This window comes from Pholcus phalangioides, unplaced genomic scaffold (genome assembly GCF_987345545.1).
Source record: "Pholcus phalangioides strain wild (caught in Gottingen) unplaced genomic scaffold, Ppha-v1.0 ptg000021l_1, whole genome shotgun sequence".
Taxonomy (NCBI): Eukaryota; Metazoa; Arthropoda; class Arachnida; order Araneae; family Pholcidae; genus Pholcus; species Pholcus phalangioides.
In genome coordinates, this window is record NW_028301614.1 from 3,662,938 (window position 1) to 3,778,466 (window position 115,529).

General features: G+C 36.3%; 3 protein-coding genes across 4 annotated transcripts; 2 read left to right on the forward strand and 1 right to left on the reverse strand.

Moving 5' to 3' along the window:
* Positions 1-671: 671 nt before the first annotated feature.
* LOC149070505 (DDB1- and CUL4-associated factor 11) lies at positions 672-33,594 on the reverse strand. The gene is made up of 17 exons (XM_089248916.1): positions 33,167-33,594; positions 28,098-28,198; positions 25,967-25,998; positions 25,092-25,199; positions 24,892-24,956; positions 19,064-19,164; positions 15,942-16,044; positions 14,771-14,814; positions 12,184-12,307; positions 11,400-11,457; positions 10,631-10,723; positions 9,743-9,835; positions 9,338-9,427; positions 7,343-7,406; positions 3,019-3,174; positions 2,504-2,610; positions 672-1,269 (listed from the first exon to the last, which is right to left on the reverse strand). Exons 1-17 carry the CDS (start codon positions 33,271-33,273, stop codon positions 1,051-1,053), a joined length of 1,665 nt encoding a protein of 554 aa, XP_089105042.1. The 5' UTR covers positions 33,274-33,594; the 3' UTR covers positions 672-1,050.
* Positions 33,595-33,922: 328 nt separating this feature from the next.
* Pcif1 (Phosphorylated CTD-interacting factor 1) lies at positions 33,923-65,432 on the forward strand. 2 transcript variants are annotated; one of them, XM_089248949.1, is made up of 15 exons: positions 33,923-34,404; positions 39,227-39,381; positions 40,563-40,834; positions 42,757-42,926; positions 43,636-43,790; positions 43,897-44,128; positions 45,627-45,726; positions 48,409-48,571; positions 52,871-53,049; positions 54,880-54,966; positions 56,498-56,682; positions 58,014-58,107; positions 60,005-60,105; positions 60,336-60,410; positions 64,131-65,432. In XM_089248949.1, exons 2-15 carry the CDS (start codon positions 39,243-39,245, stop codon positions 64,510-64,512), a joined length of 2,334 nt encoding a protein of 777 aa, XP_089105075.1. In that variant the 5' UTR covers positions 33,923-34,404; positions 39,227-39,242; the 3' UTR covers positions 64,513-65,432. The 2 variants fall into 2 exon arrangements, with proteins under 2 accessions (XP_089105075.1, XP_089105076.1); XM_089248950.1 differs by having other exon boundaries at positions 34,315-34,386; positions 64,131-64,610.
* An 18,151-nt stretch (positions 65,433-83,583) lies between these two features.
* LOC149070507 (ileal sodium/bile acid cotransporter-like) lies at positions 83,584-102,427 on the forward strand. Its single transcript, XM_089249052.1, has 3 exons — positions 83,584-85,335; positions 100,875-101,046; positions 101,314-102,427. The coding sequence occupies exons 1-3, from the start codon at positions 84,694-84,696 to the stop codon at positions 102,003-102,005; spliced, it is 1,506 nt and encodes a 501-aa protein (XP_089105178.1). The 5' UTR covers positions 83,584-84,693; the 3' UTR covers positions 102,006-102,427.
* The last annotated feature ends 13,102 nt before the right edge of the window (positions 102,428-115,529 follow it).

The following is a 115,529-nucleotide window of genomic DNA, read 5'->3' on the forward strand; positions in this document are numbered from 1 at the left end:
CCTTCCCATAGTGAAGGCAAGTACATGGCAAAAAACAAAGCCCTTTCCTTTAGTCCTTAATCACCTTCACCAGATTCAATTTTTTTTTCAGAGAGCCTTTCACAACGAATCAATTAAACGGATTGTACACTATAAAAAATAATTCATGATGCACGTTAGACAGTTTCATTACAATGCCTTACAATGGCTAAATTTTGAAAAAAATGCAGGATTTCAGCTTAAGTGTGGGGGGGGGGGGACCTGTTATATAATTTTTTTAAATGAAACCATTAAATATTTTGCAAATAATTACACTGGAAAGAAAAACAGAGTTGTTGTGATTTACCAAAACCCATTTACCATACATCCCAGTTAACCAAATGGGATGTATGGTCATATACTTCAAATTATATTTTTTTGGATATGGTTATCATTCAGTTATTGTTATCAGAAACCATAAGGCCCGCTGTGATCACATTAAGCAGTGTGGACCTGTATAAAACAGGTGACCTGTACCAACATGGTATTAACCGTCAGTTCAACTGGACTGGATTTGAATCCTGATATATGGTTGGCTCCCATTCAGCCTTTAGGAATCTTTAAAGTATAGGTCCACAGAGACAAGTCTTACTGTGGCAGCAACAAAACAAGCATCAAGAAAGTCTGGAAAACTCACAAAAGTAATAGACAAATTTAAACAATAAATATCCAATTTATTGGCATTTAAAACAGTTTCAATTCATCCATTGAAAATACATCATATGGTGGATATGAAAAGAAACGTTACTGAAGACATTTTCCCTGAAGTAATGGGTTTAAATCTCAACTAAGACCTTTTGGATGGAAATTACATTGCTCGCTCCCGTCCAAACAATTACCCATTACTTTTTAAAAAAAAGATGAAGGGGGAAAATGGCATATAAAAGAGGAAGAAAACAACAAAAATAGTATGTATATATATCTATGACAGCTTTTATGACGCAGGAACAAAATATATGCAAATTTCAATTCCATTGCTTTCAATAATATAATTTACAAAAAATTTACAGCTACTACGATTCTTTTTCTTACTCAAGTCCCTTCAGAGTTGTTATTTCGCCTTTGGCTATTGGTCTGGTCTCTTCTCGTAGTTCTGGTAAATCTATTCGCACTTCTATGCCGCTCTCTTCTAGTACTGCTGCGTAATGTCATCGGATGTAGATGATATTCGTCAGAGGAACACTCTGACTCCTCGTCCGAGTCTAATTCACATTTTCCACAAAAAGTCCACTTAGCCACAGTACCATCCCACTATGATAATAAATTCAGTATTACATCTAAGAATACTCATAATCTTCAAAACATGCCAGAGAGACATACATACATGCACAAAACAAATTCAATGCAGATATTATGAATGTTGTTTTTAACTTTATCACAATTAAAATAAAATTTAATATTATAGTGATTTTCCGCATATACAGGCAAATCTTGTGAGAGGTCACCTGAATAATGTGCCACTTCACTTAGGGGTCACTGTTTTAAAGTCCTGATTGTCTCCTATGGGGTTCTAATGTTATTAAACTCTTGATCCTCACTCTGCTTAAGGGGTCACTTTTATGGAAGAATCGAACAGAAATCGAAATTCTTCAATGCACACAATACATTCAATGCTCAGAGTTCATGGTGGTTTGTCACCATTCAACAGAGCATGCTCCCCATTTCCCTATATAAGGCAGGCTTAAGAGATCTTCAGCCCAGGGGTCCAGCCAGGGGTAGACAGAAGCTCTGCAACAGAGACTCCTCCCCAAATTTTTATGTTGATGAATCCCCCAATAAAGTGTAACTGCTTGTTGCCAATGATTTAGAATCTTGTATGCTGTTATAGAACTAGACATTTTTTTTTAATCTCATTAAGGCGAGAGCTCTAAATGTGCCTCATTTCCAGGCCACACCTAGGTGGATGAATGCATTAAGGGGGCCCCAGCAAGTATGGACAATTTGACCCCAAAAAGTCTACCCCCTTAATACTTTTATTTTTATATCAAAAGAAATTTCTTGGTTTTTTTTTTCAATTTTGTGTTTTACCTAAATTTTGAAGACTCATTCAGTTCTAAAGAAATTACATTCTTTTTCCCAAAAATGACAAATTAGGCATTTATGTTCGTCATGAAAATGATATTTTTACATCTTTTTCATTGTTTATCAACAATGTTTCGGTAGGTATGACAAGACAGCCTTGCTTTTCATCATTAAGGTGTTATTACAAAAATGATAATTTAGATAAGCAAATGATAGAAATTTGTGAATAGTAAAATGTTAGATTTACTAGAATTGGCTATAATACACCATTACTATTGCTTCACATGAAGTGTCACTTAGAAAAATTTTCCAATTAAATTAATTTTCAACATGAGCAAACTTACATTATTTAACATATTTCATTAAAAGAGGTTCATGATAATTTTATCGATTGTATTTTTCTAGCAAATTAATTAATTTTTTTAAAAAACAAAGAGCTAAGAAATAAATAAAAGTGACCTACCGAGCTACTCATAATTTCATTCCGATAAGGATGCCAGGCAACATCTCGTACACAAGTTTTATGGCCACTCAGTATAGTTTTTATTTTTCCCGTTAAAACATCATATACTAAAAAGAGGGGAAAAAACCCATGAATATAGAGAATCTGCAGCATGAAAAAAAAAACTACCTGGGTATAAATGGAATTCAAGTATTAGAATGATTCATGAATAAATAGGATGCCCAGTAAAACCTCTACAAGTTAAGAGTATGATTCTGTAAAATTTCATCTTGCATTGCAAACAATAAAAGATAAAAGAAGCATTTGGACTAGATTAATAACCATTTTCCATTTTGATTTTAAACTATCAAATTCTACGATTATTAGAAACAAATGAAAAACTTTGTTTCTTCCACTGCAAAAATAATGTTGACATTCTTCAGGATGAAAAAAGTTTTTCCAACACTACTTCTTCATCTAACAAGCCCCCCATTGAACATATAGGATGAATGATCAGAATAATGGTATATACTTACTAACAATGCGGCCTTGGGCACAACCAGTATAAATATATCGCTGACCTGTGGTTGCTTCTGGAGAGAAATGGCACCTTATGAGAGTCTGTACAACGCTGTGGCCCCTATATGTCATCAATGATGTGTCACCATCTAATTTTTTCTTTGGTCTGCTAACTAAAATAATTAATATTTAAAATGAGTATGTTTTTGATGTAAACATAACAAAAACAATAATTTGTTTCTATGCATCTCAGATTTTAAATGCAAAAAAACATCATACCCTTGAGGCATACACGAAGAAATGTTTGAAAGATGAATTTGAAAAAAAATTCCATAAGAACTGGTATTGTAATAACATATCCTTTTTCCATTTGTGAGAACTTTAAAAAAAAAAAAATTTATGCCACTGCAAGCTTCTTCAAATGGGGTTCTGTGTTCTGTAAAAATGTCATGTGTTTCTGACAAATAGACAGCTGTAAAAATTACTGTTAATTAAATTTGTGATTATGACATTATCATGACAAGGAAACACATGTGGAGAAGATTTTGGCAGCATAAAAAAATTAAGAATTTTTACGTATGGCATTTTGAACGAATGGCAATGATATGAAATTCAAAGTAATTAGGACAAAAAAAAGCATCATCACCATGGGGCGTATCTCCGCCCATGTTATACCCCAGCATCAAAAGTGGAGTACAAATACAAATACAAATACAAATACAACGCCACAACAGGCAAAATGCCCAACGAGGTGGCTGATAAAAAGATGCCCATAAAAATATGGTTGTCATATGTTTCAAAAATACAGCAACCCAATTAAAAATGCAATTAACACAAATTACAAACAATATATACACATGATAAAATATTATACAATGCCCATAAAGAATACTTATGGTTGTCTTATTCTAAGAATGGATAGCTTCTCGATTTACCCCAACATGTTTATCGTATTTCTTTTTAAACGTGTCAATTGTGTTACAATTTACTACCTCCGGGGGTAAGCTATTCCATTTATTAACAACCCTATTGGAGAAAAATTCCCTGCGACACCATAACCTTGCATTGTCCCTCACCAATCGATACTGGTGTCCCCTTGTAAAAGCAGTCGATTGGCGGTGTACTAAAAGTTCATGGTCCATCCTATCCATCCCATTGAAAATTTTGAACACTTCGATCATATCTCCTCGACACCTGCGTTCATCCAATGTAAACATATTCAAAAAATGAAGTCTTTCTTCATAACTCGAGCCCTGTGTGCCAATAAGGACACGCGTAGCTCTTCTCTGCACCCCTTCAACCAAGTCTATGTCCCTCTGTAGGTATGGTCTCCAAAACCTTACAGCATACTCCAGTCCAGGACGAACTAAGCCTCGAAAAAGCGGAAGAATGACTTTAGGAGAACGCGAAGAGACCTTTTTGAAAATGAGACCAAGCATTCTATTCGATTTTTTGACAACCGCTGAACAATGTTCAGAAAACTTAAGTCGCTCGTCAATGAGAATTCCCAAATCGGTGACTCTAGTTGCATCCGGGATAGTGACACCATTCAACTCGTAAGAGAACCGTGGGTTGTTCGAACCAAAATGAGCGACCATGCACTTATCTACGCTAAACGTCATGCTCCATTCATTTGCCCATGCTGCAATCTTGTTTAAGTTGGTCTGGAGCAACTCCCTATCGCTTTCATTCCCGATTACCCCCATTAGCTTCACATCATCTGCGAATTTGCTAGTAATTCCATCGATACCCTGATCGAGTTTATCGATAAAAAGTGAAAAAAGTATGGGGCCAAGGACACTTCCCTGAGGAACTCCACTTGTGACGTCTGTCCAACCAGAGAATTCCCCGTTCACCATAACTCGTTGCGACCTATCTCTTAACCACGATTCTATCCAATTCAGCAAGTTGCCCCCTATTCCAATCTCGTGTAAACGCTTCAAGAGTTTGCCATGTTGGACCCGATCGAATGCCTTCTGGAAATCAAGGTAAACAACGTCGACATTTTTGCTCTTACCCAAAGCCTTAGTCACGTAATCATAGAAGCAAAGGAGGTTAGTTACACATGACTTCCCCTTCCTGAACCCATGCTGATTATCCGACAATACATTATTCTCGTCTATCCACTTCACAAACTGCCTTTTGATGATAATTTCCAAAATTTTCGAGAGGGAGCTCGTCAAACTCACTGGACGATAATTAGACACCACTTCTCTACTACCCTTCTTAAATATCGGAACAACGTTAGCCAGTTTCCAATCTCTCGGGACGATACCCTCAGCAACACTACTCCTGTATATCTGTGCGACTGGCCCCAACAATTCATTAGCACCTTCCCTGAGAACCCTGGGATAGATATCATCTGGTCCTGGTGCTTTGCTTGCACATACATTTCTTAGAAGATTTAGGACCTCCACGTCTTCTACTTGAATATCGTTGAGGGTTTTATTACCCCATGCAACACCCGTATATCGAATATCATTATCTCCATTAAAAACCGACGCGAAAAAGTCATTGAAAGCACTACACATGCCTACATTGCTCTCTACTTTTGAGCCTCCTATCGAGAGGGGGCCAACTGTCCCCTTACATCCATTATTGACGTATCGAAAAAATGATTTTGGGTCAGAGCCAATGTTATCTGCCAACCTAGATTCAACTTGCTTTTTACTATCCCTTATCGCTTTCTTCAACAGTCTTCTTTTATCAGTAAACAATGATAGGTCACCTCGTCCACTTTTATACTCTCTGAATGCTCTTTTCTTTTCAAGATAAAGGTTCCGCACGCTATCCGTGAACCATAGAGGGTGTGATGTACAAACACGCTTTTTTCGAACAAAGGGTATGACGTCGTGCAAAACAGAGGACAGCTTCGTACTAAATTCTTCCCATTGACTTACCACCCCTACTGATTCCAACCGGTCTTTGAAAACTTCCGCTAACCTTCTTCGCAAAACATCAAAGTTAGTTCTCCGAAAACAAGGAACCAGTCTTTTGTTATCAACCTTACCCGAGGAAAAGTTACAGAGAAATCTGACGATACGATGATCACTGGAAGAAAACTCTTCCCCCACCGAAACATGTTCAACTAGATCCTCAGAACTAGTAAGAACTAAATCCAAAATAGCAGTACCCCTAGTGGCTTCTGATACATGCTGATACAAAAAATTTTCTAGCACCAACTTAAGAAAGTCTCTTTCATACTGATTTCCAGATGAAAGGTTCTCCCAATCAATACCCGGGTAATTGAAATCCCCTAGTATGAGAACCCTCTTTCGCTTACACATGTAGGAAATTTCATCATGCATTTTGGCGATATAGTTTTGATCCCTATTCGGTGGATTGTAACAAACCCCAACAATAAGCTTATGACGTCTTTTGTTCTCAAGTTCAACCCATATGGTTTCAATATCACTTCTCTGCACGTTACACTCTCTAGCCTTCAAACATGATTTCACGTATATCAACACTCCACCCCCTTTCCTATCAGATCTATTTCTCAAAAAAGTATCGTATCCGGAGATGTGTAAGAAAGATTCATCCCCATCGTTTGCCCAAGATTCTGTAATGGCTATAAGATCCAAGTCCTCCACAACTATCATAGCTTCTAAAAAATCTTTCTTGTTACCCAAGCTCCTGGCATTTATTAACACACATTTTAATTTGCCCGGTGGTTTGTTGTCAATCGAGAAGCCATCCAAGTCAGAGGTGGGTAATTCCCCGTCAGTACTGTTGTGATTATCATTAACTAACCCGCATTCCCGACTACGTGGTCTGGGAGTAAAAAACCTGACCTAAGACTATCGTAAACCTCCCAGACCCCTCTCTTATTTAGATGGATCCCATCCGAACGAAGCCACCTATCGGTAAATGCGGGAAGCTCCAAGAACGTGACCCCAAGTGAGGAGCAAATGTCCTTCAGGCCTATATTGAATTGGTGGATCCTACTCCTATATCCCCTACTACCCCTTGGCAGCACTGGAATCACTGCCACATCTGAACCCCCCTCCCTAGCGGATAATAGTAAATCCCGGTATTCTGACAGAGATTCACTAATATTCGCTCCTACCTGATTTGTTCCCACCCACAGAATCACCCAGTAGTCTCATCTAATGTATAGGTCTATATACATTAATTGATAATTAACAGATGAATTGACATCATCATTGTACCCCCCCCCCCCCACTTCAAAGCCTATCTCCACCTATGATCATCAAATAGTGAAAATTAGAAAAAAACACTTTTTTTTTATGCAAGTAGCAAATTCAAAGTAATGAAGAATGAAATATGAATTACAGAATGAGAAACAAAAAAAAAAGACATTTTCAATAAAGTACTCACATCTAGAAGGAACTCTTTGCCACCTATAGTCCCAGTTATGTGATTGTACTGCCTGCCATGATGCCTAGAAAGGCAAATGTCCAAAAAAATTATGAATTTCATGAACCAACAAAATCAAAAATGTTCATACAGAAACACGGAATCAGTGGCAATATTAACAAAAAATTTATGTATTTTTGTAGCTAAGAAATAAGGTATGTACTAGATTTGAATAAATTTGATATTAATAGACATGGTTTTTCTTACACCAAAATACATTGAAAAAAAGAGGTTTTCTGGATATTAAAGGCAAAATGAACTTGGGAAAACCCAGCTTTCTTCACTGGAAATGGAACTATGGTCCTCTTGTGATCTGGGCAAGCACATATTGGATAGTGCACTTGAATAAATTGCAAGAGGATCATGGTTTGATTTTTGGTGATCACTTTTCTTTCGGAAAGACTTTCCGAGTTCACCTCTGCATTAGTCTTTTTTCCTCAAAGTATGGTATCGTTAAAAGTTGAAGAACAATTAATATTTTTAAACTAATTTTTCCAAGAGTACACCAAAAGTTTACCTCATCAATCTTCTATATACATAGAAGGTGGAATTCATATTAAAATGGAATAATAAAAATTATTTTCAAAACATTGTACTGCCAAAAAAGAAAATTGAAATTTTGGAACCATTTTGTAAACTAAAATATTACTTTCTTTAAAAAAAATTCATGATCATCAAAAGAGCTAAAATATACCTACAGTCAATGCTTGTTATAATGGCAATGCGTTATTGAAAAGGTTCCAATAAAACTAATGGTACAATATAAGCTCCGGTTTTCTTATCCATCCTGTTATTTTTCCTCCATTATGACAACCTATAAAGATAATTCAATCCCAATGCACCAACCTTTCGAAGCCGAAGGCTCTGTTGATTTTTTTTGTGAGTTGGGAGGCCTGGTCATTCACACAACTAATGGGAAATAATTGGGCAAAAATAAAGCGGTGAACCACTTACGGCCTGGTAGTTGAGAAACACTGCAATACACCATCTGTTCACCTAATATTAGACAATTCTGTATTGGTTTGTAATGGCAAAATACATGATGAAAGGTCTATGACCGAGGCATGACTCCATTTCTTGAGATAAAAGAGTTTCTCTGAATCCAGATTTAGAAGAAAGGATATGAAAGGCTCTAACTAGGATATAATTACACATCATCCAATAGGCATTCATATTGAATCACTTCTCTTCTGATAAGGGGGGAATACACACACACACACAAGTGGACTTATGTTTTCACATTGGAAATCATCAATTTCTTGTTTACATTCACTCAATGTAACTGTCTCAAATAAGCACAAAGCAATAATCTCGGACCTAAAATCATACATATGTAATAGCAATTAATTATTATGATCATTATTACTTTCTAACCATTTTCATTTGGCAATGCATAATAAATGAATAAAAAAGTTTTATATTCTACCCAAATATGAAATTCTCTTAAGCTCTTCTTTTTTTGCAAACTTTGGATAAAACAACCTCCCAACGTACAATCTGTTTCCCATGAAATGATTGGGATTGTTATAACGAGGGTTGACTGTATTCAACAACATACTTGTTTTCCTTAGGATGTAATTTATAGCAGAAATAGATTAAGCAACACCACACACACAAGTTAACAAAACTTTGCATAAAAATACGCAAAAAACCCCAATGAATGAATTTTCACAGCAGAGATAAATACACAAACACACAACATGCCACACACACACATTATCCAAAAAAAAAACTATTTTTCATCGAAATTTCTACAACTACACTTATTATTACACAGCTATATGTGTATAATTTATTTTATTTATTTTTTTCACAGCAATCTTTATCAGAGAGAGAGAGAAATTAAGAGAACAAAGTCATTTTAATTGTAGAAATTAATATTTCTACAGGCACCAAATCAAGAATATATTAAAAATTCACATCACATACTAACAAAAATAAAACTAATTAACTTACCTCTAGACTAGAGTTAGGAGAAAACTTCCGCATGTCCCATAACTTTATGGACTGATCTTTGCTATTTGTGATGAGATGCCGACCATCACCCTAGACAATAAGACACTGAAATTTATGAAAATGTATGTTTGCCATAAAAATGGGACACACATTTCATTCTTATATAATATTAGTACAGTGAAACCCCCTCTTAAGTCACCTCACAGATGCTGCCATATTTCTCTCTTTTAAGTAATAATAATAATTATAATAAAGGCTTACTCTAAAAAGGCTTCAATGAGAGAACTCCTTTTAGAGTCCTTCTTTTAGTGAACAGAAACATGTTTCAAAATATAGCCTATGTTTACTTTACTGAGTAAAAATTTCTGAAAACTTATTTGTAGAATGCAGATGCAAGATGCAAACCTTTGAATCCACAAAAGTAATACCATCCTCATGACCAATAAGTACCCCGACTGGTTTTGGATCACTTTCACACAGGGTTCTTCTATCCCAGACCTTGAAATAAAGAGAAGATAAATCAATGATCTAAAAAGAAAAGATACTTAGAATATGATTTCTCTCACAGAAAGTTTTTATAGCTTGGCCCAAATACCTATAAGATTACATAGCATTAAAAGTTGAAATGAAATAATATGACACTAAATTATCTGAGTAATGATTAAAATCCAGCAATAGGTTGATGAGTGAATTGAGAGAACGTGACAATACTCCAAAGCAGGGGTTCTCAAACTTTTTCCACCAGCAGCATCCCTTATCCTAATTAACTTTTATCTATGGCTCACCCCAGAGCAGTTTAAAAAGGAATCTCTTCAAAAAATCTTTGTCTGGCTGCCATTTCATGGTGCTCCTGACAAAGGTTAGTCGTGCACAGTTTGAGAACTCCTGCTATAAAGTATGTATCCATCAGTGTGTGTGTATATATATATATATATATGGAAGGACTGGAACTAATGGGGCCAACTATCCCGGGTGGCAAACTTCAGCGAGCTGCGAATTTTAGAAGGGAACAAAAATATCAGTATAATATCATTAAATTTTACAGTGGTGAGGAGCAGCTAAATTATATTTTCCCCCCTCCCCACAAAACTCATAGTTACGGCCCTGGCCCATGGTCTTCTTCCTCCACTATTACTTTGGCTAATCAAGATGTTTCATTGTATTTTGACACGCTTCCAGATTGCAGTAGTTTCTCCTTTTTGCCCAAGAAATCAGCTGTAAATCACTCATATTTATATTATTAATATGGCTAAGAAAAAGTATGAAAAAAATAATATCACAAAATTTTCACACCTTGCACAAGCCATCATCTCCACCACTGAACAGGATATGAGAGCTGCTGTCAGCGAATGCAACTGTATTAACATCGTCCGCATGAGCATGGATCTAAAATGGGTATGATTATGGGGGTTAACAATTAAATCACTGTAGAACAATATAAACAAAGTTTGATCCTTTTACTTAAAGAAGTGCAATTTACAACAGCTTTTTTTAAATTTATGTGCTAGTCTTTTTCTACATAATTATCTTCAAAACGTTCATCAATAAACATCAAAAATAAATTTTAATTATTAGTTTTCTGCATCAAATCCGTTAGAAGAATGAAAGTTCAGAGTCTTATAATGTATAGGGAAGTTCAATTTTGGTTCTGGGGATAGAAGAGAATTTTTCACACTAGAGATGTCTTGATTTCTAGAATGAAGCAAGGCGAATCGTGATCTTAGCACTATACTGTATATCTGGTCTTGTTAATGCTTACAGCGGCAATCCAGAGATATCTCCTCAAACTTTATCTGCTTTACTCGAGTCACCTCAAAATATCTTAGGTTCTTAACACGCTTTTATTTCCAATGTGGCAGTTATAATATGGATTAGGAAAATTTAAAAAAAACCGCTTAAAGAGTTAAAGAATAAATTAGTGTATCAAAAGAAACATTAGGTGGTTTCTACAGTGCACACAAGCTCAAAAACCATCCATATTTTCCTTCGCATTTTTCCATAAATGAACTTCATTAAAAAACTTGAGAACACATTCACTATATATGTAATAAATAACTGAGACCTTTAACGTCCTTTGCCGAGCATATCTATCATACACATAAAGGCACTCATCATTGGCACTATTTCAGACAGAAAAGAAAAATCAGAATTTACATTTCATTCACATATGCACATCTAGAATGAATAATTCCACACTATTTCAATTTTTTTACCCCTATTGTATTTCATATGAAGTAAAAAATTAAAATCAATCATAAATGAAAGAATTAGTGTCTGGACTTATGTCATGGCAAAAGAAAGTAATATATAATACTGTGTTTCTTAAAATTGAAGTAGTAAAATGGCTTCAGAAAGCAAAAAAACATTTTCATGATGAAAAATCAATTTTTCATCTTTAAAATTTGTGAGGATACTCGGATATTTCCAATAATGACTATTATATCCACTCCATTAATAACAAAGTAGTACACTAAATTCTATTAAATATTAAAGTAGTTAAATTTTATTGACAGATATAATGAAACACTTTTATATAATGATACTCAAGGGAATAGAGGAACATATTGTCATAAATGGAATGCGTCAACACTATGAAAAGTGTATCGGGACTGGAGAGTAATATTGTTACATAGGAGATTACTACTATAGAAGGTATCAGTTATATATATATATATAGTTATTTTACTAAATTATGCTTATTTCCTCTAAAATAATGCGGTACATCTGTAAAAAAATTTGAATACTCAGAAATTCTCTCCTAAAAGTTCACAATAGAAATATCCCTTCCTACTTCAGTAGCTCTCATAACTCAGTATAAAAAGAAATGCACACTATTTGATACTCACCCTCCCAGAATTTCTCGTCCATCTTGAGAAAAACGTAAAGCAAACACACAGAATCGTCTCTCATTGGGACAGAAAGCCAATGCATCATGGATCTCTTGATCACCAAAGACATTGCATATATGAACTGTTTAATAAGCAGGAGAAAATAAATCAGGAAATTTGATGTGTATACTAGATTACAAAGAGAATAATTCACCATGTTATAAATTAAATTGCATACAGGCATCCCCCCCCCCCCACCCGCTTTACACAATTTTGCTACAATACAATTTTTATTTTAGGAATTCCAATCAGCAAAATCTGACTTGAATTTTAACTTTAATCCTGGGAATGGACTTGTCAATTGAAGACATATATAACATAGTTAAATGCTTTGACAACGAAATACATTGGATGATGTGGCTGAGCCAAATAATGAAAGAAATTCTCAGATACAACTCACCAGATCTCACTGGTGAACAACGTTTGGTAACACATTGACAATGCTATGAGAAATTTATCAAAAAACTGTTCCAGTGAAACTAGAATTTTCATATTGGCGAGAAACATGCAGAATTCTCTGGCTTTGCTACTAAAGTTTTTGTAAGGAGACAAAAAATGCTGCTTGTCAGCTAAATCCTGGCTATTTCATTAAAAAGAGTTATCAGCCTATCATATCATGCTCTTCAGGAAAGAAAACATCCACGATCATTAGAATGAAGTAGAAGTAGTGAAGAGAGAGAGAGAGAAATATTAATTTATTAAAGCGCACAAGTGCACACACATTTTTCAAAATTCATTCACATATTTCGTGTGGAGTATGTTTTTAGGCCTTAGATGTTTCAGCAACTCAAGAGCATCATAACTGGAGATCTCGCTCAGATGTTGGCGACACAACCTTTCTTGTTTTTCGATGGGTTCAGCTATCCATTCTTTAATCAAATGGCTTGTACGTCACATAGACTTGATAGCTGTCTTCATAGGGAAAACGACGCGAGTGATTCGATAATTGCGAGCACGGGGCAAGGGGACCACTACTATCAATCTTTGCTAACTTTTTCCGACACAACCTTGCCTCTTTTGAGGTAACGGAAGTAAAGTGCTTTGCATCAGTTATTCATAAGTGAATAACTAATTCATTAAATCATTAAAAAAGTTAAAAAGTTCCTTTGCTGTTCAGTTCAATTTTTTTAATACTTCTGAAGAAAACCAACCCCATCCCTATCTTTCCCATGTTAAATTCAACTCACTTTACATGATTTCGTTTTGCGCAACTATTTTGTGGAACCAATTAAGAGCATAAAAAGAGGGATGCTTGTATTTAGTAAGGGTGAAAAACAATAAATGTGTTTACAAATGAAATTAGCCCCATGTTTGAGGGTACTATATATTTTTGCGAAAAATTCATCATAATTTCCTGCATATAACCCACAGGGGCATATAACCACCACGTGAATATCTGAGAACAAATATTATTCTATAATCTGCATATGCACATTCCATTCATTGATCATGAAATCTAAAGGAACACAAAAGGTTGTTGTTTTTTGATTGTTCATAAAATCTTCATTTTTATACACCATCTTATCTTAAACAAAATATTTTTGTAAAAAAAAATATTTCTAAAACCTGAGAAAAAATTCTTCTGTTTGTTGATGGGGTGCAAGCTTTGTTTCTATTGTTTATGCTGATTTTCAATTCTGAATTTATGAAAAATTAAAAATGAATGCTTCCAAAATGATTAATTTTTTAGCAAAATTTAAAAATGGGTCAGAAAGAAGTGAACAAAGGAGTACTACAGGAAAGAAATCCACTTTGAGAAGATTGGAATTAGATTAGAAAACCAAAAAATTGCAGATGCCATGTAGCTGAAAAAAAAAGAATAATAATATGGTTTTGTCAGGCCAACTGTGGCATCAAGATTTGTTGCAGGAATCAATTTGCAATTATTGTAGAGGTGGAATATTTATTATCTGGATTATAGAAAGATTGATCAACAGAAATCTAATAACTCAGGCAATTATCTGTGGCAAGACTAAAGAAATTTTAAAAAATTGCAGAAGAAAACATGTTTCACTAGATTTAACTAAGATTGTATTAAAGATGCAGAGTAAGTCCAGGCCGGTTTCACTGATTCTAAGGAAGATAGGCATTCACAGTGTTCTTTCACAAACTGCTAGAGCAGAAATAAATACTGTAGAAAAATTTGTGACACGATTTAAATAGTTAATTTGGAAGATTTAATATTTAATCAGTTCCGGTAGAACATGATGAGTCCTTTTAATATCTAAAGCTCAATAAATTGAAGGCCTTGTGTATTCAACAGTGCAGCGTGCAAATTGGTGCTATAGAAAGTAGTAAATAATAAAATGCATCAACAAAAGTCAATGTAATAGTTTATTCCCCTCCCTTTCCCTGCTAATAATAAAGAAAAATTGGTGTCTGACAACCAATTGATCAATTTTTTTCAGGCATATAGAAAATATAAACCTGTAATTTGACAGTTTTGCAATTCAACATTAGTTTTGCAACTGATTAGTGTCTAATTGCAAGGCACCATTTTATTTAAATACATAACCATTGCAAAGAAATGTTCAGAAGATCATACCTGTATCAGACCAGCTACAATATACAAAATAACATCCATCGGGGCTGTAAAGAAATGAGCAAATTTATTTCTCATTGGAAAGAAGAAGGTATTATAAGCTTTTTGTTTTCACATTTTTCATACTCACAATTCATTCAGAAAATATTCAAACATTTGCTGATGACAGGCAAACTATAGATACAGTGGTAATAAGTATTGAGTTATGCCAGTGGATAAAAATATTTCAACCGTTCAGTTTTTTACAGAAACAGGTCTGTCATTGAGCTTTCCATTAGCAAAATTAACATGAATATAATCATTGTGATGTTTATGGTATAAAGGGGGAAAAACCAAAAAGTATTAATAATTTACTGGTTGCATTTAATAATGGTTCCATATCATTTAATATAGGATGTATTTTCTTATAGTAAGTTTGAAAGGGTGGTGAAACACATCACAATTCAAACACATAATGGGTTAAAAAATTTTAATTTCATTCAAAATTAAATTTCAAATAGTATGTATCAAAACAAGATTTATAAGATTGCAGATAGAAGCCATTTGAGCCATCATTTAACAGTTTTTTTCAAGGAATTTTGTAGAAGTCATGAGCTTATTTATGTTCAACATACATTTTCACCAGGGCTGGATGAATCGTGAAAAAAATCTGGGCGCCAAAAAAATTTACCCTAAGAAAAAGGTCCAGAATAATGCTTCTCTTGACTTTTTCCAGGGCATAGTGACCATCTTTCACATTGGCAGATACGCTGCTATAAATTCCAAACATTTTGTGCTGCTCTCAGTTTGCAATTTAGTAACTACACAAAGAACAAAGCCAATTCTTTAGTCACCATGACGACTTGGCACTTGTCCAGCCCTGATTTTCACACACTCCACTTGTTAACCACACATCTTAATTACACTTCCCCAATCAAAAATATCCCACATAATTTTTTAAATACCATTAAAATCTCTGATAGCAGTTTTTACAATTTTTTTATTCAAAATCTGGTATTACATTCTGATGCAAAATAAAGTACTGCAGTAGACTAAGTGTTAAAAAAAGATTGATGTAATAATGTTATCATTGTGTGATGTTACTGTAATATAAGATTATACTTCCACTATAGTAGAATTCCATTCAATCTTACATTTTACAGGAAATAACGATGCAGGAATAATCCCTAATTACCTTACTGCTGTGTCCAGTACACTCCAACCAACATCACGGGCTTCAACCATTTTTATGAGTTTGAACTGACTCGAATGAGAATCATACAATCGTATAAAATAATCTGAAATGGCAAAAATTGTTGCCATCAAAACTAAACAAATAAAATATACTGATATGAATGAGCCACACAGTTTTCACTAAGATTTTATTTACTTCAGCAGGTTGCACTACTTCACTTCTGAATATGAAATGAAAAAAGACAGACACAAAGCAAATTTTTATGCTATCAGTAGCACTAGATTACAGTGCACCACAAAAGTTCAGGCACAACACTAATTTTGAGTTTTAAGTTGTTTAATGTAAATTGTGAGGCTTTACACATTTTTTACAGGATTCACATGACAAATGAATACATAATAAACACAAAACAGAAATCTGAAATATTTACTACATTATAGAGAAACAATTGGAAATGCATGCCACAAAAGTGTAGGCAAAATTTTTTTTTAGAAATCATGAAATTTTTTAAACTTATGTGATCACCATTGCTTTTTATACATCAAATATGTGTATTTTAATCGAAATTTCAAGGTTTAATAGTAATTCTAACAAATAAAACCATGTTTTCTCAATTGCATTATTCAGTACGGAAACCCAATCCCCCCCCCCCCCCCCCAGTGGCACATAATATCATTAGCATATTTGAAAGTATGATGTTGGTAATGTCATACTGGTACCAGTCCGATATACTAACAATATAGTGTGCCAACTGGAGAAAAATATTGTTTTCTTCTGCTATGCAAGAAACATATAAGGGTACCACATAGGTTTTCTATTAGGTTGAGGTTTGGACTGAAGGTTGGGCAATCCAGAGCCGAGACATTTTAGCTCTGAACCACTTTGTTTTGTTGACTTTGAGGTGTGAATGAAAGAATGATCCAGCTGAAAATTCCAACTTGAAAAACAAAATATTTATTCAAAATGGTAATAAATGGCTTTCAAGTGTTTCTTGGTACACTTGTGAATTCTGACTGTCATTTAAAAATGCCAATGAAGTTTGTCCATTATAAACAAATGCTCCCCCTACCATCACAGAACTTCCACCTTGCTGTATGCTGAATAAAGTTCATGGATCTTTCTTAGATCATACCAATAATAAGAATAATTGTCTGGGTCATCTATAAATTAAACTTCTTTTCATCATTGGAAAAGTATATGCAGCCATTCAAATAAATATGACATATGGTCTCGATTCCATCAAGACCATTGGAAATAAGTTCTTTACCTATCGAGTCTTGAGGCAACTACTGATAGATAAAGCCTTCATTTCCCACCCAACTCCACTGGTTGGAAATTATGATATGGTGATACATGACCAGAGTTGATGTGCAGTAAAGTTGTTCAATTGTATTTGCTTATGGTGATGTTTTGTGAAGGGTATAAAAATCATTTTGCTCAATTTGCATGTAGCAGAATTTGTGGATTTGTCTGCAAACAATTTCTCTCAAAATATTCAATTCAGTTCTATGTTTTATTTTATTAGCAGAGTGATTTTGTCAAAGCAAGTCCTTGTATTTTTCTTTCGTCATGTTAACTGGTCTCATTCGGGATCTTCTAGATCTCGATTTTGGTTTATAATGTTCACCATGTGCTAGAACTCTACAGATGCCTTGTTCAAATTGCTTTAATTCAATAGAAATTAGAAAATGATTTACCTTGTGACCTCAGTAGGCCTACCCATATTTACAATACTTCCTCGTTCGAGAACTGGGTGGATTTTGGCATGGTGCTTGACTCACGAAAACATTCAAGGTTCATGTATCAACAATGATAAACACCTCTTTGTGACAAACTTATGTGACATATTGAAATTTGCATAAACTATTTACTGTGCCTATAATTTGATGCACATAAAATTCTATTTTTTTAATTTTTTTATCTGAAGTTTTAGCTTTTATGAAACCATCATCTCATACATTCTAGAACACCTGATTTCTGATCTTGAATAATATTAACAAAATATACCCCAATTAGTTTAAATTTTTTTTAAAGAATATACCACTACTATTTAACCATACGTGGACCTTGTCCACATTCTGCTACAGATTTTCTAACGAATTGGAACATACCAGAGTGTGCGTGTACGTGATGTGAATCTAACATGAATTTCTTTTTCTGTGTAATGCTTAAAAATGCTGATGTGCTGATACCTATCATCAACTTTTCTAACTATGAATGATTGAATAATATGATGAATAATTTGATATGATTGAATAATTTTACCATTGTGTGCCTGTTGCTCTCTGTGGCGAGACTTTTTAATGGGGGAGATCAGCTTGCATTTGCGCCTCGAAGTTGGAAACCACAGGAAACCAACTTTGGTCGACTGACCAACACGGGGCCATTGGTGGGGTTCGAGCCTGGGTCCTCATGATGTGAGTCCGTCACAATGTCCACTCGACCACCACAGCGGCTAAAGAATATAATGCATGCCTAAACCTTCGTGGCACACTGTATCAGTCCATATTTTGTGATTGGTTCACAGACACTATTTGCAATAGCATTTAAAAGTATATTTTTGTCAAATTTTCCTGAACACGATAATTATTACTACAGTTTTAGCCTATTTCAAAGTAATGTTTCAGAATGTTTATGCCTTGCTAGAGCAAATTCAAAAACCATTCTTTTTAATTTTTTGTCATACCAAAGTTATTTCATGCACACAAGACCAAGAGTTTGTAATGCAATGCCAACTTCTTTTTCTTTCATGTCTTTAACTAAGAGGTTAGTGTGCTAACTGGTCGGAATGAGGACTTTCAGTCATGTGCTATGCAGAGGTCTTAACAAAAATTCATTTTTTTTTATTAATTAGGAACATAACTCGCAATAAAATGGCAACTAAATCAATTTGATATTAGCATCAATAAATAGTTGAAATCATCTTAATGAGGAAAATAATACTGATTCCCAGTTTATTGAAAATGTTTATCATTAATTTAAATTGTACTATAGAGACAAGAATAGAATTTTCAAAAGAAATATAATTATTTATCTATAGCTAAGTCATCATTTAAATTTATTAAAATATGATGTTTTTGAATACTGTCACTCAATCAAAATAATCGTGATAAATACTGTACCCTGCGCAGCAGTCATGAAAACATCACCGTCTTTGGAAAATGTTCCGCAAAACACCTTGTTTTGATACCTATCTAGAGGCTTCATTTTGTTTGGCAAAAACCTGTCAAAATGAATGTATAAATGTACTGAATAACACATTACAAACACATTCAATAACATCACATACAAAACACATATATAAGCATGAAAAAGAGTACACAGTGTTACATGCAATAAAAAAGTTGCTTATAGAATTAATTTTCTTTTTTCTTTCAATAGTTTTAATAAGCAATCAGACCCCCCCCCCCTTTATACAAAAAAACCTGAAAAAGCAATGAAATCATTAGCTATACAGGACCTTTGCTATACCATACAAACTAATAAGGAATGAAAAATTCACAGTATATGGAAACACTCCTTTATATGTAAAAATTTGATATATCTGTGTTCATTATAATACAAATACAATGCCACAACAGGCAAAATGCCCAACGAGGTGGCTGAGATTATTAATTTTCCATGTATTATGAATCATTCATTCATTACATGCATCATAATCATATGCATCCATAAATCTCCTTTACATGCCAAACTATGATCAGACTTTGGTATAATGCAGGCCTTGACAAATCTGAAAATAATTTAGGTGTCAGCAAAATATCTTAGGCACCAAGCATGTCTTCTGGCAAAATCGTCCAAAATAGCCTATTTTTTCACCTGTCTGGGGCTTAGGGATCCCTTTCCATGATAGCAGATAGGCTAATGAAGCCGAGGCGTACACATAACACAAATTTATTAAACATTTTAGCACAAATTACCAAGACACAAATATAAGACAACTAAGAATCAGACAAACTGAACATGAACATGCTTCTCTGTGTGAGTCAGCGAGTGATACAGTATATATGAAAGATCTTCGTCAGGAGTTGGGGGGGAGGAGAGTTTAGTTTTAGTTCCAGTCTCAAAGTCAAACCAAAACCAAAGATGTTCTTCGTTTTGCGGTAAACAGTGTCCGCCTCAGTAGCCCCCTTCCAGTGACTAACGACACAGTCTGACAACATTATTGAATCTGACAGGATAGCGAACCTGTCTTCCGGAACGCGTGAAGCGGTCTGGTGGTTTCGGAAGCACATTAATTTTGGGACTCACTGTATTCGAAATTGTAGTTGTAGCATCCTCATTCACTGTGAATGCAGGTTTGATTCGATCGATACATACATTTGTTGGTTTTCCATCTATCAGAACTTTAAAGTTCTTTTCTTTTCTGCTGATCACCGGAAACGGTCCAGAGTAGGGGGCTTGAAGCGATGTTCTCAACCTGTCATGTCGGATAAATACATGAGAACAGATGTTTAATGCTTTATGTACGAACACATTATTTTTGTTATGAGAGCTTGTTGGCTTCGGTTTTAATGCTCTCATGTGTTGCCTGAGGTTTTCGATGAACATGGACGGATCTTGAATTTTGTCACTCGAATCGTAAAAATCGCCAGGAAGACGCAAGGAAGCACCGTAGACAAGCTCAGCTTGTGTTGCACCTATATCTTCTTTCAGTGCTGAACGAAAACCGAGAAGAATGGTTGGAAGGACTTCTGTCCACTTGGTGGTGTGGTGAGCCATAATTGCAGCTTTTAATGGACGGTGAAAATTTTCAATCAGCCCATTTGCTTTTGGGTTGTACGGTGATGTTCGCCACTTTTCCACACCTAGAAGAGCAGCGAGCTGAGACATTAGTCTTGACTCGAACTGTCTGCCTTGATCAGTTGTTATGCGGTCTGGTGTGCCGAATCGGGCAATCCACTCAGAGTAGATTGTCTTTGCGACTGTTTCAGCGGTAATATCTGAAATCGCATATGCTTCCGGCCAACGTGTTACGTGGTCAATTAAAGTTAAACAATAAGTTTTCCCGTTTGATTCCGGCAAGGGTCCCACAAGATCGCAATGAATATGTTGGAATCGTGCAGTTGGCAGTGAAAATTTTCCTAATTCTGATTTCGTGTGTTTGTGAATTTTAGAACGTTGGCAATCAATGCATTGGCGTGCCCACTCACGAACATCTTTATTCATAGACTGCCAAACGAAACGGTTACGTATAAGGTCAACAGTACTTCTAATACCTGGATGAGAAAGGCAATGTAAGTTTAGGAAAACTTGTTTGCGAAATTTAGCAGTGACATAAGGTCTTACTTTTCCAGTTGAAAGATCGCAATATATTTGAGAATTTGAATTGGGCAATTGAATTAATTTCAATTGCAACCCAGTATTAGTGTCTGAAATGAGTTGTTTCAGTTGTTCGTTTGATTTTTGATCATTACTGAGTTCATCATAATTAAGTGGCTGGGGGACAATAACCTTACTTATGCGCGATAGTGCATCGGCAGCTTCATTTCGCTCACCTTTTAGATACTCGATATCAGTAGTGAATTCTGATATGTAAGAAATCCACCGTGTTTGCTTATTCGAGTAAGTGTCCGTTGCCTTACGAAAAACGTATGTTAATGGGCGATGATCTGTAACAATTTTACAGTTTCTAGCCTCTAGCATGTGTTTAAAAAATTTAACAGACTCGTATATAGCTAATAGTTCACGGTCAAAACTTGAATATTTCATTTGTGTAGGTGTAAGACGTCTTGAAAAGAATCCCAGGGGTTTATATTCTAAATTCTGCATTACACTTAAGGTAGCTCCAATTGAAATTTCGCTAGCATCACAATGAAGTATTAACTTATCTTCATTTTCTGGAAACACTAGCGAAGTAGCGTTTAGCAAAGCTTCTTTTGATTTTTCGAATGAATCTAACAAATTTTTAGACCATGTAATGCGAGATTGATCATTTTTCTTTTTAGACCCTTTTAATAGGTCAGTTAATGGTGCTAATACTTCAGCAGCATGTGAAATGAATTTCCTATAGAAATTTAGTAACCCCAAGTATTTTCTGAGTTGCACCAGATTTTCTGGACGTGGATAGTTCATTATAGCTTTTACCTTGTCGTCCAAAGGTCGAACACCACCTGCTGATATTTCGTGATCCAGAAAGGAAATTTGTTGTTGACCAAAAACACATTTGGAAGCATTTATGTTTAGTCCGTACCTACTAAACCTTTCCAAAACAAGTTCCACGTGCTTAATATGATCATTTTCGTTTTCCGAAAAAATTAAGACATCGTCTAAATAACTGACAGTAAAATCGAGACCTTTCAGTACCTCATTCATAAATCTTTGAAATGTCATTGGTGCACATTTCAGACCAAATGGGAGATATAAAAATTCAAAACTACCAATGGGAGTAGTAACGGCAGTTTTTGGTACATCGGATTCATTTATCGGAATATGATAGTATGCCCTTCTTACTATATCAATTTTGGAAAATATTTTCTTTCCGTGCAGAACATTAGTTATGTCATGTATATGAGGTAATGGGTACCTATCTGGGACAGTTATAGCATTCAAGCGACGATAACCACCACAAATTCGGTACGTTCCATTTGATTTCGGAACTACATGAATTGGAGAAGCCCAAGGTGACTTTGATGGGCGACAAATTCCATTATCAATCAAATATTCAAATTCTTGTTTAACTGCTTGTAATATTTTTGGATGCAGCCTTCTAGGTTTACAGAAAATTGGACTTCCGTTTGTTTCAATAAAATGCTGAGTGTTATGTTTTGGAGGACGGGAAAACTGCGGTATTGGATTTGCCAAAATTGGAAATTGTTCAAAAATTTTATGATATGGTGATTCACCAACAATCAATTTCACTGTGGGTACTGCAGCATTGGACAGTACACCTTTTGTTTGCATGTTAGTGATAGAGTCAATTAATGCTCTATTCTTTAAATCCAACACGAGTCCGAAATGTGTTAAAAAATCAGCACCAATAATAGCAGTATTGACTTTTGCAATGAGGAAAGTCCAACGAAAATTTCGACGAAGCCCTAAATTTAGCTCTAAATGTTTTTTTCCATATGTTGGAATTTTCGTGTTGTTGGCTGCATAGAGAAAATGTGAAGAATTGTCCTTCACATTGGGTGACACAGGAATGCAAGAGATGTCACTACCCGAATCGATTAAAAAATTACAATTTGTCGCTTTATCATATACGTAAAGTCTACATTTAGTAGGACCTGCTGCTGCACCGGAAAAAGTGTGCTGTAACGATGCAGCAGCGTGCTTTAGTTTTTTGATTTGTATGTGCACGGCTGGTAACACTTTGTTGCTTTCTCACCAAATTTATTATGATAGAAACATAGTGTTTGTGTAGTATTGAAGTTACGATTTCTAAAATTATGGCTGTTGCTTCGGTAGCGAGAATGAGTACGCCCTCTTGAATAATTTTCATTTTTAATTTTAGTTGACAAATCTGCAATTTGAGTTTTTAATTGCGATATTTCACCACGCAATTGTGCAATATCAGATTTCACAGAATCTGATGAAGGGCTTGACTGTGAAGAAAGCGCAGAAATACTCGGTATTGGTCGTATTTCGGAAATTTTATCGGCTAGTGTGGCCAACTCAGTTAAATCTGCAGTTGACACTGATAAAATGGCCTGAGAGTTCAAAGGTAACCTTTCCATCCAAATAGTTTTTAGAAAATCTTCAGTTACTGAATTTCCTGCCAGCTCTTTCATTTGTCTCAGTAGAGAGGATGGTTTCTTATCCCCAAGAGTCAATTCAGACAACAGTTTGCGGATTTGTATCGATTTAGAATCTGTAAATTCAGCGATAAGCCTTTTTTTAAGTGTTTCGTATTTGTTTTCGGCTGGTGGATTAAGCACCAAGTCTGAAACCGAATGAAGCGAGTCGGCATCTACAGCTGCTAAAACAGTGTTATATTTCGTTATATCGGAAGTTATTTGTGCTACTGCGAAATTAGCTTCCACTTGCGAACCATAAAGCAATATTATTTATCCACATTGGAGGTAATTTACAAGATACCCTTGCGACCACGTGGGATCCGTACCGTCATCCATCTCGTAATAACAATAACGAAATAGATGGGGGAAAACGAGGATAAAATTCCAACTATAAAATTATTTTATGCAAACAATATTAGAATTTTACAGGAAAAAAATATATATAAAGGCCGGAAGATTAGCGAAAACAGTAGCTCACCTTGAGAAGATCCCATCATGCCAATGGAAACAGAGGGAAAATAATCCAGAGCTTGGAAATACGACCAAAAAGTTTATTCAGAAGGTTCTGTTCATTTGAGAGTCACCACTGAAGCCGAGGCGTACACATAACACAAATTTATTAAACATTTTAGCACAAATTACCAAGACACAAATATAAGACAACTAAGAATCAGACAAACTGAACGTGAACATGCTTCTCTGTGTGAGTCAGCGAGTGATACAGTATATATGAAAGATCTTCGTCAGGAGTTGGTGGGAGGAGAGTTTAGTTTTAGTTCCAGTCTCAAAGTCAAACCAAAACCAAAGATGTTCTTCGTTTTGCGGTAAACAGTGTCCGCCTCAGCTAACATAATTTACGAAAATTCTGTACTGTTCTTAAGCTTCATCCATTAATTCAGTCATGATACATTAAAAAAAAAATTAGGCACACCAATACCAATTTTTTAGTTGCCATGACAATCTGGAGCCTGGGGTTTGTCAAGCCCTGCTATAATGTCACCCTTGAAGATCAAATAAAAATTACTCCATAAGTGGGATAACTTAATAGCAAGTCCAATTTACTAATTATGCTGGCAGGGACTTTTAGAAACTGAATTTATAAGTGAGCGTTGTATTAAAAGTGACAAATGCTATACCAAGGTCTGGCAGTAATATTTTAAAAGTTATCAATTTATCAACATACTGTCATGAGATGACTTAAAAGTTACTTTCACCTTTGGTATATTTGGCATCTGTCACCACGTGTGAATTGTGACCTTCCATTCATTCCTGATTCTCTCTAGAAATAAAAATAACATTTGAGATAAAACTGAAATTGAAAAAAAAAAAATTTTCATCCTATAAATTTAAATTAATAATAGAATAGCTACCTTTCCTAAAAACCTATCCGAATCAAATATTGCAATGAACATACCATAAGCAGCGGATGAAGTAATGATTTTGAAGTACTGGAGCCTGACTTCAAATTTTTACTATTCCAAGAACCTGAATTGAGCATAATGTTTTGGTAGATATCGGAACCCTATTTAGAATTTAAAAAATGGAGCTTGTTATCATAAATAGAAACATAAACTGAGTTAAAAACATTTTATAGACATTGAGCAGAAGAGAATATAATATGGAACTTATAACAAGCAAATATATTTTTCAAAGTTATAATTAAATTTTCAAAAATTTTTCCAAGGCAATAATAGAGTGTCTGGGCTAAAGGTATCCAAAAGTAATAATTTACACTGGTAGAGCCATACATGCTTAGTTATGAAAATGCTGCACTGTAGATAGGGGGGAAACAGCCTCAAGTTTTTTATCCTGGTTTTCTACCAATATTACTGCCAACAGCTGCTTTGAGGCACTTTCCAAAGCAGTCACTAGTGAACTGTCCATGTGAATGCTCCAACTTAAGGTTCAGTGCATGCTTTGGCTTCCTCAATTTAAATCAGTGACACGTGTTAGATGTCATACACAAAACAGAGTCAAATTTGAGCCTTCAAAATCTGTATCAACTGTCTATCTCTATGCAACACTTGATTTAATAAAATCTCAAATTCTACTAAGCATTTGGCAAGAAACTGAATACCATTTATATATCAATTGATGCTCAGAATGAGTTTGATAAATCTATCTATATCAGATTATAAAAATCTAGATTTTGAAACAGAGAAAATAAATAAAAATTTGAGCATTTAAGAGATAACTTCATTATTCAAAGAAAAATTTGTTGAACAGAAATTTTTTAGAAAAAACTCTACTGAATATTTTATTAAGAATAAAAATTAATGTGAAACTTGCCTGCATTTGTGAAGCATCTGGATTGTTCTCCACTGAAAAAAATAACAAAAATTAATACAAATGCATTTAAAAAATGTACAGCGGAAATCATATAGAATGACACCCTTCATAATGATAATTGTCTGTATAACGATACTGCTTTCTGGTAACAATGCACTATCCATAGTGTTAATATATTCCATCTATAATGATGACTTCTTTATAATATGTTTCTCTGGTCCCTTCAGTAAATGCTTCACGGTACAACCAAGAATTCATTGGTTCATTCAACTGGTTAAATTTTACAAATATTTTTTTTAACTGTTAACTGGCATGATGGGGTCATCTCTGTGTGGGGATGGGTCATCTTGACCCCACCCCCACACATTTTTCATCTTGCCACCCCTTGAGAAAGAAATGCATCAGGGCCATCTTGTTTGAAGTACTTTTCAAGCTAGTTGTTTACACATGTTTGACAAATTTATGATGTTATTCTTCCTTTTACTCCCTCTATATTGTTGATCAAAGTTCCCATGGGGTGAAAGTCACACCACTTGCATAAGGCTTTTTTTGTCTGATGGCCAGTGTTCAGATCGAAATGGCACATCGGAAGAGTGTCAGTTTTCTCAGAAATGGTTACAAATTAATCATGAAACATTGTATACCCGAGGTGAGCATGAGGATAGTGCTGTTAGTGAATTGTATGTAAGATTTGTGTGATCTCGTGGTGGTGTTTGCTAGGACTGTGTTTTCGACTTTAAATAAGACTAATTTTATTGGTGTTAGTGAAAATATAGTAAATATTATTTCAGTTTGTAAATTTTATTTTCTAAGTATATTTCAATCACATCTGTTCATTTTTTATTCATGGAAATTGCATTGAAAAAATTTAATATATAATTTGAAATTTTTTTAAAGTCATGTATCACTCCATTTTCTTTGAATGTGTGTCTTAGTAAAAGATAATTTTGAGAAAATAATTTAGAATAAATTTGAAAAATTATGTAGTGACTTAATTGATAAATGAAATAAAAAATTCATTGCTTTTGTGAAAACTCTTTTTGCTGATTTTTTAAATGCATTAATACTTGCTGGGGTCAAAATGGCACCATGGCACCAGTTACACACAGAATTTTCACAACGCTAGTTAAGGGTTAAATTAAAAAGTAATTTACTCAAATTAAGTAAAAAAAATTGCTCATATCAATCAAATTTCTCATTTGACTGATTCAAAAAAATTGAATTTGTAATTCAATTAAGTAGACTTAAATGGCTTTAAAATTTTTCATATTACTGTAATCTTGTAACAAATTATAGTACCAATTTAGAAACAGTTTAAGAAGCAGAATTTCAATTGAATGTGATAAATAACAATACAAAGAATATGTCAGGCTTCCACAGACAGAGTTTATAAGAGTATTCAGACTTCTCACGCTGTTGTACTGTATTTGAGGCTTTTTATCAACACACATTTTGTCCACTATTGCAGTAGACATTATCATTCAGGTAACAGCAAGTAAGGAGATGAAATGACCTCCTAAGAAGACTGTAATCTACTGGCACTTGGGTTACTGAACTTTACCACACACTAACTCTGTTCATATTGCCATACAGCTAGTGCCATCTCAACGCATGGGCCCACTCGGGCACAGCTTGGGGGCCTCACAAAAATCTGATCCGGTTGAAATTTTCTATAATTTGCATGACAGGGCCTCAGAAAAACCTCATGTTTCGAGGCCCATGATGCTTTTAAGACGGTTGAAAATGAAGGCACCATCTATTAGTGGTCGCCTCAGACTCATTGGGAAAAAGAACTTGTCATTTGCTTGGCAGCTTCTGATTGGGTTCCGTTATTCAGATTTGAAGCCCTCCCCCTCAGATCCCCCAATACCAACATTGATACTTGTTCCTCATCACAACAACGATACAGATTCTGCTGCATCTCCAGCAGGAGCATCAGTGAATCAGTCTTCTGAGGAGGTTTTGTTTCCTTGCTTGCAGTCACCTGTACAAATAATGTCCACTACAGTAGTGGACGAATGCCTGCTGATAAGGTGAACATGTATAACAGTCCAAAAAGTCTGAATACTCAAGATTCTATGAGCTACTTTGATCAAAAATGAAATAGCACAATATAAACCATTCAACTTACCGTATATACCATTGGGTGGACTAGATGTGTCAAAAATATCATCATCTGAAACATCTTCATAAATGCCTCCAGTGTTTGGCCGAACAAAACGAACTTGGCCACTAAAAAAGATGGAGAAAAAATTATATTAATGTCAACTGCTAGATGATGGTTATTACATATAAGATCCTGGAGGTTGGGTGCAAGTCTCTTTGACGGCCGCTGTGGTGGTCGAGTGGTCATAGTGACGGACTCACATCGCGGGGACACAGGTTCGAGCCCCACCGTCACCACAGTGGTGGTCGGCTGAAGTTGGTTTTGTGTGGTTCCTAACTTTAAGACGCAAATGTGAGCCGATCTCCCCATTAAAAAGTCTTGCCACAGAGAGCAACAGTCCTACAAACAGTATAAATATCAGTCACTACACATCACTCACTTCACTTCTGAGATACAGATGGCAGCACTGAAAAATCATGCACAACACTAGATACGCACTCAGACTGTTAGGTACACATACTTACATTTCCGGCACAACTCACTAGGTAGTAAATTGCCCATGGCGATAGACCTGAGTTGTGCTTGGTATATAAAAAAAAAAAAAACTTTCTTTGACGTATGAACAGTTTTTATCCTTGAGGGTAGCCATTTCATTGTTTATTTCAAAGACCTATCATCTTGTTCACATTAATTACACAGAGGATAAGCAGATGACTAAGGGATAATGCCAAGAATGTGTGGCGTTAATGCACCTTGAAATTTTCGGGTAGTCACACACGTTTTAATCAGGGTTGGCAAGGTTTTGGACAGTATGGTAAAAACCACAGTATTTACCGTGCTGTCCAAAACTTCCTATTCATAACTATAAGTGAAAAACTTTGCAATTTGATGAAGAGGTAACTTCTATAATGAAATAATAAACTTTATATCATATAAATTATATTATATTATTAAAATTACATTAAATATATAATAAAATTTTGAAATTCAAAACAGTATGCGCAAAGGGTTGTATGACTGATATCAGGTGATTAAACAATCGAAAACTGAACTGTCTTGAGCTTAAATATTAGATTTATGGAAACATGAAAGATACAAGAATGAGATAGAAATTTGTCACATGAAAATCAGAAAAAAAGCAATAGATCTGACTACAGAATGAAATTAAATTTACGTAATAATCGAACACTAATAATCAAGAGCAGCTGCGTCTTTTAACATTCGATAACACATAACTACACTGCTGGCCACCGTAAATGCAACACCCTGAAGGAAGCATGCAAATAATATGAAATTTACAACATGCATTAGCGGAGGTGAGGTATGCAAATGATTAGAATTTCAGCGCAGACGCAGATCACGCGCACCTGTGGTGCCACTTCAAAGCGCTATTTAAGGCTTGGAGATTTCGACGATTTGAAGTACGGCAATTGTGTTTTTCTTGTGGTTTTTTCAAGAAAACGATCAATTATGCTTTGTAGAAAACAGCGATCATCTTTTGATCAAGTATCCGAGTTCGACAGAGGAAGGATAGTGGCCTACCGAGATTGTGGATTATCTTTCAGGGAAATCGGTAGTCGTGTTGGACGAAACCAAACAACTGTAATGCGGATATGTGATCGTTGGATGCAAGAGGGTACGACGGACCGACGTGTTCGATCGCATCCACCTCAGTGCACCACTTCACGTGATGACAGGCGTATTGTGCGTATGGCAGTGACGGATCGCTCAGCCACATCACGAACCATAGCACAGCACATTCAGTCTGTACCGCATCATCCAGTGTCTGCGCGTACCATTCGACGCCGTTTACAGCAGAGTGGTCTGTCCGCAAGACATCCATTGCTTCGTCTACCCTTGACGCAGAACCACAGATGTCTCCGCCGCCAATGGTGCGATGAAAGAAGGATGTAGACGGCACAATGGAATGAAATTGTCTTTACTGACGAGTCATGCTTCTGTCTGCAACACCACAATGGTCGGATTCGAGTCTGGAGACACCGTGGAGAGAGGATGCTGAACAGCTGCATTATGTACCACCACACTGGTCCTGCACCGGGTATTATGGTATGGGGCGGTATTGGATATCACTCTTGCACTCCTCTAGTATGCATTGCTGGTACTTTAAAAAGCCAGCGCTACATCTCCGAGGTGTTGGAGCCAGTTGTCCTTCCTTACCTTCAGGGCTTGCCCAGAGCCATATTTCAACAGGATAATGCGCGACCAACGTGGCACGCATTGTCCAAAGGTTCTTCGTCAATCACCAGATTGAATTGCTTCCCTGGCCAGCTCGCTCTCCGGATCTTTCGCCGATAGAAAACATGTGGTCCATAGTTGCTTGCTCAACGATTGACCCAGATTACATCCCCAGCTGCCACACCAGATCAACTTTGGCAATGCGTGGAAGCTGCTTGGTCTGCTGTACCCCAAGAACACATCCAAAGTCTTTTTGAATCAATGCCGGGGCGTGTGGCAGCGGTGATCTCCAACAATGGCGGCTACTCTGGCTACTGATTTTGGCAGGAACCACACTTCACAGAAGTCTATAAATTTAATCATTTGATACTTGGTCAACATGTTATCTACAAAATAAATATTGTTGCGATATCTCTTGTCTTTCTTGGTGTTGCAATTTGGGTGGCCAGCAGTGTAATTTAGCTGCGTTATCTGTGCCAAGATGGTTTCTAAGATAACAAAATTTGAAAATATTCTTTCAATTGATTTCATTTGGGGGACACGAAAATAAAAAAACAATGTGTCCCCCATGTGATAGAATTGTAAATATAGCTTGAATTTATTCGGTGAAACATATTAGCTTCTAGCCTCATAAGAGCAACAATTTAAATTGAACAAAAATTTTGGGTCTTGGAAGTCTTTTATGATCACGTAGTGTTAGTCGTGTGTAGGTGCTACATAGTGGCCTCATTTTCTTTGGATATTTTCCTTTACTTATAATTAGTTTTTGAAAATTGAGAATGTAAAATAGAAAGTTCACTCTTGAAAATTTAAAGAAACAAGTTTGAAAAGTCAAAATAGAACAATTTGCATTAAATAAACACTACACCATTGATATTTATTCACATCATTATATTGGTATCTAATAAAAAATATTTATGTTTAGTTTCACAATAATGCAATGATTATAACTGTGACTATGCGTATTTGGTACCTTCAATATATAACTTTGCTACTTCTTTTCGTTCTTCCGAGGGTGTCTACTACTTAATCGTACAAGCACCTTGTACACACATTCCTTTTTGGAATTTCTAACAAATTGGCACATGTCGGAATGTGTGTTCTGAGTGAATGTGTGACCCTAATGTATCTATGTTGCAGAGTTGCACTTGTTTCATGTTGCCATCTGTCTTCCATTTTGTAAATTAAAGATGGAAATGCTTGAAATTTCATGTTATGTCAATATCGTGTTGTAGGTCTGCCTGCTGCTCTCTGCGAAGAGACTTTTAAAATGGGAGACTGGCTCGCATTCACGAGGGTATCTAATAACAGTCAATGCTTCACACCATATTATCACCGAAAGTGTTGATGAAGTTTTTGGTATTGTTACTTTCTGTTTAAGACACAAAATTACAAAACCGTAAACCTCTTCACAGGGGCAATGCATCTAAATAAGTCATATTAACCAACTAATCAAAACCGGGTTTTTTTGCATCTAATAAATATTTTTAATCTGATTGTATTAACAACACAGATTTAGAGATGTCAATAACAGCATAAATTTGATAGAGCAGACCACTACTTTGAATCTTCGAGCTCATAAGTCAAGTTGTTTTTTTATGGTCTTCCAATAATCATTAAACAATTACTGGCTTTAAACCCACACAAAGACAGATTTATGGTTTTTGGGATTTAGAGGAGGAACACAAAAAATAATGGGTTAGGGATGAGTTAAAATGCACTGAATCTGTTTCGACAAACATTAAGTGAACACGCAGCAGCTGTACTTATATCTTTTACATCTATAGATCTCACTTTCAATGCATAGGCGGAGATAGACTTGAAAGTCTGGGGGGGGGGGAAGAGGAGACATGATGATATCAATTGATATATACACGTATAGGCCTATACATTAGATCAGTGGGCTTTACCTTTGATGCTGGGGGCATTGCCCCCATATCTCCACCCATGTTATTCTGCACTTGCTCTTGGGAGAGGCAATAGGAGCAAATGCATCTCCCTTCCTCTGAATCCCTGCCCAAGTAAAGGCAGGCATCTTCAGCTGAAAAGGGAGTGGAGCCAGACATCTTTAGCGTGAGCGTAACACAGGCAAGCATTTTTAGCGTGAATAGAACACACAGGCAAGCATCTTCAGCATGAATGGAACACAGGCAAGCATCTTCAGCGTGAATGGAATACAGGCAAGCATCTTCAGCGTGAATGGAACACAGGCAAGCATATTCAGCATGAGTGGACCACAGGCAAGTATCTCCAGCTGCTAATAAAGCCCAGACAGATATCTTTGGCTATGAATGAGGTCGAGGCAGACATCTTCAGCTATGAAAGAAGCCGAAGCAGACATCTTCAGCTATGAAAGAAGCCGAAGCAGAAATCTTCTGTTGTGAATGGAGCCGAGGCAAACATCTCTAGCTGGTAATGAAATCAAGTACAGGGCCATCTTAAAAGCATCATGAGCCCCTGGGGCTAAATGATTTTTCTGAGGCCCTACCAGACAAATTCTACCAGAAAACTTCAACCAGACATCATTTTTGTGAAGTCCCCCTGGGACATGCCTTAAGACGGCACTGGCCAAAGAAGATATTTTCAGCTACGAATGAAGCAGAGGCAGACATCTTCAGCTCCAAACAGAGCAAAGACAGACATCTTTCAGCTGCAAATGAAGTGAGACAAGCGGATCCAAAGAAGCGACTTATTGTGTATATAGGTGCATTGGATCACCCCATATTCTATGCGACAGGCAAATTCCTCCAATATTATTAGGCTCTTGGGAGGGAACCCCCCCCCCCCCTGGATTCATGCTCATTCCCAGGTCAATTCACTTACATTAGTTTATTTGCCCGCTAATTCATTTTTGGAAGTTATATTTTCACTCACAGTATAATTAAAAAGTAACTCACCTCCTAATCAAGTATTGTAATACAGTGGCAATATCTCTATCACTATCAGAATCACTGTCCGCATTGAAACTATTCATTCTCCGATAAAAAGATATATGTGATCCCATATGCGTGTGAAAACAATCATTTAAGATTCACCGATAAAACTCATTGATTAATGATATCCTTAACTATAAACACACATTTAAAGGGATCGAAATAAAATTCCTACTCCAAGAATCTAACACTGTAATCGGTTGGTAAACAATGCCGCTGCGCAACTGCTCCACCGCATTCGACGTGAGCTTTTATTTTGAAAATAATAAACAATGTCGAAATTTACGATATTGAATGCATCAATTTATCAGTGAGGAGTGCAAATTTTCGATGTCGGTGAGCCGCTCCACGACATTGTTGTCTTTCATGCATTATGCTCCGATGGCTCCTCCTCCTTTTCTAACAGTACACCACACTATTAGCCAATCACAAGAAAGAACACCTGAATACCCGTTAACGAACATATTAAAGGAATTTTCATTGGCTATCGCCTGGTTTTCGAATCAATATCAAAATGTTAATATTTCAGCTTTAACATTGTTATATTAAAATTTATTAAGTACAAAACTTAAATTCTAAATTCTTTATTTTTAATTTTTTCAAAAATTCCATATCTGCATCGGGAAAAAATTGCTCAAACGGTAACGGTCCTGTTTCAACACGGGGGTGCCAACAGTGAACGGCACAGCGGTTGATCACGTGACGAAGCTATTGTTTAGGGGAGAGAAAAATGGCGCATCTAACGGGAGGTCAAGCATTTTGTGCCCTTCAAAAATCATGAATGAAATCATGTTTGTGGTCAATTTTCAAGATCAAGCTGGCCAGTGTGGATCCTAAAGAATGCAAGGCAACGTTTGATGAGCACCTATAGGGTTTCGCGTCCCCGATTCGTGGTTAATTTGTTGAATTATTAAGTGATATGCACGTGTGTTTGTATACATTCCCGAGGTTTTGATGCTCGAGTGACAAGATTTTGGCGGTAAGAAAACAGTCGGTCCCTTTCAAAATAGACACTCGGTGCTCACTGTGTGACTCGACAAAGATTGCGTCATTGATTTCATGTTTCAATGATTGATCATTGAATTCTTTCAAACAAGATATTTATAAATATTCTCCACTCGATGATGATGGAAGAAGGAGATACTTGCTTCAGAAAATTACGAGGCGTCATGAAAAATAACGATGTATGTGTTTGTTGTCAAGTGAGTAGATTCGATTGCATTCGTGACTGTATCAGTGAGTTTTAAAAAGGAAAAGTTGTATATTCTATAATGCTCGTTATTGTTTTGTGATGAATTCTACACTGAATAAATGATTTGGAAGGTTCTTCAATTATTTCCCTACGTGATATCACTCCGACCATCAGATATTTCACTTTGATATCCTCAGTAGGGTCTTTCCTCCCCGGTAATTTTTTTCAACTTTTAATTTAGTGCCTTGATCAAAAGAATAATGTTTTCATTCATTAATATTCACTGTTTATTCAGCGTGATATATTATTATGCGCTGGTTGTATATCCAGTGGCGTCTGGGCCAGAGGTGCTGTTGGTGCTTGAGCACCTCAAGAATTGATTCAGAAATTTAACTTTTTTACATAAAGTTTCAAGAAGAGCACCCACATGGTTGAAATGTTTCCAACACACCTGTGTATATCGGTGTGTATTCATTATAATTTGTAAGCTGCATGTTATATATGTAGTGTACATAAGCAAATCAAAATAAGTAAGCTATACTCAATTTTAATGTTTGAAGTTGGAAGAGAAAATGTACAATAGTGGCTCATAAAGTTAAAGACATGACGAAGGCCTTTTCCAACAAGTTTGAACACTATTTTTTAGTCTATATGTAAGGAAGCATGTGGGCTGAATCTAAAATACAAAAGGCAGCCAGGGACCTGTTTTGCTCATGCAAGAAACTGGTCCTGTTTTGGGGTATATAATAGAACAGCTATAGTATAAACCCTTTTGGTGATGTGTTGGCGATTTTTTTCGTCTGTGAGGATAAAATGTTGTAAACCATGATGAGACATCGCCAAGAGTGAAACAGCGTCATGCTTTCGGACGTCTTTCTTCTTGCAAAAGAAGAAAATCGCCAAAAAGGGATAACACTTTGGCTGTTGAAACAATAACAAACAAACAACTAAAGCAATAATATTCTCTGCTAAAATAGGGGATCGAAATTTTAATAAACAACACCCACATCCTGGTTCAGATATTGAAAAATGATAAAATATCATGACTCGCACACAAACAACCATCTTCTCCTGGTATGTACGTGTATATTCTCTGGAATATAAATATAACGATTAATTAAATAATTTTTAAATTTTAACACAAAGGCATGAGTGTGAAAAAAAAAACTCTGGGTTTGGTTGAATCTGGAATATACTAATTTGGCAGTCTGGATTATACTGCATCAGATATTATTTCCTTTTTCGCTATTGGTCTAGCTCAGTGATCGGCAAACCGCAGCTCGTGTGGTTCTGTTCTCGTTCCCCTCCCAAGTGAGTCATTTTTTCACTGATTTTTGCCGAAAGAAAGGGTGAAAGCCCTGACACTGCTGTCACGTTACACTTCCGCGACCAATCATGTTGGTTGAAACTGTGAAGTTCTAGTTAAAAATTGTCAAAAATTAGGCTTTTTCTCCTAAGGTACTCGGGATAGATAGACGCAGAAGAGTCTCCACTCAGAACATTGGGGGGGGGGCATGCAATTTTAAAGTAGCCTATCGTTCAAGTCGGGTCTCATTTGGTATATATGCAAAATTTGGCGACGATCGATCTAAAATTGTAGATTTGTATAGAGAACATAGACACACAGACAAAAAAATCAATTTTATATATATAGATTTTCTGCATGTGTGTGTGTTCTCTATATACAAATCTACAATTTTAGATTGATCGTCTCCAAACGTTGCATATATAACAAATGGGACCCAACTTGAATGATTGGCTACTTTAAAATTTCATCAGAGCAGGGCAAAAGACTGTCACTCAGGCAATGGTTTTTGGGCCTCAATAGTCATTTTCGGAACGTTTACTTTGGTTACCATGGTTCAATAGCAATGAGTTTCAGACGTGTATATGCCTTTACAATGGTTTGTCACTTCTCTAATCCTTTACTATATGTATAATACACTGGTGTGAGAAATTAAGAGAATTTGCAGACTTCGTCGATTATCTCTAGAACTACTGCACTGATTTCAATGAAATTTGATATGTACATACATTGATACAATACAAAACAAATAACCATTCAATAATTGTAATACACACGCATGATCGTGCGTAACACTCATTGGAGTCGGAAGGTATGAAACAGCGGTTGCAGAATAAACAAAAAAATGGGTTAATAGGAGGTACGGTCCCCTCTTACAGATATACAAAAGGTCTCGCAGCATGATTTCATATTTGAAATAGGGCAGTTTATCATTTCCTGTGGCAATTGGTCCCACTCGTTCAGCAATGCTGTTTTCATTCCCTGGATGGTTTCCGGAGGGGAGTTGCAGTTGCCCTCCCCAGAGCGTCCCAGACATGCTCTATAGGGTTAAGGTCTGGAGATCTGGCTGGCCAATCCATCCGGCGAATATCCTCACTCTCTAGAAAATCGTCGAGCAGAAGAGCTCTATGTGGCCTTGCATTATCGTCCATTAAAAGGAACTCAGAGCCAACTGCACCCCTGAAAAGGTGAACATAGAGCTCCAAGACCTCATCCCTATACCTCACACCAGTCACAGTGCCTCTTTCAAGGACATGGAGAGGTGTGCGGCCATCCAACATGATGTCTGCCCAGACCATTAAACCTCCTCCACCATAATGGTTGATTTCGTGGGCATTGGAGGGTAGGTAGCGGGTCCCTGGTTCTCTCCGTATGAACGTACTGCGAGAATCGGTGCTCAGGCTGAACTGGGACTCATCAGTGAAGAGAAAGGTTGCCCATTGATCCATACTACAATCTTTATGCTCTCTGCTCCATGATAAACGGATTCTCCTGTCCGTGGAAGTGAGCGGGATGCAAACAACCGTCTCTCGTGAAGTCTTTTGGAAACAGTCACCCTTGATACACGGGTTCCTGTGGCTGCATACAAGTCACGAGAGAGCTGAGAAGCTGTAGCACTCCTGTTACGCCTCGCTATAATCGACAAATGGCGATCTTTTCTGGGCGTCGTGGCTCTTGGACGACCTTGCCCAGGCTTTCTCTCGATGTATCCTGGGACTGTTTCCATAAGTTACACACGACGCTGGGCGTTAAATTGAACTCTCTACAAATCTGGACTTGAGATTGACCTGCTTCTGGCCTCCCCACAATTTGCCACCTCATTCCATCATCTAAACGTTGGTGGTTACTCGTTTTTACTGTTACAATTTGAAATTAACCGATTGCTGCAAAATAACACAGAGAAATTCGTCGAGGCGTGCTAGCGAACAAATGCGTCTTAACTTACACGCGGTTATAAAGCCTGTTTCTCTACTGGCTCCACCTACACACACGTGTACACTTACGTATTTGCCGTACAAGATTTGCATTTTTGTCTAGAAGCAGTGGTTTTACATTCAGTTCAATTCTTTTCATGAAATTCGATAAAATATCTCTTAATTTATTTCACCAGTGTAGATAAGAAACGTATTAATCTACTGAAAGAGGGACAAAAGGGGCAAAGAATATTTAAAGAGGGAAATTAAGTCGTAAATTTTATAATTCATTACTAATTGAGAGTAAATACTGGTTGACATTTTCTTGATTGGATGCAAAACTGTGACAAGTGTTGAAAAAATTGATTTTTTAAGTAATATTAAAATATACAGTATAGTAGAACTTGATTAATTCGAATGAACTCCCCTTGAGTTTTCTATGATAGTTAATCTTAAAATTTCTTGTTTAATTCAAAGGTTTTGCATAATTCAAAGTTGGAGGGAAAAAATTATGATTTTTGTATCAGCAAATTTAGTTTGGAAAAATTTTAAAGGAATTCACACAGACTTAGTTTTATTTCACCAAGTTGTTAAACACAATAAATTTTCAAAACAAAAATTTTAAATATTTTGTTTTTCTCTATTCTTTCTTTGATAATTTAATGCCCATTTTGATATTGATCAGCTGTAGTGCATCGAGAACATGTACCACTTGATATTGGTTATGTTGAACGTATGGATCAAGGCGTACCATTCAAAATCTGAATCTTTTTATAGTTAAAGTACAAATTATAATTCGTTAATGAAAGTATATTACATTGATAGCATAAGAATCGCAATCAAAATTTGGAAAACAGTTTCAGTAACCGATAATCATAAATTGTTGGCTTTAAGCAGGGCCAAGAAATTCTGCAGTGATGTTAAGTCCAGAACAATAGCTGAGATCAATTATTATAATTATAAATAATTGAAATTTGGGAAAGTGTCGTAACTGAGATAAATTTTAATGATTTATAACTGTTATCCTTTTTTTTTCTTTATTTAACCCCCCCCCCCCCCCATGTGAATGTTGATAATTAAGTTGCTATTTGTATCTTTTTTGCAGGATAGATTAATTGAATAATTCAAATTTTGGATAAATCTAACTTTTCTCTAGGGAGTTTAGAATTTGAATTAACCAAGTTCGACCATATATCATCGTTAAATTTTATTGTCAGTATCATGATAATAAAAATCTTTTAATTACCATGGTTTTTAATATTTATTTAAATGAAATAAGGAAAAAAGTTTGTTTTCTCGACTATTATGGAAATTTTTACTGCAGCATATTTTCAGTCACCTAAAAGGTCATTGCCAAAAAATGCAAACCATTCTGGTTTGGGATCTCCAAGACATTGTTTTTGGTCCCTTCAATAAGCAGAGGTGAACTTTAAACTTTGTTGATAAGTCTTGAAAAGAAGGTTTTTTTCTAACAATCCAGCAGATGTAATGATTTTTTATTCAGAGGTCTGTCATATCATAAGCCTATAAATTTCTTTCTTCTTAGTTCAGGAATCGTTACTTATATTTGTCTGTTTCTTTGTAGGCGATTATATGGGGCTCTTCTGTTTCAGGTAAAATGATTGTGTAATGTCGACAATCCCAGTTACTCGAACTCATTCCTTGGAGGAGAGTGATCTCCGAAAGCATACAGCTAAAGTTTTGAGTATCACTGAACATTCAGTGAAGACCGAATGGTCAGAGTCATCTGGGGAAGCATCGAGGAACGGTATGTTTCTAATGCGAAGTTGTTGTTTTTTTTTTCCTTCTTTTGGATATTTCAGTGCATGACAATATCAGCAACACATGGATTTTTGAAGTTGATATAAGTGATTTTTTCCAAGTTATGATGCCTATGTAACTCTTAGGTTAGAGTAAATTTTATAGGAAGAAAAGTAGGCCTATATATAGATATGATATGCTGCTCCCCCCCCCCCCACTTCTGAAAGGAATTCATTCAAATCTAAAAAAAAGGACAGCATTAATTTTTCCTGTTTCTCTAGATGTGGTTTTTTTTTATCATTCTCCTTGCAACTTTGATTCTATTCTTCTATTTCTAAACTTCAAAGTAGTGTGGAATTGGCAATATTCGATGTTTGGAAACAGTTTGAAGTGCATGTCTCAGGTGAACAGAATATCTGGTACTGGTTGACTAGGAAAGACTTCTACCAGAATCGACTGCTGGAAAATACATTATTTGGATAAGCATCCAATGTAGGGTGCAGTGGAAATGCCAAGAATTTCATATTGCCAGTTATAGAGCTTCTGTGTTATCTTCTTTATATATACAGTCAAACCTTGTTAGTGCGTCACCCGGTTAACACGTCGCTCCGTTTAACGGGTCACTTTTTGGAACTCCCAATTGGAATTGGCACAGCTATGGCTTACTCTGCTTAACGAGTCACTCCGCTTACTAAGTCATATTTTTGCTCTCCCAAGAGTGACTCATTAACGAGGTTTGACTATATACAATCAAGCGACGTCTTCATGAAGCATGTCTGTTTTTTATTGAAAATGCACAAAGAAGCCTTTGATTTACATTTACAATAAAGGCCTGACTTGAAGTACCAAAGACTCCCAAACAAGGGCAAAGGTTTTTTTGAGTGATAAGTCCAAGTTCCAAATGTTTAAATTGAAGAAACAACAATATATTAGGAGACCAGTAAACCAGTGACTCTATTCAAGATATAAGCTTCACATACTGTTAAACGTGGTTGGTGGTAACATCATGATATGGGACGGCTTTGGATCAATTGGTGCTTGTCCTTTAGTGGGAGTAAAATGGACAAAAAAAAGGAGAAAGGGTTGAAAAAAAAGGAGGAAAGGTTTGTGTTCATTAAACTTAAGATATAACTTTTTTATTATTTTATCCTAATTCTGTGTACTAACAAACAAAAATTTATTTTTCAGCGAGTTCACTTCACAGACACAACTCGCTCCCACATGAGATTCCGGCAGGATCATCAAATGCAGACCCATCTTCTTTGCAACAGAATGCAGCTAATGTAAATGTGTTGTTATCCCCAAATCAGTATGGAGGCTCAAATGATCCCGTTCATGACCTTCCCCAAGAATTACTGCAGGCAGGTTGGAGGAAGTTCTGGAGCAAACGGGAAAACCGTGAATATTTCTTTAACAAAGTTACAAATGAGTCATTATGGGAGATGCCTAGGTTGGGTCATGTAAGTTATCTTAATTATTCAATTTGTTTCTTGATTGCATGTATGGGTATTAATATCTGTGCTATCACCTATGATTTATAGAGGAAAAATTTGTGTCCTCCAACACAGTGCAGATTTTTTTCTTTTGTTAATCAAATATATTTTAACAGAGCTTGACTGTTACACCCTGGTGCCAGGTGGCCAGAGTGACTAGAAAAGTGGTATTTGTGCCTAAAATTTTCTATAAGATCGGTAAATAGGAATCTAAGGATGAAACTAAATTTTCTGATCATTACGTCTTTTAACATGGGAAAAAGTTATGCAGTTCCAGAAGAGTAAAAATACAATTTTTTAAAATCATGTTTTCTTGAGCAAAAACCATGCTTGGCTCCTAAGTAATTTGGCTGGTGCCTAAATATTTTTTCGATTTGTCAAGCCCTTTATTGTAACTTTCTTTGTATAAGAACTGTAAAATATGTAACTATAGGCCCCCATGGAGTGGGGATATACTAGGCCTACTACTTCACCAAACACCAACTCTGGCCATATCGCTATATTGCAATTTACTGCCATTAGTGAGATGGGTTGGAAGTGAAGGCGCTGTCTATCGGTGGTCACCTCAAGTTCGTTAGGGAAAATATCTTATCTATATCCTCCCTTGGGTTCGAACCCGGGACCCTGACAACAACCTTCACGATGGTAGACGAACATCTTACCTAATACCACTCGGGCACAGTAGGGATATACTGGGGAAGCTCAAGTTTTGTGAATGTGAAAAGTATTTATCTTAGACATTTGTTTGAAATAAATAACAGTGTACCTGTTTTAAAAAAATCTCATATTTTGTCTTTTATTTGCATCACTTGCTGTCAATTGTATTTTGCATCCCTTATAGAAGGGGCGACCAAAGACGTGGCAGTCTGAAAACAGTGAGGGTGTATCATATCCCGTGCAGTTGTGGAGAAGTGTATATAGACACTGCACACACACACAAAAAAAATTTATATCAACCAGATTAGTTGAGAATAAATGAAATTGTAGACTAGGCCAGGTTGCAAAATCAGCTGTAGCTGAGCATGCCCTGACCTATGATTACAATATTCTCTTTGCAAACACCCAAGTGTTATCCAGGGACATGAAGTATTTTCACACACATTTTTAGAGAACCAATCAACATTCAAAAGTACAATAACTGCTTCAATATAAAGGAAGAGAGGATGAAAAGAGAGAGACAACAGTACTTAATTTCCTGTCTTAAAGATGATGAAAATGACACTCGCTCCCTTGGAAACAATTTCAGCCAATGGGGGAAATTGTGCTCAACTGACCAATAGCCTACCAACAAAGTGGTATGACTCAAGGACAGGGGAAGATGAAAATAGTGCCCCCCCCCCTTTTCCTGCCGTTATGTAAGATTTCTTGAAAATGTTTGCCACCCGTGTGAACGAAGCGACAAAAGTTCAAAACTTTCTTTCACGTCAGCCCAGCAACCCAAAATCTATGAATTTTACATCATATGATAGCCATGAAAGCCTTGTTTGCTCCGCACAAAATGTTTGTAGAGTTGCAATATAATGTGCGTGCACACATAAATATCAACTCTGGAAATGCAGTAATGATGTCTACTTTGTGTCTCATTTCATTCTTAATGGACGTCATACTGTGTTAAAGGTTTAAATTCTAGAAGCATATCAAAAACCAAAAAATAGGATGGATAATTTGAGTTTATTCAAGATTGTCAAATTGTGTGCAATTTAAAATAAGCAGTTTTTTTTTTTTTAATATGTACTCTGTCAGACAAAGAATTGGAGATAATAAGTATAAAATAAAATATGTTTCAGAAGTTGTGTTACCTTCGATTGCTCTAGTTCCGATCTTATCCAAACTTTTTTTCTCTGCTGAAGATGAATAACTGAAATTAAATTTATGAAATATTTTTTTAGCAATATGATCCTTCAACTGATCCTTTGGGTATTCAGATGTCTCATTCAGCAGATCCACATACACCTACAACACCTATTGCACACTCCCCATTTGTTAATCCACGGATGGCTGAAAAACGACGAGCGACTGATGATGGGCTGCTTCCAGCTGCAAAAAAGGTTGTTTTGCAGTGAGTATATCAGTTTTGATTTTGTTTTTTTAATTGAAGGAAAACATAGGGAAGGTTGTGACATTCTACCTTAATTATATTTGTTTGTATCAATCATTTAGTTTTAGGTTAACCCTGTGAAGGATGGGCGTTTTTCTAAAACCCATAGAAAACAATGTAAACAGGTGGTCTCACTACAGGGACACTGGGCCAGAAAGGGTTATTAAGTCCTTATTTAAATCAGACCTGCAAAATAACAAACTAAACATAATAAAGTGATCATGGGATGTAGGAAAAATTAAATATGCTGTACATATCGGCATTTTGGTTGTATATGTACATATATATATATATGTGGTGCGTTTTCAATTAGTTTCACATCTTTGTCCAGGGCTGGACAAATCCCAGATATCAGGTTGTCATGGCAACTAAAAAAATTGGTATTGATACCTAAAATTTTCTTCGTGTAGTAGTTATTAAATTGCAGGCTGCGAGCACTGCAAAATGTTTGGAATTTATAGCAGCATATTTGCCAACATGAAAGAGGGTCATTATGCCCTGAAAAGGTCAAAAGAAGCATTATTTTGGATTTTTCGGGAAAAAATGTTTTGCATCTATATTTTTTTTCAATTTGTCCTGCCCTATCTTTGACTAAGTATAAAACCGTTAAGCTGTTTAAGCCGTATGTAATTGTCTGTTGCACAACTTCATGACATTTTTCATTTTACAGTGGACCATGGGATCTAGAAATCCCAACAAATGTTATAATATGGGAGCGTTCTCCATCACTTTTACCTCCACCCCATCCGGATGTAGAGCAGTATCGTGCTGGATTGGTGATCAAGTTGCGCCAGCAGTATCAAGAAATGTGCCATTCAAGAGAAGGTGCTCAATCTTTATATGGTCAACAATGATGAACTTGAATATATATATTGGGATTCAAAGTATTAAATACATAAGAGAATTTAAAATTATTATATCTCAATAACAGGTATCGATGCTCCAAAGGATTCATTCAACAGGTGGCTCATGGAAAGGAAAATTATCGATCGTGGATGTGATCCTTTCTTGCCCTCAAATTGTTTTCCTGAAGTATCACAAACTATGTACCGAGAAATAATGAATGATATCCCAATAAAATTGATGAGGCCGAAGTTTTCTGGAGATGCTCGAAAGCAACTTTCAAGATATGCAGAAGCTGCCAAGAAAATGGCTGAGTCAAGGTGTTTATAAATTTGTTTTATGGTTTTTTCCCTCTGGGCAATATGTGTGTTGAATGTTTGTGTGGTGTCAGTGGTCAGTGAGTATCTTCTTTTCTTTGATCATAAAAGGTGAATATTACTTCTAATTAGTAGCTTAACTTACTTCTAATTGTTTATTACTTGTTCATGGTTCGTAAATTCCTTGAAAATCCTTTAAAAGAACGTTCATTTTCATGCGTTTAAAAGTCCTTGAAAAAAAAATCATTTTGAAGTGCTTGCAAAAAAATGTGGGGATTTCTTCTATAAATTTTTGTTCTCCCCCCCCCCCCCCCAAACCATGTCCACTGTGGCAAAAATAAGTGGAGCAACAACGATGAGTTACAAGATAATGTTTGAAACAGGACATATGGTCATGCATACCTGAAGTATTCCTGTTCTTAAAATTATGTTGCGTAATATCTGGCAGCAAACCACTGTATTCAAGTGGTCTGTTGTATTGCCTCAAGATATTTTTAACTATTGAATGTCAGTTGCATATACAGTATAAGTCCATTATAACAACAGCTCACAATCACAGGAAAATTTTTCTTTATAACAGACTTCTTATAAGCGGATGTTTTTGTAACAATAACTCTTTGGTACTTGTTATATCGAGATTGTCATTATAAGCCATACTCATTATAACAGTTTCATTGTATATATGTTGACCATATTTCCTCTATAAAAATATGGGAAAATTTCCAATCGCCACTAATAATGATGCCATGCCAAAGGTAAGCAAAGTTGCCAATTATTGTTAAAATAGCCAAAAAATCACTAAAGGCAAGCATGATTGCTTTAAAACAGTAGATTTGAGTGAGCTCCATGAGAACAAATGTTTACATGGCAAATATGTGAGATGAATATTGGAAAAATAATTTTAATCCTTGATTTCAGTAAAGAATAAAAATCAAATTAGCTTGTGGTTGAAAATACAGGAAATAATTAAACATTTTTGTGACAAAGTCGAGATAGCCAAAATTCCATGAAAATACAGCAATGTCCCGGGAAATTGGGCCGCCTTACATATATGATTGCATGCTTTCTGATTTATTTTATCAAAGACAAATGTTGAAGCAGTTTCAAACATAGAATGATTTCTGCTTTAATGTCATTTGTGTACTAAACTACAATGGTTATTGTTATTTTTTTCAAAGCAAGGCCTTTTAAAACTTAACATTGTCTACAAGTTTAAATGAGAACTATAATTGTTTTAAAAATTATATATCTTTAATAAATTAGCATTTCAAACTCAAAATGAAAAAATGAGTAAATGTTGGGTATAAATTTAAAAAATTCAATTAATTTCATTTTTTTTTATGAAAGAAAATAATTATTCCTTATCAACCACAATATGAATGTCCTTTAATTTTTAAACTCTGCCTGGAAAAATGCTCGAGTGCTTGAATAACCCTTGAATTTTTTTACTTTCAAAAAGAGTGAATCATTTTATTCATTTTTATTTCCTTATCCATGCCAGAAATATATCTCCAGAAAGTCGCAAAATTGTCAAATGGAATGCAGAAGATGCTTTTCAGTGGATTCGAAAAACATTAACCGCAACGTATGATGATTATTCGGTATGGTTTACTCTTCTTAACTCCCTTTTTTGTGATTTTTCCTCCCTTCATTGGCTGTACTATCTATGAGTGAAATTGTGTGTATATATCCTTATAAAGGATATAACCAGGGTTGGTAAAAACCCGGTTTTTTTGTTTAAACCAGGTTTTTTTGGTTTAAACCGGTTTTTTTTTTGTTTTAAATAGTATTAACATTAAAAACAATGAAATTTCTGAAAAATCATTCAAACTTCTAATAATTAACTAAAATAAAATGGTTATTAATGTAATTAACACTATTCCCATGCTAATTAATCAATAAATATTTCTTACATTTTAACCAAAACCAACTTTTGCAATTTAATTATTTTTTGCTTAACTCAATGGATTACTGTGTGTTTGAAAATTCTTTCAATGTTATTATTAATCATATAGTATATAAAGGTTTATCTCCAGTTACTTTCAGTATGCTTAATTAGGAAGCTATTTTGCAAAAAGTAATAAAAATTAGGTGAATATAATGTATTTAATGAAGCATAAATAATGCAGATTAGTTAGCAATGATTTATGATATACAGGGTGATTATAACTAAGGTTCTTATTTCAAAACACTGTAAAAAAAAAAACGATTGCCAAAATGACTTGAAAATTTACATGAATATTCCTGAAAAAATTCAATTTTATTTGGTAAAGGGAAAAAAATACTTAAATGTCAAATTTATGACATCAATCAATCACAACAATCAAACAAAACAACATCTCATTTTTATGAGGCCCCTCTGCACTTGAGGTTTTACTTAAAAATGTAAAACTAATGACATCATCCAACTTGTGGGAAATTTGCTCGCAGAATGGAAATGATAGCCAGTCATGGCAAAATGATATCTTCATTATAGCATTGCACGATTTCATAATTCATGGAAACATCACAAAAAACGAAGTAATTGAACAAATAACTACAACTTACTTAAGAAATGTTAAATATGTTGTCCAACCTGAGGTTGAAAGCACAAAAATTGTTGTTCAACAACAGAATCGGAGTATGCCATGGTCATGATGTAGATGTGCTTGCAATTCAGCTGTATTAAACCAAACACCCCCCCCCCCCCATTAATAATATTCCTGAAGAACTTCTAACATATAGGGAATGTGCTGGAGATTGCAATTCACCAAAGTTTGCAATCTGACCACTGTTTATAACATTTTGAGCTACACCCACAGCCAGAAGTTGCAAGGGTTAAGGTGCAACCTGTCAAAATGGGTCTTCAGCAGTTGCTTTGCTGGTATTGCAATGTGCATCTTGATATAAGTTCTATCCACACACTGATGCTGTGGAAGTGCTGAAATGATGTGGTTGCACAAAATAGATTATACTGCTGGCCAAGTACAGCATCATCTACTTCCACATTTTGCACTACTTGCACTTTTTTTCCTTTTGCAAAAGAAACTTCCATTGCTTCAGGAGTATACATGCAAATTTTCAAGTCATTCTGATCAGTACTTATTGTATAGTTATGGAATCAAAACTTAAATTATAATCACCCTGTATATAGCTGATTATTTTTCATAAATCTGCTACTACTATACAGTAGAACCTTGATTAACTGGGCTTAACAGTGTGAAAGTATAAAAAAAACAACTATTGAATATTAAGACTGGGAGATATACAGTAGGAGATGTGCTACTTCTTATGGGAAAGAAAATGAAAATGTATGTGAGGTAATGTAACTACTAGTACACTGGTCTTTGTCCTTTAAGGACAGCTGGTGTCTTTATTGGATTATAGGACCACCTGCCTTTAGCATGATGGTGTCACTACTGCAGGGTTTAAGCTGGATAAAAAATTCCTTTCGCAAAAAAGCGAAAATTGGGGGAAAAGCTTTAGCAAAATGCTGCAATGCTAATGTAATGATTGATGGTTGGACATCTCGTTCTGTACCTCCTGTACGCATTTTTGCGAAAGTGGCTGCTACTTTTTTCGCATTCTACGATTTTCTTTCGCATTTTGCAAAAAATGCGACCGTAGCTTAAACCCTGCACTACTGTTGCTGCTTTTTTGTGAAGGGAAAAAGAAACCCTGTGAGATAATACACCACTACATTTAGATGTGTGATGCAATCCTTATTCATGAATTTGTTAAAGATAAAACATCAGAATGTAACCAAAGGTTAGAAAATGTTGTAAGAATGAGAAATTTTGGCTTTTGTATATAACTTTAAATAACTAAGATACTTGATATGAAAAATATATATTTTTTCTGGCCGCTTTTATGAGACTTTTTGAAAAAAAACCACTTGGTTAAAACCAAGGTTTAAACCAAACAACCTTGGATATAACATTGTGGTGATGATATGAAAAATAAAACTCTTTCTCGTTTCTTTCTCAATTGATGGTTTGAAAATAGTGTAAATAGGGCTTGTGTATGATAGGTTATCTTTTCTTCCATGTCAGGTTTGAGATCTTAAACAATAGAAAATACCAAAATTTTTAAACTATTTTGATAGGTACCTGTACACATTTTATTTTTTGTATGTTTGTTTTTTTTCTTCAATTGTGTACGCTTGGCTTTATCGCAATGAAACAAAGTGGTGGTGTAGGATTCTGGAGACTGATAATACTGACATCCTTTTTTGTGATTCAGTTTCGTTTATAGAAAATTTTATTGTATAAACATCATATTTTTTTCCTGTGTTTGAAAAATAGGAGAGATTAGCTCATTTAAAACAGCAATGTCAACCTCACTTGGTTGAAGCAGCCAAAGACTCTGTGGAAGCAATCTGTGCAAAAATCTATCATTTGTCTTGTGATTATGCAAAGAAAATTCGTGACAAGCACTGGGCTTTGCTTAATGCTCAGGGCGTGGAAGGTAGGTTAAGCTCAAGTTTTGTGGGAAATTTTTTTTTAATACATTAATTGCTTTAAATGAAAAACAATATGCCCATCAAGAAAATCATGATTTTGCCTTTTATTCACATCACTTGTTTTCAAATATGCTTTGTGTTATTTATTTACACAGTGCACCAACCTCTCTGTGATTATAGAAAAGGTAAGAATGTCAAAGGCTGCCTTTCAGAATCAGCAATAAATTGTAGGTCCCGGTCTAATTAGCCCTCATGTGCAGAAAACAACTGGTGCGACAAAACTGATCAAATTATATACAAATACAAGGTCGCAACAGGCAAAATGCCCAAAGAGGTAGCTGAGAAAAAGATGCCCATAACAAATATGGATGTCATATATTTCTCAAAAATACAGCAACCAAATTTTAATAACATGATCATCACGTATTCTCAATAGATCTTTACGATCTGCCCAGGGAATTTGTTAGTGATAGTAGACATCCATGCCCGAACCGGGATTTGAACCCAGACCTGCACAGTTAGAAGCTAGCTCCCTAAACACTGGACTGTAGCAAATTAAAAATGCAATTAGGGGCGCTGTAGCCCAGGTCGTTAATATACTCACCTGCAAGTACCAAAGGATGTTTAAAGGTACCATGAGTTCGATACCCGGTTCGTCCTTGTCAGAAAACTTTCCTGACACAGGGGTACAACAAAAAAAATGGTGACGTGACCCCAAAAAAAAAGTGCTACCGCAAGGAGTCCTCTATCGAAGGGTTAATGCACCAACCTCTCGATATGTATAAAAAATAAGCTTGCTGTTCGGAACCGGCAATAAATTATGGGTCCCAGTCTAATTAGCCCTCGTGTGCAGAAAATGACCTTGGTGCGAGAAAAATGATCAAATGAAAATGGAATTATAAAAACTGAAAACTATATATACATGATAAAATATTTTACAATGCCCATAAAAAATATTTATAGTTGTCTCACACACATTCTAAGTATGCTCTGAAAATCTATTCTTCCCATTCCGAAGGATATGCGCCATTATCTGGTGATCAGATGCAGCAAGGGCAATTCATCTCAGCACAAGATGAAAACCCTACAACTTAAACTGGCTATTGGAAACTAAATTAAATGCAACCCTTCTCCCCAAATCACGGTTTATCCCCATTTTGATTTAGAATCTTAGGACACCTTTAATCTGTTTAAACTCTCCAATGAATTCACAAATTACATTTCATTGTAGAGAGTCTGTTAGTAACATGTATACATTTAGTTAGTATACAGTGAACATATTTGCATTTTAAAAAGACACCAACCTTCCCACTTGGGTTGAATACCAAATCTTAATGCTCAGTTGCTCAGCAGAAGAAGTATGTCTGTTCACTTCAAACATCGTGGTCAGAATGAAGCTGTGAGCCTGCGTGAGATACTAATGCAGCGTCCTGATTGGACACTTGCGGAATAGTGCTATTCGATTTTTCTTATAATTCCCGCTCAAAATTAATTTAAGCCATGATGTTGAGATCGGGGGTGTAGATTTATTATTGTTATAGTTCACTAGTTAACGATAATAAATCTACACCCCCGATCTCAACACCATGACTTAAATTCATTTCGAGCAGGAATTATAAGAAAATTTGAATATACCAATCGGATAGCACTATTCCGCAAGTGTCCAATCAGGATGCTGCATTAGTATCTCACGCAGGCTCACAGCTTCATTCTGACCACGACGTTTGAAGTGAACAGACGTATTTCTTCCGCTGAAAAACCGAACGTTAAGATTTGGTATTCAACCCAAGTGGGAAACTCAGTCAGCGTGACTAGTGGTTAAATTTTCCTCTGAAGACGGCACCCATCGGTGTTGAAATGCATTAGAACTTTTTATTTTCGTGTATTTGCCTTATTCGTTGGTATAATATTCTTCTTAATATTCTTGGGCAAAGTTGATCAACTCTTCTATATTTGCATTTTTACAAATTATGTACAAGGTGATTGTCCAGCCCACTATAAATCATAATGTATATTTGCTCTCAACCTTCTTACTTCACATAAGAACACACCACACTTATGAGAGTTGTTCCTGCTGCCCATCTCCAGGTCATAGCTGCCATGTCTCCTGATTTTTCCGGGAATCTCCCGAATTTTAGCTTCATCCCTCGATCTTCCGAAAAGTTATTAATTCTCCCGAATTTTTACGAAAATCACAAAAAATCCTTAGTTGTCGCAAAAAATTCTCTACTTCATTTAAAAAAATCCCCTCTTATGAAAACAATCCCTAAGGAATTTCTTGTGGGGCATGAAGCTTTTTTTCTCCTTTTGAAATGACGTCAAATGTCGTAAATGAGGAAATTCCCTTTTTAAGGAAGTTTTACAAACTTTCTGATGGTAACTAGAAAGTTGTTTGTCTTATCGTGCAGGGAAATAGCTTAGCAGCCAATAGTCCTGGGTAATAATTGAAGATTATAGTGACGCGCATATGGTCAAAATTTCTTTTGTTGAAGTTACGTACGTGCGATATAACAAAACATGAATACTGATAAGCAAAAACATATTTAATCAATTTTAAAGATACTTATTCCGATGAATTTCCTTTCATCAAATGTTCCAGAAAAGGGCAGATTTTTCCTTTTTGTACAAGTTGTGTTACGGACATAAACATCGGTCATGAAAAGACTGCCGTCATCACTCATGTGAAATGAAAAAAAAAAACCTCAAGCAAGTGTCATAAAAAGTCAGTGTTCTCCAAATTTGACACTTTTTCCCCTTCATCTTGCAATGATTTTGGGGTTATTCGCGCAGAATGTTTATTCACAGCGTTTCTGATTGAACACAATATTTATTTTTTTAGATCACCATTTTAAAGTTTTGCATCTGATTTCACTTGTTTTTTGTGTAGGGATTTTATTCCCAAGGGTTTAACTTGCATGTGTGTAAAATCCCTATTTTAATTTGACTTCAGTTTTTTAGTAGGAATTTTATTCCCTATGCTTTAACTTTTATGTGTGGGAAATCCCTATTTTATTTGGAAAAATCCCTTTCGCATTTATTAGGGAGTGGTTTTATCATAAAATACGGGTTCGTGTGAAAATCTCCCAAATTTTCATTTTCAAAAGTATGCCAGGTTCAACTTTCTTAACACATTAAGTGTGTTACAGTTACTGCATTTCATCTTCTCCCTACAGGACACCTCCCTATGATCTTCACCACCACAGTTTCTATAGGTCTCCTTTCCAGGGCATTTATTAGCCAAATGCCCATACCCACCACATCGGAAGCACTGTAATAGTTTCTGATACTCATGAGCAGAGCATCTCTTCCATCCAAGATAGAAAGCTCCCATACGGATCACCTCTCTAAATGTTCTGAGGTGGACCTTGATAACCCAGTTGGTTCCTCTTCGTGATCTGAACTTTGTGAAGATCCTTGTTCTGCTTTCAACTCCTTCTATTGTCAGTGTGGCACGAATCTCATCTTCTTTGATGTCTTCTGGCACATCAAAGACTCTCGGGTCTCCCTTACGGGTTTCAACCAGCTTAAATTAGTTTTTAAGCTCTTCCCTGCCATTGAAATCACTCCTAAACTTATCCTCATCCTCCTTGACTTCCACCAGGATCGCCCTTTCCTTGTTTCCCAGAAATCCAGGACCTTCACACCAACCTTTGCTGGGTTATACGCTTTCTTGGGCGCTTCTGAGATATTATCACCACCTTTTTTAACCTCTATCTTCAGGATGTTCCTGGATCTAGCTTTTGTCTTACCAACTTTTATGTCCCTGCTGTCTGATACCATCGTGGCAAACGTGTATAAGTATGGGTAGCTTCTCAATTTACCCCAAACAAAGCATTAAACAGTGGTTTACATATTATCGTTTTTGTAGACCAGCTCTTTTCTTGAGCGGTCCTCCTATCAGTCACACTCTTTTCTGTGAATATGTATCTCTTTTTTTTTTCCTCTTCTGAATGTCCCCTTCCCCCTTTCTCCTGGTAAAATACATCCAAATCTTTTTTTGGAACCTTGACCTTTCTGAGGCTCATATTAAGGATGTTGCAATAGATGAGCCCTTCAGGATTCATAGAAACCCTACATGCCCTTTGTTTTTTCATTTTTGATAAATGCTATGAAATTCACACATTAGGCTTGACATTTGCGAAGAGGAGATCTTTGAATGATGTAATTAACTTAAATGAACACAAAACTAAGATGCACCAACAGTATATGCATTCATCCAAATGCTAGTAGTGTCTATCATTAATGTGTTATTTTACCTCTTATTGTGCTTGTGGTGAGTGACGCTTTTTTTCCTCCTTTTTCAGAAATCACTAGCCCTTTACCCGTGACTGTTCACAAAAAGGTCTTCTGTTATCCAGTCCAGTTTGCAGTCTCAACACCTCCATTGCCCACCCCAGATGTTTTATCTGCTGAAAAAGACCAAGTGATTATTCGATATCGCACTGATGGTGTACGGATAAACAACTCAATTTTTCAGAAATTGGTATGTTAAAGAATTGAATAAATTGTTAAGCAGTTATATCAGATGGTATGTTTATAATGAAACCTTTTTCCTTTTATATTCAAGACTAAATCTCTTACGAATAACTATTTGTTATGTTAAATAATGTATTTCATAAAATTTAACTGCTGAGATGCTATAGTAGCTGCCAAGTTTCCAGATTTCTATTCCATCTCCCCCAACTCTCAAAAACTCTTATATTTCCCTAATCTTGACTGCGATTGTAAAAAAATTCTTATTTTGGGGAAGAAAAGGTCATTGCTTTCATTTTTTATTTTTGAGATGACATCACAAGCACGATGTAAATCGTAGTCATTTCGTCAAATAATAAAAAAAAAGGAAAAACAAAATTCATCAAACAGCCAGCATCAATTTGGTCTCTCTCTCTCTCTCAAGCTGAAACGAGAATTAAAATTGTTCAACAAAAATTATATATGTTTAATAAATTAGCGTTTCAGACTAAGAAATTAAAAATGAGTAAATGTGTTTAATATAAATTTTTAAAAATGCAAGTAAAAAAAATTTCATTTTTTTAAAATCAAAATTTTAACTAACCGCGATATAAATGTCCTTGAATTTAAAAATTTTGACTGGAAAAGGGCTTGAATAGTCCTTGAATATTTCTACTTTCAAAGAGTATGAACCATAAGTAATGACAGGTAATTTAACGTGCTGGTTGGCGATTTGGCATTAATCAGTAATGGCTTTCGTGATGTCAGGTTTTCGCGAAGAGTATATCCTTACATTGTTTTTCAAAATGCTTTTTATATTTATTTTGGTACGAAATTTTGTGACGGAAACCTCCCTGATTCTCATTCACCAATGTTCACAGCTATGCTATAGATCAGCAGTTCTCAACCCTTCCGACTTGTGGTCAGAAGGGTTTAAAGTTTGCCTGCATATGCTTACTCGCTCTGACCATGGAGTAGTAAATAAATATGCCAGACTTTAGATTTTCTCCTCTTCCCACACACATTCCCAGTTGCGATCACAGTGCCGTAGCCTTCACTATGCAAAATCATCCAAGAAGCACTACTCAAATCTCTTTGATGTACCTACCCTCCATGAATCTGCCCACGTTTGATGTTCACTTAGTGCACGTTGTTTGGCTTGCAATGAAGTATTTCATGACATCCCAATATATAATTCCATACACATTAATAAGGAATTCCACCAAACCACTCTACGGCAAAGCAAGTGGATGCAGATGCACCTTTAAAATTAATTCCTATCACTGAGCCTTTTAGACACTTTTCTTATTTAATAATTTACTGAGTTATTTTATTTTCCTAGGGTGGCTCCAAATACCCTGAAAAGCCTTAAGGGCCCTGTGGAGTGCAGTCTAAGAACCACTGCTATTGGTTGTTCTCACCCGTGGGATCTATCTTGTGTGGAAGAGCTACATTATACTGCTTAAGTTCCATAATGGACACTTTTGGAATATCAATATGTGAATTTTTTTCTTAATATATTTTGCTGAGTACTAGCAAACAAAACTTTTAGTCCCACAGTGTCCCTTATCAAGAAGTTCCACTGTAGTATAGTGTTTTTTTTTTTTTTTTTTTTTTTTTTTTTTTTTTTTTTTTGCATTGCGGGGGGAATTTTTTTTCCAGCTCTCATAATGAGTGTGATATAATGATAATGAAAAACTACCTCTAGACTATGAACGTTGTCTTTGTGAAGGTGGTTTGCATAAAATTGATTTCTTGAAGTGAATTCTTTGAACTAGTTCTGTCGAAAAATACTAATTTCCAAATTATTGTTTCTGCATAATTTTTTAAGCTATACTTAAGTGCATTTTGTTTCTTTTAGGAACATTTGTATAGGTTGAATTGTACTGATGACAGAAAGTTTGAGTATTTCATAGCACGTTTGTGGTGCATGCTGAAACGATATCAGGTATATATGGAGTAAATCTGTTGATAGATAATGCAGTCAAATATCTATACCTTTGACATTTAGCAAACGTCTTGAAGTATCACCTATACAATGTATGAATTGCCTGTAAATCAAAATTTTATTATTCAAAACAATATTGATTGTGTGGAAATACATCAAGATACAGTGATACCTTGGCTAAAAAAGATTTTTTCAACATTTTTCTGCCTCGACTAACAACTACAGATTTGGCTAACAAACATTTTAGCTGATATGGATGCATGCACTAACATAAAACAGCTGTGTTGTGATTAAATTTTTGTGCCAATCGAAATAAATCCAATGAGTAACTGTCACTGAGCCAGTGTACAGCCATTGTATACACTTGTATATGCAGGATTTTCTTAAAAAGAAAGGGCTTCACCATTTTACCCCCAAGTAATTTTTTTTTTCTTTTTGATTTTACACTGCCAAAAAAACTAATATAATCTTGGTTCGGGGGGGGGGGGGTAACACAGAACCTCCTAGAGATATAAGGCCTCCGCACTCAGCTTGTGACGTCAGTAAGCAGTCCATTTTCCCTCAGAATATTCAGGGGGAAAAATTTGCTGCTCGTGCTAGCATCATCTTTGTAAGGAAAAGAAATGATAGAGTTCAGAATTGGCGATTTCTTTGCTCCACATCCAATCACTACGCGGTATTTGTGAGTCAATCAGGAAGATTCTAGGACAAAATAGGATGCTGTGTTTCAAAATGTAGCAAACTTGCTAGACGTTTATGGCAAACAGTGCAGAGGCCTTCTATCTCTAGGAGGTGATGGGTAACCCCAATCCCCCAAAGCAGAATGTTTTGCATTGTTTTGTGACAAGCCTTCACCTAACTAGAAATGTTCTGCATCAGCCATGTCGGACTAAATTTTCATGCTAACCAAAATGAGTTGTGCTAACTTTAGCAAGATTAATTTATTTTCACCTCGTAATCACTTTCCAGATAGATACACCTCTCTTTCTCTTTCAGAAAGATTTTGAGCCATTTCACTTGAAATGAATGATTAAGCTAAGAGAAATAAATGTATTGAAAAGGGAGGAAAGCCTCAGACTTGAATAATAACAGTGCGTAGGGTAAGACTTAATACCAAACTGAGGAATCTGGACATTCGGGAAACTTATCTTTTCCATCTGCATGTGTGTGAGAGAAAGAAATGAGCTGACTATATCACCACTTCACATATTTTTTTTTTCACTTTGGCTCACTGACACAAGTGCACATCCTGCAATAAAAGATATGTTCAGTATCTCATCTTCCTATAAATTCTCCATCCAGTTGTCAGTATTTGTATTTTTTACAGCACTTCTCAGTGTGTTTCATAAACTTATTTTTATTAAATGATTTCCCATAAAAATCTATGAAAAATGACATTTTGTCTAACAAACGGGAATCTGGAACAAATTTTCTTTGTTTGCGAAGGTATCACTGTAAGGAAGTTTGACTGCGATAACCTCAGATTATATTTTTTTTTATGAAACGCTAAAATTTATGTTTTCTTCTTTAGTCATTTGCGGGATTGAATCCAAGTGAGGGACATGGAATTCAGGGCTCGCTGCCTATATGTGTTATGGATTGTCTGCACAAACAGTTTGGTGTGACTTTTGAGTGTTTTGCTTCTCCGCTAAATTGCTATTTTCGTCAATACTGCTCTGCATTCTCTGACACAGACTGTTTCTTTGGATCTCGAGGGTAAAGATCTTGTGATTTTTTTTGCTCCTTTTTTATGTCTGAGGAGCACAAAAAAAAATTAGTTAATTTTAGGACAGATTTTTATGATTCATATATATTCGGAAAATATATTAAACAAAAATAACTGCAATAAATTATATAGTATCAATCATAGTTGCAATCATTTACTATATTTGATCCTGTCCAGTGATTTAAAAAAAATTCAAGATGAAATTTTGTTAGCGGGATCTTTCTGTTTTGCATGAACAAGGGTCAACTATATACTGATCAGGTGGCAAAAGTTTCTTTTGTTTTATAAAAGTTTGTGATTCTTTTCATAGAAAAAAAAATCTACCATTAATTTTACTTTGAATGCCTTCACCACATAGTTGTCATCAAATATACATAGTTAACTAGGGTTCTCAAACTTTTTTCACCTTTGACACCTCTTTCCCCTAATCAACATTTATCCATAGTTCCCCCAGAGCAGTTTAACAAAAAAATCCCTTCAAAAAACCTTTGTTGGGAACGGCACCCCTGAAAAGGGGTGGCTGTGCACCAGGGCACTGTATAGTTTGAGAATCCCTGGGATAACCCATAAATTCCTAAATAGTTTGAAAATTCATGAAAGTTGAGGAAATTTGTATATTTGAATGCAGTTTGCAAAAAATTATACTCCTGAAAAGAGGTTATTTTTAGTACAGGAAGAAAATTTTAGTTGAAATTTTTGTTGGTAGAGGGCCAGAGAAAACCAGTCCTGCAGGAGTGATTGGACCTAAACCCTTCTTCAATCTCTTGTTTGTCCTAAACATTTGTAAAGCTTCAGCCGTGGATTCTTGGCTGATTTAAAACAACAACCACAATAGTGCGTCATTTACCAATGTCAACATCACAATGAAAACCTTACGTAAGTGCCAGTAATAGGAAAATTCATAAATGAGCTGTTTATCCCACACCCGGCATTTTATAGGACTCTAATTTGCATATTAATAGTGGTTTGCTCCATGCAGTGCTATATACCAGCAAAATTTTGAACTACATTTTTTCCTGTACCAAAAAAAATCCCCTTTTAGTGAGAATTTCTTTTTCGGAAACTGCATTTAAATATACCAATTCCTCTAATTTTTATGAATTTTTCATTTATTGGCAAATTTATGGGACACCATGTAAATCTTTAATCTTTTTTGTCAATTTGAAGGTGTTGGGAGTGATCACCTCTGTAAAAAATTGTATTATTAACATAGCGAAAATTTGTTCTATGCATTTTGTATTTGTTTGGCTTTAGTTATCATATTTAATACTTCACAATCATTCTAAGCAAGCCAAGTGATTTTTTTCCCCTTTTTTTCCAGTCCAATGCAAAATTTTTACCCGGTTAGTGGTTCTTTTGAAGTGAATCCACCATTTTGTGAGGAGCTTCTTGAAGCTACTTTTGCACATTTTGAGGTTAGTCGATACATTTGCATACTATGTAACTTACTGAAAAAAATTAAACTTTTTTTTCCTTTCAATATTTCATGAACAAATATTACTTTGAATAAATAAAATGCATTAAATTATGTGTTCAGATGGTTCAAATATCATGGATTGCCTTTCTAACAGTACACAAGTGATGTTCTGGTAATACTGAGATATTTTTAATAATAGTTTCATGTAAAATACTGTTGTTCAACATACTCCTTCCAAACAATGCATCAGGAAAATTTTTTGGTACTGAAATAAATGTATATTATTGTGTGATATTTGCCAGATTAGCAAGAGTCTACTGTAATTAAAATTTCAAAATTTAGCTGAGGGGTCATATACTTAAAAAAATTAACTTTTTATGTAACCTGTATGCTAAAGCTTCCAATTATTCAAATGTAGATCCCCAGATCCCACTCTGAAATTTCATATTTTTTAAATGCAATATTTATTGAGATATCAAATATATGAAATTGCTGTGTTTTGGCAACTTATATCACTGTTATTAGTATATAGTACACTGTATTTATTACTTATATCACTTATATTATAAACTCAAAAGTTGCCATTTTTAGGGACTGTACACAATTGAAATGAACTCGACCATTTTATGATGATGTTTTTTTCACACAAAAAAAAATCACATTCTATCAACTATTTTGACTATTACGGAATTTTTACAGCGTTGAATATAATTTGTTTTGCAATTCGGGAACCACGCCCTCAATTTACTTACCTTAAATTTTAAAGTCAAGTCAAATTCCTCAGTTAATATTGCATTTAAAAAATATGTAATTTTTTGTAACTGACTTCTTGTAGCCTCATTAACATTTCACTAATTAAAAGTTTTAGCGCACAGGGTCTACATTGAAGTTTATTTTTCTTTTCTTTTTTTATGTGTACGACCTCCCTTGAAAAATTTAAGTGATTTTAAGTAGCACTCGGGACTGTATAAAAACTTAATTTCTTTATTTTTTATGCATACAACCCCTTCAAACAAATTTTGAAATTTAAAATAAGTGCACATCAAACTTTTTGTAGCTGAAAGTATGTGTCTAAAGTCAACAATTGTAGAGATATCTGCTGATCAAATAATTTTGGACAGCCTGTATAAATGCGTGTAGTATGCTTTAAATGCATCTCGGTCTATAGAATAAATAATCTGCTCATTTTAATTTTTAAGAGAAAACTTTCAATCGCATGGTTGACATTCATTGAGGAATGTTTACTCACAGTGCAAGTGTGGTATAGTAGTAGTAGTCTTTTCAAAAATGGCAGATGTCATATAAGCCTTAAGCTTCCATTTGTAATATCAGGGCAAAGTTTTCATCTCCAATTGAGATGTTGCTGTACATGAAAGACATGAATATTTTTCAGCGAAAACCCGGAATTCCAAGTTTTCTTTCTCAATACTTTTTGCTGTATAGGTCCAATTATGGCATCTTGAGCAGAATCCCCTGTAGTTGCAAATGGAAGGACTACACTTCTGAATTCTTTGTTGTCCAGAATTTTTTTTTTTTTTTTTTTTTTTTGGCACTTTGTTGGTACAGTTCACGCTTTATTGCACCTCCCATAGAAGTTTGTCCCTATACAGTTTTTGAATAGGTTATGAGTTCTGCTGAGAAACTGAATTCACAGGGGTCTTCGTGTTATCGTAAAGTGCCATTGTTACAATGACGTACCGTTGTTTCCTGATGCAGACCTATGTCAAGTGGAAAAGGTTAAAAGTTTCACTACTTTTAACTATTTCCTCATTTCACGCATAATTTGATCACATCTTGTACAAGTTTGTGTATAAATTATTATTTTTTTTTATTTTATATTAATTTCTCATTACTTTGTGATTAAAAATATGTTATGCTTTATTCTCCCATTGCAGAAACTTTTGTCAAGTTCGCAAGAACCTCTTTCTTTTATCATCTTCTTGCCAGAATGGAAAGATCCGACCCCACCTGCTTTAACAAAAGCTGAATCCAGCAGGTAATTGATTGAGCTGTTCATAGTTTGTGCATAAATGGTATGCTTGCTCTTGTCCAGGAATATGGAATTTCCTGAATTTTTAAAAACTAAAACTCACAACAGTATGTTGAGATGCTCTTTTATTTGATAAAATTATTCTGAAAAAGATTTAAAGTTTGAAAATATTTCTGTTATCTACTAATGTAGTACCATTTTCAACTGCAACCTATATATGCTTTCATGTGCACTAGGTTCAAGAGGAAACAACTTCTCATACCTGCACTTGATCATGAATATCGACATGGTTTCCAACATATATTGCAAAGGTATGTGCGACGAAATAGTCAAGGGTTCTAATATGTTATTTTTAACATTCAATATACATTGTGTGTTGCTTCCAATAATACCGAAATGCTTTCATTTATGTTGTATTTTGTTACAGCCCCCCCCCCCCCTACTTAAGCCAAGTCTTTTAGTAGATAAGGGAATGAATCAATTACAGTGATAGCTCAAAGTTTTTTAGATGTTTTTCTGCCTCTGCTGAGAAACAGCTTTATATACGAATGCATGCAGTACCATGAAGCAGCTGCATCATGAACTAAATTTTGGTGCTAATCAAAATGAATCTGATGAGAAGTTTTAACTTGAGGTAGATTAATTCATTTCCACTTCGGAATAGTTTTTCAAATTTAAAGCCATTTCATGCAGGGTTGGCAGGTTTTTGGCGCATGACATTTTTTGTTAGTTTGAAAACTACGGTTTAACTCTTTAATGCCCAGATAGAAAACCTGGGAGGGTCGTGAAAATACCAAGTTTTTTGTGTTCGAAATGGACTCGTCCAAATTTCGGCCACTTTCCTTCTCCCCACCCTTTCTCCATGAGTTTCTATTCATGCCACCCTTTGCATTGACGTTCACCCTTTCATTTCAATGGATTTTCGGGAGATAATTTGTCTACTGAAAACACCCCTTTCCTCACAGTATTATCTCTTTTGAAAATGCATTGAGTACCCTTAGTCCATTCTCAAGGAACATTCTAGTACATCAGCTTTTAAAGTCCCATTGATAGGGCGTTGCAGCTGTCTTTTCCATTCCCGCCTCTGACAAGAGCTTTCATCTCCTTCCCCGTAGGTGACAAAAGCCCACCAAAACATACCCATACCCCCTAGCTGGGCCGACTTGAGGCGGTTATGGGCATTAACCTACTCGGCCGACTTCGGGCGATCTGGGCATTATAGAGTTAAACTATCAAAAACCTCAAATATTGCTTTTCAATATAAAAATTCCCGTTGAAAATACACATATTGATTGCACATAATGTTTAAAGTCACTATGTTATACAAAGAATAAATAATATGATTATAAAATAGTTTTCTACCCTCCACAGAATTATTTTGAACAATATTTTTTTTTTTCCTTGTAAAATATACAATTTGAATCGAACATAACATAACATAAAAGCTGAAGAAAAACCTATGGAACTATTTCATATTCTTTGATTCAAGATGATTCTTGACGTTCCAAAATTTCTTCAATTGCTTATATATGTATATTAATATAAACAATCGCTGTACTCTCTTCATAATAGATAAGTGTTTAAAAAGTTCTTTTACGTCAAATATGTAATGTTGATTTCTGTTATTATTAAGTTATCTAGATAATCAAAATTTTAAACAATACCCTTCTTGTGTGTATAACATTAGTATATATCTAGCTATATCAAAATACATACTGAATTATAGGACTAAAATGTCATTTAATTTGGCAGTGCTGGCCTGTAGGCCTATATGATGCTTAAGAAACTCCTGTAACGTATTCTTAGTACAAAGAATAACAATATGGTATAATTACTAGCATTTTTAATACAATGGTTTTCCAGTTGAAGCTGTATTTTGAATGTGCAAAACAATACTTAGGGTATCAAGTCCCGCTAGCTCTACTTCGATTTAAGGGTAAATACTTTAAATACTCTTTAAAGGGTTTTATAGAACCTGAGCTAAGAAATTTTTAGGTGAGAATAAATTAATTAAATATGTGCGTTGACAGTTGTGTGTTGCCCAAGAATTTTTGCTATGGAATAGAATTTTAAGCAGATGAGAAAATTTGAAATATCAAAATTGATATTCTATACTCAGTGTAATTATATTATTCAAAATATAAAACACTTTAAGCTACATAAAAGTAAGTTTTTGTTGTTTAACGTATCTATCAGGTTAAAAACTATTTGACAACATAGACAATAAGTTTTTGACTTTTAATACGAGTTGGTTTCTGAGGTCAAAAACCTGAGGCTCAAAACCTCACGTCACATGTATTTTGAATAAACAGCTGTATTTTGCTTAGCAAATTGAACACAGGTAATCAGTAGTTTAGATAAAATGAAACATAAAATTATAAATTATCTGTTCTAGACTCTTTGTATGATAAAAAAATTTAGCTTGCAAAAAAAAATTAGTATTTTGTGTCAATTATGGTCATAAATTAGTGTTTAAAAATAAAACATTGTAATGCGCAAAAAAAAATAAGTTTCTCATCATGTTACACACCTATTGTGTTCAAAATATCATCTGAAAGCATTCATTTAGGCTTTTGACAGTTCTTGACAATTTATGATTAAACTCAGAGAAAATGCATTTTAAAAAAGGGGGAGAAAACTCGTTCTTGAACAGTCTGGACATTCTAAAATTTATCTTTTCTATCTTCATGTGTGTGAGGAAAGAAATGAGCTGACTATATCACATAGCCCACCACCTCACACACTTCTCTATGGCTCACAAACTCAACTGCACAGTTAACATAGCGTAAAATAAAAAGTATGCCAACTCTCCAAATTTAGGCGGGAGACTCAGAATTTTTCATCCTTCCTCCCGCTCTCCGGATTTTGGCAGATAATTATATTTCACGCTAGCTTTCACGTTGTCGAGACATCAATGACTGTCGTCATCGTTAGGGAAAACACCCATAGAGGACAGCCGTTGTCATTTCCATAGAGCAGCTGTAAAAAAAAGTCTTGGTGACCGCATTTAAGTAACTGGCAAAGACGTGACTTTGTTTAGGCAGCGTTTATCGGTAATCATTTATCAGGGGCATGGCCTTGGTTGCCTAAATTCCTGTATAATCGTTATTGTATTCCATTAACAGCCATGCAGTGAACACAAGTTTTCCCATCAGCAGCTTTGTATTTTGAAGTTTTTTAAATTGTTTTCTCCAATTAAATGTGTCTTCGGAAAGAAAATATAAAAGTTTAAGCTATATAAAGCTAAATATAAAGCTTTTAAGAGTTCATATACCCAAGATTATCAATCACTGATAGCATCCATGAAAGGAGACACTTATATTTAATCAACAGTATATGTAGATGTGATTTCTCTATTCTGCATGGAAAGACTGACATCGAATTATATTCTGCTCGGGGGCAATGCAGAACCTGCCTTGGGGAGGGGGGGGGGGAGAGGAATTGATTTTTTTCTTAATTGATTACAAAAAAAAAATTTTTTTATTTATTTTTTGATCGAGTCTATGAGTGCCAGGAGAGGGGTACCCCCTCTGGGAATCTCTTCGGGGGAATCTCTGGATTTATAGATTCCAGAAGTTGGCATGTCAGTGCCCAGTATCTCATCCTCTTATAAAGTCTCATTCATCCAAATGTGAAGTTGCTTATCTCAGCCTTTGCTCAATATTTATATTTGTACAGTGCTTGTCATTGTTGTATTAACCTTATCTTCAAATTCTGGGTCGTTTCTGGAACAAATTAAAGTATTTTCTGTAGAAACCTATGGGAAGTTACATTTCAGCTGACGAACAGAATTTTGGGACAAATTATTTTTGTTAACCAGGATGTGTTACCATAAGTTGCTTAATTTTTTCGCGTTCCAATGAATAATATTCATGTGTTGTTCACTTACTTATTTTGCCCAGAATTTTTTTGAATGCAACAAAGACATGAAAAAAATCTGGTTCGTGCAGGAAAAATATTTGACATATTGTATATGTCAATGTTCTCAATATTCATGGTTCATGTTAGAGAATATTTTCAATGCTTTCCAGGGGTGAAGTTTCTCAGCAGTCTATTCATGGCACCCAAGTGCTATTCCTTCAAAATGATGCTGGTTTTGCTCGCTGGGGTCCCACACCCGAGAGGATCGAAGCTCTTCTTGAATCCTTCAAGATAGGAAAAGATAAAGAACGAGAGCAGGCGATGGTTCAGCCCAGCGCATCGTCTAGAAACCAGACAGCGACAGCTGTGGTTGGTGCTCCCCCAGCGGAGCATGGACAATCAAGAGCAGGGAGCAGCAGCAGTGGACCTTCCCCACCAAACTCACACCGGGGCATCCCTGACGTGCAATCGATGTGCGCTAACAGTGCAATCGCTGCGACATCTGGACAGCAGCAGCAGCATATTTCATCTAATCATTCATCCACTACATAAAGTTCAACGTTCATTTTTATCCTTTGTGGCAATTGCCTCATGAGTTCTATATGATAAAAGCATTTTTTTTTAAACTACCTTATTAAGCATTTTTACCAGTGCCATTATTTTTTATTTCCATGCTGCTTTTCTTTTTTGAAGCATGGGCAAAACAAAAATCATTTTTTCTCATGGGAAAGAAACAAAAATGTAAATTTAACTACTAAAAAATGTATTTTTTGTTCATTTTGTCATTAATTTTTATGGATTGAGTGTCAAATAAGTTTTTTAATCGTTAATTTCACATAAACAATTTAGATATCATTTCTACACACCTGTAAATGCTTCGCCCATTATTTTATGTCCATTTATTTTTGTATTTCAATTACAGTTGACGATAACATAGTACCAAAAATATATTCATTTCATTTTTTTTCCCGGGTATTAACATAAAAATCAAAATTTTCTTTGCATCATTTTTGTCATTTGTCCGTCATTTTCCATAGGATATTGTTAATGGCATCAATTATGGTTTTTTTTTTAATTTTGTTCTCTGGAATGTATTTTTTTTTCTTTTTTGCCATTGACTAGTCAGTCACATAGCCTCGAATTTCAGATGAAATTAATTTGTAGAATTCTGATAACTGATTTCTTACCATTTTTCATCCGCGTATCCCCCTTTCCCATATTAGTTGTTCTGATTGTTTTACACAACTTAGATTGTACTATATTATATATAATATATGTAATCCGTAAATCACAACTTCGCACATTTTCTCATGTCCTTGACAGGAATGTATATGCATTTTATATTGTAATTTTTTGTTTCTGTGTGATGATGATAATGATATCTGTCAGTGCTATGTGAATATTTGCCCGTTTTAGTTATCTGAGGATATATATATATTGTGTTTGTCTGATTAAAAAAATAATATAACTGTACATATGTTGAAATTTTATGTCAAGATTTTATTGTCAGAATCGTTGTACAAATTGTTATTGGTAGATTAGATGTAAAACATGTCTCAAAAACTTTTAAACCATTTTCTTTTTTCTTCCTTGTTTTTTCGATCTTGAACATGTATCGATGTACATATTCATTTCGTTGTTGTTGGTGTTGTATTGCTGTCTCAGAGTCGGAAACGACTTCATTTCTTGAATCATTTAATAATGTAAGTCATTCTGAATAACCTTTCTTCAAATACCATAATCTTTATCAAATTTTTTTTTTTGGTCTTATTGTTTTTTTTTTTAATCGGACTTGGTTGCAATGAATATGATTCAAGGTTTTTTTCATAATTTTCTTGTTACATGGGTGATGGATTCCTTTAGGAAACCAGTTTTGTGTAACGGTGTGTTGGGCCATTTTTTATCCTCTCCCTACCACAATATTTTGAAAAACCTCGTGAAACTTTGCTCAAGGAATTTTCTGTCACTGAATACACAACTTCTAGGATCCATGACATACGGGTACACTGTGAAACATGCTGCTAAAACGAGCCGCCATACACACTAGTTATGTTGTAGTCATATTATACTTTATAATTTTGCATATGTCAGTGTCATCATCTGTGATGGGGAAAAAATTATGATATAGTTGCCATCAGCATCTTTAGATCAAGAATTTTATGTGAGCTGTACCACATTTTGTCTTGCACTTGTCCCTAATACTAAAAATTGTTTCTGTTCAATGTCACAAATTTTTCAAGTGATTTCAAGTAATAAGACTACCCCTCTCTTGTTTGACAAGTCTGTTTTCAATTCTTGAGAATAGCACAAAAGCAAAAATTTAGAATTGATTCGAAGCTGTAGGTCTCATCTGGAGTCTAAAATTTCTACTAATCATAGAATAGGACTTGATTAAGCCCATAGGCAGAACAAAAGTAAAATCAAAGTTTCTGGACTGGATTGCCATCAGAGATGGTGGGGCATATCCCTAGAAACTCTGCTGGAGGATTATTAGTTCTGATGCATCTAGTTAGCCCTTGTGCTTTTAAAAATGAGTTATCTATGGTAAAATGAACGTGAGGGTTGATCAGTTTTCACTCCAGATATGATTCAGCAGTGTGCAGAGATACTCAATTGGGAGATTGTGTGCAGAGCATGGTAAAAATACATGCACAGTACAACTCATCAATTTAACTATGAAATCTTAACCGGACATATCAACTAAATTGGCCAGTCTGTTCAACCAATGAAATCATTGTAAGACTGTTTGGAACTTATATAAAATTATGTTGTCTCTTGTGTATGTGTAGCATGTGCTGCTATCTGTTTTCTATGATGAATATTTTAATGGAATATTGTGGAGCTATTGCTTGCCATGGCAAAAATACTGTTATAGGGAGCTACGCACAAATTTGTCTCAATATCAAGAAACCACTGGAAGTCAACTTCGTGGAACAAGCTATCCTATTTGAAAAAAAAATTTAACTCTGTGTTCAGACATAGCTGGGTTGGAAGGTTCCAAAGATCCGAAACTTTGACTATTGGTCTATTACACTGTTAAAATAACTTCAATTATATGTGTTAGTAAAAATTGTATGTATTCAGCAGAAATGAAACACATCAACCCAGTGAATGGTTTTACTCTGTAATTTATATAAAGAAATTTATTCATTCACGTCATGCCTCACTTTACTATTAACCTAATGCTTCACTGAGATGAAGCAGCGAGATGTTGGTGTATCTTTGCAGTTAAGGTTGCACACCCTTCTTTCCTGTGTGCAGTCTAGGTATTCAAGAAGGCTATTGTTCACCATACTACTAGCAGCAGCACTGCTGGGTACTTGCTGTGAGAGATTGGTACTTGTTTTTATTAGCACATTTTGCTGGCTAAAAGATGTTATGCACTCTTGCTTCCACCGGTATTTTGTCTAGCATTGATATACACTGTATGTCCAGGCTAAAAGTAATGGCTTATACTGAGATAACGGCACATGCTTTGGTATCAATAGGGGAAGTTTTTAATCAAGTTTTCTACCAAACTTTTTGTAGCAGTCACTTGCATGTAAATGTTACAGTGTACAATATTGACTACCTGAATTTGAATCGGTGATGCATGTTAAACTCTGTGAATGAACTGAGGGAAATGTGGAGCCTCCAACATCAGTATCAATAGTGTTCTCTGCAGCAGTTGATTTAATACAGTCGTTGCCAAGAATAAAATACAGTTTTATAATACAATAATTTAATACAGTTGTTAGAATCACTGATAAAGTTGTCTTTCGAGTCTTATTACTTTTGCAAAGAATAAAACGGACCATAATGGGAAAAATTTGTTTATAGTTGTAAAGACTTGGTGGGGAAAATTGAGTGATAACGTTATCCAAAGTTTCATTAGTAAAGTAACATCCAATCAAAAGTTTTTTTGTGCATTGTGAAGCTAAATTTTAACCAAACACCCCCCCCCCCTTCCCATAAGTTATTGCCAGGCTTCAAGACTGTAGAAAGCTGAAAAAGTATTCTCTTCCCCCCCCCTTCTTTGTTGACGAGTATTTTCGTACTATGCCATAATCTGTCTGGTATTTGCAGCTATCCATGTACATATGAAGCTGCTTTTACTATGGCCTTATGGCGAATGCAAATGTATGGCATAAGAAAAAAAAACCGTTTTCTTCGGTTCTTGATAAGTTTCTTTCGGTTGATCAGATTCAAATTTCTTTATATATATACTTTCTCAAGGAATCCATGAAACATATTGAACATTAAAAAAACATCATTACTCGTGATATAAATCAGACAGTTCCATCCTAATGCCTCACAATTGGTTGTATAAAAAAATGCAAGATTTTAGCTTAAATTTTTTTAAAAATTGAACATTTTGTGAACAATCATTGCAGGGAAGAAAAAGTTATCCCATTTTACCAATAGCTATTTACCACACTTCCTGTTTGACTGAACGGGATGTGTTGTCATTGTACTTGCAAATGGAACTTTTTGGATATAGTTATCATTTGGTTATTGTTATCAGAATCCCAGTGTGATCACATGAAGTAGCGTGAACCATAGCACCTTAAATACTACTAAATACTTGACAAGAGATTGAGTTCTCTTTAGACATATGCATAGTCACTAATATAATAACTTAATTGACCTGCTGATAAACAAACTTTAAGAGTTGGCGTCTTTAATAGAACTTGAATTCATAATAATCATGAGTAGTTTCCTCTCACTATAAATCATTACTTTTGTTCACTTCTTTCTTGGACACCCAGCAAGGAAAGCAGTATCCGTCATCGATGAGCCCATCTAATGAATTTTGGTGTCATTGCTAGTTTTGATATTCAATTTTCTCGCTTCTCTTTTTCCCGAATTGTGTTGGATCAGACTAGGTATTCTTAATTTTTTGGTGTTGTTTTTCCCCCTGGAAATATATGAATTGTAGATCTTGTAAACAATGACATATTCTTTTTAGAAAAGTGTCTTGTGTTGCTTTTTGCACATATCTTTGTTTTTTAGATATAATTGCATCCTGATGATATGAAAACTTCAGTTTATGTTGCCATATTTCAAATAGAAGTGGCATTAGTAATGATTTTTGATTTTTTTTTCTGATGCCATATATACACCAGTCCTTTTTCAAAAGCCACGAAAAAGTTCTTTTTTTCTTCTATGCGTTGAAAAGTTCAAATTATTTTTAAACCAATATTTGGATCCATGCTTGTTAGATTTATCGTATTTATCTTTACATTTTATATTCGGTTTTAGTGAAATTGTTTTTTTTATTCAGCGGTACCTCGACCAATCAGTGTCACTACTTCCAGTAGGAGCAAAAAAAAAACTTTTCCCCCGAAAGTTCCCCCAAATTGTGAGTGAGTAATCATTCAACAATCATTAAATATATGAGTCACTGTAACTCATTCAATGTAGGTCATTCAAAATCAATACAAGCTTGGGATGCATTGAAAAAGTTGAAGCTGGCGTATTTTTTTCTAAGTCAACTGTGTGTGTGTGTGCTATATTTATCTTGTAACAAAACTACAAGCTGGCCTCTATAAGGGGATAATTCCTTCTCTTCTCATCTTCATTCCCATACATTTAGAAAGAATCATCTGATAAGAGTTCATTCCAATACAGTGAAAAACCCTACAAAATTATATCCTTTCTTTATAGCAAGGCGGTACAAATCTCATTCGTTAGATCAGCCATGTGTGACATGCCGGACCATGTCCCTGTTTCATCGGTCATCTTACAAAACTTAAAGGTTTAGAAATAGGCTTCACTCACCTTAAAAAAAAAGGTCTCAGTTCGTAATGTGGAGGTAACCATCGACGCAGCGGCACACCTTTCTTATATAGCGGAAAAACCACTGCAGTCACTGCAGAACAGGTCCGGCAACCAAAAGAGCCAACCAATCCCAGGCTTTGGTTTCAGGTGATGTCATAGAAAAACGCAAGGAACAACCCCTGGCGTCATGGTCAAGGTCATCAGTACCAAGTCATGATGTCACACAAGAATTGTAAATGATCCTGCCGTTAGGACCAACCAACTCCATTATCAATAGAGTTGTTAACTGAAAACAAGAACAAAACACTGCAAAAGTATGGGTGTCTGCAGCCACCCACCACACCTTAACACAATTACAACTACATGGTACATTTCCTTACACATGGTACCTAAAACAGTGATATTGCCACCTAAAATTTTCTTTGTGTAGTTACTAAATTGCGGGCTGAGAGCAGCACAAAATGTTTGGAATTTATAGCAGCATATCTGCCAATGTGAAATATGGTCACTATGCCCTGAAAAAGTCAAAAGAAGCATTATTTTGGATTTTTCGGGAAAAAATGTCTTGCACCTAAAAATTGTTCTGGCACCTTTAGTTCTGCAGTAAAGCATCATTCTGGACCTTTCTCTTCTGTTTTTTTTTTTTTTTTTTTTTTTTTTTTTTTGTGATTTGTCCTGCCCTTCTGTATGGCATTAATCACCTATATGACTATATTTCTCCCTGGTTCCAATCACTTTTCATAATGTTAATACATATTCGATCAATATAATGATATGCTCCTCTGGTCCCTTAGGGTAATAATTTTTTTGAGTATCGTTATATAGGTGTTTCACTGTAGTTATAGTTTTAGTAAATAATAAAGATTTATTTTCCGTTTTAGATGGCCAAACACAATGTAAATAACATTTTCTAACTGAATACCAAGGTTTTTCTAAATTCAGGGCACCCACTTGTCCTAATTTTCCTACCAAATCTTGTCAACAAAATTTGTGTAACTTTTTTTAAATGAAAAGGGTATCATCTCGAAATGCTGCTAAATAATTCAGATGTATTAGATTTCAATCCATGTGATTATGCCAAAGCAGAAATTGCATCATTTTTCAGATTATTTGGGGGGGGGGGGGTGTATGTGGGTCATGTGGTTTATTAATTTTTCTTTTGCTTAGTATGGGGTGCTAAAGCAGAATTTGAACAATCTCAGGTGAAATTTTAAGAAAGGAGTGTGTGTTTTTTTTTTTTTTTTTTTTTTTTGTGTTGTGTTGTGTTGTCGAATACCTTATAAATGAATTTTTACTGCAGAACATTTTCATTCAGCTGAGGGCTCATTGCAGAATAATGCGGATGTTCTGCTCTGGGGATTTGAGGGTTCAAAAACTCAGATTGTGCCAATGTGTTGTGAGTAGTCAAAAGCTTAATGACTTCTTAATTTATTCAAAAAATATCTTCATAATTTGCTGCACATCCAGGAAAAGAATTGGCAGACTCCTCGAAAAAAAAGAATTATCTGTGATTGCTAGTACAGTTTTGACCCAAATTTGTTTTTTGTCACTAAGTCATTTCTGCCAGTTTGCTTTGGCTTGAGTCAATCTTATAGGATACTGAAATAGTGTGATGTTTAATGTTTTTGTTTTCTTCATAAGGCTATGATTATGCTGTCTTAAGAGGGGATTTTACTTGCAAAATACTATAATTGCGTAATTTTACAATGGAGTACATAGTGAATAAATTTATTGGAGCAATTCCTTGGTGTTTTTCACAACTGGGTGAGTGGATAAAACCCCTGAAGTCGGTATAGTGCTTTTAGTGTTCCAACAATATCCACTTAGAAATGTTGTTCTGTACTTACTTATTCTGTGTGAAGCACACTGCACTGTTGTATACCAATTGATTCTCATACAATCTCATACAAGCAAATGCATCAGACACGTGACCTTTGCCTGGACTTCGTGTGAGAGATTTTAATTTTTCAATTCATTCTGCAAGTGCTCACCTCCATGCAAAAAAATCATGTTCCCCCCAAGGGTTGGGGCTGTCAGGGCTCCATCCCTGGGATCAGTGAAGATCCTCATCTTTTATTTTTGCACACTATAAATTCACTATAGGAGAATGTTTGAAAATTGTTGCCATGTGGGGGGGGGGGGCACAAAGATCCCATCCTAGAGACCCTACTGTAGAATGTGGGGGGCCATGAAAAGAATACTGTGCATTCTTGAGCACCCACAGCACCACAGGCTCTAACATCATTGCATATGTTATGTGTATCAAATAATTTGTGGACGTGGGTAACCCTGGTTGTGTGGGATACTCTCCTAAAGTATGTTTAAAAGTGTCCCCCATTCGCTACCCAGTTCGTCCTTATCAGAAACTTTCCTGATGCAGGAGTACTATGGAAATTGTGATATGACCATGGAGAGAGACGCCAAGGGGTTAGTGCACCAACCTCTTGGTGAGTATAAAAAAAGCTGCCATTCAGAATTAACCATAAATTTGTGGCTCTTGTCTAATTGGTCCTTGTGTGCAGAAAATGATTGTGGTGAGACAAAAATGACCAAATAATGTATTCCTCACCCCCCAAAGACTGATTTTAGCCTATATAAGAAAATTTTGATTTCTAGATTTCATAATAGACATGATTTTAAGAAAAAAATGTATTGTGCACTTGTAGGTCGAAGTACTGCTGTATCAATATGCTGTGCTTTTCTAGTGATAATAAATATGTCATTTGTTCTTAAGCTTTGATCTGGTTTTTATGCAAAATCACTTCATTGAAATTTAGGCATTACAAATGTATGTACATATTGTGTACCTCTTTTGTCAACTTTTTTCACTCGTGAGCACCATAATGCTCATTGATGCGCTCCTTTCTAATGCAGTTCTGATTATGCCAGATGCATCACCTTGTATGTGCAGTTGTAACTTCAATCTGCAACTAGAGGCTGTAATCTCTTTATGGAATGTCATGTCGAAAATTGATAAAAAGCTGGAAAATCGTAACATGCACCAAATATTGAGCGGCAGGTATTGGCCAATGGTTATCAATAATTTTCATTTCTGTTCAATTAATAATAATTGTCATTTCCCATATTCAATCACAGGTTTTCTTTTTTTTAATTGTACATAGTTTCATGTTTTTCTTTCTGCATAATATTTTGCTCTGATAATGTATAATTTTCAAGGTGCATAATGTGTGCACATAGTGTGTGCTCTTGTAGTTGTGTTCTCTCTCACTCAGTGAAAATGAATTGATTGATATGTTTGCAAAGACATCCCCTCCCTCCTTCACCCTGTAAATTATATTTCTCTTGACACCAGAAATAAAACCTGTCAGTTGTTCGTCCCCCATTGGAAGGGAAAAAACAGTTTTATTCAAAAATAAAGTATTTGTACAGTTATTGCTTTTTCTTTTCTTTTTGTATTCAGTTTTGTTTTTGATCATGTATCTTATATGGGTTTTTTTATGATTCATGTTCGAAGTGATTTACACAGTAAAATTTGCTGCCAACAATTCACCGCCACACAATTTACTGATAGGAAAATTCACACTGCTGTGAAAGTTCAGCAACAATAATTGATCAAGATAGTGAGGGATCAAGCGAATGAATGAATTGGTGAGTGAGCCGAGAGAGAGACAATAAAACTAGCAAGTGAGTGAATAACTTTCTCGTTTTATGAGTGACCATATGAATAATCAAGTAATTGGGTGAGTAGCCAACTGAGTGAGTAATAGGGTGAATGACCATATAAGTCTGGTGGGTAAGTGAGCAGGCCTGAGACAGAATGAGTGGTTGACTGAGTAACCAATGTGAGTGAATGGGGAAAGTGACATTGTAAATGAATGAGTTATCAAGCAAGAGACCGATTGAGTGAGTGATCATATGAATGAGTGACTCTTTTTGCTTATCTGCCTGCTCACTCACCAACTCCTGACTCACTTGATCACTGTGTATGTTACTTTGTTGATGAATTTTTGTAATGAATTTCCAAACGATGAGTTGTTGCCGATTAATTTTCTACACATGCTCTGAAGTATAGTGTCTTCGCACATTGTCCAGCCACTTTGCGAAGCGGCCAACCAGTTTCTGGCCACTTTACGAAGACATTAGGTTACTCAGACACAAGACAGGTCGCCTATACTTTCGACCTGAAATAACTAGCGAACAGAGAAAATCATAACTGCAATTTGGATAAAAATATTTTTCATTTTTGACTGTACACCGCCTAGGCTCTATCTATTAGCTTTCAAGAATGAAGTTCACTACAGCTTGGTTGTGGTCAGACTCCCTATACATATTCTCGAAATGCAATCCAATCAGAGGCGTACACGGGATCGACCTTTAGAGAAGACACAAAAGTCTTTCGGAGTGGTTTACAATGATTTTTTAAAACCGACATTTTTTGAGTTCTTAGCCTTCAAATAGCATTGAAATTAACAGTAATTGATATTTATTATAAGAAATAGAATAAAATATTAGATATATAGTTATATATATTACAGAAATTATAATTCACTATAATAACTAAAAAAAATGCCTTTATATGTTATTATTAATAGCATATAAACTGAAGAGCCAAAAAAACTGGTACAGGCATGCGTATGCAAATAAAGAGATATGGAACCAATCAGAGTACGGCGCTGCGATCGGCAACGCCTATATAACACAACAAGTGTCTGGCATAGTTGTTAGACCGGTTACTGCTGCTACAATGGCAGGTTATCGAGATTTAAGTGAGTTTGAACGTGGTGTTATAGTCGGTGCACGAGAGATGGGACATAGCATCTCCGAGGTAGCGATGAAATTTGGATTTTCACGTACGACCATTGCACGAGTGTACCCTTGAATATCGGGAATTCGGTAAAAAATTAAATCTACGACATCGCTGCGGCCGGAAAAAGATCATGCAAGAACGGGACCAACGACGACTGACGAGAATCATTAAACGTGGCAGACGTGCAACCCTTCAGCAAATTGCTGCAGATTTCAATGCTGGGCCATCAACAAGTGTCAGCGTGCGAACCATTCAACGAAACATCATCGATATGGGCTGTCGGAGCCGAAGGCCCACTCGTGTACCCTTGATGACTGCACGACACAAAGCTTTACGCCTCGCCTGGGCCCGACAACACCGACATTGGACTGTTGAGGACTGGAAACACGTTGCCTGGTCTGACGAGTCTCGGTTCCAATTGCTTCGAGCTGATAGACGTGTACGGGTATGGAGACAACCTCATGAATCCATGGACCCTACATGTCAACAGGGGACTGTTCAAGCTGGTGATGGTATGGGGCGTGTGCAGTTGGCGTGATATGGGACCCCTGATACGTCTAGATACGACTCCGACAGATGACAGGTACGTAAGCATCTTGTCTGATCACCTGCACCCATTCATGTCCATTGTGCATTCGGACGGACTTGGACAATTTCAGCAGGGCAATGAGACACCCCACACGTCCAGAATTGCTACAAAGTGGCTCCAGGAACACTCTTCTGACTTTAAACACTTCCGCTGGCCACCTAAATCCCCAGACATGAACATTATTGAACATATCTGGGATGCCTTGCAACGTGCTGTTCAGAAGAGATCTCCACCCCCTCTTACTCCTACGGATTTATGGATAGCCCTGCAGGATTCATGGTGTCAATTACCTCCAGCACTACTTCAGACATTAGTCGAGTCCATGCCCCGTCGTGTTGCGGCACTTCTGCGGGCTCGCGGGGGCCCTACACGATATTAGGCAGGTGACCAGTTTTTTTGGCTCTTCAGTGTATTTTTCTTTTTTTTTCCCCCTCTCTCAATAAATTTTTATTAAATAACTGTATCGTTGTGGGCCTGTTGCTCTCTGTGGCGAGATTTTTCATGGAGAATATTGGCTCACATTCGCGCCTCGAAGTTGGGTGTTCGGTGTTCGTGCTACTAACTACCCGTCAATCTTCACAATAATGCAAGTGTAAAGGGATGATAGACGGAGCATTCGAGAGCATCCCACGGAGCGGGAAAACGCAAAAAATATCTTTGTTCTACGCAAAATGTTGCAAGCAACCACAAGGGGACTCCTGGACGACCAGCGGGTTGACGTCGGTAAATTTCGAGACGAGCACTGGTCCATTGTTCTCCCATTTGTAAGACATTTTATTAAATTTTCCCGATCCATGCACGTCGAATGCTTCGTTCATCATCCCGTTTAGAAACGCTTTCCTATATCAATGCCGATTCGCTCCAGCTTTCGCCACTGAAAGGCTTGAATTTCTATAGAAGCCGTCGTTTTATTTCAATAATTGTGTTTATGCTCACTTTTTAAATGCAAATGATCGTTTCATATCCCTCACTGGCATTGACGACGAAATATCATGTCGTCTTGAAAGCTTTTTATTTTAGCAATGACAAACACAAATATTCTGTAAAACTGATTTGTCATTGGAAAATTTTTTCTGTCCCGTCCCGTTTCCTTTACATAGCACCTGTTGAAAATCAGAAGAAAAAAACTCCTACTCTTTCTCTCCCCTTTCACCTTGACCCATAGGCGGAGATTGACTTGGAAGTCTGGGGGGGCCCGATGATGATTATGATGTCAATTCATATATACATTAGATCAGTCGACTCCACCGTTGACGCTAGGGGGTCAATGCCCCCCCCCCCCCGTATCTCCGCCCATACCTTGACCTCCTCCAAGAACTCCACCGAAAGTGACATATTGCTTTTCTACGTCACACACTTCTACTATATAATCACCGGTCGCAAAATTTTCTCCTTACTCGTATCAATGTGAGGTTTGTTAATATATGTCCAGGGACCCAATTTTGAAATGAGGGAGCACTTGGCAAAGCAGAAATTATGAGGTCTTAGTGACAAAGGTTAAAGATGTTTCGTTAGTCAATGAGAATGCAGTGAATTTTCGATATAAAGATACTCTGCGGACCAAAATAAATATCGTTTTAGAAGGATTATCGTTATATCGTGAGGTAACACACACATATTATCATAACCAGGGCCGTCTTAAGATTAACATGGTCTCCCGGGCTAAGTGATTTTTCTGAGACCAATACTTCGCAAATTTACATGTTTATTCTCAAAAGTTTCAACTAGGTGTAATTTTTGTGAAGCCACGGGTAGGGTCGTGCGTTAATACGGCACTGATCATAACATGTCATCAAATTTATGCTGCTGTCATCTTTTTTAAATTGGCATTGTTAGCTCTACTAGAAAATGCGCTTTTATGTATATTCGCAGCAAAAAATTCTAATTGACCAGTTGATTAATAAAGCGCCCGTCTTCCACTATAAAGGCTACCGTCAAGGTCCATAGATCGAATCCGAGCATAGAACGTCAAAAACAAGTTCTACACCTACCGAGCCTGGGGCAACCACCAATAGATGGCGTCTTCATTTTCCGAATGGAAATTGCCATATGGCGATATATGACCGGAGTTGGTGTGCGGCGAAGTAGTGTTGATTAATGAAAACCTTTTAGATGCGTTTGCTTCTCTCCCAAAGTTATTTACTGCGTTGCACTTTCGTGTTATACATGTAAAGTCGCAATACCAATGACTTTCTAAGCGCTTTCTTCCCGTTGCGCAAAATACTGATGTAATAAGACGCATTCAGAAGAATGAAAAGAAGCTTGTGGCGAAGTTATAAAATCAAATTCAAAATTATTTTGAGCAAATTATTGAAAAATATCGTTGTAGCGGTTTCAAAAAATGTCATTATAGAGGGATTTATCGTAGCAAAGGGTATCGAGAGGAGTTTATAGTTTAACACGCAATTGCAAACAAGATTTTTAAAAAATATCTTTGAAGAGAGATTTATCGTTTTGACGAGGTTTCACTGCATTTGTTTAATACAAATACAACACCACAACAGGCAAAATTCCCAGCGAGGTGGCTGAGAGAATGATGCCCATAACAAATATGGTTGTCATATATTTCAAAAATACAGCAACCCAACTAAAAATGCAATTAACACAAATTATAAACAATATATACACATGATAAAATATTATACAATGCCCATAGAGAATACTTATGGTTGTCTTATTCTAAGAATGGATAGCTTCTCGATTTACCCCAACATGTTTATCGTATTTCTTTTTAAACGTGTCAATTGTGTTACAATTTACTACCCCCGGGGGTAAGCTATTCCATTTATTAACAACCCTATTAGAGAAAAATTCCCTGCGACACCATACCTTGCATTGTCCCGCACCAATCGATACTGGTGTTAAATAACAATTGTTACCTATTTGCTTACATTTTTGTTGTCACTAATATCATACGACCTTGAACAAATGCCCCAATGAATGAATGAACGCCAGAACTTTGTCACTGGACTTATCCTGTTGCCGGGATTTCTTCCAGTCCAGCTTCGTGGCAGAGTCCGGAACACTATTTTGAGTAAAACTAAAAATAATAGCAAACGCGTACAAAATTTTTACAACATATTTTCCCCGTATAAATAGGGTGCTATCGCGATTGAAAGATTTTGTGGTGATAGCAGACGAGATCGGGTCGGGAGTTGAAAAAAAATGCTCCGGGTTTTCGTTAAGAACTAATGTAAATATATTAGAATGAAGATATATATATATATATATATTTTAGAAGCAATTGAAGGGGACCCATATATGCTATCTCATCTGTTATCTCGAACAAATGCCTATCTGCTCAGGGGCCGTTCAAGTATTACGTAAGCAGATTTTCAGCCATTTTTGACCCTCCCCCCGTCAGCAAAATTTCGTCAGCAGCTTAGAATATTTCATATCTTCAAAAAGGGGTGGTTGATGACGTAAGCGACCTTCAAACCCCACCCTCGATGCTGACGTAATACTTGAATGACCCCGCATGAGGAAATCGAGTCCGATGTGCGTCTATACACAAAAGTTTACATTTAAATGAATGGTTTTTTTTTTTGTTGTTTTTTTCAACTGCCTCCCAGTATTCCGGTATGACCCTGTTCTGACATGTGCTTGATTAGCAAGAATCTGCTGTACTTTTATTTTCAGGGGTTAGTTTCGAGTCTTCTTCCACTTCAAACTTCATAACTGCTCAACCGTTCTGGCTATTTATCAAGATAATATTCCGTATCCAATCATTTATTTCATGAATGATTTCTTTTGAATACCGTTAATTTAAATTTTATGTTTCTTGCATCATTTCAATCACGATATGTTGGCGCAGAGACATCGTAATACCAACGATGCGGCTTCCTCTTGCGAGATTCCATCGCAAAAAAAGCTTTACCGTGACTTTCTCGGAAGCGATGGATTTTGTTTGAAAATCGCTTTCACTTCTTTTTTGTTTGATACCAACCGAGACAAGTCAGAAAAATGAGGTTAATCACGCGAGTTCCATTTTGTTTACTTTTTTTCTTCTCTGTATTTCTTCTTCCGTGTGGTTCCTAGGCTTTAAAACCTATAGGTTGTGGTGCATCTCATTTATGATCTCTTCTGGCTGGGTTCGTGAAGAGGTCGGTCCTTCATGGCCACGATATGGAGTGTGTCACGTGTTTCTAAATCTTTTTTTTTTAATGTCAAACTGAATCAGCCAATCGTTTTCTCGCCAAACTTGTACTTCGATCAAGTGCTGTTGTGACTTTGTCTTAACAAGTTCCTGGGCCTGAATTTTTGGGCCATTAAAAAAAATTACAAATACAAATACAACGCCACAACAGGCAAAATGCCCAACGAGGTGGCTGAGAAAAATGAATAACGTTCGCGAGCTGGATTCGAACCTTGGTCTTCAGGTTCGTGGACCGATACACTATCACCTACACTAATTCGGCTAACGTAAGGACAGAAATACGCATCCAAAAAGAGGTACAAAATGTGCAGTAAACGCTGAAAAGGTGAAAGTGTATAAGCACGTTTTAAATAAAAATTTATGATACGTCAGAATTAATAGAAGAAATGAAGATCAGAATTAAAATGAAAGAAATAATTTTAGAATAAATGAAAGAAATAATTTTAGAATAAATGAAAGAAATAATTTTAGAATAAATGAAAGAAATAATTTTAGAATAAATGAAAGAAATAATTTTAGAATAAATGAAAGAAATAATTTTAGAATAAATGAGAAATAATTTTAGAATAAATGAAAAAAAATTTCAGTATAAATCAAAAATTAATAATCATTAAAATTTAGAAATAAATGAAATCAGAATTAATGGAAGAAATAAATATCAGGATCAAAATGAAAGAAATAATTTGAGAATTAATGAAGAGATAATTTGAGAATAAATGAAAGGTGATTTCAAAATAAGTGAAAGAAGAAATTTCAAAACAAAAATGAAAGAAAAAATTTCGGAACAAACGAAAGAAAAAATTTCGGAACAAACGAAAGAAGAGATTTCGGATCAAATGAAAGAAGAAATTTCGGAATAAATGAAAAAAATAACGGAGAGATAATTTGAGAATAAATGAGAGGAAAGATTTCAAAATAAATGAAAGAAATAATTGCAGAATAAATGAAAGAAATAATTTCAGAATGAATGAAAATTCGTGATAAAGGAAACAAATGGAAGAAAAGTCTGGACCTGTAGGTCGATTGCCCTCACGCTGCATCGTTCTTCAGAAAAAATAAGTTGATTGCCCTCGCCCCAATTTTAGAGAGACGGGTCTTTTGCACCAAGTTTTTTAATGTTATTTTAATTATTCAAACTCATCTGAATGCTGTAGAAGCATCATATATTAACCGATATTTCACTTTGTCCGATTATTTTAAAACTCATCAAAATAATCAATTTTTTTGTAAATTGCAAAGAAATGAATTCCTCGGATGAAAAAAAAAAAAATAAGAGGTAAATGTGAAAATACGACCAAAATTTATGTGTAAAATTAGACGGTAATATTTAGAGTCGAAGATAGATGACGCTGAAAAAAGAACGCGGAGAAAATGAAATGAAATTCCACACTATTAAATTAAAAAAGTTGCCTACTGATATTCCACTGCATCAAATTTCTCTATAACTGAGCTCGTTTATAATAAAAAATTTTAAAAGTAGTAACTTACAACATTTATTTCCCCTCCAAAAAAATAAACATATTTCTATAATATGCGTCAATTCAGAAATTAATGTTTTAAGTCAACAGCAGATGGTGCTAATAAAAGTCCTTTTTTTGGGCACGCGCATCATCAATACACACTTCGTTCGCTTTTCCAATTTCTCACAAAAAATTACGCATAAATTTTACATGTGATTGCTAGTTGAATAAAACATTTGAAAATTTCCAAAATCCTTCCCATCACCTACAATGACGAAAATCAAGCTGCGAGTAGTCGGTCTATTGCGGGAGCACGTTAAAAATTCAAACCTTTCCATTTTGAGGGCAATCCACCGTTTTCCTCAACCTTTCTGAGCCCAAAGATCAGTAAAATGTCTGAAACAATGCGACGTACCACTTGTGTCCCTAGTTGAACCAGTTTTAATAACAATCGGTGATCAAATACGATCAAATACAAGTAAGAACTGGAAGTAAGAACTTACTTCTGGCCAGTAAGAACTTACTTCTGGCAAGTAAGAACTGGAAGTAAGAACTTACTTCTGGCATCGTATTTGATCGCGAATGGCGATGTCAAGTATTTTATCGTATTTAAGGTCCCAAAATAATACCGTATTTTTCCTCAATGAAATATGGTCATCTGATCATTTGAATATATTTTTTTGTGAAATACAGTCCAATCTCGATAACACGAATGTGCAGCGGTTCGACTTATCGGAAATACTGATTTCAGAGTAAGAAAAAGAATGATTTATTGAAATAACAACGCTATTTACAAATATCGTATTGGTGAAACATGCCAAATTATTGGAGATGAAGTAATTCGAAAAGATGTTATTATAATTCAATCATATTCGATTACTGAATGAAAATATAGAGAAATAAACTAGACCAGTGATTCCCAGCCGGGGGTGCGGGAGAGCATTTTTGGGGGTGCGAGATAGAAAAATAATTATATGTTTACGACTATTCAGGAAAATTGAAATTATGTTAAAAATTGCATTTTTCAATTCCTAAAATAATGCGAATCATACCAATATTAACTAATTATTCTTCTGACTTCCACTCGCAGAAATGTGTCGTACGAATTTCGCGTTATAAAGTTTCTTTTTCGATTAGCGATCGTATTTATTTTCCTTTTTGATTGAGAAAAAGTATCATTATTTACCTAAAATATTTCGTGATTTGTTTTCATTGGTACCTCTCCTCATTAGCATGTTGTGCTTATATTGGATACTGTCGTGAACACCCATGACTCAGGAAAACTTCAACTCATAAGATGTATGCATATTAAATGCATATTATATATGCATTAAAAACAATAAATTCAGTCAAGCGTCAAAGAAACATTAATTTATAGTTGTTGCGGCTGGAATTAATAAGTGAAGGTTTACGATCGAATTACTATTCGATGAATCTTTTTTCCAAATCTCAAAAAAATTCTAAAAAATAGTGTTTTTTTTCATTTCGTTTTTGATTAATTTAAAAGAAAATGACGCTAACGTATTAGTCGTAGTTGGAAAAGACATTACACAATAAGTAAAGAAATTAATAGAAAGTAATTATTGGATAATTAATTATTTAAATTACAGAAAAATAACCCGAATTTTTTTCTAGCAGGTAAAAAACGTATCATCCAAGATGATGCGGGAAGCTAAGTCGCAAACAAAGTAAGTAAAACAAAGGTTGGGAACCACTGACCTAGACATACTGTACATACTCTTTGTATTATGGAAACGGACGCATGTATGATACTCGTATAAATGAAACGAACTATAAAGCATACAATATTATTTTCTGTCAAAAAATGCTGTGATTTTTGACTGCCTCTTTTTTGTCCTTCTTTGGTGAGAAAGTCATTAATTTTTTGCAAGCTGACAAATGAATCTGCTAAATTCTATTGCTAGGTGGTGAATGGTAAATTCTATATAACTAAATGCTATTTTTCAAAAATTTCTCTCAATCCCGAAAACTTTGACTTGTAGGAACAAAACTTCGAGTTAAGGAAAAATTTTAATACTAAAATATGGAAGAAATTCTGGGGCTTAAGTGAAAACTTCGACCTGGACAGATATTCGAGTTATCAGAGTTTGACTTATCGCGAATTGATTGCACATTTTTTTTTATTGCGATTTGTAGCACTCCTTTATTTTTCCACCTTTCGGCAATTTTAGCAATAGTATTTACCGAACTGTGCATTTAAGGCAACAAGTTGAATTTTTCGGCAAACTTCAGTGATGCTCCGTATTTAAGATCGCATTTTCCTTTATGATGTAGGGTGAACTTAAGTATAAAGGTGTAATTTTTATTTGAACCCACACCGTTATTACTAATATCAATCACAACGGTTTAATAGTTTTTATTCGGTAAGAATTGAATTTTTAAGTCTGCTTGCGGACCACCTATGTCATCATCGCAAACCACCTCTGGTCCGCTGACCATACGTTGAGAAACTCTGAGTTATAAGAATTAATCGATCTGTAACTGAGAAGGTTTGAACGCGTTTCATCGAAATTGCATCTCAATTGGATATAAAACCCGATAATATTCGGACAAACACAGAAAATAATTCCAAACAATGACGATAAATCGCCAAGTGGCGTGGCGTATATCAACCTACTGACCTGTCTTCATTGGATTCTTCTCTTTTTACTCTCGTTAAAACTTTCACTTCCTATGTGGTGCCCCACTGCGAGGAAAGAAGTAACTGCTGTATTTTATAATTCAACACATTCATTCGAAACATGACCGCCATTATACCGAGCGACTTTTTTTTCTCTTCTAACCGGCGGAGGCCATTGATAACGTGACGTTATCTCTTCTTTACGCCCAAAAGCATGGAAGTTATCATCAGCGTATTTGCTCACAATTGTATCAGATTGTGAGGTAGTCTCTTCATTCCTTCGCAATAACAAAAACAATGAAGAGACAGTAGATAGACCGGTAACTACGCGTCATTCTTGCCAGATGTAAGTATAATTTCATCCAGTTAAGAAGCGATTAAAATGGCCGTGGATTTAGAATATCCTCCGTGTTAAAAAGTATGAAACGGCTTGTCTAATTCACCACGACTCAATGAACAGCTGAAGGAAATACGTATAAGCAAGTGAAATTTCATTTCCTTTGTGAAACGACATCTCCCGTGCTAACTATTGGTGAAATTTATTGCTTTTAAGGACCCGAGAAACAGCTGGGCAGCAGTCATTTGACTGGATAGGGAGTTTTTTCTATTATGGACCATTTTGTGATGTATGTTACTTCGAAACTCATCAGTGGTGGCGGTATTGAGAGATGTGGTTAGATAATCGGGAATTATCTCAAGTCAAAAAATCGCGTTTGACTTCACTGCGGATGTCCCCTTGTAGTTATGTATCGATGTCCATCATGTTAAGATTCGGTATGCATTTCTAACCCGGGTCATCGAAACAGAAGTGACCAAGACAGGAGATTGCAGTTAACCGCTTTCGATATTCACGCTTCATGTATATTTCGTATGAATTTTCCCGGATGATGGAGTAAAAATTGATGTATCCTTGATGAAGTGAATTATTATCATCATCCACGTAGAGAGAGAAGACATCGCACCGGATTTCGATTTGTTCCGTCGGATTTGTCTAATATTTCCCTCGTTGGTGTGTGCGTGGGAGAAGACTATTCAAGGACGTAGTCCAACCGATAAAGAAGTGTGAGGCAAAGAATCGAAATCAATTGGTAATCAGATGCTTCGAGACAAGAAGAAAAAGGACTTGTCATTGACCTTGCGCAGTTCTTGCTAGTGTTTTTTGATTATTGCTTCTGCGCGTTTGTCCGGAACTCATCGACTTCATATAAGCAGGTGTCGAAAGGATCAAAGTCACAGTCTCTGTGACGGTCGCTGACTAACCCGTGAGGTTTGATATTATGATTGTTGTGTTGTGGAAGTGAAATTAACCACAGGTATCTGGAAACATCATTGACATCAAGCTCAATCCATGATCTAAACATGATTCGCATAACTTTGATTTTGGACTTGTTCTTACTTAGTTTTGTCTCGTCTAAGCCATGGATCCCACAAGATATAGCAACCACCGCCACCACAAAAGGATCGTCGGTGTTACCGACTTTGGAATTCTACGTCGATGAAATCAAAAGGGTCGTTGAAGACAGGTTTCGCGAAGTCACTTTCAGTGTATCGTGGGAGAACGTCACCGAATTCCCAGACAGTTCAACACCGAGAGAGTATCACCTGGAGATATCATCTCTGAACACCGATGTCCTGGAAATAGTCAATTCGTCTCATCCCCTGTGCGTTGAACGAGGCCATGGGAAACATAACTTCACTTTCAAAGTGGTTGGCGTGTTCATTGGTTTCACCAAAGTCAGGGTCGAGGTGAGACCGGCTCCTCTGGGATGCGGGAAGAGGGGCATCTTGGAGTCGAACTCGACGTCCTTCGAAGTTCCAGTATCTGTCATTCGTTACCCGTCGGTGCTCGTGAATGTCGTTACTGGTGTGATGGCGGCTCTGGTAGCATTCAACTTCATCAACATGGGGGTTCAGTTGGACATACCAAGAATATGCAAAGTCCTGAAGAAACCGATCGGACCCACGATAGGATTCGCGTGCCAATTCTTCTTCATGCCTCTGGTAAGTAATGCAAGACCGAATCACTTGATATAGATTATTTAATAAGCACTGTCATTTCATGCTAAATGAGGGCTAATTCAAGCTGCTTTTAGGGAAGGCTTCTAAGATTTTGGTTCCATTTCAACTATCATTGGAGAGGCATGAATATCAGCCAGCTTCTTTGCCCAGAAAAAAATAATAATAATACTTCACCAGAGTAGAGGTATATCAATACCCACAAAGTTCACTAGAGTATTCTCGAGGCGTACTCATGGGGGGGGGGGGTGCTTAGCGGGATATAACCCAGGGCGACAAATTTGTGTATAATGCTAGGTCAAGAAAATTATCACTGTGGCGATATCAAAGTGAGAAGTCAGGTCAATGTTATCAATTTTAAGGGAAGAAGGGCAAGCTGATTTAGGGCGAAGAAAATTCCTAAATTTTGAGGGGTTAGTTTTAAGGTATTGAGGCAAGGAGTTAGTTAGGTAATTTGTTTTTGGTGAGAGATGAGACCTTTAAGGTTACGTGTGGAGACTGAGATCTTATTTCTGAGAGGAAAAGGAGTTATTGATTTTGAGTTTGGAGACATTTCGGCGAATTTTCTTTTTTAGATGGATAATATCACGATTGATCCATGGGTTAAAGAGACATTTAGAAGAGGTATTTTTAATGGGAACAGAGGCTTTACATTTTTTGATAACCGCTTTGAATTTACTCCAGAGAATATGAATATCATTTAAGGGGGATGATGAAACGAAATCCGGGAAATGGATGCAAAGGATATCTTGCATAAGGGGAAAATCGACCTTGTTAAAGTTGAGCTTTGCAGCGTGTTTAAAGGAAGGGAGTGTGTGTTGGAGGGAAAATTTACAAAGGGAATTTTGTGGTGGGAAATGCCATCAAAAACTGAGAAATCGGAAGCCAGGATTTTGTCTGAAACAGCAATTAGTTCTAATGTAGAGCTAGAGTGGTTTAATATTCTTGTTGGTTCTAGAATAGTTTGAACTAGATTAAACTTGAGGAAAAGAAAAAGAACTCTTTTATTAATATGGTGGTTAAAGCTGCATTAAGAGTTACAAGCGGCTTTGCCCGAAAGGGACTCCATTTTGCGCCAGTCAATGCCGGGTAGGTTCCAGTCATCGGCTATGATTAAGAGGTGTGAATTATAAAATCCATCTAAAATTGATTCCAATTCGACGAAACAGTGAAGATCTGGCGGGTAAATAAAGAGAAAATATTGCAATAGGAGTACAATTCGGGTAACGTCACTCGGCACCAACGATTTCAAGATTGGTGTGCAAAGGAATTTCGAGAAGAGGGATTGAGAGCTATTTAAGACGAGGGCAACACCTCCACGGGTGTTTCTATCTTTACGAAAAGCAAGGTAGTTAGGTGGTAAGAATTCGGAATTGCTGATATTACTATGTAACCAGGTTTCAGTGACAGCAAGAAAATTGGAATTATGAGCTAACAATATGGATTCAAAAGAATTTTATTAATAATGCTTCTTGTATTAATAGTTCCGATTTTGTAGGGATTATTCAAGGTGCTACAAGGGAATTTGAGGGGCGAGGTCTAAAGGGGTGGTGGAGGAAGATTGAGGGAAGTCAGAAAGGGGGGAGGGTAGGACTACAATGAGATGGGGAAATCGGGAAAATATCATTAGTGTTGGGATCCCAAATGTATTTAGTGTTGTTGATAAAGGCTAAGTTATGAAATAGTTTAACCCCCAAACCAGTATCGCGGAATTTCTGGGAAGCCCTCCAAATCTGTCCCCGCAGTCTGCGGATCTCCGGTGAGAAATCCTCGGAGATGGAAATGCCACTATTCTTTAAATTTGTAGACGCTTTTAAGGATTTCGGTTTTGACTTTGAATTTATGCACTGAAACTGTTAGGTACTTACACTTCCGGCACAACTCACTTGGTAATAAATCGCCCATGGGGTGACAGACCTGAGTTGTGCTCGATTTGAAGGAAAGAAAAAAATTCTCACAATACCCCAGTAAGAGTTGGTTGCCCGCGGATTTCGCGGAAGTTTGAATCTAGCCCGCGATATCTAAAAGTTTGATAACCACTGATCTGCTAGAATCTAGTAAAATAATATAAACCTTTCAAATTATTCATAATGTTTCGAACATCCCTGGAACTTTTATTGATCGATCGGCATAACTATAAACAGCCATTATACAAATACAAATACAACGCCACAACAGGCAAAATGCCCAACGACGTGGCTGATAAAAAGATGGCCCATAAAAATATGGATGTCATATATTTAAAAAAAAAAACAGCAACCCAATTAAAAATGCAATTAACACAAATTATAAACAACATATACACATGATAAAATATTATACAATGTCCATAAAGAATACTTATGGATAGCTTCTCGATTTACCCCAACATATTTATCGTATTTCTTTTTAAACGTGTCAATTGTGTTACAATTTACTACCTCCGGGGTAAGCTATTCCATTTATTAACAACCCTATTAGAGAAAAATTCCCTGCGACACCATAACCTTGCATTGTCCCTCACCAATCGAAACTGGTGTCCCCTTGTAAAAGCAGTCGATTGGCGGTGTACTAAAAGTTCATGGTCCATCCTATCCATCCCATTGAAAATTTTGAACACTTCGATCATATCTCCACGTCACCTGCGTTCATCCAATGTATACACATTCAAAAAATGAAGTCTCTCTTCATAACTCAAGCCCTGTGTGCCAATAAGGACACGCGTAGCTCTTCTCTGCACCCCTTCAACCAATTCTATGTCCCTCTGTAGGTATGGTCTCCAAAACCTTTCAGCATACTCCAGTCCAGGACGAACTAATCCTCGAAAAAGCGGAAGAATGGCTTTAGGAGAACGCGCAGAGACCTTTTTGAAAATGAGACCAAGCATTCTATTCGATTTTTTGACCACCGCTGAACAATGTTCAGAAAACCTAAGTCGCTCGTTCATGAGAATTCCCAAATCGGTGACCCTAGTTGCATCCGGGATAGTGACACCATTCAACTCGTAAGAGAACCGTGGGTTGTTCGAACCAAAATAAGCGACCATGCACTTATCAACGCTAAACGTCATGCTCCATTCATTTGCCCATGCTGCAATCCTGTTTAAGTTGGTCTGGAGCAACTCCCCATCGCTTTCATTCCCGATTACCCCCATTATCTTTTCAAGATAAAGGTTGCGCACGCTATCCGTGAACCATAGAGGGTGCGATGTACAAACACGCTTTTTTCGAACAAAGGGTATGACGTCGTGCAAAACAGGGGATAGCTTCGTACTAAATTCTTCCCATTGACTTACCACCCCTACTGATTCCAACCGGTCTTTGAAGACTTCCGCTAACCTTCCTCTCAAAACATCAAAGTTAGTTCTCCGAAAACAAGGAACCAATCTTTTGTTATCAACCTTACCCGAGGAAAAGTTACAGTGAAATCTGACGATACGATGATCACTGGAAAAAAACTCTTCCCCCACTGAAACACGTTCAACTAGATCCTCAGAACCAGTAAGAACTAAATCCAAAATAGCAGTACCTCTAGTGGCTTCTGATACATGCTGATACAAAAAATTTTCGAGCACCAACTTAAGAAAGTCTCTTTCATACTGATTTCCAGATGAAAGGTTCTCCCAATCAATACCTGGGTAATTCAAATCCCCTAGTATGAGAACCCTCTTACGCTTACATATGTAGGAAATTTCATCATGCAATTTGGCGAATAGATTGCGAAGCTCTCCCTCCTTCGCTTCTTCCTTTTTTTTTGTCTCCGGCACGGACAGCCTTCTGGGCCTTTCCGGCCTTCTTCACAGCTTTTCCTGAAGGTTGTGGCGGCATTTTACCTGGAAAAAAAATTTATGAAATTTTAAAAATTATCTAACACAATGTTTCCAAAAATGGGCAATATCGCCTCCCCCCGGTGGGATGGTCCAGATAGGCGATAGAAGCTACAGGTATAACATAGGATCCTATGGGTTCGCTTTAGTTGGGGCGATGAGAGAAAGGAATTCCTGAAGAAGGGGGACTATTGAACAAAAAAGTTTGGGAAACTATGATCTTAGATTCTAACACATTATACGTTATAATCATCCGAGAAAGTTCCGAAATGAACAACAATAGAAAAAAAATCACTTTCCATTCATTCGTCTTTCCAGGAAAATGTAATTACATAAGACCTTTAAATGAAGGAGAAATCAATTTTTTTTTGGATAGATCACATAGTGTTACCGAGGAAGGAAAATAAGAAGTACACACACAATGGAATATCTTTATATCTTTTCTTTAAGGTCAAATAACGTAATATGTTCCCAGAAAAGTCATTCCAATCTTATTGAATTCGATGAGAAAAAAAAAACAACAAATTTTTTATGGAAACCTAAAAATAGTTTCATTCAGATACGCTGCGGTTACATTTCCGGCGTCTTCCAGTTGTAATGAATGGACACTTGTTTTTTAATAGATTTCAATATCCAAGAAATAATGTCAATCACCACAATGGTGATATATCACCAAATACCGCACTGAAGCGGGAACAGAAGGTCGAAAAAAATATATTTATTTCAGTATTAATTTGTCGTGTCAAACACATTCGAGGGTTCGATGTTCCTTGTAGAGTGCAACGGCGTGAAAATTTTAAAAGGATATTATTATCTTTTAATACGTTATTCAAGGACAAAGTGTTTCTTCATTCGGCGGATATTTTGTCTTCTAGAAGAAAACTCTCATACGTGTGGATTTAACGCCTTGCTGGATATATATTTTTTTCCCATTCTAATACCTTAAGGGAGTTGCTGTTCATCGTGTAATGCCGGGATTATATTGATGGCGTTTGAACTTCTGATTGGCGGGATCATTAATACTTGATCTAATAATGAAAGCGTCACCAAAATAAATTTCATCTAATAACGAAAAAGGCATCAAAATACTTGGCCTAAGCATATCACAGCCACTTCAATACTCTATCCCAGGGGGCACCAACAAGCGGCCCACGAGGTCATTTTATGCGGCCCGCGACAAGATGAAAAACTATTACATTTTTGAATTTGTTTCAATTGGCGAAATTGCGGTTAATGTAGAAAAAAAACAAACTATTTCTGATTTGACAAAAATAATATGTATTTTCAACACACAAACTCTTTCAACACACAGGTCACACGATCGATTTCAAAAACCTACTGTGGGAGTTCTGGAAGTAACAGCAGCAGATTTTCTTGCGTTATCATCGGAGCATCATGGTAATCTCAATGAGAAAAATTTTCCTTAAAAATTTTCCTTTTAAGTAAGTAAAACTACGGATCTACTGACTTCACTGAATCTAATGAGTTTCCAAGAAACTTGGAAAAAATCGGATGTGCCAACCCCAAAAATTTTCTCCAAGACCACTTTCGTGGACTCGCGGAGTGAATCTCCTAACTTTGGGGAAAAACTCTGGAAAAATTCTATTTAGCGAGGAGACGGAAGCAGCCCGTAAGAGCTGGGTATAGCGCTAAACATTTGAGTCCACGCTGCAGCTATTTACGTAGTTTCCTTCTCTGCTGATTTCACTGTCTATGAGAGAACATTCCAAAAAATGAAGAGTTCAGTGTTCAATTAATAATTCCTTAATAGTTATTGATAATTAGTATTTGATTAAATGAAGAGTTTTAGTTAGTCAGTAGTTAATATAAATGCCTTCAAAATATTTGTGGCCCGCGATGCAAGCAATCATACTGGGTGCGGCTTATTTACCGGAGTTTTGTTCCTGGTGCGGACCGCAATACTGCGTCTGACCAATATGTTGGCCTTTGAACAGAGGGAGGTTGGCCACCCCTGCTCTATCCGATAATGGCAGCGCTATCCAACAGGAATGGAGGGCAAATCTAGAGAAATTTGCCCGGTCGGGCATATAACCTAATATAATAGATGCCCGAGTCACACACACATGTATCCCACATGCCTAAAAATATTATCCCTGGATTTACTTGTTTAAAAAAATTTGAAAACAAATTGATTTATTTGCATAAAAAAAGTATCGAAAATGATAACGTTTTTTCATTTAAATTGAAATTTTGAAAGACATACGAAAATTCAGAAGGAATGTGGTCAATTTCAAAAGTATAAAATTAGTCAAACGACTAATGATGACTTTCCACGTTGTTGGAATCGAAAGAAGTCACCAAGTTACAACTCACCCCGCATATAGAATCATAGCCGATTTACGGCACGGCACGTGACCGGGCTTGGGCAGGGGCGGGCCTAAGAAACGGTGGCCAGATCATGTGACTGAGAAACCGAGACAAATACTGATAAAAACCGGGACATATTGAAATTTTTTTTTCAGAGATCACTATAGCGTCGAATTGTAAGGCAATGGGTGAAATTACTTATTGGCACTAAAAGTAGGCTTTTTTATGGTTTGATTCAGTGTTTTTCAACCTGTTTCTCATTGCAGACCTCTGAAGTGAACATTTTTTGCGAACCGGTAATAAATGTGAAAATAACACGCGAAAAGCGACGGGGGAAAAAAATTAAAGGGAAAATTTCTTAAACTCCTGATTGGTTGTATTTCATATTTATACTTTGCTATTATAAATACGAGACCCTGCATCAATGTAGGGCTTCTGCTGTCACCTATCGAATAAAACCAAAACTATCAATTATCAGTTATTCTTAATGGTTGTTGGTTTTCAGCAATCGTGCAGCATAAAAATACGCAATATATGGTATGAATTTACAATTCATTTTGTTTTTGAAATACATACCAATGTAATTTTAAAGCGTCAAAATACCGGTTGCTATGTTTTCGGTTTTTACAAAAAGTTATTCTACGACGAACGTAAAAATACAGTAACAGGTATTCTCCGACGCATAAAATTTACACCCGTATGCAGCAAAAAAATGAAAAATATCTAGTTTTATGACATGAATGTCGCTCTCCACTTGTTAATACAAGATATACAGAAGACTGGATGTTGTGAAGATATTTATATAATAAATATCTTCACAACATCCAGTCTTCTGTATATCTTGTATTAACAAGTGGAGAGCGACATTTATGTCATATATATAGCCCTCTGGTGGCTCGTCGTCCATGAGCTATTAGCTGATCGGTTTCACCGTCCATTGCACGGTTCCGTTCGGCATATATACGCTCTAGCGAAGGAAAATCTCTATCTCCTCTGTAGCTTAGTGGTCAGAGCACTCGTCCGGCAATCGAGGGACTCGGGTTCGAGTCCCGGTAGAGGCAGAGATGAGTTTTTTCCTTCCTTAAAAAAAAAAAAAAAAAAAAAAATTAACATCTGAAATAATAAATATCTTCACAACATCCAGTCTTCTGTATATCTTGTATCTAGTTTTATGCCTTATATTGTTTGTTTGCGTCGGTTCGAAACCAACAACTATTGAGAATTATAACAGAGATAGTTTAGTTTTTATTCAATAGGTGGCAGAAGGAGTCCAAGCATTCAAGTAATATTTATATGCATTTCGTCTTCTACACAGAAATATCGGTACGGAAAAGCTCGAATAAATTCGAACTGATTCGTCAATAGAGAGATATAGATGGCTTTTTTCTCAGCCAGACATATCAAGGAAACAGTTATTTTCCGGATATTATGCTGAGGTGAGCTCGGAAAGAAAAGTCATCACGTCTCCGCCGGGACGTGATGACGCCGGAAGCATGCTTGCCCGGTATGCAAGAGGGCCTGGGTTCGTGTCCCGGCGGAGACGTGATGACTTTTCTTTCCGAGCTCACCTCAGCATAATATCCGGAAAATAACTGTTTCCTTGATTCGTCAATGTTCAGGGAAACAAAATTTATCGCCTTTTGAAACACAGAAATTTTCGGGATTAATCTTTATCAAACGTCTTTCGCTCGCATATCGCTGCTCAAAAGTTATCAAGAAAGCTAGGCAAGCCAACGCCACCTCCGCCCCTAGCCAAATTTGCCGATAAAACTCGGCTCTTAGATCAGCAACAAGTCCCCGCGAAATAAACGTGGCGTGAAGACCCGGCAAAGATTCTATGAGCCCAGTTAGAGTATATGAGGAGATATTATAGAGTAGTATTAGAGTATATGCCTATATGGACTGGGCTGTCGTTCGGTTGGCCAGTATATGAGCCTAGTTACAGTATATGAGGGCCCATGACCGCACCGGGCTTTGTTAAATATAAGGACCATGAAAACAGATTGAATACGTCAACTACACATTCACATCATGGCTGTAAAAGAAAGTATGTTTGTTAAATTTCACGCATGTGTGTAGGAACCACTTGCATCATCGTCGAAGAAAAAATTAAAAAAACGAATAGTGTTTAATTTTTTTATATATATATTTATGCCCACGTCGGGCCAAAGAAAATATATGCCCGGTCGAAATTTTACATGCTCCCAGCATGTTGAAGAGCAATATTTTGTCTAGCCCTGCTATCCAAATACTCAACCTAATAAAACAAATAAGAAAGAGAAGTGGAGGTACATCTGGAAAAAGATCCCGAAGGAGGGGGGACGAGTTAATCGGGCTGTAGTAATTCTGATGTTGATTGGTCAGCTGACAACGTGGCTGTTTTATGCTAGCCCGTACAGCCACATCACCAAAAATGCTCGTTAACTGAATCCGTATGCTTTAACCGAGGCTGAAAAATCACGAAAAAATTCGTAAGCTGAGCTCTTTTTACAATAATACTCCTCAAGGTTCAAGAGAAGAACGAAATCTCTCTCTTTCTTTCACAATTACTTTATCGGATGACACTGCCTGATAGCTTATGATGGTACCGGTATTCCTCGCTTCACCCGATCTCGCTATAACGCGATTTTGAAAAGTTTATTTTAGAAATCGCAACCTGTGAAATTTGGACTGAAGTTTGATGTTTATCCTCAAAATGGGCTTGCAAATTATAGATATGAAGTAGTTAAAATGATAAAATTCCTTGGATTTTATCATTTAGATGAGACAAGTGTAGAACAAACGCTCAAATCCATTGCGACAGATTTTAGTATTCAACATTTTTGATAACATTGACAATCCTATCAGAATTTTAATTTAAAAAATAGATCCTAATCAAACTAGGATTTTCGTATTTGCGAGGCATATTCAGAATTCTTTTGTGACTCTCTTGCTACTGAAATTTTCATAAAAAGACGAAGAAATGCTGCTTGTCACCTGAATCTTGATTGTTTCGGTGAAAGTTATCCGAGAGCCTATCATACCACACAGGCTCTTCAAGAAAAACATCCACACTCACACTCAAATTAATCAGAAGTATTGAAGACAGAAGTAAAAAGTTGTGAATTATATTCATTAAAATACAGCTTAAATTTACGAAATTTATTCAAATTTTTGAAATAGTCAATTCATTCAAAAAATAATAATTTTCATGCCGAAAGATAAAATTTTGTTTATCTTTTTCTGATGAAATTCCTATCTTACCTATTTTAAATTCACTTTAAGCGATTATTTTGCGCAAACAATTAATCGCTTAAAACGAGGAATGCTGTATAGTCATCTTCATGATTGATCTAATAATGACAAGGCAATCTCGACTTTTTTCGATTGCACAGCGATTTTTATAATTAATCTAATTGGCAGAGCTATCCTAATACCTGTTAATGACACAGCCATCTTTTAGTTGATCTAATAATGACACAGAACTCTCCTGATACCTTATTATCATCATAGAAATACAGTGGAACTTGGTTAATTCGAATTGTGGATAATTCCAGCTTTTACGAACTACCCTTTGAGTTTCTATTCAATTCAATGTTCAAATTTCTTGTTTAATTCGAATTTTTTCTAATTTTATCAGATAATTCGAAGTTTGAGGGGGAGGAAAATCATGATTTTCGTATAGGCAAATTTAGTTTGGAAAAACTCTATAAGGAGCCAGACTTTGCTTTTCTCTCGATCAAGTTGTTAAACAACAAATCTTTAAAAACTTATAAAATTTTTAAAATTGTTTTTCTCTTTTCTTTCTTTTTGGTAATTTAATGCCCATTTTAACATTGTGCAGCTGGAGTGCATCAAGACTGTATACCACTTAATACCGATTATGTTTTTCCAAGCTTTGCATCAAGGTGTACCATTGAATTCTGGATCTTTTTGTCATCATTAAGAGTATGGAAAGTACTGGAATGTTCAGATTATGTAATACGTTAATAAAAGTATATTCCTTTGATAGCATAAGTATATTCCTTTGATAGCATAAGTATATTCCTTTGACAGCATAAGTATATTCCTTTGATAGCATAAGTATATTCCTTTGATAGCATAAGTATATTTCTTTGATAGCATATTTCCATTCTGTTCTATGCTAAGAACAGAAACAATCTAATAAGGTGACATCATTTCCATAAGATTGTTTGGATTTACTGGCGAGCTACACGCGCTGAGAGATTGTCAAAGTGCAAATTCGAATTGTCACCAAAATCTGTTACCACCAATTCCTTAAACAACGATTAATAGCTACAATCAGTCAAATTATCAGCTTTCGAAAAAGCCTATAATAAACCATATCAATGCTCTTGCTCAGGAGAAATTTAGCCTTTTGTTTGTAACGCATCACTGAAATCGGCGTTCAGTGTGAATAGTAGCCAAAAATTATCATAGGTGAGTAAAATTGTCAATTATAGTCAAAATAATTGTGAAAGGCAAGAAAAGATGTAAATTACTGCCAAGGAAATTGTCAAAGGCAAGTAAAGTTTGCCAATTACACCAAATAGTTTGTCAAAGGCAGGTAAAAATGCCAGTTATAGCCCAAAAAAAAATTTAAAAGATAAGTAAAGTTGCAGAAAGGCTAAATTTGCTCAAATATCACTAATGTCGGGAACAGAATACTGCAGGTCGCAGTGGGTAAAAATGTAAAAACGGAAGGTTCACCACACACACGCATTCCAACATGTACCAATTCGTTAGAAGTTCCACAGAGGAATATGGACGAGGTGCACGACTGATTTAGTAGCAGTATGTGAGATGAATATAGTCATAAAACAGTAATTAATTATGATAGCCATTATTATCGTAATAATGAAGCTTTGTATCATAACAATAATGTAAGCCTTGTTGAAAACGTGGGAAAAGTGCGATACATTTTATAGAAAAAAGTTAGTACGGCCAAAATTACGGGAATGTCCCGTAAAATACGGCCATATGGTCATCCTATATATAATTCTGTCCCGAGCGGCAGAAATACCGCATATTTTGCCCATAGACTGAAAAGGGCATGCACTTCTGCTGTTCTAAGGAATTTAGATTTTAGCGGATTTCATCAAAAATTGTGAAATGAGGTTGCAAGGAATATGTCATGGCAAAATAATGCAAATATGCATGAAATGCCTCATAAATCCAATTCGAAGTGATCGATGCATTAAGGTGTAACCAAAATATGTGTCCATATAAGGCAACCTTGAAATCTTTGTATATGTTACACAGTAAATATGATAAATCCTGTTATTTGGTCATAATCCACCGACCATTTTGGTAAGTCAGATAAATTTCCCTAAATTTATCACATTTACCGGCAATTATGCATACTATCCAAGTGTCGTAAACATGATAAATCGTGTTAAATTCATCACGTTTGTGCCGGCAACTATGCATAATCGCCCTTTCATGTAGATAAATATGATAAATTCATTGATAAAAATATCGTTGCCGTGATAAGATTTAGATGACCGTAGTTGTGAGGCAGAATCTGACCCGGTTATAATGAACCCTCATTTAACCATTTTTTTTTTTTTCTGAATATCCCCGAAGTAACTCCTATTTGACGAATTCTGAAATCTGACTTCGATATAACGAACTTTTATTGAAAAAAAATTTCCACGATTGCACCCCGATATAATGGTTTCTCATTTAACATATTTCACGAATGCATCCCGCTATAATGACCGCTTATTTAACAAATTTTACGATCGTACCCCGATATTACAAATTATTTTATCAAATTATCATTACGTGTAATCTTTTTTAGAACTTATCAAATTTACCAACCACGTTTGTGTATTGTGCATAGTCACCGGCACCGTCCCATTTATCAAATCTACCAAGAACATTAGCAATTATGCCACGATTTTACCGATCTATCGCAATTACTGTAACATGTACATCTACGAATTGAATGAATTCGAAGGACAAATGCCTGCAAGACATTTTTTAGATGAAGCTGGGGGGGGGGGGGGCACAAAAAAAACAGCTTTAGACAAGCTTAGTCATTGTTGTTTGCATTGATTTGTGTAGCGGAACGTTTCAATCCACATGACTAATCGGTATGCGTACAAAACAATGACTCGGCTCGTTTAAAAAGCTGTGTTTTCTTATCTTGTCAAGGGTACGAATACATATAGCTTGCACTCTGGTTTCCGATTCTGTAAGTCGGCCTTGTTACGGATTGGTTAGAACTTGAAATTCAGGTTTTACAAGTAAATCGGGGAAAAGAAGCGTTGTCCGTTATAGTTTATGGTTCCCCCCCCCCCCCCTCCCAACTTTTTTTCTCAGATTTTTGAATTCGAATATCTCTGCGAATATTGCACTGAGAAACGTGGAATTATTATTGTTTCGGTGGCCTCTCAGGAAAGACAGGGCAACAACTGTCTGATTGAGTTTTTGAGGACAGTGTGTCCGTATAGCATTTTTATTTTAATAGCTATACAACCCCTTGAACCCTTGCAACATGAATGTCGTATATCTGAACACTACACTTATTTTATTTGACTACTATTTGGAAGTATTGGAAGTATACTTCTAGAATATCAACGGTTCGCCAGTAAAATGCGGCAAGGGGGAATTAAGTAATTACTCTGTATACTGCATATATACGGGGTGATTATAAAAAAACTATCCCGACATATGGGCCCCTAACTATCATACCATTCACAGAAACTGCATGAAATTTTGGCATAAGGTATTTTGATGTATGCGCTCAAGAATGATATGGAAAACAACAGTGTCACTCTAACAGTTACGGTTACAGTGAGAAAATTTCGAAAATATCAAATGGCAACACCAAGTTTTTTGTATTGGAATGCGATCTCCATTGTGAAAACCCCTAAATAGCGTTGGAATGGCACCTGTAGCACGAAAATCCCCGGAGCTAGGCAAGGAAAAAGTAAAAAGGACTTCACTTTCATTCGTCACACCGTTTCTTCGGCTGAGATCCCAGCCTGATTAGTCCTCCACAAGGTCATGTGGAAAACACAATAAAATGCTTTATTTTATGCTGCTTCTCTGTCCTTATTGGTTGTCCTCACTTTTAGCCTATCTACCGCCGGTGATTTTCATGCTACAGTTGCCGTTCGAACGCTATTTAGGGTTTTTCACAATGGAGATCACATTCCAATACAAAAAAATTGGTGTTGCCATTTGATATTTTCGAAATTTTCTCTCTGTAACCGTAACTGTTAGAGTGACACTGTTGTTTTCCATATCATTCTTGAGCGCATACATCAAAATACCTTATGCCAAAATTTCATTCAGTTTCTGTGAATGGTATGATAGTTAGGGGCCCATATGTCTTTTTATAATCACCCTGTATATATATATATATAGAATTGTGTTAACCAATACGCATCAGAATTCAATTTCACTCCTCCAAATTTCATTGAGGAGTGAAAACACTCCTTCACAAATTTTAGGTAATTTTTTTTTTAATAGAGTTAAACTTCTCTGTTTTAGTTAAAAGGAAATAGCCCTCTTTTTGCAAAATTACTCCTTAAAATTTAGGGAACCCATTAATTAGGGAATCCCGCTAAGGGGTTAAATTTTTATTTAAACCTCCTTAGTGGTTAGAAAACTAGCTTCTCACTGTGCAGGTCTAGGTTCGAATCCCGGTTCGGACATGGATTTACACTAACAAATTCCCTGGACGGATCATGCTGATCCCTTGGGGATACCTGACGTGATCACGTTATTATTAAATTTTGGCGGGAAGTGAAATTACTCTCCGAAATTGTTTTTTTTTTTCGGTTAACACTGTGTAGCAAGGGTGCTTTAACCTTTAGGAGAGTGCCGGCCACTTCATTGGTTTGAAAACGTGTTGCGGGCCACTTAACTGATCTGTGAATATGATGCGAGTCCCTTAAGTGATTTGGAATTGTACTACATAGTACATTAATACAGTTAGTACTTAGTACTTGGTACATTAGTACAGTTAGTACTTATTACTTGGTACATTAGTACAGTTAGTACTTAGTACTTGGTACATTAGTACAGTTAGTACTTAGTACTTGGTACATTAGTACACTTGGTACATTAGTACAGTTAGTACTTAGTACTTGGTACATTAGTACAGTTAGTACTTGGTACATTAGTACATTAGTACAGTTAGTACTTGGTACTTGGTACATTAGTACAGTTAGTACTTAGTACTTGGTATATTAGTGCAGTTAGTACTTGGTACATTAGTACAGTTAATACTTGGTACATTAGTACAGTTAATACTTGGTACATTAGTACAGTTAGTATGTAGTGCATTAGATTAGGTCATTTTTAAAAAATTAGGTTTCAGATCACGGACCACATCAGATGACTCCGAGGGCCACATCTGGCCCGCGGGCCTTAGTTTGATCTGTATAGAATGTAATATATTATAGGCGAGCTGTTTTATCGAAAATAGGATTTATTTTTTTGTTCACCAGATTTGAAATTACTATTGACCTTCTAGAGCAGACGTCTTCAACCTTTTGCTAGTCGCGAGCACTGCCTGTTGCCTATCATCAAAAGAAGAGCACCCCTTACAGCAACTTTGACACACGAATGAGTGAAATCAGGATGATTTCAATCCTTGAATGCAATTTATACAAGGTGTTTAATTGGGATGTTGATCACAAGCGCTTGCGAGCACGATTTCAGACACGAGCATCGAGCACTCTGGATGCTTCAGGGAGCACTGGGACGAGCAACAGGTTGGAGATGCCTGTTCTAGAAGGACGAGAAATCTCTTGAAGGTCACATAGTGGGTGTGTGCATGTGTGTGTGTATGTGCAACACTGGTACATGTCCCCTTTTTGTATATTTTGGTTCATTTCTTGTACTTTTGTTATCTGCCTTTTTAATGTTCTTTATCATGTGTCCAATAAAAAAAAGGAACAATTTTCTTCGAAAGGCTCCATGGCCGTAGCTATAGGCAGGGCCGTGTTAAGAGCATCATGGCCGAGTGATTTTTCTGAGGTCCTACCAGACAAATTTACATGTTTACTCTCGAAAATTTCAACCAGATCTCATTTTCGTGAGGGCCAACGGGCCGTGCTCAGGTTGGTCCATACATTAAAATGGTACTGGCGATTGGGGGGGGGGGGGCAAAGGAGTTCAGTCCACCCCACCCGCAAAATGTTAGAAAACGGATGATATATATCGAATAACATGGTGAATTTTAGAATTTTATTGTTCTATGACTGGTTCACTACACCGAAACACCCCCCTCCCCGTGAAAAATTTCTTGCTACGACCCTGGAAGGCCCTTTTTTCCGGGTCTTTACGTGAACTATTCTATACGCATCGTTTATATTTTAAATTCGTTTTGAACTGACTTACTGACCTCTACCCTTGGACGAAACTATATAATACCGATATTTTTACTTCTTAGGCTGCGTATGGTATCGGCTGGTTACTATTCGAAGACGTTAGCCTGAGGCTAGGCATATTCGTCCTGGGATGCTCCCCTGGTGGAAGCATGAGCAACTTCTGGACGCTGCTGTTCAGCGGAGATGTGAACTTGAGCGTTACAATGACCTTTATCAGTACTGTATCAGCCCTCGGTGAGTAAAACATGATAGGCAGATATTAAACTATAAAAGTTTTAGAAAGTTCTTTTATAAAACTTGAAAATGCAACCAATAAGCGTATCTGTTATATACTATGTTAACTAATATGCTTATTGGTTATTTTTTTCAAGTTGCTTAAAAGATCTTTTATTAAACTTTTATAGTGTAATCCCGGCCTAAAAGTGTAAGTCATACCTTTTTTAGTTTTTCTGAACATGTTTTATGCATTGGGACTTATTTTGGATTTTTCTGGCACTTTAGCTATGATGCCGATGTGGATATTCACGTTAGGCAGCGGCCTTTTCCGAGACAGAGAAGCCACCATCCCTTACTTGAACCTGGCCGGCTCCCTGATTCTGCTGACCATCCCCATAGGCGTCGGCCTCCTCATACAGCAGTACTCGCCGAGAATCACCAAACTGTCCACCAAGATAATCAAGCCAGTGACGCTGCTTTGCGTGGTCTTCGGCGTCGCCGTGGGTCTGTACGCCAACAACTTCGTCTTCAGGCTCTTCACGTGGCAGGTAGTCTTGGCCGGCATCGGGGTAGCATGGGGCGGCTACAGTTTCGGAGCCCTGATGGCCTGGCTCTTCAGGCTGGAGAGGGCTCAGATAATAGCCGTCTCCATTGAGACGGCTTTCCAGAACCCGGCCGTGGCTTTCGTGTTGCTGTTGATGTCCCTTCCTCAACCAGAAGCGGATCTCTCCTCCGTGCCCGTGATCGCTCAGCTCATGCTGACCGGACTGCCCATGTGGGCTCTACTCGTCGTAACGAGCATCTATAAAAAGTGTAAAGGTACCAAGTCTAAAGAAGATGCGATGGACGAGTTAGGCAAGGATTACGTGGCCGTGGCCACTGCGGCACCTTCTGATGCACCCGGTGGAATGTCTCTGGTACCTGATGATGGATTCAAGAAGGTGAAAATAGTTCGGATGAGCTCACCGACATCTTGAATCTCGTAAATTGTCCAACCACGAAAAATTTTATTTCGATGCTTCAAGATCTCATTGGAGATTTTCACGAGAGAAAAAACTCTTCAGACACTCACACTGAAACTGTTTCATTTCGAACCTACAGTATTTAACATGAGAATGAGACCATGAAATTATTTTGTCCATGTCATGCCATATCTAAATCAAGAACAGGAGAGAATCGAAGATTCTTTGTACATATTTTTTTCTCCTCTTCACCACTCCACACAATGTTGTTGTTTTTTCTCACTATTTTTTTCAATGATATGCATTTTTTTCCTTCCTCCCATGCAAAGATCCACGAAAAGTGAGAACCTCGGTTGTGGAGAAAACAGGGAAAAGCACATTATTCTAATTTGATGATTTTTTTAAATATATGCTTGCATGTATAAGATTTACTTGCACAAACAGGTTTTAGCGCGATTCAATAACCAAAAACCATGTGGTACATGTTGATTGGGCAGTAGGTAACGATTTTCATCCGAGGAACAATCATTTGCTATCATTTGTTTCTAGTTTTATAACAAGCCTCTTCTTTTTTTGTACGAGAGATTTTAAAACTTCCTACATTAGGAACTGTTTACATAACCTTGTTAGTAAAACTGTGGCATCGGAGCCATAGGTGCTCCAGCAACCGCAGTATTTTTTGACATGCGTCCAAGCGCACCATAACTTACTAAAAAATCTGATTTTTTTTTACATGAAGCTCAAGCCCAGCAGCAGCGCCCACGGGTCTAAAATACTTCCTACGCCCCTGAATTTAATTTCCTCCACTTGAACTGAGCTTTTAGATTTTAATACCATGCTTAAAAGCAACGACGCGGAATGAAGCATGTATCAAATACAAAATTTGAAATTTGTTCTCAAGCGTAATACGTATATTGTCGAAAAAGAACTATTGGATATAATACAATATGGATTGGGTAATAATACTACGAGCATATAATGCCAAATAAACTGCTTACTACCTAATGTTGGATTATTGTAGGTGTAAACTTGCATTCGGTCCATGAGTCAATATTTGCCACCATTTCGATAATGCCTATAGAAATATTGGGTTTGAGCTTCCCCTCCCCAACCGATCCAATATTTTTGAGCCCTCCCAATTTATTTTCAATAACTTCAAGCCTTTATATTACAATTGTATTTGATATTATTACATTATTACATACCGTAGTTGTTATTATTTCTAATTTGATAACGCACTAGTCAGTTCAAATCCTCTCTCCCTATGAAATTATTCCAATACACAAATACAAAGGCCACAACAGTGTCAACATACGTCCCGTCAGACAAACACGAGCAGGGGGAAAAAGAGTTTAAGTGAAAGAATTCCTAAGGATACCTTCTAATCTCAAACCAGCGCACAAACTTGACAAGCGAAATAATGGTTTTTGTATTTCTTCCATAGAACTTCTGACGTAATATTTCGTCAGAAATATTGAATGGATTAAATTGAAAAAGCCATTCACAAAAAATACTACATCTACGCCCTCTTGCCACAACGCCAGTTTTAGACACTGTACCAGTACGATTGGCGAATCCGGTTTATTCATTGTTTAGCTACTCTACTATTGGAATCAGTATCACTCGGTCCCCAGAGATGACGTTATAGCGAGGTCTGGCTGTATCTAGGCTACATAGAAACTTCTGCAGAGGAAAACGGATTTGAAGAGTCCCCACCACTCGCAGTTACGGGCTTGTAAAATTTCAGTTACCCGCTTATGGAGGCGTTTTCATTCCGTCCCCCAGGTGACGGTATAACTATGCCCGACTTATAACTGTACTAATCAATTGCAGATGCACCTCATAAACATTCCTCTGCGGAATTTCTAACGAATTGCTACATGCCAGAATGTCTTTTCTGAGCGAGTATGTGACCCTGAAATATAGCGTTACCAGACGTCTTCCTTTTTGATGTCGTTTCAAGCGTCTTCCTACATTTCGGAAAATTTCGTCCTTTTGTCTTCCTTTTCCGTTTTTTCGGAATTATTTACCTTTTTTCCCAAAGGAAAGTTTTTCAATGAGGATATATGTATATATATATATCCTCATTGATATATAGGGTGCCCATGCGTCCCGTATTTCCTGGGACAGTCTCGGTTTTTCTGGCCGTCCCGACTTTTTTGCGAAAATGTCCCGGTTCTTCATGTATTTTCAACGAAGCCAACTTACTTTTTATTCTTCAAATTCCCTAATAAAGTCATCTTCCCAACTCAGGAAAAAGAAAATTCAGAAATATTACAGTAATTACAACTGCGAAATTCATCTCGCATATAGTAAATATATTCGCATATATAAAAAACACGACAAATATGCGAAATGAATTTCGCATATTTGTCGTGTTTTTTTTTTTTACATCACTACAACTTGCAGTATTGTTTCATTTCTTTTGATTAGCGACTTTTCTGTGATTTTAGCAATAGTTTGCAACCTTACTTACTTTTGCATGAATTTTAGCAATAATTGACCATATCCCGTATTTTTCTCGAGCAAATATGGTAAGCCTATTGAAGTCGCCCCTCCCCTTCCCCATGCACATTGGTCAATATATAGTCGTCGAAATTCTCAGAATTCTTTTTGTTTCTGCTTTTTTCATTTCTGTTTTACTTGGGAAAAATTATTACCGTGTGGCTAGAGAGAGAGTTTTACTGTTGGGTATTGTGGCGCCATCTGTTGCTGAAATTAGGAAAATGACGCTATTTGAAAGCGCGCTGGCGTCTGTTTCAGTTTTTGAATTTGGTAACCCCCCAGTGCCGTCTTAACGCATGGGCCCACCCGGGCACGGCTCGGGGGCCTAAAGAGAAGAGGGCCCCCACAAAAATTACAAAAATTAAATTAGATCTGGTTCAAATTTTCTAGAATTAACCGGAGCCCCAGATGGGGCCTCAGAAAAATCACTTGGCCCGGAGGCCCATGATTCTCTTAAGACGCCCCCCCCCCCACACCTAAATTAACTTATTTGTGTCTTCAAAGTTGTACACATTTCGTGTTCTAGTGGTGTGCTGCCACCTTTTCATGATTTCGTTGCACATCAAAAAATATATTCGAACTCAGAGAATAATAAACTTGTTCTTATCGTATATAGTCGAAAGTGAACTATTATGTGATTATCCATGTCGTGAAAGGAAAAAAGTTATCTGTCCTAGATCCCCTCAGGAGACAGAGCAGGGTGCCCTATCAATATCACGCTAGAAATATCTTTAGTGTTCGTTTAGTGTGGTACCTCGGACTGATGGATACGTCCCTGCCTTGTTATAGTGACCTAACAATCACCATGACTATAAATGTGTCTTTATCAGCGAAGTTGTTGTGGGGAAAATAACATTTCTTTACACACTAAACATATCATTTTTTTAATCTGTATTTTTGAATACGTTGCGACGCAATTATTTTTCATCCCATATATTTATTGTGAAATAAATTTACTAAGTAGTACAGAGGTACCCACAAAAAGTTTTATCGTGGAGGGTTCTGGACAGCACTAGGAATCTTGTGTGTGGGGAGATGGGCAAACATGATTTTGCCGCCACTCTCTCTCCACTGTATATTCTTTGCTACCTCTAAAAATTTCTGTCCCTGAAAGTTTGTCCAAAGAGGCAAATGCCCTTTCCTCCCTCTTGTTTCGGCGTTGTTCCTGGATCACGTGAACACACGCAGCCCATCAGGTAAAGTGGGCCACTGCATGAATCACCGTCTTGTTAAAAAAAAACAGTTATCCCTATTTTTTTTAGAATAATCAGTTTCGACAGTGAAATAAGCACAACAATGGCCGTGAAGTTTACTTGAAACTCAAAAAAAGAAGAAATCATCATTCAGTAATGTCGATAGATGACGCTTCATCTGCAATGAAAATTCATCATAACATTGTTCCACTGTCAGCTTCTCTTATCCATTACACCTGTGCCGTGTTTCATGTTGAGAACACCATAACGTTCACTAAGGCCGGGATTACACTATAAAAACTTTGATAAATGATCTTTTGCAAAACATGAAAAAAACAACAACCAATATATTGGTTAGATTGGCATTGGAACTTTTGTAATACACATACTTTTATAGTGTAGTCCCAGCTTAGGACACTATAAAAGTGTTATAAAAATTATTGTATGAAACTTGACAAATGCAACCAATAAATTTATCAGTTGCATTTGCTCGAATGTAATCGATGATCTTATTGATTGCATTTTTCAAAAGTTGCATGAAAGAACTTTCATAAAACTTTTATAGTATAATCCCGGTCTGAAGTGTTAATCTAGTGGTTGTGAGTTTCGTGCAACTGCCGATACTATACGTCATTTCCATGTTACAGCACTGACGTCATTGCTATATAGTTCAACCTGTTAGGCATCATTAAAACTGTTTTTTAACTCTTTTAGACCCAAGCATTCATTATTTGGAATTTTAAAAATGATTTTTTTTTAATTCATAATAAATAGTTTTCTTGTAAATTCTTTTGTCAGCAGAAACATGAAGTTTTCCAAAATTATAATTACCAATTATTTTAGTTAAATGGAGTAAATTCATTTATATTAATTGCAAAGTCACGATCATCGTTTCTTCACATTAATTATTACTTTTCACATTAATTATTACTTTTCACATTAATTATATAAATTTCCAATTAATTAATTAAAAATTTACATAAATTACTTAGAAAAGCATGCTAAATCAATTGGCAATTTGTTGAAAATTCTCAGATATGTTACTCAAGTAATTAGTTATCATGTATAAAAAAATTGTGGAATTGCGGGTCATGAATCGAAGGAGCGGTCAAAAATATGTTTTAATGATTCATGTGAAAGGAAAAAAAATCTTTCTTGGAAAATAAAAATTAATGTTTCAAATACCGCTTGCACATAATGTCAAGCTGCAATGTGCACGTAAATATTAATATACATGTCATACATATTCATGCATAACTTCAAATTTTGGTTACACGTAAGCGTGGAACAACCACTTAGATCTCTGATGTGAATTTTCATTTTATGTAAATAATTATAATAAATTCTTTTTTGTGTTGGTAAATTCTTTTTTTCTGGTTTTGTTTCACACCCATTATGGTCATTATTCTGCCTTTGCCATTGTTCTTAGAAGGTAAGACTTCAAACCCTTCGCTTATATGTTGACTTCTATCCAGGGCCGGAAAGAGGATGGCAAAGGAGGAGTAACTGCCCCGGGTGGCAAATTTCACGTAGAACAATAAACGCTGTTATATAAAGCCGGGTTTTCCTAGGAGCAGGTTATCTTCATCATGTGCAGCGTGAAAACGCTGATTTCAGGTTTTTAACCAATCCCTTCCTTCACGCTGCATACGGAGCAGGAATTTTACTCCTAGGAAAAACCCGGCTTTAGGAGTGAATTTTTTACGCCGTGCGCAGCGTGAAATCGCTGATCGGTTAAAAACCTGAAATTCTGGGGTTTTTTTTACCAATCAGCGTGTTCACGCTGCCGCGCGCTGTAGAAACCTGCTCCTAGGAAATCCCGGCTTAACTGACGAATTTTAAAGTAAAAAGGGTGAGCAAAATCACGTTTGATCAGCTCTTAGAAATCTTAGTCACGGCCCTGCCCTACAAAAAAAAATTTTTTTTTAGGTTGTAGGCCATATTTAAGCTTAACTATTTTTTCATGGGGTCACATTGAATTACATCTTCGAGAGCTGAATAAATTGGAACGATGAAGTCAAGTGGTTTCCTGTTACGAGTTTCTCTTCTTACGATCATAGAATACCTATTTATTGAAAATACTCCCGCTCACTAGTTGTCAAATCACATTTGACTTGTGATTTCAAGCGCATTAGTCACAGGATAGCTTATGAGCAGAGCCACCATGAACCCTTACAGCGGCATTGTCGAGTTACCTCACCTAATTTGATGCCTTTTATTCCGGCAATCACGAGATATCTCGCCTAACTTGATGCCTTTTATTTAGGTTATCATGAGATATCTCGCGCCTTAAAACCCTCTTGTTTCGACAGTGACGAGCCCAGATAGTACAGTGTGTGCTTTTCTTCTTCTTTTAAAAGCCAAACATGTTTTCCATCCCCCAACCTGTCAGATCAATTTCCAGTGGGCGAAGTCAACATTTGTTCAAGGTTTGGTAACTGAAAGAGAGAGACTGTGTTTTTCCCCCTTCCCTGCGGGGTAGTAGAGAACATGCGTACAGTGTTAAATACGTGTAATAGAAAAATGTGTAGAGTTTTCTCTTCCTAAGTTTTTTTTTCATACAGGGTGCATAGCAAACAAGGGTGTATGGCATTTTACTGGTGAACCGTTGATCCTAGAGCCATACTTCCAATTAGAAAAAGTTTTCGAATAACTTGCAGTACACTCAGATATGTCATTCATGTTTCAATGGGTTGTATAGTTATTAAAATAAAAAAAATTAACTTTTTATACAATCCCTATGTACCCCCAAAAACCCAATCAAAAAGTTGTTTCTCTGTCTATCTCGATGCCAACAAAAAAAATTCCACAGTTTCTAAGTGCGATATACACTGAGATATTCAAATTCAAAAAACGGAAGAAATTTGGGGGGGGGGAAGCTCTAAAAATGTGGAAAACTATTTTACCCGCATTTAACGACGTTTTTTTTTTCATAAATTGCTCGTAGAAACATTGAATTTTTATTTTTGTTGGCATCAGGAGAGACAGGGCAACAACTTTCTTATTCGGTTTTGGGGCACACGGGGACTGTACAAAAAGTTTATTTTTTTTATTTTAATTACTATACAACCCTTTGAAACATGAATGACATATCTGAGTACTTTACGTTATTTCGAAACTTTTTCCAACGTGAAAGCATGCCTCTAGGATCAATGGTTCGCCAGTAAAATGCCATACGCCCTGTTTACTATGCACCCTGTATATTGTAGAAAGAGGTAGAGGCGTGTTTGCAGGGGCACTAAGCGGGATATAGCCCAGCTTGGCAAATTTGGAGAGTGAATGGTCAAGAAAACTAATATGATGAAGGAAAAATTTGTATAGTAAAGACATATATTCGTCTCTGCTTAGAGAGCCAGGGACCAGGTCAGATAGTGACCTAGAGTTTGCAAGAGTGTGAATGGACAAAAGAGTGGCCTAGAGACAGGGCCGCAAATGGCGGGGGGGGGGGGGTAAGAGCAGGCGGATCTGCTGGACTGAATGGGGTGCTGAATTCCTCTTTTAACTTCTTCTTCTTGTCGGTATCTCGGGGGCGTCGAAATGCGCGCTTCCTCCGGCTGACAAAGTATCCAGTTACGACCCGGACTAGAGAACAAGAGACCATAAGGTCGGTATGCAACCAAAAGAGTGACCTACAGAGTTGGAAGGCATTTGAGTGTTTCCTCATCCATTCAGAAATGAAGAAAATAGGATGCACAAAATAAACACCCAATGCCGATTCCAATGGCGAAACCCCCTCGCGAGAAAAGCAACGCTCCCGAAATAAATTTCGAAAACCTTCTGAAAGAAAACCTCTTGACCTGCTTCAGGGAAAGTAATAAAACTGACCAGACTGTATGAACAATTCGTTGAAAGCGATGGAAGAGATGAGTAGGTATTTATTCTTTTTCTTATCTTAGAGAGGTTCTGTTTTAGTTGGGAAAAATTATTGTGTAGGCAGAGGTTTAGTAGAGGAAAGTGACCTATAATGAGATACTTGCCTAATATGAGACACCCCTTTATCTCTTTTGTGCGGTTGTGACATCTGTTTTTAGAGGTATGCACTATTAGCTCGATGGTAGATGAAGCGGCCAACAACATATCCTTACTCATTTGCATGCGACTCCAGCTTCAGGAGCATATTTAACTGTGCAGCCTGCCCAAAAGTTTTTGAAGTTATTTTTCGACGGGTTGTACAACGCACAATGTAAGTCATTTTTAAACATTTCGTTATTAGTACATACTCAGCATTACATGTAGTTTCATATTCATGTATCGATTTCTCAGTTCTTTTGCTTATTTCTTGATTTATTCGGTGATATTTCTTAAACATTGGTTTTGCCCAGTATGAGATACAATGAAGTCCCTAATATGGGATATCTCATATTGAGACCTCATTTTGTAGACGCCTAAAGTACCACTTCTTCTCATTTATTTCCAGTGATTTAAAGCAAATTAACATTTTTATGATGGCTCCTGTAAAGCGAAAGAAACGGTCCCGAGAAGCGATAGCGGAAGCAGTTAATGCTGTTAAGGAGAAGAGGATGGGTTACCTACTACTACTACAACACCACACATGTACCTCGTCCATATTCCTCTGCGGAACCTCTAACGAATTGGTACATGCGGGAATGTGCGTGTATGTGTAGTGAAACCTGACGTGAAGTTTGTTTCTGTGTAATGCTTGTTATGTGTAGTGCTGCCATCTGCCACCAGTTTTTCTAACTATGAATGAAGTGTAATGATTGAATAATTTACCGTTGTAGGCTTGTTGCTCTCTGTGGTGAGACTTTTAATGGAGAGATCGGCTCGCATTTGCGCCTCGAAGTTGGGAACCACAGGAAACCAATTGGCTGCAAACCTCAAGGCTGAAAAATATGTTGGCGTGCCAAAATTCAAAATTGAACGGTATGTCAAAGATGCAAGATCGGTATAGGAACTCGTACGAGTCAGCTTGGGGAAGAAAGACGGCCTTGACTGCAGAGTTGGAGGAACAATTATCGCAATATTGCGTTATTATGTCTGAACACTTTTTTGGTTTATGTTGTGCAGACATAAACATATGGCCTTCCATCTAGTTGTGAGGAGCTGTCCCCTCAAACCTAGTACATCGTCTTCTTCGCGGTCGGGTTCAGCAATATTACTGACCAACTCACCATACAAGAAACAGCTTGAAGAAAAATAGTGATTCAAGCAACAACAGGAACAAAGAAAGTACAAAGAAAACTGGGGCTGAGAAGAGAAAAAAACAAAAGAAAGCCAAGAAAGAGTTGGCTAAAACTACGAAGAAAAGACAAGATTCGAGTGAAGACGAAACGTGCGATGGCGAAGAACCACCTCTACTGGAACAGGTGATTCAGATTTTAATTACGATGAGTCTAATCCAGAATGCATGCTCTGTTCAACCCGATTTTCAGAGGTCACCCTTGGAGAGAAGTGGGCAAGATGTATGATATGCTCTGGATGGTCTAACGAGGATTGTGGAGAAATTAAGGAAACAGTATTTTTGTGCAATGATTGTTATTCGTAAAAAAAATTTAATTCGTTATATTATCTTCTCAATTTTGACGATTAATTAAATACAATAAATACATTTTTTCATGGAAATGTTTCTTTCTCAGTGTGACTGCACAATATGAGATAGTGTCTCATATTAGGAACCCTTGGTGTCTCATATTGGGCGACCTGTTCCAAAAACACCCGATTCGAACATTTTAATAAAATCATTTTTTGAGCATACTTGCAATATTTTTTTCTGAAAATGCTATCAATATGTTGAATCAGATATATAAGTATTTATAGTGTACAAAATCAAGTTTAGAATTACGAAATTGTTCATCAGGGAATCAGAAAAGCTATTTTAGAAAAAGTATCTCATTATAGTTGCGCCGACTGTTATGTAAATTGGGAAAAGTGACCTCGCGAATTTTTGTGCGCGCATAAGCGTCCTCCTTTCTTGCATAGGCGGAGATAGACTTGGAAGTCTGGGGGGCACGGTTATTATTGCTGGGGGGGAGCACGATGATGATGATGATGATTATGTCAATTCATCTACACATATATGCATTAGATCAGTCGACTTCACCTTTGATGCTGGGGGGGGGCCGCCCTCCCGCCCCCGTATCTCCACCTATGCTTTCTTGGTGCGTCCGAGAACCTTATTACCCTATATTTTCTAATAAAGACATAATTTTTAGAATATTTGTTAATTTAAATTGTGGTGCTGCCATCTATCAACTATGTTTATGACTAAATGTTCCCCCCTTTTTTGCATCCGAACTAATTTGACTATGAGGGAAAAAGGACGAAAATTAAAAGTAACTACTCATGCAACAGTTTTATAATAAAATATATGTTAAAACATATTGTATACACAACTTTTGTCTATATTTTAATTGCCTTTTCGATGAACTTATTGAGAAAATACAGTAATTATGTTGTGGTACGTAATACAAGTGGGTCTCAACGTTAAAGTGACGATCGGTCGCATGTAGCTTTCTCTCCGTCAGTAGTATAACGGAAGTCTTCGGCAACGACCAACCGTAGGCCTAATGGATGTCTGCAATGCGGCATAACGGTCATCTTGAGTCTTCGCTTGCTAATTGTGTTTTCGCTCCAGTGTTACGCCTGCCCTCTTTTTAATTATTATTTTATTTTTTTTGGAGTCCCATGTGCAATCTCTGCGGCTATTCACCTGCTAAGTTGCTGGATTTCAAGGAGTAGAGTCCATATGTACAAACATCCAGTTTAGGATTGTGATTGGTAATCGTCGGAGTGGAGGTGTCACCAACGGATATTCCAACGGTCGTTTTTCATGCAGTTTTATGGTGATTTCAGTGCTGTGTGTGTGCGCTCAACAGTGTTTCCCCCCCTCCCCAGTGATACGTCTGCCCCATTTTTGCCCCTTTTTCTTAGGTTTTTTGTTATTTCAAACCAAGGTAAGTTCTGTTTCATAATTACTCAGTGCTATGGGTAAAATCTGTCCTTTCTCAAACATTGATGACATTTCTGTAGTCAAACGATTGAGTGCGTTAGCTGCAGATTATGCTGACTCAGGTGAGAGTAGAGAGATATTTGATAACGTTGTATTTGATTGGATTAGGGAAAAGTACAAGGAAGGTAACGATGTTAACAAAAATGATGAATGTGATATTGCTGATAATTTTGTTGAACTGTTCTCAGTGTATGTTATGCTTTTGGATACTGATAATAACGAGGAAAATTCGGTACATGATCTTTTGTTGTCCACAGCTCAAACCCTTTTTGATGGGTTAAATACCTCTTCTTGCAAGCATAGTATGAATCAAAAATTTCGAAGTGTGAAAAAGCCAATTGATACCCCCTCCGCAGACCCTTCACCTGAAAAATCTCAAAGCAAAAGGGTCAAGAAACTGAAAAAAAAGAAAAAGAATCAGATACATGATTCAAGTGTTAGCAGCTCTGCTTCCTTGTTGGATAGTATTACCCCTTCAAAAGGTATTAAGCAGGTAAAGGGCGAACTTTATATGGCTGAAACACCATGTAAAAAGGCCAATAAAAGGACTAAAAAGAACAAGGTCCTTAACAAACAACTTGATAAGTTCCAAAATTCGGGATCAGCTGGGAAACATCAGCTAGATTGTGATAATAACAGCAGTTTTCATCTTGTACCCAATGAAGTGGAGGCTACCCCTCCCGTAGGAAAAAGTGATGGTGATCAAAGTAAGAATGACTGTAACGACACATCTTCTACTGACTCATCTTCTGATTGTGACACACATTCTTCACAAACATCAACTTTTTCAGTCGAAGGAAACGAATCTTCACATATAAATGCGACACAGCAAATTGAAAATAACACTAAACAGGAACAAACAGTAGAACAACAATTGCCTAGTAGTGTTAACTCTGATTTGGCTAATCAGCCTAATGACAACAATGGCTTTACTGTTGTAAGTAGGAAAAAGAAAAAGACTAACATTCCACCGATTATTTTGACTTCATGGGGAAACAACTGGATTGTTGATTTCAGCGAAATTAAAGCTGTATGTGAGTTTCCCCCCCAACAAAAGCCAACGGACAACAAAATAACCTTCCAAGTTTTTTCAGAACTTGATCATAGGAAGGTAACAAAAATTTTTGATGACAAAAAATTCAGATATTATACTTATCAAACAAATAGCAACAGAACCTTAAAGTTTGTCATCAGAGGGTTACCTGCAAATGTTAACCCCCTTGACATTAAAGCAGACATTGAAAGGCAGGGTATACCAGTGGTCAAGGTTTGTAATATGAAAAATTATTCAAATGGGAGACCTTTCCCACTTTTTTTGGTAGAAGTTTTGATTGAACATAAGCATTTTGCTAATCTAACATGCATAGGTGACATCAACATTAGTATCGAAAGATACAGAGGAATACAGTCTCCCTTGCAGTGTAGGAACTGTCAAAAGTACGGGCACAGTAGTTATTTTTGTAGGGACCTCCCTGCGTGTGCATTTTGTTCAGGGTCTCATGAGACTCGGAATTGTACTCATAAAGGTGATAAATCTAAATTGAAGTGTCTTTTATGTGGTGGCCCTCACACGGCTACATATTCTGGATGTAGTGCTAGACCTGAAGTGCCAGGGAAAAAAGGCAGGATATTTGAATCTAAACTGCCTGTATCACTTAGGGGCCCTTCGATGGAAGAATTTCCAACTCTCCCTTGTCAAGATGAAGACAACTTTAACATAGGACACAGCTCATTATTCATAAGATCTACTAATAACACAAACATTACACCTAATTCTGATAAAACACATGACAGAAACATGGAATCTGAAATTTCAGAATTAAGGAAAAAACAAGAATTTTTGCATTTTACTGTTAGGAAAGGGCAACATCCCTTAGGACGAGGTAAAGTGATTAAATCAATTGATGATATTTACCGAGAATTGCATCAAAAATTGTATAAAAATGTGATGAACCAGCTTATTATATACACAGAAGAGCTGGACATGAGTGACATCGACATGGTCAATGATGATAGCTATCATACCTCAAATGAGGAAGTGGACTTTTCTAATCAAAATGCTATCTCACTCGCTAAAAAAACACATGGTGATCATTCCAACTCTGATAACCTGTCTAAAAATTGCACGGACACTGAAAATTTAATCAACAATTTTGGAAAATTGTTGGAAGGGGCTAACATTGACAAAAACAAGATTCAACAAATACTCTCAGTTTTGATTACTATTCTAATATCGCCTAACAATAGCTCAAACAATTGATGCTCCTCCCAGGCCACTCATTGTAATGGCCTGGAATGCTAATAGCCTTAGAGGCTCTAAACACTTATTTACTCAAATGCTTTTTGATTATCAAGTAGATATTGCACTTATCAATGAAACTTGGTTCCTTCCCAGCACGGTTTTCAACATAGGTGGTTATCAATGCGTCCGACGGGATCGACTACATAACCGGGGGGGAGGAGTCTGTATATTTATTAAAAATTGTATTCCCTATCAGCAAATTATTCTTTCTGATTCTACTGATATTGAAGCTGTGGCGGTCTCTATTCATATAAATAGAGTATCAATGGACTTTTGTGCAATTTATAAACCGCCTAATAACAGCTTGGACTTAAATTTGTTAAAAGAAATATTCAACACCAGCTCACCTGTTCTAGTAGCAGGTGACTGGAACTGCAAGTCATCTCTGTTTTTCTCGAAGTCAACAAATAGAAATGGTAAAATTCTTAGGAAATTCTGTATTGACAATTTTCTTCAAGTAATCTCTTCCCCTCAGCCAACTCATTTCCCTGGCCAAAACAGAGGAACGCCTGATGTCATTGATTTTGGTATAGCAAAAAATTTTTTGTACGATATACAAATGTATACTA

Coding starts and splice junctions, on each gene's coding strand:
- Pcif1 (XM_089248949.1), top strand. CDS start 39,243: ATGTCGACAATCCCAGTTACTCGAACTCATTCCTTGGAGGAGAGTGAT. Junction 53,050..54,879: donor ACTCAATTTTTCAGAAATTG/GTATGTTAAAGA, acceptor TGTTTCTTTTAG/GAACATTTGTATAGGTTGAA. Junction 58,108..60,004: donor CTACTTTTGCACATTTTGAG/GTTAGTCGATAC, acceptor CTCCCATTGCAG/AAACTTTTGTCAAGTTCGCA.
- LOC149070505 (XM_089248916.1), bottom strand. CDS start 33,273: ATGGGATCACATATATCTTTTTATCGGAGAATGAATAGTTTCAATGCG. Junction 10,724..11,399: donor CTCGGCAAAGGACGTTAAAG/GTCTCAGTTATT, acceptor TACCCATTTTAG/ATCCATGCTCATGCGGACGA. Junction 2,611..3,018: donor TGCCCAAGGCCGCATTGTTA/GTAAGTATATAC, acceptor CCCTCTTTTTAG/TATATGATGTTTTAACGGGA.
- LOC149070507 (XM_089249052.1), top strand. CDS start 84,694: ATGATTCGCATAACTTTGATTTTGGACTTGTTCTTACTTAGTTTTGTC. Junction 85,336..100,874: donor AATTCTTCTTCATGCCTCTG/GTAAGTAATGCA, acceptor TTTACTTCTTAG/GCTGCGTATGGTATCGGCTG. Junction 101,047..101,313: donor CAGTACTGTATCAGCCCTCG/GTGAGTAAAACA, acceptor CTGGCACTTTAG/CTATGATGCCGATGTGGATA.